Source organism: Babylonia areolata, chromosome 15 (assembly GCF_041734735.1).
Source record: "Babylonia areolata isolate BAREFJ2019XMU chromosome 15, ASM4173473v1, whole genome shotgun sequence".
Classification (NCBI taxonomy): Eukaryota; Metazoa; Mollusca; class Gastropoda; order Neogastropoda; family Buccinidae; genus Babylonia; species Babylonia areolata.
In genome coordinates, this window is record NC_134890.1 from 28,407,481 (window position 1) to 28,551,659 (window position 144,179).

The 144,179-nt window shown below is 42.7% G+C and overlaps 3 protein-coding genes across 12 annotated transcripts; 1 reads left to right on the forward strand and 2 right to left on the reverse strand.

Annotated features, from left to right (window-relative positions):
• Nucleotides 1-3,241: 3,241 nt before the first annotated feature.
• On the reverse strand, nt 3,242-53,453 carry LOC143290528 (gamma-glutamylaminecyclotransferase-like). 8 transcript variants are annotated; one of them, XM_076600048.1, is made up of 6 exons: nt 53,271-53,453; nt 27,916-27,984; nt 22,092-22,294; nt 20,556-20,806; nt 12,329-12,371; nt 3,242-3,516 (listed from the first exon to the last, which is right to left on the reverse strand). In XM_076600048.1, the coding sequence occupies exons 2-6, from the start codon at nt 27,932-27,934 to the stop codon at nt 3,514-3,516; spliced, it is 519 nt and encodes a 172-aa protein (XP_076456163.1). In that variant the 5' UTR covers nt 27,935-27,984; nt 53,271-53,453; the 3' UTR covers nt 3,242-3,513. The 8 variants fall into 8 exon arrangements, with proteins under 8 accessions (XP_076456163.1, XP_076456162.1, XP_076456160.1 ...); XM_076600047.1 differs by lacking the exon at nt 53,271-53,453 and adding an exon at nt 46,197-46,390; XM_076600045.1 differs by lacking the exons at nt 12,329-12,371; nt 53,271-53,453 and adding exons at nt 10,896-10,918; nt 45,330-45,492.
• A 2,421-nt stretch (nt 53,454-55,874) lies between these two features.
• Nucleotides 55,875-84,216, forward strand: LOC143290530 (zygotic DNA replication licensing factor mcm6-like). Of its 3 annotated transcripts, XM_076600051.1 has the most exons (17): nt 55,875-56,035; nt 58,264-58,419; nt 58,894-59,004; nt 60,520-60,682; nt 62,854-62,993; nt 64,684-64,796; nt 65,839-65,990; nt 66,974-67,124; nt 68,551-68,777; nt 70,121-70,285; nt 73,534-73,689; nt 75,280-75,408; nt 76,339-76,500; nt 79,064-79,193; nt 80,714-80,899; nt 82,882-83,018; nt 83,287-84,216. In XM_076600051.1, the coding sequence occupies exons 1-17, from the start codon at nt 55,944-55,946 to the stop codon at nt 83,410-83,412; spliced, it is 2,496 nt and encodes an 831-aa protein (XP_076456166.1). In that variant the 5' UTR covers nt 55,875-55,943; the 3' UTR covers nt 83,413-84,216. The 3 variants fall into 3 exon arrangements, with proteins under 3 accessions (XP_076456166.1, XP_076456168.1, XP_076456169.1); XM_076600053.1 differs by lacking the exons at nt 55,875-56,035; nt 58,264-58,419; nt 58,894-59,004; nt 60,520-60,682 and adding an exon at nt 62,251-62,271; XM_076600054.1 differs by lacking the exons at nt 55,875-56,035; nt 58,264-58,419; nt 58,894-59,004; nt 60,520-60,682 and adding an exon at nt 62,334-62,347.
• A 732-nt stretch (nt 84,217-84,948) lies between these two features.
• Nucleotides 84,949-109,170, reverse strand: LOC143290531 (GTP-binding protein 4-like). Its single transcript, XM_076600055.1, has 17 exons — nt 109,072-109,170; nt 108,052-108,222; nt 107,092-107,195; nt 106,164-106,247; nt 105,594-105,747; nt 104,786-104,878; nt 103,055-103,204; nt 101,483-101,590; nt 100,143-100,232; nt 95,268-95,378; nt 93,999-94,067; nt 91,623-91,674; nt 90,366-90,466; nt 89,520-89,626; nt 87,886-87,976; nt 86,615-86,761; nt 84,949-85,625 (listed from the first exon to the last, which is right to left on the reverse strand). The coding sequence occupies exons 1-17, from the start codon at nt 109,120-109,122 to the stop codon at nt 85,473-85,475; spliced, it is 1,836 nt and encodes a 611-aa protein (XP_076456170.1). The 5' UTR covers nt 109,123-109,170; the 3' UTR covers nt 84,949-85,472.
• Between the last annotated feature and the right edge of the window lie 35,009 nt (nt 109,171-144,179).

Below are 144,179 nucleotides of genomic sequence, written 5' to 3' on the forward strand. Positions count from 1 at the left end.
AAGCAGCATGAGGCCAGCTGTACTCGTTGCAGACGGCAACACTACAAGCAAGCGTGCCCAGCTCAAGGGAAAAGGTGCCAGAAGTGTGGACGCATGAATCACTTTGCGGCAGTCTGCAGAAGCAGCAAGTTAGTCGATGCAGTAGACGACGTACCACATCTGAAGGAGCACATTAAGGTGGCGTCACACGTTGAACACTCAGAAGAAAAGGTTCAAGCAAGCCGTGAAGAAGAGAAAATGGAGGAACATTTTGTTGGAACATCGTGCTCAGAAGGCAGAAATGAACCACCGTGGATGACAACACTCAAGTTCGGAGGTAGCAACATCACGTTCAAGATAAATACAGGAGTGGATGTTTCTATCATCTCATTACCTCAGTACAAAAAGCTGAAGCCTCGTCCACAGCTTCACAGATCAAGTGCAATTCTGCGTAGCCCAGGAGGTATCCTGCAGTGTGAGGGACAATTTGTCACCATCACCAGAGTCCATGACCAGCCTCATTTACTTCGACTCTTCATTGTGCAGGCAAAGACGGACAACCTTCTCAGCAGAGAAGCAGTGGGAAGAATGGGTCTAGTCAAGAGGATTGAAGCCATAGAAATGCCTTTCAGTGAGTTCGACGACAAACCCGTCCAGTGCCCTCCAGTGAAGATAGTCCTGAAAGAAGCAAGAAGAATCCCGATACCCCTGTCAGACAAAGCTGAGGAAGAGCTCACCAAGATGCAGGACAGGGATCATAGAAGAAGTAGCAGAGCCAACGGATTGATGTTCATCCATAGTGCTAGTCATGAAGATGTCAGGATCAGTGAGAATCTGCACAGACTACAAGCGTCTGAATGCAGCAGTCAAGCGAGAACGCTACACACTGCCAACATTGGAAGATATCCTGCACAAGCTGTCTGGGTCTGCGATCTACAGCAAGTTAGATGCTACATCCGGATTTTACCAGATTCCACTCGACCCAGAGTCAGCAAAGCTCACCACCTTCACTACCCCATGTGAAAGATTCTACTACAAGCGATTGCCATTTGGCATAACGTCAGCATCAGAGATCTTCCAAAAAACCATTGAGAACATACTCAAGGAGGAGTCCACTGTAATCTGTTTCTTTGATGACATACTTGTCTACAGTGAGAACGAGAAAGCCCACAGTATCACCTTGACAATGTGACGAGGAAACTGGCAAGCGTCAACCTGAAGCTGAATTGCAAGAAGTGCGAATTCAGGAAGCAAGAGATTGAGTTCTTGGGTCATCAGATCAGCAAGAACAGCATTTCACCAGATCCAGCGAAAGTGGAGGCCATCATGACCATGTCAGATCCAACCAATGTGCCTGAGTTGAGGAGGATGCTTGGCATGATTAACTTCCTTGGTCGCCACTTGCCCAACCTGTCAACTGTACTCCAGCCAGTGACACAACTTCTGAAGAAGGATCATCCATGGTCATGGGGTCCGGCACAGATCAAGGCCATGACCACTGTGAAGAAGATGCTTACCTCGACACCAACACTGGCATTCTACGATCCGAGGAAGCCAACCATAGTGAGTGCAGATGTGAGCAGTTATGGGATCGGAGGTGTGCTGTTGCAGGAACACCCCGAAGGCATCAAAGCTGTCGCATACTGTTCAAGAACTCTGACTCCTGCCGAATGCAGATATGCCCAGACTGAGAAAGAGACACTGGCAGCAGTCTGGTATATGATAAGTTCAACAGATACCTGGTAGGCCTGGAAAATGTGAGGCTTCAGACAGATCACAAGCCCCTCGTGCCCATCATCAACTACAAAGATCTCCAAGATACGCCCGTACGATGTCAGAGAATGCTGATGCGTCTCATGAGATTCAGCATCAGAGCCCAGTACATGCCCGGGAAGAAGCTCATCGTAGATGCTCTATCCCGCAGCCCTCAGTCCACCACTGGAAAACAAGAAGAGGCCACTGTGCTGATTGAAGATGTGGAAGCCTACCTCCACAGTGGACATTTCCTGGTCTTGCGCAGCGTCAGACAAACGCATGCAAGAAATTGCAGAGGAATCAAGAAAAGACAGATTGATCCAAGAAGCACTTCATTACACACGCGAAGGATGGCCACAATATGTGACCAGTGCTGAGGATGGGTTGTGTGACTACTATGCAGTTCGCAGTGAACTCAGCGAGCATCAGGGTCTTCTCACCGCATCGTTGTTCCAGCTCCGCTACACGACAACATCCTATGCAGAATCCATGAAGGCCATCAAGGGATCACAAAGTGCAGAGAGAGGGTGAAGGCAGCAGTCTGGTGGCCCGGAATTGGTGCCAGAATCAAGAAGATGGTGGAAGAATGCAAGCATTGCCAGGAGAAGAGGCCCAAGCAGCCCAAAGAGCCATTGATTACAACAGAGCTACCCCAACGAGCATTCCAGAAGTGTGACACAGATCTATGTGAATTCAAGGGACAGTCATACCTCATCTTTGTGGATTACTACTCTTGCTACTTAGAGCTGGCTCACCTGAAGAAGATCACCACAACAAAAGTCATGAAGAACATGAAAGACATTTTCGCACGTCAGGGTATCCCTGAGATACTTGTCACCGATAATGGAAAGCAGTTCACGTCAAAATAGTTCCAGATTTTTGCAACAAAATGGGGATTTAAACATGTCACTACAAGTCCACATTACCCACAGGTGAACAGTGAAGCCGAGTGAGCCGTACAGACAGCAAAGAAGATACTGTCGCAAGACAATCCAGCTCTCGCGATTCTCATCTACAGCGACACGCCAGCTGAAGCTACAGGCTACAGCCCAGCACAGTTTGCATCAGGAAGAAGTCTGAGAACCACACTCCCAACACTGTCTGAAAACCTCGAGCCCAGAGTCTGTGAGAAATCAGCAGCAGCAGCCAGTAATGCAAAGGCAAAGAAGAAGAACAAACAGGCATTCGACAAGCGTCACGGAGTGCGGCCTTTAGACACATCGCTACACCCAGTACAGTGGATACTCCGTTCCTTTGGCCACCTCCCCTCACCTCAAAACATACATATTCTCCACATCCATAACAATTTTCCCTATCAATAACACATATATCCCTATCAACATACATATTCTCCACATCCATAACAATTTTCCCTATCAATAACACATATATCCCTATCAACATACACATTTTCGACAACAACAACACACATCCCCCCCCCACCCACCCCACCAAAAACACATTTTTTACCAACATACACATTATTCATGCCAGCAACACATTTTTCCTACCAACAACACACATATCCCTATCAACATACACAGTCTCAAGATCAACAACACACATTTTCCCAACCAACAACACAGTTATCCCTATCAACATACACATTCTCGACAACAACACACATCCCCCACTACCAAAAACACATATCTTTATTATCTTCAGTGGTGCTGTACGTCTGTTGTAAGCAGTACATTACCGTGGTACAGTGGAAAGACTGCCACGTGACAAACATGACGAACGACTCACAGTCAAACATCAGAGAGGTCCTCGGTTTCTTCACTGTAAAACAAGACAAAAAAACAAATTCAAATGCTCATGTTTAGATTCATTGAACAACACCAACAAAAGCAAATAAAAACTGAACGAAACTGCTAAACTTTGAGAGATTTTGACAACCAAAAAAAATTGGCAGTTTTGCACGTGTTGGAATCTTCTTCTCTTCTTCTTCTTCTGCGTTCATGGGCTGCAACTCCCACGTTCACTCATATACATGCGAGTGGGCTTTTACGTGTATAACCGTTTTTACCCTGCCATGTAGGCAGCCATACTCCGTTTTCGGGGGTGTGCATGCTGGGTATGTTCTTGTTTCCATAACGCTGACATGGATTACAGGATCTTTAACGTGCGTATTTGATATTCTGCTTGCGTATACATACGAAGGGGGTTCAGGCACAAGCAGGTCTGCACATATGTTGACCTGGGAGATCGTAAAAATCTCCACCCTTTACCCACCAGGCACCGTCACCGTGATTCGAACCTGGGACCACCAGATTGAAAGTCCAACGCTTTAACCATTCGGCTACTGCACCCATCATGTGTTGGAATCAAAGACTTGACTTATATGACTGGAAAAAGGAGCTAAGGAGTCCGTCAACTGGCTGTAAAATGTGGTGTGCATGTGACAGGCAATCCTTTCAACATTCATAACCATCCTGTAAACAAACATTAAAAAAAACTGATTTCTTTTCCTCATCTGTTTACCAGCTTTCTTTCTTCCCTGTTACATTTATATTTCATTTTGACAGCATGCAAAAGATATCATCAAAATTTTAAAAGCCTGCACCAGACTGTGTTGAAATCATGGAAACAGGACAAAAACTGTCATATTCAGTACTGCCAACAGTGGTTAAAAAAAACAACAACAAAGAAACAAATATAATAACAGAGATGGAACCAGAAACACCTACATATACTTATGACAGTGAATTACAAAATAAGGCACATGATTTCTTCCACATGTGTTTGTGTGTGCAACTGCATGCATGTGTGTGTGTGTGTGTGTGTGTGTGTGTGTGTTCGTTCTTCAGTTTAACATCTTTTCACTGTAAGTGATATTAGATGATGGAAGGAAAAAAATTGAGTGGGAGGAGGGGAGGGGCGGGGGGAGGGAATTACTGTGTACGCATACAAGTAAATGAAAGTGTGTGTGTGTGTGTGTGTGTGTGTGTGTGTGTGTGTGTGTGTGTGTGTGTGTGTGTGTGTGTGTGTGTGTGTGTGTGTGTGTGTGTGAAAATTATTGATTTAAGTTTTGTTTATAAAAAAAAACAAAAAAAACAACATAACAATATAACATATTTCAAATGAAAAACTAACAACTATAACAGCGAACCAACTGGACTGTTTAACAAGGAGTTGAAAAAGTCATACATTAGCAATGGACTGCTGAAGATCATCAACACTGAAGATGATTTCAGTTCAGGGATTTGAGACTTTAACATATCGCAAGTTGGTATATGATCGGCTGTTATGTGAGCACCACAGATGCAAGAAACATTACTGACATATTTTGTCCTAAAACAATTCATTTTCCATCTGCAGATTAGAGAAATGATTTGCCTCTTATGAAAATCATTGTGGTAATGTTGTGTGTGTGTGTGTGTGTCGTTTTTTTTTCTTCTTGTGTGTTTTGTATCTGACAGACATGCTACTGTAAAGCACTCTGAAAGGTTTGAAAGCCCCGTATAAATGTAGTATTGTTAATATTACCATCAATTCTGCAACTGGTGTGCACAGAAACTGACCCTTGATTAAAGTGGAGTGTTTCACAAAAAGTCCACTGAATCATGGATTAACAATAAATAAAATAAAATAAAATAAAATAAAAGAGTCCTTCACAGAGAGAGAAAGAGAGAGCATACATGCCCACACATACACAGACACACAGACATAGACAAAATACATACATACAAACTCACATACACATGAACCACAAACATATACACAATGTCTCAACAATTTTCTTTTGACATAATTAACTTTTCGACCTATGCAACCTAAGCAGGTTACTATTAATAACCTCCCTTGCTCTAGGCAATGCACCATATGTTTGGGCATGTACAATATATGCCTGAACACAAGTAATGTATGACTGGGCATGTTTAACGGATGTCCTGCAACCAACACTAAGCAACAAATACATACTGTGAGAATGTGTGGTTCGCTTTCACAAGCATGGAGATTTGGCAGATAAATTTATGGCATGGATAAATATATCACTGCACAACAATGAGGTCTGTGTGTGTGTGTGTGTGTGTGTGTGTGTGTGCACGCGCGTGTGTGTGTAATGAAGTAATGTAAAACATGTAGTCTTCGAATCTGTTTCATGCTTTTGTGTGTTAAATCTTTTTTTTTTTTTCTTCTTCTTCCTCTTGTAATTAATTAAGTTTGTAAGTTATTGCGTGTTTGTGCATGTGTTTAATCTTTATTGTAAAGCGCTTTGAGCTCCCTTTAAGGGAGGAAAACCATTAACAATTATTCATTATTATTGTCATTATCGTTATTATTATTACAGCATGCAGTCACAATTCTGTGTTCACATAGCTCAGTCAGAACTCAGCAGTTTTGGTTTTCTCAACTGACATACAGCACCTTAAAACCTCAATTCATGCTGGTGGGTGACACGTGACCTGCAATGAGTGTTGAAAATAATGGGTTTTTTTTGTTTGCTTGTGTGTGTGTGTGTGTGTGTGTGTGTGTGTGTGTGTGTGTGTGTGAGTGTTCCAGTGTTTTGTTGGATGTCTGTACAGGTTTATGCATGTACGATTTTGTTTCAAATTGAAAAGCCATGTTTAATAGGTAATTTAAAAAAAAATTTTTTTTTTACACTGTTCAGCGTAGCCGATCACGTTTTACATAAAAAGGTGCTATATCAATTATCATTATTGTTTTATCAACATCATTATTATTTTTATTATCATTATCATCTTCATCATCATTCTTATTCTTAATATCATTGTTATCATCATCAACATTATTTATCATTATCATTATTGAACCTTTTCTCCAACTTCACAACAGACCATGTATGATATACAGAGTGTGCACCCAAAAATCAATATGTTATGAATTAAACAAGATAAAGAAACAATGTGAATTTTACAAGATAAAGAAAGTATGTGATCTAGCTAATTACATGAATGATTATCAATTTACCCTGCAAAAACTATCATCAGCATCACATATAAACTGATGCCTTAGCAGCTTGTTCCAAATCAGCTGTTATTAATTCATCCCATATTTATTATGAATTTTATTACATTACCCCATATACACAATGATCAGTGTATCTCATTAGCTATCATCTGGACACATATGACTCTGTGTGTGCGTGCGTGTGTGTGTGTGTGTGTGTGTGTGTGTGCGTGCACGCACGCACGCGTCTCTGTGTGTTTTGGTTATTCCCAGTGACGAGAATACAGGTACTGAGTTAACCAATAACTCATCAAATGATTGTAAAGAAAACAGGTCGCCTAAAATTGTACAGTTGATTACAGTAGCAATTCCGGTCAAGATAGGTGCAAACATACTTACCAACTGATATGATGATAACAAGCGTATAGAAGAAAGTCTAAAAATGGTTCTGAATTCTGGAGCTTGTACAAAACTAGACGTGTGGTTTAAATAATCTTTAATTATTCAACAATACACATGATTACAATGCCATGAATGACAAAAGAGCATCAACAAGCTTAAAGCTTATACTGTGCTCACAACGTTACACTTCAATTTTATCATGACGGCTGATGAACCATATTATGACATGTGGTAGGTGTAACTGCCAAACACTGGACCTGAATTTTACCCTGATATCAGTGCCTGGTAGACTAAGGGTGCAAAACAAAGAGGATTCAACTACCACCCAAAAGGTTTTTATAAACTTTAGTTTTTTGTCTTTGAAGAATCCTGCAGTCATTTTTGTCTTCTTCTACGGGTGCAATTTTTTTTTTTTTTTTTTCCCAATCGGGAGAAAGAATGGTTAAGATGCTCATCTGCCAACACAGTGTCTGTGAGGGTTTGGGTTTGAATCCTGGTCTTGCCCTTTCTCCCAAGTTTGACTGGAAAATCAAAACTGAGTGTCTGGTCTTTTGGATGTGGTGAGAAACTGAGGTCTTGTACGCAGCACACACTTGGTGCATTGAAAAAGAAGAACGCATGGCAACATAGGTGATGTCCTCTGGCAAAATTCTGTGGAGGGAATCCACTCTGATTGGTACACAACTATGTATGCATGCACTCAAGGCCTGACGAAGGGCATTGGGTTATGCTGCTGGTCAGGCATCTGCCTAAGATGTGGCGTGGTGTGTATGGATTTGTCTGAACGCAGTGATGCTTCCTTGAAAAAAATTAACCCCAAACTGACTGTTTTTTTCAGTTTCCCAGATCAACATATATGTGCAGACCTGCTTGCATTTTAATCATTTTCACGTGTCCACACATGCACAACATCCAGTATGAACATAAAAGATCCCCTGTAACCCGTTTGAGTGTTTGGTGGGTTGCAGAAAAAAACATTATTCCCAACATGCAAGCCCCTGAAAACGGAGCATAGCTGCCCTTGTGGTGGAATAAAAATGGCTTTTCATGTAAAAGCCCACTCCATACATGCGTGTGTGCGTGTGCACGTGTGCACGAGCGTGTTTGTGCACATGCAAAGCGAAATTCAATGTTCACTGTTTCAGTCATAATTTTCTTCTCTTACCTTCAGCCCATAAAAAAAATACACATTGCCAGCTTTCTTTCATATTCAGTATTTTGCTCAGCAAAATGAGAGAGAGAGAGGAGGGAGGGAGACAGAGAGACAGAGAGAGACACAGAGAGAGAGACAGAGAGAGAGAGAGAGAGAGACAAAGAGAGAGACACAGAGAGAGAGACACACAGAGAGAGACACAGAGAGAGACACAGAGAGACACACAGAGAGAGAGACACAGAGAGACACAGAGAGAGACACACAGAGAGAGACACACACAGACACACAGAGAGAGACACAGAGAGATCACACAGAGAGAGACACAGAGAGATCACAGAGAGAGAGAGAGAGAACAAGGGAAGAGTAACAACCATGTTAAAAAGTTCAGCAATTAGTTATTTTAATCAGTGACCATTCATCTGTTCTTTTTTCTTTTCATGCCCTTGTGGACTAGATGTTAAAAAAATAAAAAAAAAGATTTAAGAAAAAGATGGTTTTACTAACTCCACTACCATCGTGAAATAAAAAAAATTGTTTCATTTCATTCATCTTGGTGAGCCCTGGCCCAAAAATCAGTACACAGGCCCAGATACTTGTCTGTCCACGTGAACAGTTGTAGGGATCAGCAACTTCCCCACATTTAGATCCTGACTCAACAGGGAACAAGTGAAGTGCAGTACAGGGGGCAGGGACGGGTTTGTGGCTCAGTTCATGCTGGTGGTGTCAATTCAGGATAGGGTGGGTGACTGTCAATTCAGGATAGGGTGGGTGACTGTCAATTCAGGATACAGTGGATGACTGTCAGTTCAGGATAGGGTGGGTGACTGTCAATTCAGGATAGGGTGGATGAATGTCAGTTCAGGATGGGGTGGGTGACTGTCAATTCATACTGGTGGGTGACTGTCAGTTCAGGATAGGGTGGGTGACTGTCAATTCAGGATAGGGTGGGTGACTGTCAATTCATACTGGTGGGTGACTGTCAATTCAGGATAGGGTGGGTGACTGTTAATTCATACTGGTGGGTGACTGTCAATTCAGGATAGGGTGGGTGACTGTCAATTCATACTGGTGGGTGACTGTCAATGCAGGATAGGGTGGGTGACTGTCAATTCAGGATAGGGTGGGTGACTGTCGATTCAGGATAGGGTGGATGACTGTCAATTCAGGATTGGGTGGATGACTGTCAGTTCATACTGGTGGGTGACTGTCAATTCAGGATAGGGTGGATGACTGTCAATTCAGGATTGGGTGGGTGACTGTCAATTCAGGATAGGGTGGGTGACTGTCAATTCAGGATTGGGTGGATGACTGTCAATTCAGGATAGGGTGGGTGACTGTCAATTCAGGATAGGGTGGGTGACTGTCAATTCATACTGGTGGGTGACTGTCAATTCAGGATAGGGTGGGTGACTGTCGATTCAGGATAGGGTGGGTGACTGTCAATTCATACTGGTGGGTGACTGACAATTCAGGATAGGGTGGATGACTGTCAATTCAGGATAGGGTGGGTGACTGTCAATTCATACTGGTGGGTGACTGTCAATTCAGGATAGGGTGGGTGACTGTCGATTCAGGATAGGGTGGGTGACTGTCAATTCAGGATAGGGTGGGTGACTGTCGATTCAGGATAGGGTGGATGACTGTCAATTCAGGATAGGGTGGATGACTGTCAATTCAGGATAGGGTGGGTGACACTCGATTCATACTGGTGGGTGACTGTCAGTTCAGGATAGGGTGGGTGACACTCGATTCATACTGGTGGGTGACTGTCAGTTCAGGATAGGGTGGGTGACTGTCAATTCAGGATAGGGTGGGTGGCTGTCAATTCAGGATAGGGGGGGTGACACTCGATTCATACTGGTGGGTGACTGTCAGTTCAGGATAGGGTGGGTGACACTCGATTCATACTGGTGGGTGACTGTCAGTTCAGGATAGGGTGGGTGACACTCGATTCATACTGGTGGGTGACTGTCAGTTCAGGATAGGGTGACACTCGATTCATACTGGTGGGTGACTGTCAGTTCAGGATATGGTGGGTGACACTCGATTCATACTGGTGGGTGACTGTCAGTTCAGGATATGGTGGGTGACACTCGATTCATACTGGTGGGTGACTGTCAGTTGATAGGGTGGGTGACTGTCAATTCAGGATACAGTGGATGACTGTCAGGACAGGGTGGGTGACTGTCAATTCAGGGTGGGTGACTGTCAATTCAGGACAGGGTGGGTGACTGTCAATTCAGGATAGGGTGGGTGACTGTCAATTCAGGATAGGGTGGGTGACTGTCAATTCAGGATACAGTGGATGACTGTCAGGATAGGGTGGGTGACTGTCAATTCAGGATAGGGTGGGTGACTGTCAATTCAGGATTGGGTGGGTGACTGTCAATTCAGGATAGGGTGGGTGACTGTCAATTCAGGATACAGTGGATGACTGTCAGGATAGGGTGGGTGACTGTCAATTCAGGGTGGGTGACTGTCAATTCAGGATAGGGTGGGTGACTGTCAATTCAGGATAGGGTGGGTGACTGTCAATTCAGGATACAGTGGATGACTGTCAGGATTGGGTGGGTGACTGTCAATTCAGGGTGGGTGACTGTCAATTCAGGATAGGGTGGATGACTGTCACTTCAGGATTGGGTGGGTGGCTGTCACTTCAGGATAGGGTAGGTGGGTATCAGTTCATACTCACACCCTCACTCATGCTGATTGTGCCTAAAACAAGAGCAGCATGCAATAAGGTCAGCCAGGGTGGCATGCACATCAGGAGTAAGTACCAATGACATGTTAGCCAGCTGACTCTGGTGTAGGATTTTTCTTTTGTTTTTTAAAAACCAGACAATCACTTGAGTTTCTTCAGTTCAACGCATGCCATCACATTGATCAAATCATCAATTCATTTTGTGCAAGTGTCTGCATCTCTCAGGCCTGGTTGACACTGGGATATATTATGAAAGGAAATGAAGAGTACAGCCTTGTCATGTTGTCCCAAACCTAAACAGACCTCCATAGCAACATCGTCATCATCACCATCCTCCTCCAACTTCATCATCAATAAAAAATAAAAAAATTGTCCCAAAATGCTGTGGCCTTCCATGCCCTGCTTTCATGGTGACCTCACTTCCAATTTCCCTCCATTTCCATGCTTGGGCTAGTCCTGTCAAGGTCTTCGGCACTGGCAGATTCATGGGAGATTGTTGCTGGAGGGATGTGGTGGCAGTCTCCACTCTGGAAGGGATGCTCACTCAGTCTGGCTCCACGACTATGCAATTATTGTCGTCAGCAGGGGGCTTAGTAGGTGGTTTTCTAAGTATGTTAAATCACTAATGAACACCACTGAAGTCACTCAGCAGCAGTGCAGGGTCTCCTCTGGTGAGTGGCCTCCTGGCAACCTAACTTCAATACTGCCCTGTGCACTGCCTACATTGGGCCTGTGACTGGTGAACCTGGGTGTTGCTGTGAAACATGGACTCAAAATGAGCAGCGTGGGAGTAATGCCACTGAAACGATGCTGATGATGGGACATCAAAATAAAAATAAAAATAAAAGGGCAAAAAGAGCTATGAGAAGCAATGGTCAGTTGATAGTCAAACTTAATGAAAATTCTACTGATAATGTGTACAAGAAAAAACACACAAAGATAACACTTCTCAGGAGGAATTCAGCTCATTAATGAAAATTATTATGAAAAAAGCAGTAAAAGAGAGTGATAAAGCAGAAACACAAAATAATTTCTTTTCAAGTGTAATCCACTAGTGATATTACAAAGAATAGCCTCTAAGGTGTTAAGAGTGTGAGGAACAATGTTAAGAGTGTGAGGAACAATGTACTTAGAAACAAAGGCTTAGATATTTTAATGCCGTCCCTGAAAGGTTGAAGGCTGAAGGGAGACTGAAAATCTTTTTTTAATTTTTTTTATTTTTTTTTTTTTTAACAAACTTGATAAGGATTTAGATACATTAATCCTTTTGATAAAACCAAAAAAGATTAAAAAGGAATCCAAAACTCTCCATCAGATGCAGCAGGTTTAGTCAAGCGCTGTTTAGGAGTGAAAGCCATGAAGAATGCCTGGCAGACTGAAAAAAAAAGTATGTATAATAATAAAAAATATATAAAAATCCTTACCATAAGTGGTTCAGAAGCAACAGTTTTATAATTGGTTGTGGCACTGTGACAACATAATGTATAAGTTTTAGTGAGCTGGGACTCGTTCACACACTGTGATACCTCTGTGAAATCTGACACTACCAGCTGTGTTGTGTGGTGCGGTGTGGTGTTGCTTTGTGTTGTGATGTATTGTATAGCACAATACCAAGCTGACTGCACCAATCGTATTGTGCTGCATTTAACAAATGCGATACCAGGGTTTACGGTTTCATGTCAGTCATCAGTCAGGACCCATCGATATGACAGCTAGTCGGTCACTTGACTCATTAATTTTTCATAAAATCGGTCACGCTAACATGGTTTTTGTAGTTTGCTCTGACGGGCGCAATAGCCGAGTGGTTAAAGCGTTGGACTGTCAATCTGAGGGTCCCAGGTTCGAATCACGGTGACGGCGCCTGGTGGGTAAAGGGTGGAGATTTTTACGATCTCCCAGGTCAACATATGTGCAGACCTGCTAGTGCCTGAACCCCCTTCGTGTGTATATGCAAACAGAAGATCAAATACGCACGTTAAAGATCCTGTAATCCATGTAAGCGTTCGGTGGGTTATGGAAACAAGAACATACCCAGCATGCACACCCCCGAAAACGGAGTATGGCTGCCTACATGGTGGGGTAAAAACGGTCATACACGTAAAAGCCCACTCGTGCGCATACGAGTGAACGCAGAAGAAGAAGAAGAAGAGTAGTTTGCTCTTTTTCTCTTGCAAAACAATCGCACTGCAGTTTCTAACTCAGAAAAACATGAATACACACTGTTGTTGCTCTGCAGTTCCACACTGACCAGACACACATTGTGGAATAAAAATCAAAGCTTGGTACACAGCCAGGAAAGGGAATGAGGTACACTTACACAAAGCCATCGTTGCTTGTGAATTGTGCGGAATACAGCGCCAGTTTACATTTTTACTTTTCCACCAGTCTCCTCCGCTGAGGATGGCCTCTATACTTGTGGCTCACAGACAGGCCTTCCCTTCACGGGAACAACAGGCTTACAGATCACACTGACAGGCGCAGTGGCCGAGTGGTTAAAGTGGGCAAAGGGTGGAGATTTTTCCGATCTCCCAGGTCAACATATGTGCAGACCTGCTTGTGCCTGAACCCCCTTCGTGTGTATACACAAGCAGAAGATCTAAAACGCATGTTAAAGATCCTGTAATCCATGTCAGCGTTTGGTTGGTTGTGGAAACAAGAACATATGAAGCATGCACACCCCTGAAAATGGAGTATGGCTGCCTACATGGTGAGGCAAAAACTGTCATACACGTAAAAGCCCACTTGTGTCCATACAAGTGAATGTGGGAGTTGCAGCCCATGAACGAAGAAGAAGAAGACAGATCACGCTGAAAACTTCCAAACTCAACTCATTACCCCCCCAGATCCCCCTCCCCCTCCCTGCCATGCCCCTTCTCTTTTTACTGCCTTGAAACTGTCAAGGTCTTGCCAAAGGCAGAACTATGACACTTCTAACCCTTTCTTTTGAATGACAAAGTAATGTCTTCACAGAATCTGTATGTGTGAGTGTGTGTGTGTGTGTGTGTGTGTGTGTGTCTGTGTGTCAAGGTCTTGCCAAAGGCAGAACTATGACACTTCTAACCCTTTCTTTTGAATGACAAAGTAATGTCTTCACAGTATCTGTGTGTGTGCGTGTGTGTGTGTGCGTGTATGTGTGTTGTGTGTGTGTGTGTGTGTGTGTGTGTGTGTGTGTGTGTGAGTGGTGTGTGTTTGTCAAGGTATTGCCAAAGGTAAAACGATGACACTTCTAACCCTTTCTTTTGGATGACAAAGTAATATCTTCACGGAATCTCTCTCTCTCTCTCTCTCTCTCTCTCTGTGTGTGTGTGTGTGTGTGTGTGTGTGTGTGTGTGTGTGTGTGTGTGTGTGTGTGTGTGTGTGTGTGTGTGTGTGGTGTTTGTCAAGGTATTGCCAAAGGTAAAACTATGACACTTCTAACCCTTTCTTTTGGATGACAAAGTAATGTCTTCACAGAATCTGTGTGTGCGTGTGTGTGTGTGTGTGTGTGTGTGTGTGTGTGTGTGTGTGTGTTTGTCAAGGTATTGCCAAAGGTAAAACTATGACACTTCTAACCCTTTCTTTTGGATGACAAAGTAATGTCATAAATGGAAAATGAAGTCGAATTGACATATTTTCTGCACACTCAACAGGACTTGAAAAGACCCCCTTGCAAGGTACACACTGAGGAAGCTGTGGACGAGGAGTGGCAAGGGAGTAATGCTACTGAAACGGTGCAGATAGTGGGGCAGGGAGTAATGCTACTGAAACGGTGCAGATGATGGGGCAGGGAGTAATGCTACTGAAACGGTGCAGATGATGGGGCAGGGAGTAATGCTACTGAAACGGTGCAGATGATGGGGCATAGAGTAATGCTACTGAAACGGTGAAGATGATGGGGCAGGGAGTAATGCTACTGAAACGGTGCAGATGATGGGGCAGGGAGTAATGCTACTGAAACGGTGCAGATGATGGGGCAGGGAGAAATGCTACTGAAACGGTGCAGATGATGGGGCAGGGAGTAATGCTACTGAAACGGTGCAGATGATGGGGCAGGGAGTAATGCTACTGAAACGGTGCAGATGATGGGGCACGGAGAAATGCTACTGAAACGGTGCACATGATGGGGCAGGGAGAAATGCTACTGAAACGGTGCAGATAGTGGGGCAGGGACTAATGCTACTGAAATGGTGCAGATGATGGGGCAGGGAGTAATGCTACTGAAACGGTGCAGATGATGGGGCATAGAGTAATGCTACTGAAATGGTGAAGATGATGGGGCAGGGGGTAATGTTACTGAAACGGTGTAGATAGTGGGGCAGGGAGAAATGCTACTGAAATGGTGCACATGATGGGGCAGGGAGAAATGCTACTGAAACGGTGCACATGATGGGGCAGGGAGAAATGCTACTGAAACGGTGCAGATGATGGGGCAGGGAGAAATGCTACTGACGGTGCAGATGATGGGGCAGGGAGAAATGCTACTGAAATGGTGAAGATGATGGGGCAGGGAGTAATGCTACTGAAATGGTGCAGATGTTGGGGCAGGGAGTAATGCTACTGAAACGGTGCAGATGATGGGGCAGGGGGTAATGCTACTGAACGGTGCAGATGATGGGGCAGGGAGTAATGCTACTGAAACGGTGCAGATGATGGGGCAGGGAGTAATGCTACTGAAACGGTGCAGATGATGGGGCAGGGAGTAATGCTACTGAAACGGTGCAGATGATGGGGCAGGGAGTAATGCTACTGAAATGGTGCAGATAGTGGGGCAGGGAGTAATGCTACTGAAACGGTGCAGATGATGGGGCAGGGAGTAATGCTACTGAAATGGTGCAGATAGTGGGGCAGGGAGTAATGCTACTGAAACGGTGCAGATGATGGGGCAGGGAGTAATGCTACTGAAACGGTGCAGATGATGGGGCAGGGAGAAATGCTACTGAAACGGTGCAGATGATGGGGTGGGGGTAATGCTACTGAAACGGTGCAGATGATGGGGCAGGGAGTAATGCTACTGAAACGGTGCAGATGATGGGGCAGGGAGTAATGCTACTGAAACGGTGTAGATGATGGGGTGGGGGTAATGCTACTGAAACGGTGCAGATGATTGGGCATGGAAAAAAAACAACAAAAGAACCACTGCATGCCATTATTCACTCATCTTTGAGGCTATATCAGAGTTATAAGATTTCGTTCTTGACATGTTGACATTAATCTGCTCATCTCTGTGTCTATATTATCAGAACTTTATGTTTGTTATCATTTGGATTTTTTTGTTTTTTTTTTGTTGTTACAATCAAGCACCCGAATAAAAATTGAATTATACAACATAAAAATAATTATGTGTCCAAATTCAGTGTGGGATGGAACCACAACAAGTTATTGTTCTTTGGAAAATCTAGAACAGAATACACAACAGTTTTCTAATGTGGTATAGTGTGATACAATGACAGACACAGCATGTCAGTGTGATTACGCTGCATGGTTATCATCAAGCTTGTTTATTGTATAATGCCTACTTTTGATACTACCGTATCCGTTTACTTCTGACACAGCAGGTTCTGTTTTTCCAGTTGTCTGTTGTTTTTTCTTTGTATTTTTGGTTTGCTTGTACTTTCTTCAAAAGAATCCAAATTATATATGTATAAAAAAAAAAGGAACTTTTTTTTTTTTTTAAAGGAAATTTATTTATATCAACTCTAAACAACCAAACATCTGAAGAATCAAAACTGAGGCATCAACACGCCAACTCTCATCTCTACCGACACAATACACATCGGAGAGTTTCAGTTTCAGTTTCAGTAGCTCAAGGAGGCGTCACTGCATTCGGACAAATCCATGTACGCTACACCACATCTGCCAAACAGATGCCTGACCAGCAGCGTAACCCAACGCGCTTAGTCAGGCCTTGAGGAAAAAGAAAAAGAAAAAAAAAAGGTGAATAAATAATAGATAAGCTTACACAAATAAATAAATAAACAAATAATAATTATAATATAAAAAAATGTAGCAATAATAATAATAATAATAAAATAATAATGATAATAAATAAATAAATAAGATAACAATGATGATAAATAAGCAAATAAATGTAAAACATGAAGACACACATTCACACATACACCCACACATGCATAACATAAAGAAACAATTAATCTGGAGGAAATCTGAATGGAATTCAACAAGAATGAAACCCAATTCAACGGAACAGATTTTTCAAAAATCGATGACATGTGCACACATACACAGTCCACATCACACCGATATACACATTTGTGTTATTTTCTTCTTGGATATTGTCTGTATAGAACATATTCAGCTACATGTCTACATGCAGATATCCCAGCTACTGTCTGTAGCTGTCTACATGAACATACCCCAGCTATTGTCTGTTGATGTATACATGAATATATCCCAGCTATTGTCTGTAGATGTCTTCATGAATATGTCTCAGCTATTGTCTGTAGATGTCTACATGAAATATCCCAGCCACTGCCTACATGAACATACCCCAGTTATTGTCTGTAGATGTCTACCTACATGAACACATCTCAGCTATTGTCTGTAGATGTCTACATGTCTCTATAAATAGTACAGAATATGTCATGTTGCTAGTCTCTGTAAATAGTACATGGCATGTGCGTCACGGTGCTAGTTTCTACAAATAATACAGAGTATGTTTGTCATGTTGCTAGTCTCTGTAAATAGTACATGGCATGTGCATCATGGTGCTAGTCTCTGTAAATAGTACATGGCATGTGCGTCACGGTGCTAGTTTCTACAAATAATACAGAGTATGTTTGTCATGTTGCTAGTCTCTGTAAATAGTACATGGCATGTGCGTCACGGTGCTAGTTTCTACAAATAATACAGAGTATGTTTGTCATGTTGCTAGTCTCTGTAAATAGTACATGGCATGTGCTTCATGGTGCTAGTTTCTACAAATAATACAGAGTATGTTTGTCATGTTGCTAGTCTCTGTAAATAGTACATGGCATGTGCTTCATGGTGCTAGTCTCTGTAAATAGTACATGGCATGTGCGTCACGGTGCTAGTTTCTACAAATAATACAGAGTATGTTTGTCATGTTGCTAGTCTCTGTAAATAGTACATGGCATGTGCGTCACGGTGCTAGTTTCTACAAATAATACAGAGTATGTTTGTCATGTTGCTGGTCTCTATAAATAGCACAGAGTATGTGTGCCATGTTGCTAGTCTCCGTAAATAGTACAGATTATGTGTCATGTTGCTAGTCTCTGTAAATAGTACAGAGTATGCGCATCATGTTGCTAGTCTATAATAAGCAGAAACAGTACAATGTATGTGCATCATGTTGCCTGTCACTATAAATAGTATTGAGTATGTGTGCTGTGTTGCTAGTCTATAATTAGTAGAGTGTGTGTGTTAGGTTGCTTGTCTCCAAAGACAGTACTGAGTATGTGCACTGCGTTGCTTGTCTCTATAAACAGGACAGAGTATGTGCGTTATGATGCTAATCTCTATGCTGAAGTGGATGTGACTATGAATATGTGTATGTTGTATGGTGGGTTATGACAGTTAATAAACCACATACTCAAAAAGTGCTGGAGCAGTTGCAAGTGGGGGTGGAAGTACAGAAGGGTTAGGGAACTGGGAGAAGTAAAGTAGAGGGGGTGACGGAATATCTATGATGCCTATGAAAGATCCTCAGCATAAAGTGGCAAGACAGGGTCTCCAACCTCCAGGTCCTAGAGACGAGCGGCCTGCCCAGCATCGAAAGCCTGCTGATCCAGTGCCAGCTACGCTGGACAGGACACGTTGTCCACATGACAGACAGCAGGATCCCGAAGATGCTTTTATATGGCCAGCTGAAGGAAGGCCACCGTGAACATGGAAGACCCTGCAAGCGCTTCAAGGACACCTTGAAGACAAACCTCAAAGCCTGTGACATAGACATCGCTTCCTGGGAAACTGATGCCCTTGACCGCTCTCACTAGAGGATGCTGTGCTCTGGTGGCATAAAGACGTTTGAAAAGAAGAGAACGCTGGCCATTAAGGAGAAGCGTGAGCGAAGGAAGCAGGGCTCAACTTCTGGAGACGTTTTCCCTTGCAACACCTATGGGAAGTGCTGCGCATCCAGAATCTGCCTCTTCTCCCATATGAGGACACACACCGACGGATAAGCCTGCCTGCCTACTCATCCTTCGGACCGACAGGAGACTCCATCATCACTCAAAAAGTGCTGGAGCAATTGCAAGTGGGGGTGGAAGTACAGAAGGATAAGGGAACTGTGGGAAGTAAAGTAGAGGGGGTGACGGAATATCTATGTATAAATCCCTCGTCTCTATCAACCTGCAGTTAATGTGAATTGTCAATTTGGTAAAGTGAAATCTAACAGCTTTTTGCTCATATATACACGGACAAACTTTTTTTTTAAATTGTACTTGCCTTCAAAGGAATACCATTCTGTGAATCAATATTCACTTCCTGTACATTGACAAATATTTTGCAAGTTCTGATTGTACTTGGCTTTAACAGAATATAACCTTCCTTGCATGGGAGAAGGTTAAAAAAAACACACAAAAAAACAGCTCTTTTCCCCATCTAAATACAGCACCAAACTATAATAGTTTAATCCTAATGTCTGGGCGTAAAACCACCAACTGACCAAGTGTTTATTTAATGCACGTGTTTCATAATAATATCATTATCTTCCAAGGAATGATCCACAATCAATCGGAGTTCAAACACAAACAAAATCAAGCAAACTGACCTGTTTTTCAGGCCTTTCTCCTACATGCAATCTGTTGTCAGAAGTTCTGATTTTTAGACAGTGTGCAGACCTAGCAGACTGATCAGAAGAAAAAAAAACAAGAGAGGCAAGGCCTTCAAGACTCACTTGTGATACACTTAAAAAAAAAAAAATCCAAGCTTTTTATGTATTGAGTATAATTTCAAAATGTAATGTTTAAGATGAGAAAGATCAGTTTAAAGCAAATTAAGTCCCCTAGCATTAATTACAGAGTAATTTCCCTTTTTTACCATCTGCACCAAAACGTTTGCAAGATAAATAAAACTTCCATACTTAGCAAAAGAAGTTCCTGTTTGAACAAAAAATGATAATAATGACTGCTCTTGTTGTTGGGTCTGAATATCAGATCAAAGTGGCAAGTTTAGAGAATACAAAAAATATAATATAACAGTAAATGCAGTTTGCATATTAGGCTTCATTTTTTTTTTTTTTTTTTTTTTTTGTGTGTGTGCCCATCCCAGAGGTGTAATATTGTTTTAAACAAGATGACTGGAAAGAACTGAATTTTTCCTATTTTTATGCCTAATTTGGTGTCAACTGACAAAGTATTTGCAGAGAAAATGTCAATGTTAAAGTTTACCACGGACACACAGACACAGACAACCGAACACCGGGTTAAAACATAGACTCACTTTGTTTACACAAGTGAGTCAAAAATGGGTGAAAGCGCAAATGAAACCGGTAAATGTTCTTGATTTTGTTTCTGGTTGACTGTACCTCTGACTGATCGCAGAACGTTTCTCGGATTATGACATGATGAAATTTTGTGTTAAAAAACAATGGGGTGATTCTTCACCCAGACAGTAGGATCTAACCACACTCACTAATGCTGGCTCCTCTGTGCCTGCTGGAAATCTTCAAGTCCAGAAGAAGTTCGTTTATACCTTTCCACGTAGGTGAGGCCGTGCGGTCCAAAACTGTCGTAGTTCTCGTAGCGTGTTAGCTGCAGCATCTCTGGCTTGTAGTTCTTCATGAAGTAGACCCAGCACTTCAGGGTCTTCTCCTCTCCTGTCTCACCCCCGTCAGTCACCACGATGTCGTCCTCCATTCGCTCATAGTACGTCGGGTGGCTCTCAAAGTCGTCCAGGACGTCCCGTTTCTGGGTATCCACCTTGTAGATCTCTCCATGGATTTGCTGGTGAGGAGAGGTGATGATGAGAAACGTGGGATGAAAGAAGTGTCTACAGAATGTATTCAAACAGAAACACAACACATGCACATGCATGTACACAGCACACACAATGAGAAACCTGGGAAGAAAAAAGTGTCCACAGAATGTATCCAAACAGAAACACAACACTTGCACATGCACACATGCATGTATACAGAGCACACACACACAAGTTACATCTAATTTGTGGCTGTAAAAAATTAAGATATGCGCCTCGTACATGTAAAAGAACCTGTGACAACAAAGGGGTTGTCCTTAGCAAAATCCAGAATGTAAAATACATTATTTTGTGGACAAGATAAATTTCAAAAAAGGTGGCACTACACAGTGGTGACACACCCTCACCCAACTGAGAGCAGCCCTGAATTTCACACTGAGAGAAATCTAATGTGGCAACAAATGTAATACAACATGATATGACACAACAAAATACAGCACATGAATCTTCACAGCACATCAACAATATTCTCCCTCTGCTGCATTCTCCATGTTATATGCGTGCTTGTGACTGTATGTTTGCTGCTTGCGTGTTCTCTGTGTGTGTGTGTGCGTTGGTGTGTGCGTGCAGGGCATATTTTGTGCTTTTTTTGGTGTTGAATGTTCATATTTGCAATTTGTAGTATTGTCTTGGTGTATATAGATATTTTTTCTCGTAAGTCTTCATGTGCTGTTGTGTGTCATTATGCACTACTGTACAAGTATCGTTTCATGTGAGGTGCTTACAGTCCGATATGTGGGGACTTTGTACCATATCAGTACAAAAAATTTACCACTATTGTTATTATCATAATGATTATAATAATCATCATCATCATTATTATCATTGTTATTATCATTATCATCAACATTATCAAACACAATTATCATTATATTTTTTTTAAGCCTATTCAGTATCAAACAGGGAGTTTGTTCCTTATGAATACTATTTACCATTATCATCACTATTGTTATTTACATTATCAATATTGTTATCATTATTATCATCGTTATCAATGTTATCATTATTTATCATTAATATCACTATTATTATCAATACTATATTATCATTATTATTGTTATCATTACATCCCCGAAAACGGAGTATGGCTGCCTACATGGCAGGATAAAAACGGTCATACACGTAAAAGCCCACTCGCGTATATACAAGTGAACGTGGGAGTTGCAGCCCACGAACGCAGAAGAAGAAGAAGAAGTTATCATTACTATTATTACTATCATCACCATCACCATTATCATTATCAAGACTCACATGGCCGTCACCAGGCTTGTACAGCAGGTAGGGGATGTTGTACTTGCCGGCGATGACCAAGGGGTACTTCTCCCGGGTGTGACCCTTGCCCACCCGCTCAATGCCACCCGTCTCTGCGCTGACCAGGTGGGGGTGGTTGGGCTGGCCCTCCTTCAGCGTTCCGTACACAAACATCAGGTGCCGTTCCTCGGCGACTGGCATCGCTGTCACACAACCATTCTCTGTTCATCCGAGTCAAGTCAAAATTTGATTTGATCTGATTTCTTCGTCTTCTACGTTCGTGGGCTCCAACTCCCACATTCACTTGTATGTACACAAGTGGGCTTTTACATGAGTGACCGTTTTTACCTCGCCTCGTAGGCAGCCATACTCCGTTTTCGTGGGTGTACATGCTGCGTATGTTCTTGTTTCCATAACCCACCGAAATCGGGCATGGATTACAGGATCTTTAACATGGGTATTTCATCTTCTGCTTGCGTATACACACAAAGGGGGTTCAGGCACAAGCAGGCCTGCACATATGTTGACCTGGGAGATCGGAAAAATCTCCAACCTTTACCCACCAGGCGCCATTACCGAGATTCAAACCCGGGACCCTCAGATTGAAAATCCAACGCTTTAACCACTCGACTATTGCACGCATCCTGATTTGATTTGATATGGATACTTATCTAGCGTCTATCCTTGGTTGGAGCACATGCTCTAAGCGCTTTACAAATTCGGGGTCATTTGCACTTATCCTCGGTCGGAGACCAAACTCTATGTGCTTAACAAACGCGGGGTTCATTAGCTTCAACAGGCTGCCTACATGGGTAGAGCCGACTGACGGCTGCCATTGTGGGATGCTCAATTTCATTTCCTGTGTTGTTCAATCAGATTTCAGGCACACACACATACACAGTCAAACAGACACGCAATGTTTACGTGTATGACCATTTTGTTTATTTACTTTTTTTTTTTTTTTTTTTTTTTTGAACATCCTGTCCTCAGGAAAAGAAAAGAAAAGATAAAGTAAAAAATAAAATAATAAAAAAAAGGTTGGGTGTAAGGGCATAACATGAAAACCAACAATTACAAGCAATGCACAAGTCAGGTTGGGGGTGGGGGTGGAAGAGGGAGTGAGGGAGTGGGGGGCAGTAGAGGGTGAGGTGGGAGGGGTGAGGTGGGGTTGGGGACAAGAATTAGAAATAAAGATACCGTGGGGAAAATTTTTGTGTGTGAAAAGACCAGAAGTAAAACCATTTTTAAGCACTTACAATGAATGATAAAAAAACAAACAAACAAATATGAAAGTTACTACGATAGATTAAGTATATCTTTTTTTTTAAATACAATGATAAAAAAAGAAACAAAAAAGGCTGAATAAACAAATCAAAATACTAAAAAATAAAAAAAACAAACCTGCAAGCTGTTTCTCTCTTGAACAGTCTCCCTTTCTTTCTGTGTGTCTGATACTATTGCCACTCTCCAATTTATCAATTAAAAAAACAAAAACAAAAAAACACACAAAAAAAAACAACTCAACAAGTTGTCAGTTTAAATACAAAAACAGAAGGAGTTCATCATATAAGTGTGTATTCACATGTGTATAAAAATACAATGCAATACAACAAAATACAATAATGGTTTATCCAGTTCTGGCAGTCCATCTGGCCCTTATGACCTAGACCAAAAAGCATACATTTAGGATATCAAAGGTGAGTGGGAAAGGATTTGCTAAAAAAAACAACAAAAACATGTGCACCTTTGAACACCCTTTGTTCCATGTGATATCACTTCAGCAGATTCAGATTCAGATGTTTATTCAGATAAAGGCCTTGGCCCCATACTGAAGGGGCTAATACAAAGGAACATAATACATAATTTTCATTAACAAAGGTAACAGTTAACAGACAAAAGGTCTGCAAACGAATATTAAGAGACTGCAGTGCGTAGCCTCTTGGTTGCTTCATAAATATACATAGCTAAATTAAAAAGAACTGTCTCATTTCTTGTTGACAACAACATATTTAGCCTAAAATGACATGGTTCTGCATAATACTTCGAACTGATTAATTTCACTCTGAGATCAAGAAAAGCAGGGCAACAAAACAAAAAATGGATTTCATCTTCTTTAGCCTGATTGAATAAGCGGCACAAAAGTTCCTGTTCTCTTATGTTTCTGTATCGAAAACAATGGCAAGTAATATCAGAGACACCGAATCTAAATTTGCTTAAAGCACTCTTTACATATCAATCTTTATTCCAATATAAGGTTCTATCATGTGCGTTGTCTTGAAAAATCTATACTGTGCAAATCTATCACTGTAATACATATTGTCCTGCCAGTCCTGCCATCTACAATCAATTACTCTTTGTTTAAAACATTTCAAGAATCCTGAAATACACTGAGCACCCTGATTATCCCAAACAAATGCAAATCCGTAAGAATTTAGACATTTTCGTATATTAGAAGCCCATGTCTTCTTACTGTTACTATCTAAGTTTCGCAATAACTTGTAAGCCTTAAAAGGCAATCTAAATTCATCCATTTTTGTAAGTTTAAGCCAGCATTTTATATATTTCACATACAAGTTCAAATAAATTGGATACCTACCCAGTTCTCTGTAATAATATCATTAGGTGTTCGGTGGTCTACATTTAAAAAACGCTTCATGGCATACAAGTGCACCTTTTCTATTATTACATTATTTTCCAACCCCATATTTCTGCTCCATATTGCAGGATTGGCTGCACCTGAGCATCAAACAATTTAGAAAAAATAACAAATGAATAACTATCCAATTTATACAAAATATGAAGGATAACCACAACAGCCTTTTTTGCCCTGTTTGCAATATCACAACATGCGAAACCAAAACTAAGTTTTGTTGTAAAGTAAATACCAAGATATTTGTAAGCATTAACCACAACCATTTTTTCATTCCCATACATCCATCTCTCACTACGTGCCAGATAGCCTCCTTTACGAAACACAATAATGTTTGTCTTATTCATATTTACTCTAAGCTCTAATCTAGTTGCTGCTGAATACAAGCTGTTTAATTGTCCCTGAAGACCAATTACCGTTGTAGATAATAAAATAATATCATCTGCAAAAAGCAATAAAAACAATTCCACAAGATCAAAAGTCACTCCATTACAACCATTTTCAATTATCTCTAAAGCTAACTCGTTGATAAATAAAGAAAACAAAACCGGGCTGCACACGTCACCTTGCTTAACTCCCCTAGTACACAACAAAATCCAACAATGTGGCCCCTGATCTAATTCTGGCTTTCACTTCACAATACATGCTTTTTATACACCTATACAACTTGCCTTTAATTCCATTTTTCAGCAAAATAGGCCATAACAATTTCCAAGAAATTGAATCAAACGCTTTTTCGAAGTCCACAAAAGCAACATACAACTCCTGATTATACACAAACTGTTTCTGAACGGCAGTCAATAAAGTAAAGATATGATCAATTGTAGAATAGCCATTCTTGAAACCGGCTTGATGTTCTCCCGTTATATCATTCTGGCTTATCCACTCATGCAATTTGTTATCAATGATAGTACTATACAATTTACTACAAATATTGCACAAAGAAATACCCCTATAGTTATTTGCATCATGTAAATCAACTTTCTTAAACAAAGGCAAAATTATTGACTCTTTCCAGCTGTCAGGATGAACTCTAGAGTCAAACAAAAAATTAAACAATTTCACTAAATAATTTAAGACAGATTCTCCAGAATTTTTGAAAAACTCGCCAATCAAACCATCTGGACCAGTGGATTTGCCATTTTTTAATTTTTGTATTGCAAAAACAACTTCTTCACTAGATACAGGTCTATCAAACATAGGCTCTGCATTTTCATTATCATTAAATACATTATCTTCCATGGTCATTACATCATCCTTTTCTAACAAATCTTTAAAATGCTGGTACCATTCATGCATAGGAATACAATTTGAAGATTGTGTTTTCTTTTTTGAAATTTTCTGCATTGTTTCCCAAAATGTCTGCTGGCTTTTGACAGAATTCATAAGTTTATTTAACAATGATTCATTATATTCTTTCTTCTTTCGTTTATTCAAATTCTTATATTCACGTCTTGCAATACAAAATAGGACTCTGTCACCTTTGTCCAATGTTTTCCTAAATTTTCTCAGTAATATACGAACATTACGTTTTGCATGTCTACATTCTTGATCAAACCAATTATTCTGAGTAGTCGTCAACTTATTTACTGGTACTCTTTTCTTCATAATTTCAGCTTGTTCCTTAACAATCTTGTTAAACCTAAAAATTGCTTCATTTACATCCACATATATTAAGTTTTCTGCAGTTACAATTCATGGAAAGTATGAACTGCCTAGCATGATCACTGTTCCAGCAATATTTCACAACAAGCTGATCATTTTCTATATTTAGATCAACACTCCTACATCTCTCTTCATTTTCTTTATAAAAATATAATACAAGGGGCAGCTGATCAGATTCAAATCTTTCCATGACAGTTAGGACCAATCTTTTACACAAAAATTCAAAAAAATTTACAGAAGCCAAAAATAATCATTTACACTGTTCCCAACATCAGAAATATATGTGAAACGACCTTCAAGGTCACCATTACATGTACCGTTGAGAATACACAATCCCAATGCAATGCACATACTCAGTCACTTTTTTCCATGTGAGTTTAATATTTTGTCTTCTGATATTCTTCCACTTTCACTTGTTATATTTTTATTATGACTTAAACATAATTTGTGGTCTGGCACAACGTCCAAAAATGCATTAGATGTTCTGGCATTGCTAGCACCACACAACAATATTTCAGTATCATCCAAACACAACAGCTGGTTTACAATACAATCTTCAAGTAAATCTACTCCATCATCAAAGCCATTTATGGAATAATAAGGAGCATTTTGCACATACAAGTAGGACATTTTTACTAAAACCAAAAAATTCTTTATTGAGCAAAAATAACACTGAGTAAGGATTCTCATAATTCATTTGTTGTATGTACGGAAGATAACATTTACGCACCATGCAAATTATGCCCCCTGAACACCTCCCCTGCCTTGTCAGTTTTATAGCTGGTTTAACAAATAATTTATAATCTTTAAAAAGCATGTATCAAATCTCTCTACAAAAGTTTCCACCAAACAAAGTCATGAGAAGACAAAAAACGAATGAAATCTGCGTCATCCATCTTATGAAACAATCCACACACATTCCAGTGAAGAAAGGACACACTATGTACAGAATTACTCATTCTCTCCTCATTCGGACTACAACTATCGTTTTCTTTACTATTTGTCATAATGTCATCAACATTTTCACCTGATCCATGCACAAAATAAATATTATTTGCACTCGACATTGAACGTGCTTCTGTCCTGTCCATGCATGCATTCACACTTATATTTTTATTGTCACGTTGCACATCTCCAATCACACTGTCACCGTCGCTGTCTGTTTCGCTTCCAGTCACGCAGTCACCACCACTGTCACTTCAGCAGAGTTAACATATGTGTTTCATTTTTACTAAGTTTCAAGTATTCATTTATATAAATATATACTGCCACTTTCAATGCCAGTTTAGCTGACATGTTACTGCACAGTTACATAGTAACTGTACCTTGAATTCTGATGGAAAGCAATAACAGTGTGCGTGTGTGTGGGGTGGGTAGGGAGGGGGGGGGGGTATATGTGTACATGTGTGTGTGAGTGAGTGAGTGAGTGAGTGTGTGTGTGTGTGTGTGTGTGTGTGTGTGTGTGTTTACATATAAGACATAATTACAAGAAAGCAAGTCACTTCTTACCTTGGGCTGTGTTTGACATTCTTCTGTGTAAAATTATCTGTCTCAGTTCTTGTGCTGTTTGTTTATTACCTGGAACAGAAGAAACATTGAATTTTCTTAAAAGGCAGTATCAAGCAAACAAAGTATCACCTTCAGTGCTCTGCCTTCTTCGCCATATCTACTATTTTGGAGCTGCATGATTGAAAACCTGTAATGAAGAAAAGATAAACTGGGAAGGAGGGTAAAAAAGGACAGATATATTTTTTAAAAATTAAAGAAGAAAAAAGTCTGGGAAAAAAAGTGGAAGTGCGGTGTATAAATCATGTTAAAGAATCTTCAGTTTTGAGTGTGTGTGTGTGTGTGTATCATGTTGTGTTTGCATGGATGTGTGAAAGTGTGTGAGCTTGTGTGTGTGTGTGTGTGTGTGTGTGTGTGTGTGTCTGTGTGTGTGTCTGTGTGTGTGTGTCTGTGTGTGTGTGCATGCTGTTACACTCTAAGCAAATCAAAAGCAATATGGACTGACAGGGCTGGGGCAGATAGGCTTCACAACACAGTGCAAAACCACACAATCATATCAAGCTTCGCAACGCAGTGCAAAACACCACGTTCATATCAGGCTTCACAACAAAGCCCAAAACAAGAAAGTCCTAACAGGCTTCACAACTTACCACAAAACAACACAATCCTAACAGGTTTCACAACTTAATGCAAAACAACACAATCCTAACACGCTTCACAACACAGCACAAAACAACACAATCATAACATGCTTCACAACTTAATGCAAAACAACACAATCCTAACACGCTTCACAACACAGCGCAAAACAACACAATCATAACATGCTTCACAACACAGTGCAAAACAACACAATCATAACACGCTTCACAACACAGTGTAAAATGACATAATCATATAAAACTTCACAACACAGTGCAAAACAACACAATACTACAAGGCTTCATAACACAGTGCAAAACAACACAATCTTAGCAGGCTTCACAGCGCAGTTCAAAACAACATGATCATAATAGGCTTCACAACACAGCACAAATCAACACAACCCTACCAGGTTTCACAACAGTGCAAAACAACACAATCATATCACGCTTCACAACACAGTGCAAAACAACACAATCCTAACAGGCTTCACAACACAGTGCAAAACAACACAATCATATCAAGCTTCACAACACAGTGCAAAACAACAAAATCCTAACACGCTTCACAACACAGTGCAAAACAACACTGACAGGCTTCACAACACAGTGCAAAACAACACAATCATAACATGCTTCACGACACAGTGCAAAACAACACAATCCTACCATGCTTCACAACACAGCAAAAAAAAAAAACAAAAAAATACAGTCCTAACAGGCTTCGCAACAAAATCAAATCAACAAAGTCCTAACAAACATCACGATACAGAGGAAAATAACACAGACCTACTAGGTTTCACAACACAGTACAAAACAACACAAGCCTAACAGGCTTCAAAACACAGCACAAAACAACACAATCATACCAAGCTTCACAACACAGTGCAAAATAACACAGTCCCAAAAGGCTTCACAACATAATCCTAACTTAAAACATGCCTGTGTCACTATCTGAAGCTGTCACCTTAACCCACTTCAAAACCACTCAGCCTTATCCCAGGGTAAAATAATGTAAAGGTTACTTATCTCCCACCTAGAACTCGTGTGACAATATCCCTGTTAAAATATTCCTGTCTGTGTGGTTGTATTTTGCTAGCATAATTCTGTGCATGTGTATGTTATATGCTTGTGCCTTTTTTCTTTTCTTTTTTTTCTTTTTTTTCTAGCTGTAAAGAGAGAAAAGATCTTTTCAGCCATTCAGGGCTGGCTTGGCAGTAAATGTGAAATAAACACAAAGTGCAGGAACCATAGCATTACAGAGAGAGAGAGATGTGTGTGTGTGTGTGTGTGTGTGTGTGTGTGTGTGTGTAAAAAGGCATGTGTATAAGTTTGTGTGAAAGCTTGTTCAGTTACCTCACCTCAAAATTTTGCCTCAAATGTCATGTGCACTGTTAAAATTTTCCACATGCATTATTGCATTTTTGTGTATGTGGAGCGCATGTGTTAGTATATATATGTGTGTATCTGTGTTTATTTGTGTGTATGCATGTATGTGCATGCGTGCCTGTGTTTATGCTTGTGTACATGTGCATGTGTGCGTTTATGTATGTGTGTATGTATGTGTGTGTGTGTGTGTGTGTGTGTGTGTGTGTGTGTGTAGTCTTAATCAAATTAAATGGCTGTTAAATAAAGCATAACATGTCTGATTAGTAACAGTATATGAATGTCTGTCTTATACCTTTTACTCTTTTGGCTTTGGTAAATGATGTAATAACACAGACCACCAGTGCATCAATAATATAACTCACAAAGTCACATACACACAAAAATAATCAAAGCCTGATAAGAAGTACACATCCTACTTTTCCCACCACAAGGGCATGTTTTGTTTGTTTTTTTTTCCAAAGAGCACACACACACACACACGCACACACACATTCCCTGCAGAGGCATTTGCCCTAAACAGAACTGGACTTTTTTTTCTATCTTTGGAAAATATCCTTCACATTGTCCACGAAAAAGAAATTAAAAAAAGTCCTGTAATTCCAAAACTAATCAAAAGTTCCAACCCTGTGCCTCCTTCACCCCACCCCACCCCCATTCCTCTTCTCACTTCCACCATCTCTTTCAACTCCATTCACCACCCCGCCCCTGGTTGAATAACCCACCTACACTTAAATGGGCCACTCTGCCTGACGGATACTGCTTCATTGGAGTTCTTTAAGACTGGCTTGCCGGGTTCATGCAGGGTACTGGCCCAGCTAAGAATCACTAACCAGCAGTGCCCCTGGTACATGGTTTTAACGTCTTAGACCAAGCATAGTCACTAATCTCTCATTCTAGTGTCTATGGGCCAAGCTATTTCTGAACAACGGGTCACCGAGTTTTCATACCCAGTTACCTCATCAGATTTCACTGCTGGGCTAAATATTACATGTTCGTCTGCAGTGGTTCGTCTGAAATCCAGTCCAAGCCAAGGAAGGATACTTTCCCTTCTTCTTCTTCTTCTTTCCGTTACACGACCAACATCGACTTGCCGATGACTCTGTCGTGGTTCATGCATGCTGGGTATTTTCGTGTCTCCATAACCCACCGTCCACTGACATGGGTTACAGGATCTTTAACGTGCGTATTTGATCTACTGCGTGCTTATACACACGAAGGGGGTTCAGGCACTAGCAGGTCTGCACATATGTTGACCTGGGAGATCGTAAAAATCTCCACCCTTTACCCACCAGGCGCCGTTAACGTGATTCGAACCCGGGACCCTCAGATTGAAAGTCCAACGCTTTAACAACTCGGCTATTGCGCCCGTCAATAATAAATCCTTTTTTTTAAGAATTAAAATTGACTAATTTTGAAGTGCATTTTCTCAAATTTGATTTCATTCTGAGAAAAACTATCCAACTGAAATAATTATTTATCATCCATATTTTAAATTTTTATTGTGTTTGCTTTATGCAATGCGTGAATGAGTTCGCGGATGGAAGAAAAAGAAGTGTACTGTAACGCGAAATAGCGATCCTTGTTCAATGGCGGCCGGCGTCTTTTTGAGCGCGACACAGTTAGTTTCAACCACATAGTGGAAAAAATCGCATCCGTTGTTTTCCATTCATTGGCTACTGTTCGAAAAACTGGGAGCCGTGAAAGGCGGAAGTTCAAGGAGAACTTTCGTGTGTTTTTTTCCAAGCCTTGGGCGAAGTAGGGTAGTTAGATCTGAGCGCAAAGTTACGGGAATTTTTCGTTTATCTTTCAACGCCCCGCGCAGTTCGAAAAAGAAATCTGACCCTACGTGATACTGTATGAGCGGTAAAGAGCATTTTCTGCTGATTTCAATGGTATCCGAAACTAAGATTTTTGATCCATGAGCACTTTGCTCAAGCGATTCAAAAGCAGGTACCCCTCTTCGTCAGTTACGTCGGCCCAATCAACATTCGACACAGGAGAGCGTCACTTCATCTAACACAAAAATGGCATTGTTTCTATGGAAAAAATTAAGTTTCATCGGTAAGTTTTATATTATTTTTGAAAACGAATGTCGTAATGTTCAACTTTAGAATACTAAACTCAGGGGGGGCTGTTTAGACAAAAACAAAGGGTGTATTAGGCTCACCTCGATGCGCTGAGTTGAATGGAACCCTCAGCTAAGCTCTAGGACCACTCCTTTCCCATGAAACTGCGACAAATACACAGTAAGCTGAGTACTCCTTCCCCACCTGCACGCCATTTTGACTGCTGTGGGTGAACGGCAGTCAAAATGGCTTGCAGGTGGTTGCTCTGGCTGTGATCGGCTGAGCTTACTGTGTATAAAATTGTCGCAGTTTCATGGGAAAGTAGTGGTCGTACAGCTTAGCTGAGGGTTCCATTCAACTTAGCGCATCGAGGTGAGCCTAAGACACCCTTTGTTTTTCGTCTAAACAGCCCCCCTGAGTTTAGTATTCTAAAGTTGAACATTACCACGAATGTCTTTAGCACTTTCATGCACAATATGAGCTGAAATTTTTTGAATCAGGATTTTGATCGATGTAAGTAACTGAGCAGCTTGGATCTATTTCATCAGTGTTTTCGTAACGTGACACCGTGTTTCAATCGGAACACGATTTATTTTTTTCTGAGTAAAACACACAAAAACTATTGATACAGAATGAAAAATGGACATGTTAAAACGGAGCCCATGAATTCCAATTACTAATATTTGATTGATTTTTGCTTTAGTAAGCAAAATATTACCTGGGTCTAAAACCGGAAGTGCTCGGGACAGCATTAGCGTCGTCTGCTACAGACTCGTGAGTAAAAAATTGTAATGTGGTTTCTTTTTCCATAAAATGAGCATTTCATTCAACATCACACAAACGTCTGATATTCTAGTTGCATTCCGCTTCGATAGCTGTGAAACTTTATATTAATATATACAGACAGATAGATAATATGCTCTCACATTCCAAAAAGAACAAGAACACCAATTCATACTAACCCCCTGCTCCCCCCTCCTCCACCTCCGCCTCTCTCTTCTGCAAACTTCACTTTAATAATTTGCTGAGAGTTGTATAATCATTCCCCTCACTTGTCTGAGTATCTCCCACCAATGGTAAGGAGAGGGGAGGGGGTTGTCAATGGTTGTGGCAAACTTGGCACTGAGCCAAATCACTGACCACTGACTGCTGACAGTGATATAACCCACCACCTCCTCCCTCCAGTCATCCCCTTCCCCATTTCTTTCCTATCAGTGGAGTAGGTGTGTTTGTGTGAGTGAGAGAGAGAGAGAGAGCAAGTTTGCATTTGCACATGTATGCTTGTGAGTATGTCACTATGTATGTATGTCTGAGTATGAAAAAAGTCTAATGTGAAGAGATATATGGTTAATTTGAACAGTGCAGTCAACATCCTGTTTCTTAAAAAAATTAACACCAATTTTTAACAAACTAAAATTGGTAAAAAGAAAATCAGTACAATAATACCATAGCCTAAGCTGCACATCAGGTTCAGTCAAACTATATAATATCTGGGATCCAGCAATTAAGAGTATAATGTGTGTGTGTGTGTGTGTGTGAGTGTGTGTTCATGTAACCCATGATATGCTGTGCATCTAGACTGCGTGAAACAGGAAACAAAGGGATAATTCATGAAATGATAAAATGCAAAATACCATGCACATATTGTGAATGAAATATTCACTTTGATATATATATATATATATATATCTAAGACATGCATTCTCACATACACACACAAATAAAGGTGAGTACACAAAATAAATCTCAAAGAATAAGATACTAAGTATGATGTGCATATTAACAATAAAATATTCAATATTTAGTAATCATATATACCTAAGACATTTAGTAATACATTCATCTCAATCATGAAATGTAGTGCCCTGAAGTCGAAATATTTGAGTAAATAATCGCATGCAACAAAGACACATAAGTTGAACAGTACATGTAGATGGCAAAGCTCTTGTCAGCAACTGGAAAGGACAGACCCCCAAAACTTCAGCCTCAGTTGTCAAAGCATAAGTTGTTGCTGCAATTTGAGTTATTGTGTGAAAGGTAAATGCAGCCAAATAGTTCAGTGCAGTGAATTTTGTGTTGCTGTTGAATGAATACTTATCTGTTAGTATGCCATTTTATAATTCTGTTATCACAGTGTTTTCCTCCCACTCAAAACACACCGAAATTGACAAAATCCCAAACATATATTAAACTGAGAGCTCTGTTTTTGGTTGTATGTTTTAAACCTGCTGTGGCACCAACGGAGGAGAGCCTCGGTCCGCAGAGAGAGGTCTGCCGAGTGCGCTCCGCCCCCTTTGTTCACGTAACAAGCGACTGTTGTGTTGTCCGTGAACAAGCGAATGGTCTTGCCTTTGGCCTCCGCTATGAAGTGCTGGAGAGCCCTGCGAACTGCCTCCAGTTCCAGAACATTGATGTGGCATAGGCGCTCCTCCGGGGACCAAGTCCCTGCTGCATGGAGTGAGTGTATCTAACATGTTGCAGAAAGGGCTGCTCATGGCAGGGCATGCAAAACCTATTCAATGATCCAAAAAGGCCAGTACGAACAGCTCAGGTAGCGAGCAGCATGTTATTGCTGATGCCAGGAAACCTGTGAGTGCCAAAAAAGAGATTTTTTGGTGTGCATTTTCTCTCTAGTGAATCGAATGCCATTTTGTGAAGAAATAAAGATGCATCATCCACCTTTTATTTCTTATTTATTGTGGTTCTTCTACAATGAAATGCATGACTGGGTTCATGGATGGAAGAAAAAGCTAGAGAGCTGAAAGAAAACAGATTCATATATCTGTCATTTTTGCTAGCAACTTAAGTAATATTTGCTCCCTCCTGGGAACCTTTGTCGTGGAATGCCCCATCAACCTACTCATTCTGTATAATGCTCTAAAGTTGCATTTGTTTAAAAATTTGCAGTAATTTTGCAGAAGCTGATCAGCCAAGACCACTGGTAACTTATTGTGGCTGTAACTTCAATATTTTTTCAAAAACAAACATTTTGAAGAAGTCTCATCCACAACGTGCACCCTTATTTATGAGAAAATCAGGTATCATTCCTTTTCTGCCAACTTTAGATGGAAGTTTTAAGGTTGATTTTAATTTATTTTGAAAGCTGACATTTCACTTAATACACACACAAAATTTCCTGGTCATACTTGTGACAGTTACTGAAATATTCATCTTTGCAGCATGCTACCCCAATAAACAGTCTTTTTTCCGCTGATAAAATTGAAGATTTTTCAAAGTTTGAGACTCTGATACTTAAAATTCAGTTGATTATCCTGCCTGAAAAAAATTCAGTGCACTTTTTGTGATGTATTCTGCAAGATATTTTATTATGAAATGCAACTGTCTATTCTTTTCAGTGCTGTAGACCTTCAAAGTTGCTATTCTGTGCAGATTGACATGTCTTGATTTTGTATTTCCCCCTACTTTGACAGGCATATTTTCCAATTTCTTTGCTGCTGAAGTGTTATTTTTTTCTTGTGCAATATGCTATTATCATATGGTTTTTAGAAGTATATGAGTTTTCATTACAGTACCCTCATGAACAGTACAGTATGACTGTGAAAATGTAAAAATATTAAGTACTAACAGCATGTACGCACCGTCACATCTTTAAAATGGAATATCTTCAGAACCAATCAAGATATTCACTTACTCTTTTTTTGTTTTTCTTATATTGTCATGTTGTTTGCCAAAAATCACATTTCAGTCATTGTAATGAATATCTAAATTTTCACTGCCGCCACCTACTCCAAGTTTCGGAGGCATAAAACAAGATACAGCGATTTGAACTAGCATCCCTTATCGAGTCCCGGCCAAAATCACTGCATATCTATTTCAGTATTTGTCTTCTTTCACCATAGATGCCACAAGCAACAGTTTTAGCGCCCATGATTGTGTAAATTCAAAACGTCGCATAGCCGCATACAACATGACGTACAGTTTGTATAATACGAACCGATATCGTTTTCGCTTCGTTTGTTTTGCCTTTGTTGAAAGTTGTGTTGCTTCGTCCAAGGATCTGACCTTGGTGACACTCATCACTCTCAAAATGTGTATCAACACTGTCAAGATATTGATTTGATTGAACTGAGTAGCGTCCCTTAGCAATGACCTCATTTTGTGCCCTCATTATTTGCGCGCTCATTGATGTTTTTGTGAATGGGTGAGCAATTTTTCTCACTCCACCCCACTGAGACATATGTGTTTACATCCCGTTAAGATCAATGCTCCACCCATGCGTGAATGGCACCCGAACCCTTGACAAAAAGAACAAAATTTCACTGTTGCCTACAGTCTGTTCACGTGCACGAGGGTGCAAGTGTACACATGTGTCAGGAGAGCTCTGCCGGTACACGTGCGTGCATGTGTGTGTGTGTGTAGAGGATGAGGTATGTGTGTGTATGCATGTCTACACTGTGGGAGCAACGGAATATTGGAACGTGCGGGTGTGCATATATATATTTGTATATATGTGCGTGGGGTACTGAGGGGGTGGGGGATATGGGCGTATGTGTGTGTGCTTGTACAAGTGTGGGGGGGGGAGAGGGGTGCGGAGGGGGGGTGGGGTGCGGGGGGGGGGGCGTACGAGGGTGTGTGCCGGTGCCGTGGAAGCTGCGATATGTAGTCTAGAAATGAGTGCGTGGAGGATGGGGGAGGGGTGTGCAGGGTAATAATTATGTGTGTGTCAGTGTGTGTGTGTGTGAGTGTGTTGGTGCTCATGTACGTTTATGTGTATTTAATTGTGCTTTCATATCCGTGAAAGTGCATGTTTGTTGCATATCTGTTATGCATGTGTGTGTGTGTGTGTGTGTGAATGTGTGTCTGCATGTTTTACATTTATTTGCTTATTTATCATCATTGTTTTTTGTTGTTGTTTTTTTGTTTTTTTGTATTTGTTTGTGTGTGTGTGCCGTGTGTGTGTGTGTCAGACGGGGTGTGCGCTTGTTTGCTTGCTTAGATTTGACTTCAAGATTTTGCGCCTTATAATTATTAATAGTAGTAGTAGTAGTATCTTTATTGGGTTTTTTTGTTTTTTTTATATATGTTATTGTTGTTCTTGTTTTTCAGTTCTCGAGGCCTGACTAAGCGCGTTGCCGGGTTAGCGCTGCTGGTCAGGCATCTGCTTGGCAGATGTATTCACGTAACGTGTATGGATTTGACCGAACGCAGTGACGCCTCCTTGAGCTACTAGTACTGATACTGATACTGTTTTACTGAAAACACCAACCGTGCAATACTGAGAAATGATTTTTTTTTGGAATAAAACCTATATCGCCAGAAGTGGCGTCTGAGACGTGTGATTCGTCCGTCCGGGGACCGACGAGGACCATCTAGTCATCCTGGGGGCGCTTACGTGCACATTCTTGACGTAAACGGGCTTCAGCGGTCAAATATTAAACGTTATTTTCAAGCGAGGAAAGCCCATACAGCTGCTGCACCATTCGCTCGGACCTTGCCATCACCGTGACCTTGAAGTGCGCGTGTGGGTCATCGTAGACATATACAGCCGTGTCGAAAACAAATTTCTCAGTGATGTGGGCGTGTCATTTCAGTACCTGTTTTGCTGGGATGTAAACGTGTGTGTGTGTGTGTGTGTGTAAGCACGCGCAATCTATAACAGCCGGTTCAGTTCAGCCACGGTTTCTCAACTCAGTTAAGGACTGGAGGCGTCACTGCTTTCGGTTGACGATTGACGGGCGCAATAGCCGAGTGGTTAAAGCGTTGGACTGTCAATCTAAGGGTCCCGGGTTCGAATCACGGTGATGGCGCCTGGTGGGTAAAGGGTGGAGATTTTTACGATCTCCCAGGTCAACATATGTGCAGACCTGCTAGTGCCTGAACCCCCTTCGTGTGTATATACAAGCAGAAGATCAAATACGCACCGGTTAAAGATCCTGTAATCCATGTCAGCGGTCGGTGGGTTATGGAAACAAGAACATACCCAGCATGCACACACCCGAAAACGGAGTATGGCTGCCTACATGGCGGGGTAAAAACGGTCATACACGTAAAAGCCCACTCGTGTGCATACGAGTGAACGTGGGAGTTGCAGCCCACGAACGCAGAAGAAGAAGAAGACTGCTTTCGGAAAATCAATACACCACATCTGTTTAGCAAATGCCTGACCACTGATTAGCGTAACCTGACGCGCTTACTGAGTGAAGCCTTCAGTTGATGGAAAAACTGCATGAAATGGATAAATCATTAAATAAATAAATCTGTCAGAATTTTTAAAATGAACAATAGAAACGAACAGAAATAAGTTTTCGTTGAAACCGGCAAAACAAGTAAATGAGAAGAAGAAAAGGAAAAGTCGGACTATATGCATATCAGTCGGTGCATGCAAACGAATGCTACAAAAACATATCTATCTATTTATGTCTACGTATATGTAATTGTTTATCAGTCATAGTCAGTTCATTTACTCAGTTATTCATTTCTTTTACGGCCGTAAAGTTCATTGTGTTCCCTTTATACTTACTCATACTTACTTATTTCTATCGTCTAATTGAATCTGTGTAACTGAATGACACTGGAGACACGGAATGATGTGCGCCGAATTACTGATGTGGCAGCCGTCAGTCGGCTTTGCCTGGTAGGCAGCCTGTAGTCGTGCAAGTTTCAGTATCAGTAGCTCAAGGAGGCGTCACTGCGTTCGGACAAATCCATATACGCAACACCACATCTGCCAAACAGATGCCTGACCAGCAACGTAACCCAACGCGCTTAGTCAGGCCTTGAGGAAAAAAAAAAGGTGAATAAATAATAGATAACTAAGCCTACATGAAAAAAAGAACTACTACTAATAATAATGATATGTATAAGGCGCAAAAATTTGATGAAGTCAACTATAAGCGTACATTAATAAATAAATAAAAAGGTAATAATAATAATAATAAAATAAATAAATAAATAAGACAACAATGATGATAAATAAGTAGTGCAAATGACCCCGTTTTTGTAAAGCGCTTAAAGCTTGGCCGGTCAGTCTCCGTGTCACCATCATCATCAGTCGTCTGTGACTGAGTACCAAGACCTGTTGATCGTCTGTCACTGAGGTCAACTCAGACGGACCCCCGGCCAGTGTTACATTGTCCACACTTTGTGCTTTTAGTCTTCCGGCCCCGGGTGGAATTCAACTGTGGGACGTTCGCCCTCGGCTTGACAGCGGTTGATTGACGTATATACCGGATAACACACCCCATTCATCACTGCCCCTATTTATCAACACCATCATGTGACAGCCTTCTTTGATCATGTGGCGTCAACTTTTGTTTACCCCCCCACGTGACACCTCAGCCATCGCAGCTGGTGACAACGGATGCAACAACCGGTGTAGAGCCTGGAAATGACCCCCGGCGAGTACCGTTTTCACTCAGTCTACAGAGTATTCTTCATTTTGCGAGGTTTCTATTTTATGCCCTTAAGCTCAGCTATCAGATTTTGAACGCAAAGGAAATAATGCAAAATAGTGGTGAAGCAAGCGCATCAGACAAAAAAAAAGAAGAAGAAGAAAAAATTAAGGTGACCAAATATCACAAAACATATTTCTTTCCCTCGCCCCCCCCCCTCCACACACACACATACATACGTTTGTACGTTGTTTTTTTATGCTGTTAGTCAGCAATATATTTGTCGAATAAGTGTCACGTGAATCCCATTTGAAAGGTATACTGAAGTGCCTGTTTTCGCACCACTGGAGTCAGCCCAGAAACACTTCAGCTCTTAAAGTTACTTCAGGGCACTTTATATATATGTATATATATATATGTGTGTGTGTGTGTGTGTGTGTGTATGTACTGCACACTACGTCCCGCCATATCAACTCTAACACTTTCTTCTTCCCATTGGAACGCCAAACTATATACGCCGTACAAGAAATCAAGACAAAACCTGTGGGGGTAACTTTGGGTCAGAAGTGGAATTACTCCATCCTTTGTCCTAAACAGACTGAGTCAAAGGGAGTTATTTTGGAGCTCGTAGTACTGCTCCAAAATGACCCCCCATTGAATTATTTGGGAATGCCCAAAACTACATTGTACCACTAAAGTTCGTGAGGAGTCACAGTTAATCCGGTATTGCCCTCTCTGTGCTTAATCCATATTGTCAAAGTGTTTCATGATAATATGAATTTGTTAAAGTTTACTGCGGACACACACACACACACACACACACACACACACAGAACGTCGATTCAGGGTAATGTGCGAGCGTCTATGTGAGTGGGTAGGTTGTAGGTTGTGGTGGTATGGGTGTGCGCATGCATCGGTGGCGTAGGCCTTGAGAACACACCTTTTCTCACAGTAAAATCCTTGAATAATAATAATTTTACTCCAGGAAACAATCCTCGTGGGGAATTAAAAAAAAAAAAAAAATTCATGGGGTGCACCGGTTGTCCAGGAGAAGAAGGGGAAAAAAAACACCCAACAGGTTATTGATGTGGTCCTTTCTTTCATTTGTCTATTGACGCAGGTGCAAGGCAGCAGAGGGAAGCGGGGAGATAGAAGGATGAGACCGAAGGGCAGGTGGGAGGGAGGAAGAGGAGGAAGAGAAGGTGGGGCCAGTGGGGAGGGAGTGGGGGACACAGAAGAGACAAGGGAGAGAAACGCAGCCTGGGACACTCCCTGACCCCGGAACGAGCCTCTCAATGACTGATGTGCATGACGTCAAAACTGACATGGCTGTTAATGAATGATGGCGTGGTTTGTCTGGCTCTGCACACTAGAGACTGACTGACAGACAGACAGAGAGACAGCCAAACTAGAGAGAGAGAAAGAGACAGACAAAGACGGAGACGGAAACACACGGAGACAGGCAGAGAGAGACAAGGACACAGACAGACACACAGAGACAGAGAAACAGAGACATGCACACGAGAGAGAGAGAGACAGCCAGAGAGACGGAGAGAGACAGACAGACAGACAAAGAGAGACAGAGATAGAAACACACAGAGACAGACACACAGAGAGACAAACACAGAGACAGACGCTTGTGGTGACGCTAAGACAGGCACACAGAGAGACAGACACATGGAGACACAGAGACAGGATCAGTGAGTAATGGGAGGACAGACATCCGATTGTCGGGTCGCAGTGTTTGCGTTCACATGACAAAGCCATAATCGGAACACATCTGATTAGTATGTATCGTCGCAACCGCTGAAAACTGAAACAAAATACAATTCGGTGAATTGAAACGTCGAAATGTTGGTTAACGGTTTGCTGATTGCTGTAATTAGCGTTTGTGTCGCGAGTTCGAGCACGGATCACAATTAAAAAATGTAAATGCTAAATTAGCCACACACACACACACACACACACACACACACACACACACAAACTGAAAGGTATTCCTGTTAGTGAACAACAGCAAACGATACAGCAATTCAAAACAGAGGACCAAAAGAAGACAGCGGACTACTCACTTAAACAACTTTACATGTATCGAGGAAAAAAAAACACCCCAACCAAACCAACGTTAGAAATAACCGTTTCTCTTTGTACGAGACAGTAAACTGCATACATAAAAAGGCCGGTGAATTTCTATCGTAAAACATTTCTTTGGGATGAAAACAGTACTGAAAGTGTATTTAAAAAAAGAAGAAGAAGTGGAAGAAAAAAGCAAGAAAAAAAAGCAGGCCTTCGATCAAATGGCAGACAAAACTCACAACCAGGATACAAGATACTTTATTATCTCAACCACTGTTATTCATCATTTCACGTCAGAGTCTGCATCCTCGTCATTCACCAACTCAGTCCTCTTTCAAAACGAAGTCCAAAAACCTACCTGTTCATCATGGTTTATGGATATGACGAAGAATAAGCGTCCAGTCTGTCTGTCTCAACCCCTCCCCTCCACACCACCCTCTCTCACTCTCTCTGTTCCCCATACGCCCGGACCCTCCATCCTCCCCCCCCCCCCCCTTACTTTTTGTATTCATATTGAAGTATTAATGTAATGTGTGTGTGTGTGTGTGTGTTCATTGCGTGTGTGTTCTTTGAGCGTGCGTACGTGTGTGTGTGTGTGTGTGTGTTCAGTGTCGTGTGTGTGTAGAGGGAGCGGTGGGGGGTAGGGCATATTTCATGATTTTTGGTCGTGATAGTTCATATTGAATTTGCAATATGTAGTTATCTTTTCTTTTTTTTCTTTTTTCTTCATTTGCTGTTGTATGCCACAGTTTACTATTGTTTTTGTACTGCGCTAAGATCCCAGTATACGGGGAATCTGCGCCATATAAACACTGCTATATCATTATCATCAATAAATAAACGCATCTCAAGTACAATGATGAAAGTTCTGGAAAACTTCACCAGAATATGGGCCTAGTATTTTCACTGATATGCACGACATGCGGCTTTCTAGCTTGCTGGTAAAAAACCTTTCTGCTCTGGGCGTATTCGCGCGCGCGCGCGTGTGTGTGTGTGTGTGTGCCTGTCAGTGTAAGTGTGTGGATGGTGTGTGCATGTATGTGTGTGCGCGCGCGTCACTGTGGGAGCGTTTTTTGGGTTTTTTTTCCCCAGGCAACCGTGAGTGACTATAAATTTCCCCAAGACGAGAAAGGAAGGATTGTCAGGTCTGGGACTCAGTATTCTTGTAATTTTTCGTCAAGATGACTGTACTGATATTATGCTGTCATAAAATATGCGGTTTTATGAACGCACCTTTCATCGCTAAATCGCCAGAGAGCGAGGCCCATAAGTTTTCAAGACATCGATGCACGCGCAAGTAAACTTTGACGACACACTGGTTTTGACAAATCTGATTTAGAGTACTTCTCTAGCATTTCTTTTCAATTAGTTTCGTCACATTCAAAATGACGTCACAGAACATGACGGAGAAATCTGAGAAAGCGACCAGGCTACACCGCAATTTTGTGCGTGCCGGAAACTACCAAAACAAAATTCAGTTTCTCCATGTCGGAAAGTCAAGACATGATGTTCACGCCAGGCATTTGCCTGACGACTTGCGCCCCGATATATATACACACACATATATATATAATTATATACATCTATGTGTGTGTGCCCAGTGTGCGCACACGCCTGCGTGCGTGTGTCAGTGTACGCCGGTGTGTCAGTGTGTGTCAATGTGTGCGCGGCGCGCCGGCGTGCAAGGTGTGTTGTCGAGAGCAGCTTATTTAATGACAATTAACTCAAAACGATTCATAAAAGGGATGCTTGTGTTCTTTGAACTGAGTAGCCTACAAAAAGGAGCTGGGGAAAAACAAACCATGATGACAGCGCGACAATTAGGCAGCAGATGTTCACAAGGTACTGCAGGCTGTTCAGTGAAACACCTTTTATTCGCCTGTGCATCGATTTTTATATAATTTAGATGAGCGTACATCCATTAGAGCCCCCCTCTTCAGCCCCACGCACACCCGTGTTCTCTTCACATCCTCGATTTCTCATTGAAAAGTTTTCCACCATGACTGAGTGTTGATAGAGTATTTGAACAGCATCTCCTGCTCGGTTTAAATGCAGAGCTGTGATTAATTCACTCAATATTGCACATCACCAAATAAACGAATACGTAATCATGTCTTATGTACATGTTTGTTTGTTTGTTTGTTTGTGTTTTAATTCTTTTTTCTTTTATTCATTCAATTATCTATTTATTCATTTATTTATTTATTCGTTTATTCATCTATTTATTTATCCATTACTCCTTCGTTGGCGAGGTGCAACTCTCAAGTACTTTCGTATCTGTGTGGGCTTTTCTACGTGCAGTATAATAATTTTTACCTCAGCTGGCATTCTGGCAGCCATACTCCATTTTTAGAGATGTGCATGCTGGTAATAGTGGTGAGTTATACTTCGATCTATTGCCGATCTGCCCTTCAGATCAAGTTGTTCGTGGCTGTGGTCTTTCTCCGTCAAGGGTGATGTGGTCGAGGCGTTGGTCCTGAGAAGCATGCTGGGTATGTCATTGTTTCTTTAACCCACCGAACACTGATATGAATTATGGGATATACAACGTGCATATTTGATGTTCTGCTTGCTTATATGCACGGAGGAGGTTGCATGTATTAGCATGTGGGTACATTTGTCACAAGTTGACATGGAAGATTCGAAAAATCTCCACCCTCAACTCACCAGACGCAGCCGGAATTCGAACCAAAGACCAAGTATTGAATCTCCAGTGTTGTTACCACTTGGCCAACGTGCCCGTCGATTTACAGCCCAGGTATGTGGTCTATACTGTTGGTTTCCAGCAGTCCACCGTATTCAGTATACAACCTATGTGTTGGAATGAATAAACAGTGAGGCGGCAGGAGAACAAATGATTTACAATTTATAGTAATGAGTGGTAACTCTCTCCATTGGTAGCCTACATTTTCCCTGCTGTCCGTTTCAACAACAGAACATCTGCACGCGTGCAGTGTTTACATAGTGTTATATCAAACTCAGCTGTTGCAAGTGGGATTTATGACTCACTCGCGACAGCCAGTTTTCTCAATTAGGGAGATGGTTTCGCACTTCAGACAGGGTCCGCCAGGGGTACTTACTCTCTCCCACCCTTTTTAACGAAATAATGAATGGAGCCCTTGAATATCACACTGGCACTATACACACTGGAGGAAGGATCATTACTAACCACATGTTTGCAGGTGACATTGATGGCTTGGCAGGTGGGGAAGAAGAACTTACCACCTTGGTTGGGGAAAAAAAAGTTTGATGAAGCCTCAACAAAATACGGGATGGAGATAAACTTTGAAAAAAGACAAGCTAATGTCCAATAGCAACAACACAATCACAGCGGACATAATGGTTCACGGACATAAAGTTGAGACTGCCCAGCATTTCAAATATCTGGATGCCATAATCAATTATCAGGGCTCCAAACCAGAGATTATTGCAAGAGCTGCTCAAACAGCTGTGGCGCTGAAGCCCATATGGAAAGACAGCAGAATGACCGTCAAGCACAAGGTCGGACTCATGTGTGCATTGGTACTTTCCATATTTCAGTACGCTTGCGAGACATGGACTCTCACAGCAGAACTGCAGAAGAAAATCCAAGCTGTGGAAATCAGATGCTATTGGAAGGTCTTGGGCATCTCGTATCCCGAACACATCACCAACGAGAAAGTTCGCCAGACCATCACTCAACATATAGGGCCACACGACGACCTACTGACCATCGTGAATAAACGGAAACTGAAATGGTATGGTCATACCACAATGTCAAACGGACTTGCCAAAATCATCCTCCAAGGAACGGTAGAGGGGAACAGAAGAAGAGGCAGACGAAGGGAGAAACAAAGGTCTGACAACATTGAAGAGTGGACAGGGCTGACATTTGCTGAGACACAATCACTCACACATGATCGTCCAGAATGGAGAACTGAAGGCTGGTGCACGAATCAGCATCGCGGTGCCGACGGTTCCCCTCGGAGCTAAGGGACCAAGCAAGCAAGCATGGGTAGAGTTAACTGCCCACAGGCTCAAGCACGATGTCGGATGCTCAGTGCAACAACAGCCACAAATTGCCCGCTGTCAGTTGAACCAGTCGCAATCCAAAACGCTTTTTAAGTGCGTTGTACGTCAGTTATCTATGTCACTGCTGTCAAGGCAGGCGGCTGATATCACACGTCTGTATCTAGATCACTGATCCAACTTCAGTAGTTAATTTGCAGCATAGACACTAATATGTCAGTATATCTCTCTCTATCTTTAGTGTTTATGTTTGCAGTTATTGAACAGCGTGCACACACTGAAACGGCCGAGTCAACTTGACGGTCGTCCTTAGTATTTCCTTGTTCTGTGTGTGTGTGTGTGTGTGTGTGTGTGTTGTACAGTATACAGTGCGTGAATGAAAGTCACTGAGAAAGAGAGAGTTAAGCAGACGGACAAACACACAGACAGCAGCAGAGACCGAGATTCCGTTCAACTTTGAAGACAAAACATTCAAAATCAAAAACTTAAATAACAAAATGAGCAAAGAAAGACAACGAACAATCAAACTTGTTAACGAAAAAAAGAACTGTCATTTTTTTTCTAATAACGATGAAATTATAAGATATTTGTCAAATATAAGATCAGGAAAAAAAACTGAGGTTTATACATTTACGCCGCGTACACACTTGACGGTCAAACGTTTAGCACACGAATTTGAAGACCAAAATAATTAACAGAAAAAATATAGATATATATATATAGATATACAGATATATACTGATGTTACGTACCTTCCCGTATTGAACGGCTTCGAGTTGCTTTGTGTATGACAACTTCACACGTTCGTTGTGAACCACTGCTGTGCGCATAGACTTGTGACTGGGTAACAGAAAGCGTCACACACTCTTGACGGGACAGATCGTTTTATGGCGCCACCTGCTTCTATCCCTCCACCACACAGACGTGCCCCCACCACCGCACTGCTCCCTCTCCCACACCTAACTACCCGTCAACCTGTCGCCTCCCTCCCTCTCTGTCTCTCTCACCTTCACTTACTTCCAACGACCACCCACATTCTCCATGGATGGGGAGTGTACAGTGAAATTCAGAATAAACACTCCCTTGGCTGTTTAGCTCCCCAGCTCTTTTCTTGAGTGTGTGGGTGGGTGGGTGTGCTAGAGTTTATCTTTTAATAGTGTTCGTCCCTTCGGCTCCACATAATATATTTTGATTTAATTTAGCTCAGTATAGAATCTCAACAAATGTGCACCTTTCGTTCTGACCGCGGGCCCTAACCACTAGCACCATGGAATGCAGAGCTCATTGACACGGACTGGTGGACTGTTATGTTCAGTGGGGGAAATATATTGCTCAGTAAGGACTGATAAACAAGGGAACTCAAAACGAGGAGTATAATGATTATACAGCTTGGGGAACACAGAACTATAACACAGTGAGAGAATATAGAGCCGGGGAATAGAATGTAGATATCAGTGATCATAGAGCCAATATAATATAGAGTTTAGCCGGGGGACATAGAGATGAGAGTATATAGAACTTAAGGAACATAGAACCAACAGAGTACATTGGCAGCTGGGGCCCGGGGGTGGGGGTTGGGGAGTAGTGGGGGGACAGAGCTGAGGGAAACTGATACAGCCAACAGAAAATACAGCTGAGTGAACATGAAGCTGGCAGAATACAGATCCGTGAGAATATAGAATCGACAGAGCTCAGCTTGAGAACTGGGGAAACACAGATCTAATAGAATATAGAGCTTAGGGAACATAGAGTCGACAGAACTAAAAAAAACTGAGGGAACATAGAACTCAGTGATAAAATATAGAGTTGACGCGGGAGCATATACAGAGTCGACAGAACTCAGAACTGAGGGAACATACAGCTGACAGAATATAGAGTTGAGGGAATGTACAGTCAACAGAACTCAGAACCGACGGAACATAGATTTGATAGAATATACAGCTGAGTGGACACAGATTCGACATAACTCAGAACCGGGGGAACATAGAGCTGATAAAATATAGAACTGAGGGAACATTGAGTCAACATAACTTGACTAATAACTGTGGGAACATAGAGCTAGTACAATATAGAGCTAAGGGAATATATATTCAACAGAACTCAGAAATGAAGGAACATAGAGTTGACATGAATCAGAACTGAAGGAACAGAGAACTGATAGAATATAGAACACATGGAACATAGATTCGACAGAACTCAGAACTGAGGGAACATAGAACTGACAGTATAGAACTGAGGGACCACAGAGTCGACAGAACTCAGAACTAAAGGGACATAGATTTGATAGAATATAGAGCTGAGGGACCATAGAGTCAGCGGTATGTGAACAGTCCAGTTCAGACCTGGTGGAAACGAAGTTTATGGACTTCAAAGAACAAAGAGCAGAGAATGTGATATGAAACTCTAGGGAGAGCTGGACAGTACAAGGTCTTCAGAGAAGAAGTCCCCCTCAGTCAAGTGTTTCGGCCCTTAACTCCTTACACTTTAATGACTCCAGGATGCCCATGTATTGCCGCTTTTTTCTTCTTTTTTTCCCCTGGTCCTCAGCAGGTTAGAACCTGCACCTCCAGGGTGGTCGTCACTTCATGACTGAGTCACCTATCTGGCAGATGTTTTAAGCACTGAGCCATTGTACACCTTGTTTGAGTAGGGAAAATTTAAAGCTTATGAAGTTTACTTTCTTTCCTCCTCGACCAGATCCAGCCGGAAATCTTTTCTGCTGCTTCTGCCATTGCCTTGAGAACCCTTTAAGGTAGGCAGAAATTAGAAAGAGCTTCTTGCGAGACCTGGAGATAAGAGTGTGTAACAGCTGAGCAAAGCTACTGAACGTAGGTGGACGTCAACAACAACAACGGCAGCAGCAACACCACCACCACCACCACCAAAATTGATATGTTAATAGCAGTTTCAGTTTCAGTAGCTCAAGGAGGCGTCACTGCGTTCGGACAAATCCATATACGCTACACCACATCTGCCAAGCAGATGCCTGACCAGTGTTAATACAAAGACAACATAACCGATAAATACGTATGATCACTAACAAACGTGCGAGGCTTCCACAAATACATGATGATTGAAACGTCTCTTCTTACGATTGCTCCCCCCCCCCCTCCTTCTTCCTCTTGACTGTCACAAATAAATTCTCTCTCACGCACTAACCAAGGACTATCCAATGAACTAACCGATAAATTTCTTTGGGACCCTCAACTTAAGTCTCGGTCAGGAAAGATGTACGAGGCGAAGTGAGCACTCAAGAAACTGCCGGATAGGCCATCCTTTTCAAAGTTTGTCCCCCACCCCACCCCTCTACCCCATGCCCCTAGCTAGCTAGTGTCAATCTGTACCCGACTCCTTCCACCGAGTAACAAATGGACCTTTGAGTGATAAATGGCCCAGCACGAGTAATAAAAAGCCGCGCTGGCCATACAAACGACATAGTAATGAGCGAGTTGATGTTCTCAAACATTAATTGCATGACTTATTTTTATGTTAATGTTCTCTCTCTCTCTCTCTCTCTCTCTCTCTCTCTCTCTCTCTCTCTCTCTCTCCAGCTAGCGATTTCCAACTTTGAGGCTTTTTTTTTTCTAAAAACAACAACAACAAAACGAAAACAAACCAAAAACGCGAGACTTTAACTAACAGCCCCAAAAAGAATCTTCTGCGTCAGTCCACAGTACAGAGACGTGAGTGTGCAGTGGTTCTGCAACGAGCCATGCAGCGCCCAATGAAAATTTGTATTTTTGTATTTCTTTTTATCACAACAAATTTCTCTGTGTGAAATTCGGGCTGCTGTCCCCAGGGAGATCGCGTCACTACACTACAGCGCCACCCATTTTTTTTTTTTTTTCCCTGCGTGCAGTTTTAATTGTTTTTCCTATCGAAGTGGATTTTTCTACAGAATTTTGCCAGGAACAACCCTTCTGTTGCCGTGGGTTCTTTTACATGCGCTAAGAGCATGTTGCACACGGGACCTCGGTTTATCGTCTCATCCGAATGACTAGCATCCAGACCACCAATCAAGGTCTAATGGAGGGGGAGAAAATATCGGCGGCTGAGCTGTGGTTCGAACCAGCGCGCTCAGATTCTCTCGCTTCCTTGGTGGACGCGTTACCTCTAGGCCATCACTCCACTTAACAACCCGTTTGGTAATTGCCTTTCGCTGTCATTGCTTAATACTCTGCATTTAGCCCGAGTCCTTTTTCCTGCCCCTCTCCCACCACCCACACACACACACATACACACCCCTCTCTCTCTCTCTGCATATGTGGAAAGAAAGCAACTCAATGATGGTTCAGAAATCGCGGAAAGTAAACCAAGAAGATTGGGATGGAAAATGGATCATTGTAGTTTTCACTAATGCGCAGAAAACTCCCCATATCCTGATTTCCCCGACTGAAATCAATCTGAAGATGAAGATAGTTTCATTCGACGAATAACACACAGTAATAAGAGTTGTGTTTGTTGTTTTTCATATATATATATATATATAGCAAACTGATCGGCAGACATCTGAGTGTGTGTGTGTGTGTGTGTGTGTGTGTGTGTGTGTAAAACTGAAGACTTTATCGACGTCTTCTCGAACACACCCAATGGTCGCCGTAGTGAATTCTTTCAGTCACAGCTACTATTATGACCGCGGACGTGCTCAGTGTGTCTGTAGTTGCCTTGGTTGGCGATGGATCATCCACCCCAGGTAACTGGCATCCAAACGGAGAACGAAGACAACTTAACTGACCAGTTTGCCGGGTAGTTTTCAGTGTCTTCCGTCTTTAGCATTCAAGTTGTGGGTGTACAGAGGGGTCTCGGAAGTACACACAGACACCAGAGAGACACCCAACGCCGCTTTATACGTATACAACTATGCAGGGCTCTATATGATGATATGATATGACATAATATAATATATACCTATATGATATGATATGATACATGACACGAAATACTATACTATACTCAAGGCTATACTATACTATACTATACTATACTATACTATACTATACTATACTCAAGGCTTAAGAAGACAACGAAGAGCAAACGACATGACATGATATCATATAGTGATATATGATATGACATAACACACCACACCACACCGCATCACACCAACTATACCATACTATACTGTACTATACTACAGTACAGTACATTACAGTACAGTACAATGCAATATCCTTCATATATAATCAAAAATAATTAAATGGGCCATCTTGTTGGTCAACCCGCAGCGTTGAAGAATGTCGGCTTGTCGTGATCAGTCATACTGAGGTCAGATTTGCATGTGGACACGACCGTGACGTCTCCCATCTTTGACACACATCGTAGGAGGGACAGCACACGTACTGTTGCTCAGAGCCCATCCATTGCAATGCCTACCCAGCTGTAAACCGTGTCACGGAAATAAGTCCCGGCTGCCACTCTGCGTATGTAAATCTTGTTGCTAGACAAGCACGTGCCTGGAGGCCTGATGACAGGAGTGGACCCCACAGCCGACTCTTGCTGAGAGTTGCGGTCACAGATTTTTTTTTTTCCCGTGACGCGTTATGTATGATGGTCGTGTCCTACTATGACCATCAGAATAAGCAACTGTTGTCCTGCTTTATTTATTTATTTTATTTAAATTATTATTTATTTATTTATTTTATTTTATTTTATTTATTTATTTCTAACATTTATTTATTATTTTAAATTAATTAATTAATTTTTAATTTAAAAAAAAAATTTAATTAATTTATTTATTTTACTTCTAAAGGCCTGACAAAGCGCGTTGGGTTACGCTGCTGGTCAGGCATCTGCTTGGCAGATGTGGTGTAGCGTATATGGATTTGTCCGAACGCAGTGACGCCTCCTTGAGCTACTGAAACTGAAACTGAAACTGTCCTAAATATCTGGGCCAGAATTTGATATGGTTGAGACTGGAGTGTCTTGTCCAAGTTACATCCCCGCTCTCTCGGCCAAGAGGGTTTTAGAACAGTCGGCACTGGGATGCTTCCCAAAGGCCAACTAGCGACTGGAGTGTCTTGTCCAAGTTACATCCCCGCTCTCTCGGCCAAGAGGGTTTTAGAACAGTCGGCACTGGGATGCTTCCCAAAGGCCAACTAGCGACTGGAGTGTCTTGTCCAAGTTACATCCCCGCTCTCTCGGCCAAGAGGGTTTTAGAACAGTCGGCACTGGGATGCTTCCCAAAGGCCAACTAGCGACTGGAGTGTCTTGTCCAAGTTACATCCCCGCTCTCTCGGCCAAGAGGGTTTTAGAACAGTCGGCACTGGGATGCTTCCCAAAGGCCAACTAGCGACTGGAGTGTCTTGTCCAAGTTACATCCCCGCTCTCTCGGCCAAGAGGGTTTTAGAACAGTCGGCACTGGGATGGTTACCAAAGGCCAACTAGCGACTGGAGTGTCTTGTCCAAGTTACATCCCCGCTCTCTCGGCCAAGAGGGTTTTAGAACAGTCGGCACTGGGATGCTTCCCAAAGGCCAACTAGCCCTCCAAGGCTGCAGCACTAAGAGCCAGTGCAGCGTTGCCGGTTTTTTGAGTCAGGGTCCTTCACAAAAGACTGAGCTGTAAATGGATTCCCATTGCAATGCAGTGGAGAAACCATTGATCACACAGCTCCGACTTTGCTGTTGGCCCAACGTGTCAATCTGTGATATGAGCTGAGTGTTGGTTCTCTGCTTAGTTCGTGACGGGTTAGTCAGTGAAAAGTGTTTCTTTTCCCTGTTATCTCGTGGTTCCAGCTGTGCGCCGCAGACATTACCACAAACGTTAAGCGAGGTCGTCATGATCTGTCAAAATTTATTGCTGTGCTTTGTGCATCCATGATCAAAACTGTAACGTCTTTGAACTGTTAAACCCCTTTCACTGCCAGAATAGAAAACGAACTCGGACCTGATTGTGTATCACAGTACAAGATCCCGGAAAAGGGAAACAACCACAGTTCCCTTCCCAATAATGCGGTTTTCTGGGATGCGTTTGTGTTTGTGTACAAAAAGAAACGAGTTTGTCATGCACGTGTGTGTGAGGGTGGCCACAGTGGTGTGTGTGTGTGTGTGTGTGTGTGTGTGTGTGTGTGGAGAAGGTGGTGTGTTTGAGAGCGTGCGTGAGCCGCTGTTGTTTTTTGTGATGTGATTTTTAGATGTGGACGGTGTCTGTCGATTGTCAATTTTATACCGGCCCTTGCGCGTATCAAGATCCTCTATTTTAAACAATAAAGAGTCTAGAAGTCTTTAGTGAAGTTTTGATGACATTATGGCAGTCCGTGTTGCTACTGTTACTTTCTATCGATGATAGTTGATGTCAGTCAGTTTTCCGTCCGCTGGTACATCGTATTCTCAGCAGTTACTGAGTGTCGGTGAATGCGTTCTTCTGAATGTTGAGCTACTAGTAGGAAGTACTGTACCCCACTGAACCTGCACTGACACACACACACACACTCACACACACACACACACCGACACACACACACACACACACACACACACACTCACACACACACTCACACACACACACACACCGACACACACACTAATTTTAAATACTTAGAATTGAAATTCACCCACAGTTGGAGTGAGGTGCAAACTCACGATGGCAGCGAGTTCCGAAAATTTGGGAGGAAAGTCAGTGAAACTAAATCCACATTTTCTGTCTTATTTGCACGTCAGTTTTAAAGACTGAACTGGCTGTCTTGGCTTATGCAGACAAACAGTTAATGACTCAGTGATAATAATAATAACAAATTAATGATACAGAGACCGATACAAACCAGTACACTTCCTCTTCTTTGTTTAATTTTCTTCGTTTCCGGAACAAGAGAGAGAAATGGAAAGCTTACCCAGCACACAGATATAATTTTTATCTTCGTGTTCGTCCTCGTCGGTACGGATGGATTTACATCCACTACTGAGTAGTCAGTTGTAATGGCGGGGAGAAAAAGGCAAAACCGGCCGGTGTTTGACACAGTGCATAACTTCACCAAGTGAGTCAGTGGTAGAACTGAAGACCAACCAGCCTCAGACTGAACTCTCTCCACACTGAACACAGCCACCTTGAGTTACTCGCTCCACTGTGTAACGAAACACGCTTCCGTAATCACAGACTCCCCAAAGCCCTCCCCCTCCCACTGTGACACCCACCACACCTCTCTCAGTCTCTCTCTTGGTGTCATATTATATGACGGGCGCAATATCCGAGTGGTGAAAAGCGTCGGACTTTCAGTCTGTGAGGGTCCCGGGTTCGTATCTCGGTAACGGCGCCACTAGGTGGATAAAGGGTGGTTAACATTATTATGTGCAGACCTGCTAGTGCCTGAACCCCCTTCGTGTGTATATGCACGGAGAAGATCCTGTGATCCATGTCAGCGTTCGGTGCGTTACAGAAACAACTTGAAGAACAAACCCAGCATGCACACCCCCGAAAACGGAGTATGGCTGCCTACATGGCGGGGTAAAAACGGTCATACACGTAAATGCCCACTCGTGTACATACGAGTGAACGTAAAGCTGCACGCTACGAACGAAGAAGAAGATATATGACTGACTTCAGCTCAGTAGTATTTGTTGTGTGGACCCTGTTCAATACAGGGACTGATGTTAAAAAGTAACACCCCCCACCCCCAAACAACAACAACAACAACAAAACGAACAACGCCAGTGCTATGTTCTATAATCCCGTCAAAATAAATAGTTTTATCTTGTAGTCTTGCCGGTCCGGCCGTCTTGTCTTGTCTTTCCTCAGTCTCTCTCTCTGATGCTACTGCTCTCGATTCCTGACCAGTGATCCAGTGATGTTGTTGCTTTGTCAGCATATCCCAAACAGAGAGGTTGTTTTTGTTTAGTTTACATTTATTTATTAAGTTGGGTTACTGACGCTGCTGGTCAGGCATCCCGGCGATCTGCTTGGCAGATGTGGTGTAGCGTAGCCTAAATGGATTTGTCCGAACGCAGTGACGCCTCCTTGAGCTACTGATACTGATACTGATAATGATTTAGTTTACAGTGTTTGTCGTCAAGTTCATTAGATTGGTTAAACTTGATATATATTGTCTCATTACAATTTGTATTTTTTCGTTTTTGTGTGTGTGTTTTATTTGTGTTCATTAAACTGATTTTATTCGGTTGTCTCGTTAGGTTGTGGCTGTTCTCTTTATATTTTACAACAAGTTTCTCTTCGTTTAGTTCAATCCAGTCAATGATTGTCACTGCTAGAGGAGTCATTGTTCTAAGCGGTTGTCTTCACTGAGCCACTCTTGGAGTTGCATGCTGTTGTTGGTTTCACGGACTGACGGGGCTCGTTTGTCGATGCCCTGCACTCAGTGTTTTGTCAAGTTTGTCACTGACGTGCATCCAGTCCATCGAAGACTCGCTCAGGGCTCAGTACCAGCGCAATCGCGAGTCACGTCGTTCTGCTTTGTGTCAGTGTCAGACTATGACGTGTACGTCGATGTGTGTGTGTCCGAGTCAGGGTCGGGGAGGGTGGGGTTAGGTGTGTGGGATAGTTACTGCACTGTTTTAAAGATAGTGTTTTTTTTATTATTATTATTTTTTTATAATTATTATCATAAATAATTAGTTTCAGTGTCGGCAAACACACACACACTCAGTCGTGACACTCGGCCGGCACACACTGACAAACTCACTGTCAGGGTGGCACACACGAACACACACACACACACACACACACACTGACACACACACACACACACACACACACACACACACACACACACACACCGTGACACACTGGCACTGGCACACAGAAACACACACTGACACACACACACACACACATATAGTACACACACACACACACACACACACACACACCACACCTCAGTAGCACTGACCCACACCTCCCACTCACACACGCACACACAGATCAGTGGCCTAGTGATAATGCACCCGACTTGAAAGCGCGTGAACACAACTGAGTTCGAATCCCATACTATGGACTGAGATGATTTTTAACCCACCCCACCCTGGTCCCCCCGCACTCGGCCCTCCATTGTGATTCAGTCAAACGGCCCCCACGAGTTGTCAGTGGTGCACTTAGCACACAAACTGAAACTGAAAGAGCCCTGGCAAGATTATGCAGAGAATCCACTTTGACAGAAGGAAAACAACAAATATACACTGCAGACAAAAAAGGTGGAGGTGCACTGTGGTCAGTATCGCGTCCTTAGTTTCTTCACTGAGGACAGAACTGAGCCCGAATTTCTTATCATCGGTGTGATTTAAAAAGAAAAGAAAAAGAAACACACACACACACACACACACACCTTCGACGCATTCAAATGAATTTGTCAACAACAGTCTCGAAGAATAATCATTTTGACGGTGTCGAGAATCGAAAGGCAAAGTGGGGAGGGGAAAAAAAGGCTTAGCAGCCGACGGAAATGACGTTTTCGCGGGAAAGCTCCACGTGACCGATTTGGCGCGAAGTGGCGACACTGCTTCCGTGGATTGTAATTTTGCGTGTGTAAAGTGTTAAAAAAACAATAATTCGCATCATGGATGTTGCTGAACAAGCGATCAAGTCCAATCAAGTGAATGACCAAGTCGGAGAAAGATGCTTGAAGCTGTTCCAAGATTTTCTGGAAGAGTAAGTTAACACCTTTTCTTTGTTGTGTTGCCAGACTAGCTGGCGACTGTTGTGTGTGATGTGTCATGTCAGATATAAAAATCGCATCAATTTGATTTCCCCCCACATTTTATGAGGATAGTACTATATGCACAGTGGTGCAGATAAGAATTTATTTGAGAATTTATGTGTCAAGTACGAAAGGTTGATAGCACAGTTGATTATCTCATTTGGTGATTTGTCCTGGGCACTGAAATACTGAACTCCAAACGCCCGGAATGGCTCAGACATTGGAGACCAGGAACTTAGGGGAAGTTACAGGGCCTCTTGATTCGGAGTTTGTCAGTCAGAAAAATGTTAGTCGTCACAGCTGGGCTTCTTAGCCGTATTCGAAAGAAACATCCGCGGAATGAATCATGGTCACAGGATCGCTAGGAAAAAGCATAAAAGCACGGATGCAATCTGAGTACTTCAAACCTCGGCTCCCGAACAAATCTCCATTTCCACACAACCTCAACTTTTTGTTGCCTTATTGAGTTAGTCATCACCCCTCCCATACCACCCTCCTCCGTTTTCCCACAACATTGCTCACATAATGTACGGGTAGGCTATTGCGTGCACGATCTTCCCTTCAGGTTTAGGTTAGAGGCGATGCCTAGCATCGTAGCCTTGCGGTTTTATACGCCTCGTCGTCGGTTTTTTTTTTGTTTTTGTCAGGCACTCGCAAGCCCAGGCTCTCGTTTGACCCGTACCAACCTTAGCTATCGCGTTGCCAACCCCCTCAACATGACAACTTTAGCTATTCTCCTCACCCTTGTGTTGCCTTTCCCTTCACTCCCTTCCAACCTTATCGGAACTCCTCTGGTTCTTCACCGCAAATTCCGTGGCTTCCCATCTGTTTCCTGTTGTGTTTGTGGTAATAGGTCCAGACCAGGCATGCTTGAAAAGTTCATTTTTTTGGTGCGGCAACACTTCCTTTTCACTGCTTCAGCATCATTAGTTGTCACTGAATGATTGATCTTAAAATGTGTGCATCAATCACCACAGTAAAAAGTTAAAAGTGGATGAATGTTTTAACATTTCTTTCTGCAAAAATGGCAAATTAAAAGCAAAAGTGCATTGCCAACTAAGATAAAAAGTGTTCTCTAAGCAATGCTTTGGCTGTGCGTACCAGCAGTATCAATACTTTGAAATCAAGCCATGCATGTTTTGTAGCAGTGTACTGTGCAGCTTTTACCATTGTGATGCATGTTACCAGAGTATGTAGAGAGCCATGGGCCTTTTATTGCCACTAAACTGGCTTCTTTTTTGTGTTGAGTTGTCCTTTCTGACCCTTGGAAATGGATAATGTTATGATTTGGCAACTTAGTAAATTTGTTTTTGATTTAATTTAGAAATAGAACTGTATAAGTCTATGATTTGGTGTGTCCAAGCTTTATTCATGTGGTTACACTGTGGTGGGAATATTTTCGCTTAAATTTATTATAATACAATTTCCATATCAGATTGGATTGCAGTTAATTTTGTTTGGTTTTGCTTTTATTTTTTTGGGGTGGGGGGTGGGGGTGGGGGGCACTAAGACACACACTTCCACTTGGGTTTATCAGACCCTAGTCCGAGTTGCTAACTTTACACTATCAAGAAAATGTTATACGGATTAACTGTGACCCCCCCACAGGGTCACCCTCCCACTCCTGTTATATTCACTGTGAGCCCCCCCACCCCCCCCTCCGTCCCCCATGATGTCACTCCCACCCATGTGATACAGATCAACTGTGACACCCCATATGTCACTCCCACCCATGTGATACAGATCAACTGTGACACCCCACATGTCACTCCCACCCATGTGATACAGGTCAGCTATGACACCCCACATGTCACTCCCACCCATGTGATACAGGTCAGCTATGACACCACACATGTCACTCCCACCCATGTGATACAGGTCAGCTATGACACCACACGTCACTCCCCCACCCATGTTGTATAGATTAACTGTGACCCCCCACATGACTTACCTCCCACCCATATTATACAGATTAACTGACCCCCCAACATGTTTCCCATCCCACCCATTAAAATTTTTAACCCATGTGATACAGATTAATTGTGACCCCCCCCCACCCCCCAACATGTCACTCCCACCCATGTGGTACTGCCTGTGACCCCGCCACACAATCCACCACCCACCCATGCGATATAGATTCAACTGACACCTCCCCACACACTTTGCTGTGCTGTGTCAGGTTCCGTGAAGGTGGAGACCCAAAGGGGACCCCCAAGTACCCCGCCTACATCCAGGAGCTGGTGCGACCGGAGCGCAACACGCTGACGGTCAGCTTCAAGGACCTGGAGACCTTCAACCAGCAGCTGAGCACCACTGTGATGGAGGAGTACTACAGGTAGGTGGAACTGTCAGGTGTTTTGTTTATTACCAAGTGGTAACGCGTCTGCTTAGTAAGGGAGAGAATCTGAGCGCGCTGGTTTGAATCCCATAGTCGCCAGTATTTTCTCTCCCTCCACTAGATCTTGCATGATGGTCTGGAGGCTAGCCATTTGGATGAAAAAATATACTGAAGTCCTGTTTACAGCATGCACTTTGGGCACTTAAAAGAGCCCACTACAAGAAAGGGGTTGTCCCTGGGGAAAGTCTGTAGAAAAATCCACTTCGATAGGGAAAAAATCAGAAAAAAAAGTACAAGAAATGAGGTTATCAACTCCTGTGTTTGGTGAAGTGAAGAGATATAAACCACCCTCCCATCACCTCTCCCACTTTACTTAAAAAAAAAAAAAATTTTTTTTCTTTAGTATTTATTTATGACATTGTCTAACTTGAGGAATTTCAATGTTCTTGTTGTGACTGGCTTCTGTTGCAGGGTGTACCCATTTTTATGTCGAGCCCTGAGGAACTTTGCACGTGACTGTGGTCAGATCCCTGCCAATAAAGAGTTCTACATCAGCTTCACAGATGTTCCATCCCAGCTGAAGTAAGTTACCATTTGTGTGGCTTTATTCTGACATAATGTGTATATCTCTTTGATTTGTGGGAGGAATCATGAGCTCCGGGCTTGGGAGAGTCTCTTGCCGAGTCTCAATCCCAGCCTCATGATTCCTGCCTTTGTGGGGTGGCATACGAGGCATGGTACCCGTGCTTAGGCACCCAGTGAAAATTTGATCCCCAACAGAGAAAGGAAAGACAGGATCGACTTAGAGGTAGAGAAAAACAAACGAATCGAGGGGGCTGAGTCGAATCAAGTACACAGAATGTAAGAATACAATAAACGCAAGCCACATGCAGCAAAATAAGGCCAAATGAATATGCTTAATAGCCAAAAAAAAAGCGTAAGATGAGACAGAGCGTAAACCTGACAAGATGGCGTGGAAAGCCTTGGCCAAAGGAATGATTCAGCGCTTATAGCTTTTATAGGCGTTTGATTGGCTAAGAGCGGACCGGGCAAACAGCTCGTCTTTTCACTGTAAGCTGCGCGAAATTTGGCCAAGCAGAGCAAACCGATAGGCCTAGTTTGCATCAGTTTGACATGGTAAGTATATGTATCACCAAACATGGAGTATAATGCAAACTCCTTTTAGGAATTCATGCAGTCTTATGAGAAAATATGAGTTGAGTGTTGTTATTCTTTTTATAGTGTTTTTTTTTTTTTTTTGAAAAAGGGACATGTAGTGTTATTTGATACCCAGCTGATCATGGAATTCACTCTCAGTACTATCCTAACCTCACGGGTTCGGCAATTGCCGGAATTGTTAGCGATGCTCTGTGATGGGGACAAGTTATTTCCGAGTATTGTGGCGAGTCCGTAAGTAGAAGAAAGTCCGGAACGGTAAGCAAAGACCAAAGGAGAGAGGAGAGCGAGACAAAGTTCACAAAACAAGACATCGAATAAAACGTCACAGACGCAAACGATGTGAGATATATGAATCCTGAGATGAAAATGTCCCGGAAAGCCGCAACAAGCAACAAACATGCATGAAAATAACATTTCTAATACATAAATGGTTGGCAAAGAGAGAGCAAATTGATAATGTCACTAATCTGAAAAATGGCGGCCATTGAGAATGATTGTTTACCTCTTGCTGGAAACGGCATTTCATTGGCTAGCAGACGGCAGTCTAAAGGCGAGATGTCGTATCACTGAGTTGCCGCAATAAATTTTGGCTGAGAATAGCAAACAGATTGCCCTGGTTTGCATCAGTTTGACAGGGTAAGTATATTCAACCAAACTGGGAGTCTAATACGAACTCCTCATATAAATGATTATTACCTGACTGGTTATGGAATTCATTGTCACCTTAAAACTTGAATAAATGACTAACATGGCAGTTGTCACTGTTGTTAAACAATGATGTAGGTTTCTTTAAACAGGGACTTGTAGTTTTCATTAACACCCAACTGATGGAATTCATTTTTACCGTAAAACCTGAATAATTGACTAGCATGTCAGTTGTCACTGCTTTAAAACAGTGATGTGGTCATCTGTTTCCAGAGTGCGGGAGCTGACCACAGCCAAAATCGGAACCTTGTTGCGCATCACGGGTCAGGTGGTTCGAACCCATCCTGTGCACCCTGAACTGGTCAGCGGTACCTTCCTCTGTCTGGACTGCCGTACCATCATCAAGGATGTGGAGCAACAGTTCAAATACACACAGGTCAGTTTGATGTGGAACGACAGTTCAAATACACACAGGTCAGTTTGTGGAGTCAACAGTTCAAATACACACAGGTCAGTTTGGTGTGGAGCAACAGTTCAAATACACACAGGTCAGTTTGGTGTGGAGAAACAGTTCAAATACACACAGGTCAGTTTGTGGAGCAACAGTTCAAATACACACAGGTCAGTTTGTGGAGCAACAGTTCAAATACACACAGGTCAGTTTGGTGTGGAGCAACAGTTCAAATACACACAGGTCAGTTTGGTGTGGAGAAACAGTTCAAATACACACAGGTCAGTTTGGTGTGGGGAAACAGTTCAAATACATACAGGTCAGTTTGGTGTGGAGCAACAGAAATACACACAGGTCATTTTGTGGAGTCAACAGTTGAAATACACACAGGTCAGTTTGGTGTGGAGAAACAGTTCAAATACACACAGGTCAGTTTGGTGTGGAACAACAGTTCAAATACACACAGGTCAGTTTGGTGTGGAGAAACAGTTCAAATACACACAGGTCAGTTTGGTGTGGAACAACAGTTGAAATACACACAGGTCAGTTTGGTGTGGAGCAACAGTTCAAATACACATGGGTCAGTTTGGTGTGGAGCAACAGTTCAAACACACACAGGTCAGTTTGTGGCAACAGTTCAAACACACACAGGTCAGTTTGTGGCAACAGTTCAAACACACACAGGTCAGTTTGGTTTTGAGCAACAGTTCAAATACACATGGGTCAGTTTGGTGTGGAGCAACAGTTCAAACACACACAGGTCAGTTTGTGGAGCAACAGTTGAAACACACACAGGTCAGTTTGGTGTGGAGCAACAGTTCAAACACACACAGGTCAGTTTGGTGTGGAACAACAGTTCAAATACACACAGGTCAGTTTGGTGTGGAGCAACAGTTCAAATACACACAGGTCAGTTTGTGGAGCAACAGTTCAAATACACACAGGTCAGTTTGGTGTGGAGCAACAGTTCAAATACACACAGGTCAGTTTGGTGTGGAGAAACAGTTCAAATACACACAGGTCAGTTTGGTGTGGAGCAACAGTTCAAATACACAGGTCAGTTTGGTGTGGAGAAACAGTTCAAATACACACAGGTCAGTTTGGTGTGGAGCAACAGTTCAAATACACACAGGTCAGTTTGGTGTGGAGCAACAGTTGAAATACACACAGGTCAGTTTGGTGTGGAGCAACAGTTGAAACACACACAGGTCAGTTTGTGGAGCAACAGTTCAGATACACACAGGTCAGTGGAGCGACAGTTCAAATGCACAGGTCAGTTTGGTGTGGAACAACAGTTGAAATACACACAGGTCAGTTTGGTGTGGAGCAACAGTTGAAATACACACAGGTCAGTTTGGTGTGGAGCAACAGTTGAAATACACACAGGTCAGTTTGGTGTGGAGCAACAGTTCAAATACACACAGGTCAGTTTGTGGAGTCAACAGTTCAAATACACACAGGTCAGTTTGGTGTGGAACAACAGTTCAAATACACACAGGTCAGTTTGGTGTGGAGCAACAGTTCAAATACACACAGGTCAGTTTGGTGTGGAGCAACAGTTCAAATACACACAGGTCAGTTTGGTGTGGAACAACAGTTGAAATACACACAGGTCAGTTTGGTGTGGAGAAACAGTTCAAATACACACAGGTCAGTTTGGTGTGGAGAAGCAGTTTGAATACACATGGGTCAGTGGTTGTACCAAGTTTTGTTGGACTGGCTGGTGAGGTGACGTTTCAATACTTGGTGGTGATTCATTGAAAATATCTATGCAGATAGTGTATTTAAGAACCGAAATGGAATCAGTGTTGGCAAGGATGGAAGAAATGCTAAATTCCAAGTGCAGTTTCCTTTGAATTTTTTTTTCTATTGATCATAGATTGTATGTGCATTTAATAATGTTTTTGTTTTGTAAGGAAATGACGTCATTAACCCTTTGCCTCTTGTGAGTGAGGAATGGACGAGAGGCTTAGTGTCTTTGTTCTGGTATTCGTTTATTTATAGTCTGTTCATCTAAGATAATGATATTGGACTGATTTGTTCCAGTTCTTTCCTTCATGGGGACTTCCCCACACCTCCCCCACCTCCCATATGTTGCTTGTCACCTCCTTATTCATTCTTTTGACGTCATTGAATTTCCATACTTTCTGTTCCAGCCATCGGTGTGTAGAAACCCTGTGTGCAGCAACCGTGCACGCTTCATGCTGGATGTCAACAAGTCACGCTTCGTCGATTTTCAGAAAGTCCGCATCCAGGAAACACAGGCTGAACTGCCGAGGGGTAGCATCCCTCGGAGGTGAGTGCACCAGGGACCACTTGGGTAGATCTGAAACAATCAGTCAATCTTCTTCTTCTTCTGCGTTTGTGGGCTGCAACTCCCACGTTCACTCGTATGCACACGAGTGGGCTTTTACGTGTATGACCGTTTTTACCCCGCCATATAGGCAGCCATACTCCGCTTTCGGGGGTGTGCATGCTGAGAATGTTCTTGTTTCCATAACCCACCGAACGCTGACATGGATTACAGGATCTTTAACGTGCATATTTGATCTGCTTGCATATACACACGAAGGGGGTTCAGGCACTAGCAGGTCTGCACGTATGTTGACCTGGGAGATCGTAAAAATCTCCACCCTTTACCCACCAGGCACCGTCACCGTGATTCGAACCCGGGACCCTCAGATTGAAAGTCCAACGCTTTAACCACTCCGCTATTGCACCCGTCAATCAGTTAATCAATCCCTTGAATTGTCTGTAATAAAGAAATTCACCAACTGGTTGGTTTGTTCAGGTGTCAGCTCATCTACCGTCCTCTTAGCACAGTTCTTAACCCTTTCACTGCCAGTCAATTTAGAGTACAAAGTTCCCTTGTGGTATAAACACAGAAAAGACAGTGGCTAAGAATAGCTGGGGATTCCCTATGCGATGTATAGAAAATATAGCTTATCCTACCACCGAACATTAAGAGCAGTAGGTTCATGGAAAACAGACCAATGAATGGTCACCTTTCAGTGACATGGGTCCTCTACCATGCCTGTGCATAAATGCGAGCTTGGGGTGAAAAGATTCATGGCCAGTAATACTGCATGTGGCCTCAACCATTTCCCATTGCCTTATTTTGGACATAGGCTGCCAACAAGCGTTTGTAATTTCTGTGTTTGAAACGAACCAAACCAAAAAAAACCTACCTGACCGCTGTCTAGAATATATGGCATGGCTGTGTTGTGTCACAAACTGTACATGCCAGTTTAAAAAAAAAAATTTGTTTACTCTCCAGGTTAATGCTATGCTTGCTCTTCTCAACTGTGAAGAGAATTATTGAGAATGTGGTTTGTGAATTTCTTCATTTGCTTTTTGCTTTGCTTTTTCCTTGAACAATAATGGCAATGTTTGATGCTAGTCATTTGGAGCTCTATTTTTAGTCATTATAATTATTTTTGTTAAAAAAAAAATCGAAGTGATGCAAAAGAGTTTGTTTCATGAAGTTTGGTGATGATGGCATGCCAGTTGTTGATAGTTAAGAGATGCTGTTACTGTGTAATCACTCCTTTAATTACACAAACTTAACCGTGACCCACTAGTGCGAACGAACTCAACGCGATCTGCGTTTCTCGGCCCTGCCAGTCGGCAGGACGCCCGAGTCGATCTCCTCTATCACTTTTCCCATGCCCACAGTCTCAACAGTGGAATGTGCCATAATCCCTTTGGGAAAACAACACCATACACTGGCTTTGGATCCGCACGCTAGACTGGGCCCTATGTGCGATGTGTCCGTGGCGGGAGATTGACTCGGGCGTCCTGCCGACTGGCAGGGCCGAGAAATGCGGATCGCGTTGAGTTCGTTTGCACTAGTGGGTCACGGTAAGTATGTTACTTAAACGTAATTTTAGATAGAAAATTTCCTTTTTTGAGTGTAAGTGGAATGTATGTAACTGAGTGTAGGAATATATGACTAAGTGTATGTTTAACTTGTTTTGTATTCTCAGTGTCGAGGTGATATTACGTGCGGAGGCTGTGGAGATGGCTCAGGCCGGAGACAAGTGTGATTTCATCGGTACACTGATTGTGGTGCCTGATGTCGGCAGTCTGTCATTGGCAGGTCAGTTTCCTTGAAAATATCGTTTGGTTTTGCTTTCAGTGTTTGGGCTTTCAGTGCAACCATGGCTTAATTTGTGCATGGGTACTCACTGCATGTATATTGAGCAGGTCCCTATGATATGAAAATTAAAGAAGGGGAACATGAAAGGATTTTTTTATTTTTTTATTTTTAAAGTGTATGAAAACTTAAGTCTGCTTCTCTTACGTGATTAGCAATGCAGATCTGATAAGTGTGCAGCACTGTAGTGACTCTTTGATGGAAGTTTGGGACCAGGGGATTTATGGCTCAAATCCCTGGGACTCTGAAGATGTTTGACTTGAAAGAAGCAAAAAACCTTAGCCCTGTGAAGAGCTTGGGAGCAGGAGGGAAGATGACTGCCGGAAAAAGAGGGCGCTGTGCAGGGACGTGGAAGGGAGGCAGTCTTCTTCTTCTTGTGCGTTCGTGGGCTGCAACTCCCACGTTCACTCGTATGCATATGAGTGGGCTTTTACGTGTATGACCGTTTTTACCCTGCCATGTAGGCAGCCATACTCTGTTTTCGGGGGTGTGCATGCTGGGTATGTTCTTGTTTCCATAACCCACCGAACGCTGACATGGATTACAGGATCTTTAATGTGCGTATTTGGTCTTCTGCTTGGTATACACACGAAGGGGGTTCAGGCACTAGCAGGTCTGCACATATGTTGACCTGGGAGATCGTAAAAATCTCCACCCTTCTCCCACCAGGCGCCATCACCGTGGTTCAAACCCAGGACCCTCAGATTGACAGTCCAATGCTTTAACTACTCGGCTATTACGCCCGTCAGGGAGGTAGTCTACCAAGGGAGGTTATTAGCCACGCTAGCCATACCTACTGCCATTTCTGTGCATAAGTGGGAAGTAGTTTGCACAGAATAGGAATCGGACCACCTCCAGAGTCTGCACTAGTGGGTCATGGTATGTTAGATGAGACATAATTTCATGAGGGAAGTATCCTTTCAGTGTCAGGTCTGTGTGTGTGTGCTTTGTATTTATCAGCAGCCGTTGTGTCATGTTGCACCAGGAGCCAGAGCGGAGAGTTCCATGCGAGTGAAGGGCGGAGGGGAGGGGTTCGAGGCTGAAGGTGTTCGAGGTCTGAAGGCTCTGGGCGTGAGGGACCTAACCTACCGCATGGCCTTCCTTGCCTGCAACGTCACGCCCAGCGCGTCACGCGTGGTCAGTACTCTCCCTTTATCTTATTTTTTTGTGCTGCCCCATCATTTGTACCATGCATGATAGTTGTGTCAGACTGACCATCAGAACAGTCAGAGGAGGCAACTGCTGTCCCGACTGTCTGTGCTAGAATTTGATAATAGTGGAGAGTGTCTTGCCCAAGTTTCATCCCCACTCTCTCGGCCAGGAGGATTTTAGGACAGTTGGACAGTTTCTGAATGGTACTCTGTTCTGACTGTTCTGTGCCAAGACACGGCCTTCCTGTCTCATGTCTACCTTCTGGTGTCCACTGAAGTGTTGTCCAGTTGATGTTATTTTGTTCATGTTGAGATAATGATAAAGGAGTTGTTTTTCTCTTTTCAGGTGGGGGTGGGGGGTTGGGGGGGGTCATGAGCTCTGGCCTTCCTGTCCTGTATCTACCTTCTGGTGTCCAGTGAAGGGCTGTGAGGATGATGTGGCCTTGCTCTCGATGCTTAATAACATTTTGGTGTCATATACTGTACCATGTCAAACTGATGCAAACTAGGCCTATCGGTTTGTTCTGCTTGGCCAAATTTTGCGCGGCTAACAGTGAAAATACGAGCCGTTCTTAGCCAAACGCCTCTAAAAGCTATAAGCGCTGAATCATTCCTTTGGCCAAGGCTCTCCACGCCATCTTGTCAGGTTTACGCTCTGTCTTGTCTTACGCTTTTTTTGGCTATTAAGCGTATTCATTTGGCCTTATTTTGCTGTATGCGGCTTGTGTTTATTGTATTCTTACATTCTGTGTACTCGATTCGACACGGCCCCCTCGATTCGTTCGTTTTTCTCTACCTCTAAGTCGATCCTGTCTTTCCTTTCTCTGTTGGGGATTGGATTTTCGCTGGGTGCCTAAGCGCGGGTACCATGCCTCGTATGCCATCCCACGAAGGCAGGAATCATGAGGCTGGGATGCTTAATTAACATGTTGATATGATGATAATGGAGTTACTGTTTTTTTCTTTCAGCTTGGGGGTCGTGAGCTGCGCGAAGAGGAGCTGACGGCGTCGATGATCAAGGAGAGGATGACGAAGGAGGAGTGGCAGACGGTGTACGACATGAGTCAGGACAAGAACATCTACCACAATCTGTGCACCAGTCTCTTCCCCACCATCCACGGTCTGTGCGGAGTTCCTTCCCTTTCCTTTTGTCTTGCTGCATTGTGATGTCCCTTCTCTTTTGTGAAGTTTTTGCAGCATTACCATGACCCCCAATACTTTTCTTGAACTCCCTTTACATGTGATTGGATTGCTAGTTTTCCTTAACCTATAGCATGCTAACGGCGATAGGAGTTGTCAAGCATTACCAGTCTCCCGCAGCCAGTGGCGATTGCAGTTGATCAGCATAAGATATTTGAATTTCACACAGATGTCCAAATTCCGACAGCTTTGACCTACTATCATACATCCAGTTTCAGAAGGAAGCTTCAACTATTTGCTGCTTCTTCTTCTTCTGCGTTTGTGGGCTGCAACTCCCACGTTCACTCGTATGTACACGAGTGGGCTTTTACATGTATGACCGTTTTTACCCCGCCATGTAGGCAGCCATACTCTGCTTTCGGGGGTGTGCATGCTGGGTATTTACTTGTTTCCATAATCCACCGAACGCTGACATGGATTACAGGATCTTTAACGTGCGTATTTGATTTTCTGCTTGCATTTTCATTCGAAGGGGGTTCAGGCACTAGCAGGTCTGCACACATGTTGACCTGGGAGATTGGAAAAATCTCCACCCTTTACCCACCAGGTGCCGTCACCGAGATTCGAACCCGGGACCCTCAGATTGAAAGTCCAACTCTTTAACCATTTGGCTATTGCGCCCGTCAACTATTTGCTTCGTATCATGATTGATTTTGCCAGAGTTTTCTCACGCATTCACACTTTGAGGATATTTTGGAATGTTTTCAGTGTTAACCAGGTACAAAACTTCACTTTGGTGTCATATACTGTACCATGTCAAACTGATGCAAACTAGGCCTATCGGTTTGCTCCTCCTATAAGTGCTGTTGTTCAAGTGGAAGGTATAGGAGTTCGCATGTACTTGCTGCAGAGGAAACTGTGCTGGAAAATTTGTGGTGTGCTGGGGGTTAATCATCCCATAACTTGTACACCAGTCTCCGCCATCCATGGTCATTGAGGATTTTCTGCCTAGGTTTCCTTTTATCTGGTTGTGTTGTCCCGCCTTCTTGTGTGATTACAGTGGCATCACCATAATCAGTAGTGTCTTAGTGGTAAAGTGTGTGTGACAGGAAACATAGGTGCTTTGTGAACAGGAAATAAATATTTGTCTTGGTCGTATAGTCTCTGACAGGAACCATAGGCGCTTTGTGAACAGGAAATAATGCTTTTGTTTTATTGTCTCTCTGACAGGAAACACAGGTGCTTTATGAACAGGAAATGAATTTTTGTTGTTGTTGGTCTCTGACAGGAAGTGTAGGCGCTTTTTGAACAGTAAATTAATGTCTTTGTGGTATGGTCTCTCTGACAGGAAACATAGGTGCTTTGTAAACAGGAAATATTTATGTAATTTTTTGTCTCTCTGACAGGCAACGATGAGGTGAAGCGTGGCATCCTGCTCATGTTGTTCGGCGGGGTTCCCAAGGTGACGACAGAGGGAACTCATCTCCGTGGTGACATCAATGTGTGCGTGGTCGGGGATCCGTCGACGGCCAAGTCGCAGTTCCTCAAACAGGTGGAGGAGTTCTCTCCCCGTGCCGTCTACACCAGCGGCAAAGCCAGCACAGCTGCCGGTCTCACCGCTGCTGTCGTCCGAGTCAGTAGACTTGCCTCCCTTCTTCCTCCTCCATCCCCTCACCGCCCCCACCTTCCTCCTAATAACGGAATGATTTGAATGTTCTGCGGTTCGGGGTATTTAGCCATTTTCACCCATAGACTGTGTGAATGTTCAGTGGTTCTGGTTATTTAGCCATTTTAACCCCTAGACTGCTACTGATACTCCGCCTCTTGATAACTAGATGAGGTGAACGTTCAGTGGATTTAGTAATTTTTGCCATATTTACCATAGACTGCTGCTATTTTCCCCCTTTCTACTTGCAAAATGGTGTGAACTTTCAGTGGTTCTAATTGTGTAGCCATTTTAATTGCTATTTTAATAGTTAATAGGTGGCTGATACTTTTCATCCCTCTTGATAACAATGCTGTGAACGTTCAGTGGTTCTAGTTATTTAGCCATTTTTACCACATAGACTGCTTCTGATGCTTCCACCTTCTAATTTCAAAATTTTATGAATGTTCAGTGGTTCTGTTCCGAAATAAATAGATAAATAATAGACAATTAAGTAAATCCTCTCCTGAAATGACAGCAGTGTGCTGTCATGTTTTACAATAAAGGTGGCAGTCGTGGCTTTGGAGGACGTGGAAATATATATCTGTAGTATGGTATCTCTGACAGGAAACATAGGTGCTTTATGAACAGGAAATAAATGTCTTTTGTCGTATGGTATCTCTGACAGGAAACGTAGGTGCTTTATGAACAGGAAATAAATGTCTTTGTCGTATGGTATCTCTGACAGGAAACATAAACGTTTTGTGAACAGGAAACAAATGTTTAATTACACATACTTAACCGTGACCCAACCAGACAAATGTTTTTGTCATGTGGTATCTCAGATGGGAAACATAGGCGTTTTGTGAACATGAAATAAATGTCTTTGTCATGTGGTGTCTCGGACGGGAAATACAGGCTTTTTGTGAACAGGAAATAAATGTTTTTGTCGTATGCTATCTCTGACGGGAAACATAGTCGTTTTGTGAATAGGAAATAAATGTCTTCGTGGTGTGGTATCTCTGACACGAAATACAGGCGTTTTGTGAACAGGAAATAAATGTCTTTGTTGTGTGGTATCTCTGACGGGAAACAGGCGTTTTGTGAACAGGAAGTAAATGTCTTTGTCGAATGGTATCTCTGACGGGAAACATAGGCGTTTTGTGAACAGGAAATAATGTCTTTGTTGATGGTCTTTCTTTCAGGAAACATAGGTCTTTTGTGAACAGGAAATATCTTTGTCGTATGGTATCTCTGACAGGAAACACAGGTGCCTTGTGAACAGGAAACAAATAAATGACGAAATAAAGTTCACAGCATTGGGGTTGCAGGACGAGGAGTCGCACGAGTTTGTGATCGAGGCGGGGGCACTGATGCTGGCAGACAACGGAGTGTGCTGCATCGACGAGTTTGACAAGATGGACCCCAAGGACCAGGTGGCCATCCACGAAGCCATGGAGCAACAGACCATCTCCATCACCAAGGCTGGCGTCAAGGTACTCTTGCACGCCATGTTGCTGTTATTTATTATTGGTGGCATGTGTGTGTTGTGTTGTTATTCTGTTATGACTGGTACATGTTTGCACGCTATGTTGCTGTCATTTATTATTACCGGTACGTATGTATGCTTTTGTTATAACTGGTACATGTTTGCACGCCATGTTGCTGTTATTTATTACTGGCACGTGTGTGCGTGTGTTGTGTTGTTATTCTATTGTGACTGGTTCATGTTTGCCCGCTATGTTGCTGTCATTTATTATTACTGGCACATGTGTGTGTGTTGTGTCGTTATTTATTATGACTGGTTCATGTTTGCACACCATGTAGCTGTCATTTATTATTACTGGTATGTATGTATGCCATGATTTTGTTTATAACTGGTACATGTTTGCATGTTGTGTTGCTGTTATTTATTATTACTGGTATGTATGTATGCCATGATTTTGTTTATAACTGGTACATGTTTGCATGTTGTGTTGCTGTCATTTATTATTACTGGTATGTATGTATGCCATGATTTTGTTTATAACTGGTACATGTTTGCATGTTGTGTTGCTGTTATTTATTATTACCGGTACATGTGTGTATGCTGTATTGTTATTTATCATAACTGGTACATGTTTGCACACCATGTCGCTGTCATATTTATTATTACTAGTACATGTGTCTGTGCTGTGTTATCTGTTATGACTGGTACATGTTTGCATGCCATGTTGCTGTTATTTATTATTACTGGTACATGTGTGTGTGTGTGCTGTGTGTTATCTGTTATGACTGGTACATGTTCGCACGCCATGTTGCTGTCATATTTATTATGACTGGTACATGTGTGTATGCTTTATTTTTAAGATAAGATAAGAATAACTTTATTGTCTCCAACTGGAGAAATTTGGCCAGGTGCATTATCACAACATAAACAAGTAAACAACATGGGGACCATAACTGTAAAAGCCAACAACAGCCCCTACAAATATTACGAAGATACAAATGTAAAATAATATCTCATACATCATTTCATACATACATCCACACACTGCAGGTAATAACTAGTATTCTTAATGTAAAAACAGAAAGAATTAAGAAACATTATTTGAATATAATTATAAATAGCCTACTATGCTGCACATTGATTATAATAGATAAGATAAGAATAAAGATGAATTGCGGAAAACCACAATCAGATAATCAGCACACACCCGCACCGCACCCCCTACCCACCACCACCCACCCCACACGCGCGGATAACTTGATTAAACCAGAGTAATAAACATGTGTTCTCAAATAAAAGCATTTCACATATTCGCTTTTAAAAACATTGCAATTAATTATTACATCGTAATTATTAAACAGAAATATATTTAGAATATGGACGTTAGCATTAGACATATTCATTGTACATTCATCCTGCATATTCTTCCTACATATTGCACATTCATTATAACCAGTTGTCACGTTTTAAGCTCAGTAAACACACACACACACACACACACACACACACACACACACACCACAACTAGAACAAGGTACAGCCTATCATGCACGGACACAGTTCTCAAGAATTTAAAAGGTGGATTGAACGTGGAATAAAAGTCTTCAGAGCTCTGGATTTCAACTTAAAAGTTATGTAGCGTCGTCCTGATGGCAATAGCTCATAATACTTTGCTAAAATATGGGTGTCGTCAGTTGCTATCTGCCTGCTTTTTTTAACCACTCGACTTTCATACAGCTCTTGCATACTAGCTTGTTTCACTCCCACAATTTTACTGCATACACTCATGACATCGTTCAAAACACGCTTACTCCTCACTCCCAAACTTCCATACCAGCACATAAATGAAACTGTAAGCACGGACTCGATACAACACCGATAATAACTTTGAAGAATATTTGAATTTATACCAACATTTCTAAGCTTCTGTAAACAAAATATTCTAGATTGACATTTCTTATGAATGGAATCGACATTTCTGTCAAAAGTCAGCTTATTGTCTAAGATGGTCCCTAAATATCTATATTCATTGACCCTCTCCACTGTTTGACCATCAATAACAAGGTCAGCTACAGGCAAGGGGTCTTTCCGAAAATCTATTAACATTTCTTTTGTTTTCAATACGTTGAGATCCAGATAGTTTTTCTCACACCAGGAACAGAACTTTTTAATTTCACTGAAATAAATAGCATCAGAGTTGGACAGATCTTCAATTGCTGAATCATCAGAATATTTTATGACAGGAGTTTCCTCCGTGCCTCTGCAGTCATTTGTGTACAGTGTAAAAAGAACAGGGGACAGCACTGTACCTTGGGGTGCATCAGTAGAAGTAGATTCTAGAGAAGAGTGGGCAGAATGAAAGCGGACGGACTGAGTTCTATTGAGAAGAAAACTTACTATCCAAAGAGTAAGCTTCGGATCAACATCCATGCCTAGCAGTTTGAGGGCAAGGAGATGAGGTTGTATTGTGTTAAAAGCAGAAGAGAAGTCAACAAAAAGGATACGAACGAAAGATCCCGTGTTATTCAAATGAAGGAAAGCATTATGGAGGAGAGTTAGGATAGCATCGTCAGTACTTCTGTGTGCTTTATAAGCAAACTGAAGAGAGTCAAGCTGCTGTTCAGTGAAAGAAAGAAGATGTCAGAGAATAATTTTTTCAAAGCATTTCATCACTACTGAAGTCAAGGCAACAGGACGGTAATCATTTAGTGCGGCTGGGTTCTTTTTCTTGGGGATAGGACAGATAGTAGATTTTTTCCAGATGCTTGGGACAGAGCAGTCCTTCAGAGACCAGTTGAAAATTTTACAGAACACGTCACACAACTGGGAAGCACATGTTTTCAGTAATTTTCCGCAGATATTGTCGGGGCCAATTGCCTTCGTGACATTCAGTTTTAAAAATAAAGATTCAACAACTTTTGCATCGATCTCAAAGTCTTCACCTGTGTTCCTATCTTTGATCTTTTCCTGCAACTGTGAGATAACACTATCCAGTCCCCTTCCCAGATCATTCCTTTCAAAGTGACAGTAGAAATCATTCAGTTTATTTGAAAAATCAATCTGTTCATCCTTTTCCATTTTACAAGCTACTGTTATTTATCATAACTGGTACATGTTTGCACACCATGTTGCTGTCATATTTATTATGACTGGTACATGTGTGTGTGCTGTGTTGTTATCTGTTAGGACTGGTACATGTTTGCATGCCATGTTGCTGTCAGTTATTACTGGCACGTGTGTGTGCGCTGTGGGCAGGCAACTCTCAACGCCAGAACGTCCATCCTGGCCGCAGCGAACCCTGTGGGAGGTCGCTACGACAGGTCGCGCTCCCTCAAACAGAATCTGTCCATGTCCGCCCCCATCATGTCTCGCTTTGACCTCTTCTTCGTCCTCGTCGATGAGTGCAATGAGGTAACTTCTGTGCTTTGGGAAAAAATATGTGAGGAGTTTGTGAATGAATGCGACAGGTGGTTTTTTATTTTTTTATTTCTTTCTTCTTAATTGTCCATGGGCTGCAACTCCCATGTTCCCTTGTATGTACATGAGTGGGCTTTTACATGCGTGACCGTTTTTACCCCCACCTTGTAGGCAGCCATACTCCGTTTTCGGGAGCGTGTATGCTGGGTATGTTCTTGTTTCCATAACCCACCAATGCTGATGTGGATTATATGATTTTTAATGTGCGTTTTTGATCTTAAGCTTGTGTATACACACAAACGGGGTTCAGGCACAAGGAGGTCTGCACATGTTTTGACCTGGGAGACGGGAAAAATCTCCACCCTTTACCCACCAGGCGCCGTTAACCGAGCTTCGAACCGGGGACCCTCAGATTGAAAGTCCAGCGCTTTAACCACTGGGCTATTGCACCCGTCTTTTGTTTCTTTTTGTTTTTTGTCCTTTTTTTCTTTCTGACATCAAGTACTGCCTTCATTTATGGTAATAGAATGGTGACCTCTTCTTTGTCCTCGTCAATGAGTGCATGAAAGGGTGAAAATAAGGGTGAAAAAATGTGAATGTAGTAGAACATTTGAATGACGTAGGTATTGTTCTTCCCGTGGATAATTGTTTGAATCTGAAGTTGTGAAAAATTACAAATTAAACATGTATATTGCAGTTCAATTTTATTATTTGCCCTTTAGATCATGCTTGTGTTGTAGACAAAGGTTGATGTATGTCTTTTGGATTAACAGTTGATATGTTGGCCTTGTGACACGGTGGCCTAGGGGAGTGTGAGCATCTGAGTGCTTTGGATCGAATCCCACAGTTGTCGGTATTTTCTTCCCCTCCTAGGACGTTGACTGGTGGTCTGGACGCTAGTCATTCGGATGAGACGATTAACCAAGGTTCCATGTGCAGCATGCACTTGACGCACATAAAAGTACCCACGGCAACAAAGGGTTGTTTAATTACACATACTTAACCGTGACCCAACTAGTGCAGACTCTGGCAGGGGTCTGACATTCCTGTCCTGTGCAAACTACTATCCGCCTATGCGGAGAAAACGAAATTGTTTTGGCTGACAGGAAAACAAATAAAATTACAGGCAGAAAAAAAAAGGGTGGCGCTCTCAGTGTAGCAACATGCTCTACCTGGTGAAAGTGGCACAAATTTCACATACAGAAATATGTTGTGACAGAATGAGTATTACAATACAGTGCAATGCAGTGTTCATCAGTTTACAGAAAATACAAAGAAACATAACCGTATGGAGAGCACAGGACAGGATTCATAATGGCTGCTGTCAAAAGAGGGCGCTAGCCAGCGGGACAAAGGGGAGGTTACCTACTTCCGGGAGGTTATCGGCCGTAGTTTCGTTTTCTCCGCATAGGCGGATAGTAGTTTGCACAGGCAGGAATGTCAGACCCCTGCCGGAGTCTGCACTAGTTGGGTCACGGTAAGCATGTTATTTAAACGTAATTTTAGATAGAAAATTTCCTTTTACATGAACAAACAAGTCCGTCACTGTTGTCGGTCAGTGCTGATGCTGTGGGCTGTGTGCAGGTCACTGACTACGCCATCGCGCGCCGCATCGTGGATCTCCACAGCCGCCTGGAGAAGTCTGTGGAACGTGTGTACTCCGTGGATGACATTCGCCGCTACATCCTGTTTGCTCGACAGTTCAAACCCAAGGTCAGGCCTGAGCAGTGTCTTTCCATGCGCTTTTACTCTTTTAGTCTCTGATTAGCCTTGGGGGCTTTGGCTTTCGGGAACCATCCCAACGCTAACTGTCCTAAAACCCTCTTGGCCGAGAGAGTGGGGATGTAACTTGGGCAAGGCACTCTTTACTGTATTGAATGTCTGGCCTAGATAGTTTAGGACAACAGTTGCCTCCTCTGCTGTTCCGACACGACTGACCATCTTACATTGTTGACCTGGAAAATGACCTTTGCGACTCCATGTTCAGAAAAGTAAATGGAGACGACCCAGGGGCTTTTATTTTCATCACTTTGTTTGACCAAGACTGTTTTCTGTGCGTGTGAAAAGCTCCTCACTTTTTTCCATTTTGAGCTCTAAATGTCACAAAGTTAACAGTTATGTGGATGGACCAAGATACAGAATTTCAAGTAATGAGAAGAAACCTGCTGAGAAAAAAGATGCTACACTGTCTTGCCAACTTTTCATCAAGGAGTCACAGTTAGAATCCTAAATGTACACCTCTGATGTGATTCTGTTTGTCTTGCTGACAGATCATCAAGGAGTCGCAGGACTACATGATCGAGGAGTACAAACGCGTGATGTGATTCTGTTTGTCTTGCTGACAGATCATCAAGGAGTCACAGGACTACATGATCGAGGAGTACAAACACGTGATGTGATTCTGTTTGTCTTGCTGACAGATCATCAAGGAGTCGCAGGACTACATGATCGAGGAGTACAAATACGTGATGTGATTCTGTTGTCTTGCTGACAGATCATCAAGGAGTCGCAGGACTACATGATCGAGGAGAACAAACACCTGATGTGATTCTGTTGTCTTGCTGACAGATCATCAAGGAGTCGCAGGACTACTTGATCGAGGAGTACAAACACGTGATGTGATTCTGTTTGTCTTGCTGACAGATCATCAAGGAGTCACAGGACTACATGATTGAGGAGTACAAACACCTGAGACAGAGGGACTGCTCCGGTGCCGGCAAGTCGTCCTGGAGAATCACAGTACGCCAGCTGGAGAGCATGATCCGTCTCTCTGAGGGCATGGCTCGCCTGCACTGTCAGGACGAGGTAACTGTCGCACCTGAACACTGCTGTTCTTACCTGTGATCAAGGAATCTCCCCCCCTCTCTCTCTCTCACTCTTTCTCACTCTCTCTTTTCATCATTAATTTCTTGCCCAGAGGGCTGGATGTATACAAGGATATCGTGCTTACTCCTTCACCCTCTTAGAATAAAAATTTTTTTGTTCATTTGTTCGTTCGTTTGTTGTTCTTTAGTTAACTAAAAATGATTTTGAGGTTCTTTTCATCAAGTCACTAACTGTTGCTGTATCATTTTTGTGTGTGTGTTTTGATGGAACATGGAACACGTTTTTTTTTCACTGGTTTGGTGCTGAGGTTGGATGTCACTCTGTGTGTGTCTTCCTTACCGTGTTGTCTTCCTTACCCATGTGTCTTCCTTACCCATGTGTCTTCCTTACCCATGTGTCTTCCTTACCCGTGTCTTCCTTACCCGTGTTGTCTTCCTTACCCATGTGTCTTCCTTACCCGTGTCTTCCTTACCCGTGTGTCTTCCTTACCTGTGTGTCTTCCTTACCTGTGTCTTCCTTACCCGTGTGTCTTCCTTACCCATGTGTCTTCCTTACCCATGTGTCTTCCTTACCCATGTGTCTTCCTTACCCATGTGTCTTCCTTACCCGTGTCTTCCTTACCCGTGTGTCTTCCTTACCCGTGTGTCTTCCTTACCATGTGTCTTCCTTACCCGTGTGTCTTCCTTACCCGTGTGTCTTCCTTACCCATGTGTCTTCCTTACCGTGTGTCTTCCTTACCCATTATGTCTTCCTTACCCATGTGTCTTCCTTACCTGTGTGTCTTCCTTACCTGTGTGTCTTCCTTACCCGTGTGTCTTCCTTACCCATGTCTTCCTTACCCATGTGTCTTCCTTACCCGTGTGTCTTCCTTACCTGTGTCTTCCTTACCCGTGTGTCTTCCTTACCCATGTGTCTTCCTTACCCGTGTGTCTTCCTTACCCATGTGTCTTCCTTACCCATGTTGTCTTCCTTACCCATGTGTCTTCCTTACCCGTGTTGTCTTCCTTACCCGTGTGTCTTCCTTACCCATGTGTCTTCCTTACCCATGTATCTTCCTTACCCACACAAGTGTAGATGTGAAATTAGGGAGAACAAATTATCTTTCATCAGGAAACATAAATTGTATTCAGGGACAGGAGGGGTATGGGGGAGGGAGGTGTGTGTGTGTGTGTGTGTGTAGGGGGGGGTACGCACAAAAAACATGAAAGCAAGAGGACTATGTGTGAATACACATGTAAATGACGCTGAATTATGTTCAAATGACAGTGGAGAAACAGGATTTTTAAAACTTCGTCTATTTATTTATTTCCTTTTATTTAATGTTACTTTTTTGTGTGCGTTCGCTGTCACTTTGTATGCGGCTGGCGACAAGTTAACATTAATATATTGTACTTGTATGGCGCAAACTCCCAATGGATGGGCTCTAAGCGCCTCACATGAAACAGTTTATACACAAGAGCACATAAAGACGTAGAAGTGGAAAACAAAACCTGCATCCACCAATACAATAATACAAATAGCAGATACATGAATAATGGCAGGAAAAAGGCTGTCCTTGACAGGCTCTAAGCGCCTCACATGAAACAGTTTATACACAAGAGCACATAAAGACGTAGAAGTGGAAAACAAAATCTGCATCCACCAATACAATAATACAAATAGCAGATACATGAATAATGGCAGGAAAAAGGCTGTCCTTGACAGTTCCCGCCGGCTCCCATGGGGCTTTTGGAGTGTATTTATATTTGTATTCCTTTTTATCACAACAGATTTCTCTGTGTGAAATTTGGGCTGCTCTCCCCAGGGAGAGCACGTCGCTACACTACAGCGCCACCAATTTTTTTGTATTTTTTCCTGCGTGCAGTTTTATTTGTTTTTCCTGTCGAAGTGGATTTTTCTACAGAATTTTTCCAGGAACAACCCTTTTGTTGCCGTGGGTTCTTTTACGTGCGCTAAGTGCATGCTGCACACGGGACCTCGGTTTATTGTCTCATCCGAATGACTAGCGTCCAGACCACCACTCAAGGTCTAATGGAGGGGGAGAAAATATCGGCGGCTGAGCCGTGTTTAGAACCGGCGCCCTCAGATTCTCTCGCTTCCTAGGCGGACGCGTTACCTCTAGGCCATCACTCCACTTAACAACCCGTTTGGTAATTGCCTTTCGCTGTCATTGCTTAACTCACTCAGTACGGCCAGTCCTCTCTTCTCCTCTGCACAGACCCTTCGGATGTCCAGTGGGTGTCTGAATGACCCAAACTTTAGCTTCCGTCATCAGAATTGTGGTATTCTTTGTCAACATTCACCTCTTCAGTATAAGAGCCTTCCACTTGCAATATTTTGATGATGGTAACTGGGGTGAAACGCTGTTAACGTCGTCTCTTTCGCCGTTCGTATGGAAAGAGTTAATACTCTGCATTTAGCCCGAGTCCTTTTTCCTGCCCCTCTCCCACCACCCACACCCTCTCGCCGGCCCACTCCACTGAGTGAACTTGAAAAATAGAAAATGATAACAAAAAAGTGCAATGTGGCTTGTGCATTGCAGGTGCAGCCGAAGCATGTGAAGGAAGCGTTCCGCCTGCTGAACAAGTCAATCATCCGTGTGGAGCAGCCTGACATTCACCTGGAGGATGTACCTGAGGAGGAGGAGGAACAGCAGATGGACGTTGATCAAGGTAACGTTACACACCTGTCACAGGGAGCAGGTGTTTTTTTTTTTATTAAAATTTTTTTTTTTAGGACGTACCTGAGGAGGAAGAACAGCAGATGGACATTGATCAGGTAACTCACCTGCGGTCTCCACTCTGGGGGAGATGCTCACTCACTCTGGCTCTGCGACTAATCCGCGACTAAGCCATTATTGTCATCAGTAGGGGGGCTTAGTAGTTGGTGTCCTGAGTATGTTAAATCAGAACAGGCACTACTGAACACCACCAAAGTGACGACTCAGCAGCAGTGCAGGGTCTTCTCTGGTGAGTGGCCTCCTGGCAACCTAACATCGATGTTTTCCCTGTAGACTGCCGGTACTGGGACTGCAACAGAGGAACCTGGGTGTGGCTGTGTATGGGGGACTCAGAATGAGTGGTGTGGGAGTAATGCCACTGAGACGGTGTTGATGATAAAACTTTAAAAAAAAGAGGTAACTGGCCTTGCTGTCAAGGGAGCAGGGTTGGGATTTTTTTTTTTTTTTTTTTTTTCTGCTTCCCCATCATCTGCATCATTTCACTGGCGTTACTCCTAAGGCCACTCATTCTGGTTCCCCCCCCCCCCCCCCCCAACACCCTCCCCGTCTCCCAAAACCCTCCCCCCACACAGGTACATCTCTGGTTAGTCTGTCGCAGTCCCAGCATCAGCAATCCACAGTGAAACCATCATGGTTTAGGTTGCCTGGAGGCCACTCAGCAGAAGAGACCCTGCACTGCTGCAGAGTCACTGAGGTGGTGTTCAGTAGTGCCTGTTTGATTTTAACGTACTTACACCATCACCTACTGAGCTGCCTACTGACAATAACCGCTTAGTCGTGGAGCCAGAGTGGGTTGGAAGTCTTTCAGTATTGTACAGATTTCTGTTTCGGCATTTTTATGGTTTTGTTTTTGTTTTGATGAAGTCTGGTGTCTCAGTAATTTTTAATATATTTTTTGGTAGTTAATCTAACACTTAAGTTGCACTGGCAAACAACTTGACACAGAATCCTTATCAAAGAATGAAGCTTATTTATTTCCATATGTTAGATTAAAGATTACAGGAAAAGAGTTTCCTTTTAATTACACATACTTAACCGTGACCCGCAGAATTTCCTTTTTATCTGCTGTTTGAAGAATATGCCAACTTTCATTCATTTATTTATTTTTGATGGATTCATACATTTAAAGTTGAAACACTGCTCAAGATAATGGGATAACATGAAACTGACTTTGGTGTAATGTTTCCTGTCTGTAGACAGGTGGTGGTCAAACCTGACTGATTTTATTGGTGGTGGTGTGGTTTTCAGACAGGTCAGTTCAGGAGCCCCCATTTTATTAGTGGTGATTGTGGTTTTCAGACACCTTTGTTCAGGAGCCCCCATTTTATTAGTGGTGATTGTGGTTTTCAGACACCTCGGTTCAGGAGCCCCCATTTTGTTAGTGGTGATTGTGGTTTTCAGACACGTCAGTTCAGGAGCCCCCATTTTATTAGTGGTGATTGTGGTTTTCAGACACCTCGGTTCAGGAACCCCCGGTGGTGAACGGGGATGGTGAAATGGAGCAGGAGGAGGGAGGGGAGGGCTCCCCACAATCCCAGCAGCCCAAACGCTCCCTGAAGGTGTCCTACGAGGAGTACCGCCAGATGGGCAACCTGCTGATCCTGCATCTGCGTCGAAAGGAAGAGGAGTCCACTGAAGGTGAATACTTCTTTTGTGTGTGTACAGAGGGAGGAGATTATTTTGTGTGTGTACAGAGGGTGGAGATTATCTTTTGTGTGTGTACGGAGGGTGGAGATTATCTTTTGTGTGTACAGAAGGTGGAGATTATCTTTTGTGTGTGTACGGAGGGTGGAGATTATCTTTTGTGTGTGTACGGAGGGTGGAGATTATTTTTTGTGTGTGTCGTATGGTGTACTTGTGTCGTGAACTAGACCAGTGCTCGTTCAAGTCGGCTCTTGTCAATAAAAATGCAGTGGAGGTGTGCATTTCAGGATTGTTGGCTGAAAGAGGAAGAATATAGGGTCTGGTTGATCAAAGGTTCAGAAGATGAGCATTAATATGCACAATGTGAAATTTGTGCGACATCACTCGTGTCTTTGATGGGTGAATTCCTTACAAAATTAAGAAATTTTCCTTGTAGGTCCATACAAGGTCTTTGCATAGTATAACCCGCAGTCCCTGGGAACTTTGTTTTATTCAGTTTGGCTTTGTTGTTTGGTATAGAAATTTTCCATTCTGGTCTTGAAGAATTACTGAATTTTTGGTTTCCTGTGTTGGGACCCTGACTCTGCTCCTTTTTATTCATTTATTTGTATTAAAAAAAAAAAAAAGTTATCATTTATTGTATTCAACAGCTTGTTTGTGTGTGTGCCTGTATGTGCATGTGTGCTTCTTTAATATTGTCGTTGTTATCAGTATTTCTAGTTTTATCTTTGTATATTTGACACATTATTTGATTTACTGAATTACATGATCTCTTTTAGATGTTTGACACATTATTTGATTTACTGAATTACATGATCTCTTTTAGATGTTCTCCCTGACCTATGTTTCAGACAGTATGTGGATGTTTGTAAGGGGATGTTTGAGTGCTTTCAGTGCTATTACAAAGCACATTGACCTTCAAGAGCACTCTTGCAAGATGTCTTACAGATAAATGAATAAAGAGCTTGGGTATTTATGAGATAAATCAATAAAGAGCTTGGGTATTTAGGATATATATGAATAAAGAGCTTGGGTATTTACTGAATAAAGGGCATTGGTACTTATGTGATAATGAATAAATAGCTTGGGTATTTCCGAGATAAATGAATAAAGAGCTTAGGTATTTTCTTGATAAATTAATAAAGAGCTTATGTTTGTACGAGATAAATGAATGAAGAGCTTGCGTATTTACGAGATGTATGAAGAAAGAGTTTCGGTGTTTACTGGATAAATTAATAATGAGCTTGGGTATTACTAGATAAATGAATTAATAGTTTGGGTATTACTAGATAAATGAATAAAGAGCTTGGGTATTTAGGAGAAAAACGAATAAAGAGTTTGGGTATTTCCTAGATTAATGAATAAAGAGCTTGGGTATTTACTAGATGAATGAATAAAGAGCTTGGTTGTAAATGACGCCCTCTGGTGTTGACAGGGCGATGCGGGCGTGCGGAAGTCTGACAAAGAGCTTGATGAATGAATAAAGAGCTTAAGTATTTACTAGATGAATGAATAAAGAGCTTAAGTATTTACTAGATGAATGAATAAAGAGCTTAAGTATTTACTAGATGAATGAATAAAGAGCTTAAGTATTTACTAGATGAATGAATGAAGAGCTTGGTTGTAAATGACGCCCTGTGGTGTTGACAGGGCGATGCGGGCGTGCGGAAGTCTGACAAAGAGCTTGGGTATTTACTAGATGAATGAATAAAGAGCTTAAGTATTTACTAGATGAATGAATAAAGAGCTTAAGTATTTACTAGATGAATGAATAAAGAGCTTAAGTATTTACTAGATGAATGAATGAAGAGCTTGGTTGTAAACGACGCCCTGTGGTGTTGACAGGGCGATGCGGGCGTGCGGAAGTCTGACAAAGAGCTTGGGTATTTACTAGATGAATGAATAAAGAGCTTAAGTATTTACTAGATGAACGAATGAAGAGCTTGGTTGTAAACGACGCCCTGTGGTGTTGACAGAGGGCGATACGGGCGTGCGGAAGTCTGACCTGATTGGCTGGTACCTGAAGGAGATGGAGGCTGACATTGAGACGGAGCAGGAGCTGATGGAGAAGAAAACAGTTGCTGAGAAAGTGATCGACCGGCTGATCCATGTGGTGAGTACGTCCCTGTGGCACTGTGCTGGTCGGGAGTTTGGCTGTTGTTCTTGTGTGTGGCCATCTTCGTGCTTTGGTGGTCATGACTTAGGCTGCTGTTTTCTTGAGTAAATTTTCTTGAGTGTCGGTTTTCATGCTTTGGAAGTCGGGACTGTTTCATACTTTTGTGGTCAGGACACTTTGTTTTCTTGTTTCACTGTCGACAGTGTGGTCTGTAAATGGAACAATGAAAGAAGTTCTCAGTGTGGTCTCCCCTTTCTGTTGCCAGGACAACGTGCTGATAGAGCTGAAGCAGACGGGCCTGAAGCCAGGCAGGAAGGGTGACCAAGACACCCTGGTCAGGGAGGACGACCCCATCTTGGTGGTCCACCCCAACTTCGTGATGGACGTCTGAGAGCTCCGACAATGATGCTGTGTGCGTGTTGAATATATGCTGTTTGCATGTTGTGGGCGACCCATTACACCCTCTGGCATGTAGAGCAGAAAGGAAGAACCGTCACTCTTGAGTGTTCTGGGCCAGTCTCTGAATGGTACCTCAGGTGTGCTTCAGGGTCTAGAGTTCTTCTTGGACTGTTCTACGTCAAGGGTTGTTTGGATGCACGAGTTATGAAAGTAGACTGTGTTGAAGGCCGTGTTGAATATCGTGATCTTGGATGGATGGATGTTTTGTGAGTGGATGATAACATTGAATGTTGGGACATTTGCAGTGTGCAGGATAGAAAGCAAGGAAGAAATCTGTTGGTAGTTTGAAAGCTTATGTCAGAATTAATTTTTTTGCATGAAATGCATTGATTTGTACAACTTCTGAAAGTAGGCGGTGTTGAATACTATGATGTTGAATGGAAATTTTTTATTTTTTAAAATTTTTTTAAATGGATGGTAATGTGGAATATGAATGATAGTATGGAATATCAGACATCTGTAATAGGGAGGAGGGAACAAAATGAAGAAATCTGTCAGCAGTTTGTGAAAGTTTATTTTGGAATCGAGTTCTCCATTGAAAATGCTTTTGGACAAGGGTCCAGCTGTGGAGTGGTACCACCACTGTGTTGTGTTCAGCTGCCAGTCAGACCTCACACTGATGGGGAGACAGAGAGAAAGAGTGTGACAGACTGACGTTTGCCTCAGATCTGGCTGACTCAAGCTGATGATTGAGGTGGATGACCGAGATGGGGAAAAAAACAAACAAAAAACCAAACACATTGATAAGAGAAGAAATTATGAAAATAGTCTTTTTATAAGAGAAAATTTCCATGGGTGCAAGGTGAATTTTGCAGGTGTGTGGACTTCGTCTTGATATTTCCATACTGTTTTTATTTTTTTTTCACGATTTAAATAGTCACCTGTACATTTTGCACCATTGTTTCTTTTACAGTATCTATCACAGTAGAGCATTGTACCCATGATCAGGTGGGTTGGTGAACAATTTTATGAGGACATCTCTGTTGGAACTTTGTAATTGCTTGGAACATCATGAACATGTGTAAATAAATAAATGTTTCTTGTATGGAGTATGTTTTGATGACCGTTTTCATTTTGTAAATGCAGATGTGAGGAATAAAAAAACAAAAAAAAAAAAAAAAAAATTAACATTTTTTTGGTATTGTTTGTGTGTGCAAGTATTCAATGATTTTTGTATACGCTTGTGTGTGTGTATGTGCTTTAAGTATTCAATGAAATAAAAAAAAAAGTAATTTTGGTGTAAAAATTGAGTGTGGGGTTTTTCAAGACCCCCTAACGTTTATGAGAACACATTCTTTTAAAGCATTCACATAACCACAGATACAACCCACACATTCTTCAAGAACATTCACACCACAAGTGTAACTCGCATTTTTCAAGAACAATGAACATTTCTCACAACCCACAGATAAAACCCACACTCTCTTCAAAAAACTTTCATACAACCACAAATAGAACCGAACTATCATTGTCAATTCAACTGAATTTATTTCTCTTTTGTTTGCTTTTCAGTTGAAATCAGTGATTTCCCAGTTCCAAACAGGGCCATGCAACCATTACAGTGTACCTGCATACAATCCATGTTAGTGAGATGGCCCAAGTTTCCACAAACTTCAGTGATTTTGCACTTTTACTAAACTATTCACAATGACTGGCATTTTTCCAACTTAATGCATGCAATACACTTTTGACCTCAACAGGGACAAAGGGTTAATTAAATACAGTCACTTTCAACATGCCGACAGTTTTGCAAGTTGGGGGGGAAATGCTTCCATGCGTTACTGCCTCAATTGAAAAGGGACGTTCTTCACTGTCACATATTCAAAAGGAGTGATATCATGAACACAGGATATTTCTCACACCTACCCGTTCCAAACCAGGTGTTCTTGGGTCTGCACATAGATCATCAATCCATACACTGCACACAGGAATCTTATCAAGTAGGTTTCCCTGGTGGCTGTGTTGGCGGCGGTGTTTTTTTTATACATTTTTTTATCTTCTGTCCGTCTTGCCAGACTTGCGTTTTCCGGCAAAGAGGTGTTTGGGTTTCATGTTGAGGATGACACGGTCACCCTCTCCCTTCTTGGCCTGGTGGTTACGCGGCTTCTGGGCCTTGCGGGAAATCTTCTTCGCCTTCGTCACCATCTGTGGAGGACAGGAAAACAACACATGATGGTGGGGTCCTTTGGCACCAAATGGGAAATTGTCTGATATTTGTAGGCTTCTGATACTCTCACTACATAAGGAATTGTCTATCCTGGTCAGTACATAAAGAATAATCCATTCTCGTCACTAAAAAAGGAATAATCCATTGTTACAGCACAAGAAATGATCTATCCTTTGTAATGATCTAATGTTACAGCACAATAAATGATCTGTCCTATGTTACTGCAAAAGAATAATCTATCCTGGTCACTACACATGGAATAATCTATTGTCACTGCACAAGGAATTATCTCATGTTTGAATATTTATTATGGATTTACATTCTAAGTACTAGGCATAGCAAAAATAAACCCACTGCATTTCTGTCTCACCCCAAAAGTATATGTAACCAACTACATCAAAGAAAAAACAAAACGGGTGCTGGCTTTGCAGTGTTCTCCACTTCATCATTTGGTGTCATGTACTGAACTATGTCAAACTGATGTTGACTTCGACATGGCAAGTATATACACCACCAAACAAGGAGTATAGTTCAAAACTCTTCTTCCTGTTTGTCCCACACCTTAAGTAACTACAACATTAAAAAAAAAGAAACGGGTAGTGTGTTTTCTGGCAGTGTGTTTTCCAACTCCTCATTTGGTGTCACATAATGAACCATGTCAAACCAATGCATTTGACTTTGACAAGGTAAATATATACACCACCAAACAGGTGCCGCAGCTTCTTTGATTTCTCTGCATAGTGGACTAGTAGTCTGGACGGGACAGGAATCCAGACCCCTGCTGGAGTCTGCACCAGTGGGTCACCATAAAGTATGTGTAATTAAACAGAATAATTCAAACTCTTCCTGCTTGTCCCATCTGTTAAGTAATGTGTGACCAACTGTAACACACACACACAAATTTAATTTAAAAAAAAGAAAAGAAAAAAAAAGCCCTGTGATGGCTTTGCACTGAAGACCAACTCACTGTTTCATCCCTCAGCCCAGACCTGTCCCTGGTCTGACTGCGTGTGCGTGAGGCGGTGACGCTGCGTGCCTGTGATGCTGAGGCGCTGCGACCCTCAGCCGACTCCGAGGGTCCGGCTGACTCCTCCCTCTTCCTCTTCCGTCCTCTCTGCAACGTGTGAGTGACAGGCGTGAAATCAGCCAGGAAATCGTCCTTGCATTTTTAAACCATCACGTGCTAACTGAAGAGATGATGATTGTGGAATCTGTTAACCACTGTTCATAAGAATAATAATAATAGTATTCATATAGTGCTGAATCTTGTGCAGAGACAAATCAAAGCGCTTTCACACCAGTTATTCACATGCATGCATAACTCTAAAACTGGAGAAACTGAAGACAAGGAAGAGGCAGGGGAGGGAGGCTATCTTGGGAACGGGTGGGTTTTAAGGCGTAAAGTTTCAAGCGGTTGGAAAAAAAAAGTGAGAGGAAAGGACTTTTCAGATTTAAGTACCATATTTTACAGACCAAAAGACAACTTTTTCCCCCCCCCTGAACTTAGACCAGTGTGCCTTATAATATGTACACCTATGTAGGTTAAAATCTGTCAAAACACTGCCATCAATCAGAATCTGAATCAGTTTTACCACTGAACACGAAAGCAAGACATGCATGGCAGTACAAATGAATGAAGCCTTCCCATCCCATGAATCAGAATAAAAATGGCTCACAAACAACACACCGGGGGAGTGTGCACAGGAAGGATTCAAGAAGGCTGACATCGACAGAGCAGCCAGGCAAGCAAATGACAGCAACATTAAAGATACTTTCAAAGACAACAACAGGACCCCCTCAATGGCTGAAGGTGAAAACATGGCTGCAGCAGTATCAATCCACCAATCAATGCTGGTCTTTTTTTAAAGTGCGTCCCATAATACGCTTCACTTTATGGTTTGTTACAAACTGGAAAGCACTTAGAATTTGAAGTATGCGTCTTCTCTGTCTGACGCAGCCTGTAGTTAGTGAAATACAGCATACTGCATGGAGGAGAGGGGGAACTTTAAGCAGGGTGGTGCTCATTCATCAGATTCCAAGTGATTTGAGATACTTTAATCTATGTAAATGCTTTAACGCGCTATGTAAATGTACTCTTTATTACTGTTGTTGCTGTTATTATAATTATTATCAAATCCAGAAGAAATGATTATGCAAATCTGAATGACTGAACAAGCTGAAAACTGAAAGGTGAGCAGAGAAAGTCTTTGACAGCACACAACAAGGGAGGTAACTCACAGCCAGGCTGGCGGATCTGGGCATTATGGAACGGTTGTTGTTCCTCTTGTCGATGGCCTCCAGGCGCTTCAGCTTCCGCTGCTCCTGAATCCTGTCAAGCACAAACCACACAGTCAGCAAAACGCTCTGTGTCATCTTGTTGCTGAATCCTGTCCAGCACAAACCACACAGTCAACAAAACGCTCTGTGTCACCTTGTTGCTGAATCCTGTCAAGCACAAACCACACAGTCAGCAAAACGCTCTGTGTCACCTTGTTGCTGAATCCTGTCAAGCACAAACCACACAGTCAGCAAAATGCTCTGTGTCACCTGGCTGCTAAATCCTGTCAAGCACAAACCACAAAGTCAGCAAACGCTCTGTGTCACCTTGTTGCTAAATCCTGTCCAGAACACACAACAGTCAGCAAAATGCTCTGTGTCACCTTGTTGCTAAATCCTGTCAAGGACACGCAACAGTCACCAAAACGCTCTGTGTCACCTTGTTGCTAAATCCTGTCAAGCACAAACCACAGTCAGCAAAACACGCTATGTCATCCTGTTTCTGACTAACATGACAGTGCTATACAGCCAGCTGGTCAGATCGGTGGACTCACAATCTGAACATCTTGGGTTTTGATCCTGTTATCTACAACTGGTGTTGTGTTGAGTCGTGTTGTATTCGTCTTGTATTTGTACTGTATTACTCTTTCTCACAGCAGATTTTTTTTTTGTGTGTGTGTGTATAATACAGGATGCTCTGCTTAGATATTTTATCTGATCTCCCATGTCAAACTCATGCAAAACTACCGGTGTGTTCTGGAGGTGTTCAGAGATTACTATCGCATTTGAATTCAGCTAAATATGCATGACATGTTTTACTTTTTGAAATCTTAGTTCAAACTTCATCATGTAAGTCTCTGCATCAGACTCAAAAAAAGAAAAAAAAAAAAACGAAAAAAAAAAAAGAAGAAAAACATAGGGAACCTGTTTTCAATAAGTTCACAATAAGAAAATGTCAAAACTAAGTAAAGACACATGGACATAAAACCCTGGCCTAAGATTATCGACCAAAGAAAAATACTGAATCTGTTACAGTAAAATGTACGCTCCAAACAGTAAGTCTCCACTACTTTTCAACTCATCGTCACCAGTATATTTCTAACAGGCCCACACTATCCTAAAAGCAACAGCAAATGCTGCAACGCACACACAAAAAATGAAAACAATAAAATTTTTAAAAAGACTGAAGTAAAAACACTGACACACTGAATATTGTAACTGTATGACAGTCAGTCATGTCTGACTATGACCATCACAACAGCAATGGAGGAAACTGCTATTCCAACTATCTGGTCTAGAATTTGATCGTAGTGGAGAGTATCTTGCCCAAGTTACATCCCCACTCTCTAAGCCAAGTGGGTTATAGGACAGTCGGCGTTGGGATGGTTCTCAAAGGCCAACAAAACCCCAAGGCTGCAGTGTAATCTTGCCTCCTTGTTTGAGAGTCCTAGTCCTTCACAAAAGACAAAGCTGTAAATGACTTCCCACTGCAGTGGAGAAATGGAGAAACCATTGATCATACAGCTCTCACTTTGCTGTTGAATAAGAAAAAGACAACAACAAAAACAAAAAAACAAAAACAAGCAAGAACTGACTTTTCCAACTGTGCCTCCAGCTCCTTCTCGTCATCGTCCTCACTGGGCAGGTCGTAGAAGCCAGCCTCCTCCCTCAGTCTCTCCTCCTCCATCAGCTTGCCCAGTTTCTGATCACACACACACACACACACATCAATGTCTTGCAAACCATCATCATACAGTATAGTATAGTACAGTATACTCCTCCTCACTAAAAAAAAAAGTCACTTGTGCTGGTCAGGCAGAACGCTGGCCATTAAGGAGAAGCGTGAGCGAAGGAAGCAGGGCTCAACTTCTGGAGACGCTTTCCCTTGCAACACCTGTGGGAAGTGCTGCGCATCCAGAATCGGCCTCTTCTCCCATATGAGGACACACACCGACAGATAAGCCTGCCTGCCTACTCATCCGTTGGACCGATGGAAGACTCCATCAGTATAGTATAGTATAGTCAAGTATTGTATTGTATTGTATTGTATTTGTATTGTATTACATAGCATTGTATTGTTTTGTGTTGTGTTGTAAAGGTTAAGTGTATGATTACTGTTAAGTGCAAGGCTACAAGTATAAAGGCTGTTAGATAAGGTTACAAGTATAAATGTTAAGTCTATGGCAAAAAGTATAAAATTTGTCAAAACAAAATATGAACTGTCTATGGAATCCTGCTATAGAAGATGGTACGTAGACACGCGCACGTATTCATGCACACACACACACACACACACAGAGTTGAAATGTTCAACACACAGCACCTAAGGCACTTGCTGTTATCTCTTTTGTCTCAGCCAGAATGACCTCAACCCATTCAAGCTTTTCAGTGCACACACGTACACAGAAAAACACACACACACACAGTGACAAGGAACATACAGTATCAATTTCTGGGTCGATGAAGTCTGCCACATTTTTCCCGTTGAAGATTTCAGGGATGTTGTCGTATCTGTCAGCAGGGTTCTTCAGATCCCACTCCTCTGTTAACACACAACAAAATGTGTACACGTTTATTACACACACTCCTCTGTAGACACACAACAAAATGTGTACACGTTTATTACACACACTCCTCTGTAGACACAACAAAATATGTACACGTTTACTACACACACTCCTCTTTTAACACACAACAAAATGTGTACACTTTTATTAAACACTCCTCTGTTAACAAACAACAAAATGTGAACACATTTACTACACAAAGCTACACATCCTTTGTTTAAGCTTGTGTGTATGTTTTGTATAGTTTTAAAATTATCCACATTCCAAACTTTTGGGGAGGGGGGGGTTATGACAAAGAAGAACCATGCAATTTACTTGGGGCTCACAAACATACTCAGACAATGTACCGGTACTTGTGGTCACGAATGTATTCTTCTAATAATGTTTATAACAATGTTCTTGGGCTTACAAATATACAATAATAATTAACTTAATTAAGGTCACGAGCATACTCAAATGATAATGTACTTGGAGTCACAAACATACTGAAATGATAATGCAGTAGGGCTCACACTTTAATAATAATGGACTATCGGTCATAAAACATACTCCAATAACAATATATTTGAGGTCACAAACATTCTCTAATAATAATGTACTTGAGGCTGACAAACACATTCTAACAAGCTGTAAATGGATTTAGAAATTGGAAAAAAAAAAAAAAAAAAAAAAAAAAAAAAAAAAAAAATCTGAAACAGAAAAAGCAGCGTTTTGTTTCAGCAAACATGGTTACTAATCATTACAACCAACCACTCATCAAAAATGTTTTCCTTTGTCAGCGACATGACAACTCCCACCCACCACCTCTTTATTAAAAAAAAAAAAAAAAAAAAAAAAAAAAAAAAAAAAAAAAAATCATTATTAGCTGCACATTCCTTACTCTCTCGTTAAAAGGAAAAGAAAAAAAAATGTTGAAGAGAAACATGCATCAATGACACCAGAAATGCACAAAGCACAAGCAGTCATAAAAGGAAACAAACAGCACAACAACAATAACACATACAGCCATCTTCATACACACCACAAAGATACACATGGCAACCACCCTTTTGCATACAGACCAACATCCACATCAATTAACACACAACAGACACATAAAACTTACACACAATACACATTTCTATGACTCACTTCTGAGATCCAGGGTGTAATCATCGCCTTGTTCCAGTTCAATGTCACGCTCCTGTCACACACACACACATGATGTATATCATCCCTGTACACACAATTTCTTTTCTCACCCTTCTGTCTAAATTTCCACATCAGTGAATCTGCATTTCTGAACTACAGCCTCTATCCAAACACTATGTTTGTGAGCAAGTTATGCTGGCAAAGGTTTGCACACACACACACCAGCACATATTTGTCCATAAAGTTACCCCACATAAAGAATCTCATGAAAAGATTACATCTCATAAACACGACTTCAAAACCTGCCTGTTTACCAGCCCTCTTCAAATGTAGCAAAGGTTAAATGTTCAACAGTCTTTAACTCTTTCCCTGCAAAGTTTCTGTGTGAAAAACACTCCTCAGCGCCAAATATTTTAGAAATGATGCCCTCAGTCACAGGCTTCGGCTCATGTCAAAACAACACAATGGATTGGTTCACTTCAGGGGACAAAGGTTAGTCATTGTTCTATTGGCAGGAAACTGGCTGCAGCTGTCAAGCTTCGTTACAGTGTGAAAAATGGTCTTATCAACATGACCCCTCAATGCTGACAAGTCACCCATGGCGGTGCACTGTCATCTCAAGTCGCAAACAGTGGTGAAAGAGTTAACAGGCCACAGAGGCAGCCAGTCCATATCCACATCCATTTCTGTCTGGGGTTCGGAAAAGGAAGGCCGGGCCCAGCCCTCTCCTTCCTTCATTTTAGCCTTCCCCAACCAAAGTCAGGTACCCATTTATGCTTGGGTGGAGTGAGGAAAATCAGAGTGAAGTGCATTTCCCAACCAAAGTCAGGTTCCGATTCACACCTGGGTGGAGTGAGGCAAATCATAGTTAAGTGCCTTTCCCAACTGAAGTCAGATACCCATTTACACCTGGACAGAGTGAGGAAAATCAGAGTGAAGTGCCTTTCCCAACTGAAGTCAGATACCCATTTACACCTGGACAGAGTGAAGTGCCTTTCCCAACTGAAGTCAGATACCCATTTACACCTGGACAGAGTGAGGAAAATCAGAGTGAAGTGCCTTTCCCAACTGAAGTCAGATATCCATTTACACCTGGACAGAGTGAGGAAAATCAGAGTGAAGTGCCCTTCCCAACTGAAGTCAGGTACCCATTCACACCTGGGTGGAATGAGGAAAATCAGATTGAAGTGCCTTTCCCAACTGAAGTCAGATACCCATTTACACCTGGACAGAGTGAGGAAAATCATAGTGAAGTGCCTTTCCCAACTGAAGTCAGATACCCATTTACACCTGGACAGAGTGAGGAAAATCATAGTGAAGTGCCTTTCCCAACTGAAGTCAGGTACCCATTTACACCTGGACAGAGTGAGAAAAAACAGTGAAGTGCTTTTCCCAACTGAAGTCAGGTACCCATTCACACCTGGACGGAGTGAGGAAAATCAGTGAAGTGCCTTTCCCAAAGTCACGGCACCATACCAAACCAAGGCCTCGAACCCTGATCACAGATGAACAGGAAATCAGAAATCCAGAGCCTAACCAATTCTACCACTGTGCCTCTGTGTGGCAAAAGCCTGTTGAAGAAAACATTCATATTCGCTTTCCATTTCAAAACCTGCACACCAAAACATGAATCAATTCAAGGTGAAAAGAAGAAAAACAGGGACTATGACTATATACCTAATGGATCATACTGTGGATAAACCAACTTAAGTTAAACGTCCCACTTAAAAAAAACAGAAGGAAAAAAGAAGAAGAAAAAAAAAAAAGAAACTGAAGTATAGAAGCTGTCATGGCAGGTGAGTCCCTAGATGATTATGGAAAATACTGCGCAACAAAGGTTTTCCTTTAAACAAACTTACTGAAAAATATCATTAAAGATCCACCACAATGATGTGTTAAGTATCTAACTGGTAAACTGGGGAACTTTGTTTTCATGACACTTGATCTGTTCTTGTCTTGCAGTGCATGAGCTTTGTTTTCCGCGTCAGAAGGACGGCTGCTTTGAGTGCTGACTTAACTCTCTCCATACGAATGGCGAAAGAGACGACGTTAACAGCGTTTCACCCCAATTATCACCATCAAAATATTGCAAGCGGTGAATGTTGACAAACAATACCACAAGTCTGACGACGGAAGCTAAAGGTTGGGTCATTGAGACACCCACTGGACATCCGAGGGGTCTGTGTAGAGGAGAAGAGAGGACTGGCCGTACTGAGTGAGTTAATGGAAACATTTAATGCTTTCTATGTGGCATTTAAAAAAAAAAAAAAAAGAAAAAAAAAAAAAAAAAAAAAAAAGCAAATCCCTCAACTATCAACCACCCCAGCAGAGAACAGGGCGAAGGGGAGAGAAGCCACACCACAACGCAACACCCACCAGTTTTCTCCTCTTGGCAGCTTTCTCCTTCTTCTGCTGGACGCCAGCTGGTATGACAGGGGGTCTGTCCTGCAAACAGACCATTCTGATCCCGTCACTTCACGGGTCACTGAGGGGTTGGCAAACGTGCCTACTGTTTCAGAACAGCTGAATTTTGTTACGGAATAGGATGTGTGTCTGTGTGCACATGTGTCAGTCAAAAAATATTTTTCACCCTTGAAGTGAAGAATATAATTGTCAAGAAAATATATGTAATCAATTTCCACACTGAAAGATTATATTCTGTCAAGAAAATACATGTAATCAAATTCCAGACTGATTTAGGCCATCAAAAGTCAAAATCTTATTTCATGATGGAACACTGAATAAGCAGCCACTACTTTTTATTTAATTTTTCAATAATAAATCAAGCCATCTGAAAAATAAGAAGAAAAAAGAAAAAAACAAACAGAAAGTAAATGTGAAAGGTAAAAAAAAGTACAAACAAAAACAAAATACATACCTCAATTTCTCTTTCACACATAGAAATGCAAACACTCATGCTCATGCATGATTACTTCACACCTTCCCTCTTTTACAATGTGTGTGTGTGTGTGTGTGTGTGTGTGTGTGTGTGTGTGTGTGTGTGTGCAAGCGTGCATGCGTGTGTGTGTATGTGTGTGTGAATTTTTGTAACCATTTTATTCTCTTATTTGTATCAATGGTTTGCACTATAGGCCCCTGTGCTAAGGGTGCAGCATTATCATCATCATTTACTATTAAAAACTGATAACTGTTGTGGCTGCAGATCACATGTTACATATCACATTCCATAGAAAAATTGGAAAAGATAGGATTTTTAGGGAAAATAAAATAACATTATCAAACAAACAACAGCAAAACAAAAAACAACAACAAAAAACAAACAAAAAAAACCCACCCACCACCGAAAAACAACAACAAAAATCAAAGTGCACAGTCCCCAAAACAGAAAGATACTCATTGGAAGTCACATCCTATTCCCTTAAACGTTTTTGTTAGCATAAATTATTTATGTGTCTAGGTATGTGTGTGTGTGTGTGTGTGTGTGATGAGGGGGAGAGTGGGGTGGTGTGGGAGGGTGGAGGGCGTGTGTGTCTTGGGAGATGGGGTATGCAAAAAAAAATTTTTTTTTTAAATCCCTTGCATAATGACTAATGATATGGTAAAACTTGTGTGCAGTGATCCTATCCTAGGGAGAAAAAAAACAAAACAAAAAAAACCCCAACAAAGATCTCACTGTCTACTCACAACATCATCCCTCTTTTTGGGCATGGCCACAAACAGTCTGTTGGCGACGTCCTGAACTCGTTTTGTGTTCAGCTTGCTCTCCACACGGAAATCCAGCAGACGCTGACAGGCCTGCAGACAAGAGTTCACTGTTAGGATGGAGAGAGAGAAGAGGAGGAGAAATATCTGTCCATTTGTTTCTACACTTCATCCTTCTGATGCATCCCCAAATTGGCAAAAAGCATTCAGGCAGGAACACCCACCCACACACACACACACAGATACAAATACACAAGCACACACATGAAATGTACACATACACACATGCCAACACTCATATACATATGTGCAAACACACACACATACACAGCCATACATGTACACACACACAAGCAAGTGCACACAGCTTAGAGTCAGTTTAAATAAATACTTCTGTGTCTGGAGTACTCTCCAGTTTGTTTCAGAAACAAAAGCAGTAAACAAAAAAAAAAAAAAAAAAAAAAAAAAAGGCAAGAAACCTGGCAACAGAAAGTGAAGTTAACAATTTCTTCTGTAAATTGTCTAAAAATTTTTTTTGACAAGTCTTAATAAAACTCACTTAAATTTCTGACAGTTTATTTACAACAACAGTAACATTTTAACTCATTATTTCAAACATGTGTTCATTATCAAAGAAAGAAAAACGAAAGAGATTCGGAAAAGAGTGACAGCAAACACTGAAAACGTATTACTGTTTAAAGGCCAAACTGTGACAGGAGAGATGATGACTGTGGAATCTATTAACCACTGTTTCATTCAGTTGGGGAGGAAAAGCGTGTCTGTGACCTTTGTACAGAAAGAAAAGTGAAAAGTGTCTGTGACCTTTGTACAGAAAGAAAAGTGAAAAGTGTCTGTGACCTGCATACAGAAAGAAAAGTGTCTGTGACCTGTGAGAAAAGTGTCTGTGACCTTTGTACAGAAAGAAAAGGGAAGAGTGTCTGTGAGCTTTGTACAGAAAGAAAAGGGAAGAGTGTCTGTGACCTTTGTACAGAAAGAAAAGGGAAGAGTGTCTGTGACCTTTGTACAGAAAGAAAAGGGAAGAGTGTCTGTGACCTTTGTACAGAAAGAAAAGGGAAGAGTGTCTGTGACCTTTGTACAGAAAGAAAATTGTGACCTGTGTACAGAAGGAAAAGGGAAGAGTGTCTGTGACCTGTGTACAGAAACAAGAGTGTCTGTGACCTGTGTACAGAGACAAAACAGTGTCTGTGACCTGTGTACAGAAACAAGAGTGTCTGTGACCTGTGTACACTGTGACCTGTGTACAGAAACAAGAGTGTCTGTGACCTGTGTACAGAGACAAAACAGTGTCTGTGACCTGTGTACAGAGACAAAACAGTGTCTGTGACCTGTGTACAGAAACAAAAGAGTGTCTGTGACCTGTGTACAGAAACAAGAGTGTCTGTGACCTGTGTACAGAAACAAAAGAGTGTCTGTGACCTTTGTGCAGAATCAAGAGTGTCTGTGACCTGTGTACACTGTGACCCGTGTACAGAATCAAGAGTGTCTGTGACCTGTGTACAGAAACAAAAGAGTGTCTGTGACCTGTGTACAGAAACAAGAGTGTCTGTGACCTGTGTACAGAAACAAAAGAGTGTCTGTGACCTGTGTACAGAAACAAAAGTGTCTGTGACCTGTGTACAGAAACAAGAGTGTCTGTGACCTGTGTACAGAAACAAAAGAGTGTCTGTGACCTGTGTACAGAAACAAGAGTGTCTGTGACCTGTGTACAGAAACAAAAGAGTGTCTGTGATCTGTGTACAGAAACAAGAATGTCTGTGACCTTTGTACAGAAACAAAAGAGTGTCTGTGACCTGTGTACAGAAACAAAAGAGTGTCTGTGACCTGTGTACAGAAACAAAAGAGTGTCTGTGACCTGTGTACAGAAACAAAAGTGTCTGTGACCTGTGTACAGAAACAAAAGAATGTATGTGACCTGTGTACAGAAACAAAACAGTGTCTGTGACCTGTGTACAGAAACAAAACAGTGTCTGTGACCTGTGTACAGAATCAAGTGTGACCTTTGTACAGAAACAAGAGCGTCTGTGACCTTTGTACAGAAACAAAAGTGTCTGTGACCTGTGTACAGAAACAAAAGAATGTATGTGACCTTTGTACAGGAACAAGAGTGTCTGGGACCTTTGTACAGAAACAAAAGAAAACAGTGTCTGGGACCTGTGTACAGAAACAAGAGTGTCTGTGACCTGTGTACAGAAACAAGAGTGTCTGTGACCTGTGTACAGAAACAAGAGTGTCTGTGACCTGTGTACAGAAACAAGAATGTCTGTGACCTGTGTACAGAAACAAAACAGTGTCTGTGAGCTGTGTACAGAAACAAGAGTGTCTGGGACCTTTGTACAGAAACAAAAGAAAACAGTGTCTGTGACCTGTGTACAGAAACAAGAGTGTCTGTGACCTGTGTACAGAAACAAGAGTGTCTGTGACCTGTGTACAGAAACAAGAGTGTCTGTGACCTGTGTACAGAAACAAGAGTGTCTGTGACCTGTGTACAGAAACAAGAGTGTCTGTGACCTGTGTACAGAAACAAAAGTGTCTGTGATCTGTGTACAGAAACAAGAGTGTCTGTGACCTGTGTACAGAAACAAAAGAGTGTCTGTGATCTGTGTACAGAAACAAGAATGTCTGTGACCTTTGTACAGAAACAAAAGAGTGTCTGTGACCTGTGTACAGAATCAAAAGAGTGTCTGTGACCTGTGTACAGAAACAAAAGAGTGTCTGTGACCTGTGTACAGAAACAAAAGTGTCTGTGACCTGTGTACAGAAACAAAAGAATGTATGAGACCTTTGTACAGAAACAAAACAGTGTCTGTGACCTGTGTACAGAAACAAAACAGTGTCTGTGACCTGTGTACAGAATCAAGTGTGACCTTTGTACAGAAACAAGAGCGTCTGTGACCTTTGTACAGAAACAAAAGTGTCTGTGACCTGTGTACAGAAACAAAAGAATGTATGTGACCTTTGTACAGGAACAAGAGTGTCTGGGACCTTTGTACAGAAACAAAAGAAAACAGTGTCTGGGACCTGTGTACAGAAACAAGAGTGTCTGTGACCTGTGTACAGAAACAAGAGTGTCTGTGACCTGTGTACAGAAACAAGAGTGTCTGTGACCTGTATACAGAAACAAGAGTGTCTGTGACCTGTGTACAGAAACAAAAGTGTCTGTGACCTGTGTACAGAAACAAGAGTGTCTGTGACCTGTGTACAGAAACAAAAGAGTGTCTGTGACCTGTGTACAGAAACAAAAGTGTCTGTGACCTGTGTACAGAAACAAAAGAATGTATGAGACCTTTGTACAGAAACAAAACAGTGTCTGTGACCTGTGTACAGAAACAAAACAGTGTCTGTGACCTGTGTACAGAATCAAGTGTGACCTTTGTACAGAAACAAGAGCGTCTGTGACCTTTGTACAGAAACAAAAGTGTCTGTGACCTGTGTACAGAAACAAAAGAATGTATGTGACCTTTGTACAGGAACAAGAGTGTCTGGGACCTTTGTACAGAAACAAAAGAAAACAGTGTCTGGGACCTGTGTACAGAAACAAGAGTGTCTGTGACCTGTGTACAGAAACAAGAGTGTCTGTGACCTGTGTACAGAAACAAGAATGTCTGTGACCTGTGTACAGAAACAAAACAGTGTCTGTGAGCTGTGTACAGAAACAAGAGTGTCTGGGACCTTTGTACAGAAACAAAAGAAAACAGTGTCTGTGACCTGTGTACAGAAACAAGAGTGTCTGTGACCTGTGTACAGAAACAAGAGTGTCTGTGACCTGTGTACAGAAACAAGAGTGTCTGTGACCTGTGTACAGAAACAAGAGTGTCTGTGACCTGTGTACAGAAACAAAAGTGTCTGTGATCTGTGTACAGAAACAAGAGTGTCTGTGACCTGTGTACAGAAACAAAAGAGTGTCTGTGATCTGTGTACAGAAACAAGAATGTCTGTGACCTTTGTACAGAAACAAAAGAGTGTCTGTGACCTGTGTACAGAATCAAAAGAGTGTCTGTGACCTGTGTACAGAAACAAAAGAGTGTCTGTGACCTGTGTACAGAAACAAAAGTGTCTGTGACCTGTGTACAGAAACAAAAGAATGTATGAGACCTTTGTACAGAAACAAAACAGTGTCTGTGACCTGTGTACAGAAACAAAACAGTGTCTGTGACCTGTGTACAGAATCAAGTGTGACCTTTGTACAGAAACAAGAGCGTCTGTGACCTTTGTACAGAAACAAAAGTGTCTGTGACCTGTGTACAGAAACAAAAGAATGTATGTGACCTTTGTACAGGAACAAGAGTGTCTGGGACCTTTGTACAGAAACAAAAGAAAACAGTGTCTGGGACCTGTGTACAGAAACAAGAGTGTCTGTGACCTGTGTACAGAAACAAGAGTGTCTGTGACCTGTGTACAGAAACAAGAGTGTCTGTGACCTGTGTACAGAAACAAAAGAGTGTCTGTGACCTGTGTACAGAAACAAAAGAGTGTCTGTGACCTGTGTACAGAAACAAGAATGTCTCTGACCTGTGTACAGAAACAAAAGAGTGTCTGTGACCTGTGTACAGAAACAAGAGTGTCTGTGACCTGTGTACAGAAACAAAAGAGTGTCTGTGACCTGTGTACAGAAACAAAAGAGTGTCTGTGACCTGTGTACAGAAACAAAAGAGTGTCTGTGACCTGTGTACAGAAACAAAAGAGTGTCTGTGACCTGTGTACAGAAACAAGAGTGTCTGTGACCTGTGTACAGAAACAAAAGAAAACAGTGTCTGTGACCTGTGTACAGAAACAAAAGAGTGTCTGTGACCTGTGTACACTGACCTGTGTACAGAAACAAAATCACCAAGTACCTACCTCGTTCCTGACGGCCATGACACCTTCCTGGGACACTGTTGACATCTGGAAGAAAGGGACGCTGTCTGATGACAGACCTTTCACCAGCTCCTGCAATCACACAAAAACATTAACAATTTAAAAAAATGATAAACAGATGAGATGATAAACTGCGGTCTGTATGCAGCATGCACTTGGCGCACCGGAAAAGAACCCATGGCAACGAGAATGTTGTCCTCAGGCTATAATCTGTAGATGCAATCCACTCTGACGGGTACACAAATATATATGCATACACTCAAAGCCTGACAAAGCGCACTGGGTTGCGCTGCTGGCAGATTTGGTGCAGCGTATATGGATTTGTCTGAACGCAGTGATGCCTCCTTGAGAAAGCAAAACAGAAAGAAACCCCACAGTTGCCAGTATTTTCTCCCCCTCCACTAGACCCTGAGTGGTGGTCTGGATGCTTGTCATATGGATGAAACAATAAACCAAGGTGCAGCATGCACTCAGCGCTCAAGAACCCACGGCAACTAAAGGGTTGTCCCTGGCAAAATCTGGTAGAAAAATCCACTTTGATTGGAAAAGAAATAAAATTAAATCCGGCAGGAATGTCAGACCCCTGCCGGAGTCTGCACTAGTGAGGCAAGGCCTTCAAGACTCACTTGTGATAAATTAAGTCCCCTAGCATTAATTACAGAAATTACAGAGTAATTTCCCTTTTTTACTATCTGCACCAAAACGTTTGCAAAATAAATAAAAATTCTATGCTTAGCAAAAGAAGTTCATGTTTGAACAAAAAATGATAAGAGTGACTCCACTTGTTGTTGTGTCAGAATAAGAGGTCAAAGTGCCAAGTTTAGAGAATACAAAAAATATAAATATAACAGTAAATGCAGTTTGCATATAATTAGGCTTCTTTTTTATTTTTTTGTGCCCATCCCAGAGGTGCAATACTGTTATAAACAAGATGACTGGAAAGAACTGAATTTTTCCTATTTTTATGCCAAATTTAGTGTCAACTGACAAAGTATTTGCAGCGAAAATGTCAATGTTAAAGTTTACCACGGACACACAGACACATGGACACACACACAGACAACCGAACACCGGGTTAAAACATAGACTCACTTTGTTTACACAAGTGAGTCAAAAATTGCAGGCAGGGAGAAAAAAAAAAAAAAAAAAAGAAAAAGAAAAAAAGAAAAAAAAAGCTCTCAGTGTAGCACCACACTCTCTGTGGGTAGAACAGCCTGAATTTTACACAGAGAAATCTGTTGTGACAAAACGAATAATACAATACAATAAAACAGAATACAATTTAACACAATACAATGCAACACAAAGTAACAGGAAGTGACCTGCTTGTCTTGGGGCAGATCCTCCAGAGTGATGACATCGGACTTGTTGGACACGACCATCAGTGGCTTGTTCTTGAACAGCGGAGTGATGGAGTGGAACAGGCTCACCTGAAACAGCACACAGTCCACCGTACTGACAATGCTGGTGTTCTTTCCCCCTCTGAATCTAATACATTTATTAACAAAACATCACACCTACATACCTATAAAGTGAACATATCTATCTCCCTCTCTCTACATATATTTCAGTAGTATGAAAAGTAAAAACACAACAAAATAAAAAACCCAATGTTGCAGAAAACTCATAAAAACAATGTGATTTTCTGTCTGAATGTGTTATGAGGTTTGCTAATACTTAATATTTGACAATACATCATAATTCAAAAAAAAAAAAAAAAAAAAAAAAAAGAAAAAAAAAAGAAAGAAAGTAAAAAGTAGACAATTTTAATTCTATTAAAAAAAAAAAAAAAAAAAAAAAAAAAAGCAACACTCCATCTCATCTTTATTAATTCCTTGATTGTGTCAAAGTCTACATAACCACTATCATGACTATTTCCCCTCCCACTCACCACTTACCCTGGAGTACACATGGACTAAATATCATTCAATCCACAGACTCAACCATCAACTATCCCCGCTACTATCCATGATGATGTCACAACAATGTTAACACACAGACCTAATGGCTTTTGCCCCTACGGTTTTCTGTTATTATGAACGTTACCTATTTTCTGGTATTATGAACTTTACCTGTTCTTGTATGGTTTTCTGGTATTATGAACGTTACCCGTTCCTCTACGGTTTTCTGGCATTATGAACCTTACCAGTTCTTCTACAGTTTTCTGGCATTATGAATGTTACCTGTTCCTCTACGGTTTTCTGGCATTATGAATGTTACCTGTTCCTCTACAGTTTTCTGGCATTATGAACCTTACCTGTTCCTCTACAGTTTTCTGGCATTATGAACCTTACCAGTTCCTCTACAGTTTTCTGGCATTATGAACATTACCTGTTCCTCTACAGTTTTTTGGCATTATGAACAGTACTTGTTCCTCTACAGTTTTTTGGCATTATGAACATTACCTGTTCCTCTACAGTTTTCTGGCATTATGAACAGTACTTGTTCCTCTACAGTTTTCTGGCATTATGAACAGTACTTGTTCCTCTACAGTTTTTTGGCATTATGAACATAACCTGTTCCTCTACAGTTTTCTGGCATTATGAACAGTACTTGTTCCTCTACAGTTTTTTGGCATTATGAACATTACCTGTTCCTCTACAGTTTTTTGGCATTATGAACAGTACTTGTTCCTCTACAGTTTTCTGGCATTATGAACATTACCTGTTCCTCTACAGTTTGCTACCTTTCCTCTACAGTTTTCTGTTATTATGAACGTTACCTATTTTCTGGTATTATGAACTTTACCTGTTCTTGTATGGTTTTCTGGTATTATGAACGTTACCCGTTCCTCTACGGTTTTCTTGCATTATGAACATTACCTGTTCCTCTAGTTTTCTGGCATTATGAACCTTACCAGTTCCTCTACAGTTTTCTGGCATTATGAATGTTACCTGTTCCTCTACGGTTTTCTGGCACTGCTCGGACAGGTCCATGACAAAGAGAACGATGGCCCTCAGGTGGGTGAGGGCGGTGATAGCCTGCATCTCTATGGTGTTCATCTCCTCCATGGGGTGGTCCAGGATTCCTGGCGTGTCCACAACCTTCACACACACACACACACACACTGAGTGTTTCTCAAGGATGCGTAACTGCTTTCAAACAAACCCATATATACGCTTCTCCACATCCACAAGGCAGATGCCTGACCAGCAGCATAACCCAATGCGCTTTGTCAGGCCTTGAGCGCATGCAGGTATATTCTTCAGGGTTCCCAGGTGGTGGGCATGAAGCCAAAAAAGGACCTTTAAAGGACTTTATAAGGACCTCAAATCAGTTTAAAAGGACCTTTGCCGACATGACTTTACAGTACACCCCAATCTATTTGACATGCAGAACAGCTGACACTTACCTCTCATAAACGAAGAACAGCTAATCCCATTTGACTGTCGTATTTAGTCTTTGCAATTCACGTCACTGTAGGCTAGGCCTAAGCAAAGCAGCAGCAGCAGGCTTGACTCACAGCCACTGTACCACGCTTCGCGTCTGCCACCGAGCAGAAAGCGCACTACTGTTAGGGCCTAGGCCTATAGGCTGTATCCTCCTACAGTAAGTACTGAGTTTCAGACGATCATGTCAGCATCTTTCAACGCGCTTTGCAACTTGCGGTTTTGGGGTCGAAGGTGTTTCAGTTTCGTTCTCAAGTCTCTTTCTCTTCATAAAACAGGACTTAACAGTACCTTTCAAAAATTAAAAGGACCTCCTGATGAGTTAAAAGGACCAACTTGCTGAATCAAAGCACTTAAAAGGCCTTTTGACCAAAATCCAATTCCTAAGGACTTAAAAGGACTTGAAAGGACCCTACGAACCTTGTTCTTGTACCTATGAGAGTGGATTTCTTCTGAAAGAAACACATGTTGCCATGGGTTCTTTTATGGCAGTGCCCCAAGTGCATTCTGCAAACAGGACCTCAGTTTACTGTCTCATCCGAATGACCAGGTCCTTAGTATGATTTTCCAGGCACACTTGGGAGAAAGGGTGAGACTAGGATTCGACCTCATAGACATTGTATTGGCAGATAAGGGTCTTTACCATTCTGCCACCTTCCTCCCTTACAATGCAAACTGTGATACACAATGCATCTCTCAAGTGTTCATCTACCCCACTACATGGTCCAGGATTCCCACTGAGTCCAGCACACAAACACAAGCACACACACACAAACCGCATCTTTGCAGTGTTTATCTTCTACCTGGTGTGTCCACAATGTTCGTGCGCATTCACCACTTTTTTGGGGGGAGTGGCCCCAGAATCTAAGAAATGTTGTTTTTTAAATGCTGACAAATAGTGATAAGCAATGACGATGCTGCAATGTGGGTCCATTCACATTTGGGACTGCTTCACAAGGCTGTAGTCTCACACTGTATCCCAGCATCAACCAGGCTGAGCTACAGACACCCATAGTGTTCCTCCGGGAGCAACACTCCCACGGACACATCTGTGAATTGGATGACCCTCAACTGTGTGGTCTCGATCTTCCCACTTGAGCACACAGCACTCTCAAGCTTGAGCAGGAGAAATATTCATCTCCCCTGCTCACATACATCCTCAGATATTTTTCTCTTTTTCATTCACACCACAGGCACACACACACATAACCTACACATACATACATGGTGGCTTACCTGGTAACGGTTGAATTTATAATCTGTATGGCCAACATACAGACTCTTGGTGGTGAAGGCATAGGGCTGGACTTCAACATCAGCGTTTGTGATCTGTGGTTAACACAGAAATAACCGCTGTTGGCAACATGCATGACTGACACCAATGCAACAGTGGACCACTGAGACTGGTGCACAGATTGTTTTCTCTTTAAAAATAAATAACAACGAACAGATGCTCTGATTCATCAGATGAGACAATTCCAAAATGCCAAAGTACTATCATTCAAGCAGAAAGAAATGCACAAACAAACCATTAACAAACAGATAATGACTTTATAAGTAATACATTTCATCAAGCTCATGTCCAAGGAGAAGTCTGATATTAACACAGTGAATGGGAGACAGTTGTAAAATGCAGTATAGCTTTCAGACATTTTGTTTTAAAACAGTTACTGAACTTCTTGTTCTTTTTTTGTTTGTTTTGTTTTGTTTAAAAAGTTACTGAACTTGTTTTATATTACTATCCTGCAATCAGGTTTACTCTAATGCCCCTTTGGCTTGACAGACCTGGATTAATGCTTCAACTCAACCGGGCAAAACAGCAGTCTCTCCTGTACATCAATAATACCCAATTCATGTCCTCTATTTCCTTTGTTTTTGTTTTTTTTAACTAACATTTCCCCTAAATATTCCAGCATTTGTTCCTTGTGTTGCTTCAGGTATCAACTTGCACAAGTCTCCCCCACCTTTTTTTTCTCACTCATGCACAGTTCTTTGTGTGTGTGTTGTCATCTTAACCAAGGACGACAACTACTTTGTGTCTTACCTTGTTGATGAAGCTGGACTTGCCGACATTGGGGAAGCCACAGATGATGATGGTTCTCGTGTTGGGGTCGATGGATGGCAGACGCGACACGTGCTGTCGCACCTCTTCCAGGTAGGTCAGGTTCTGTGCCTGGCGCTTCAGGATCTTCACCATTCTGTGACAGGTGGGAGAACCATTGTCAGGTGCACAAACCACCACAGAGATGGAAAAATCATCACCATTCTGTGATGCATGTTTCTCTACAAACCACCAAAGAGATATTAAAAAAAATGACCATAACCAAAATAACAAGGAAGTAAGCAGTTTGGTATTGCATGGATTCACTGAATGAGTAAAAAAAACCAACAAAGCCACCATGTCTTATCAACAGCAAACTATAATGCAGAAAAAAAAAAGCAAAGAAAAAAGTAGAAATGCAAATACAAAGCATGAGGATTTTTATCTATTTCCAATCCAATAATGAAAACATATCTTACATTTTGTCATGGTAACTTAGTCTTAATTTCATGTCAAGAAATCATCCCTATTCAGAGAGATCAATTCCCTGATCACAGCTGTGCGGTGACTTACCTTCCCAAAGCAGCCTTTTTCAACTGTTTGCAGCGGTACAAAGTGTCTCCATACTTCATCAGACGTACATAGTCTTTCGCTACACTGCAATATCAAATTCAAACATAAGGATACATTGACATTCTGCAAATCATTCCCATCCTGAACAGCCATATAATGACATTCATAATTAAAACAGAAAATGTTTACGAAACAAAATCTTATCAAGAAAACTGGAAATAGTTATATAAAATAAAACTCCCATCAAACTCATCTTTCACTCGATCATCAGCAGCTTACTGAAAGTTTTATAAACCAGGAACTAACAATTCATAATTCAAAATCATTACAGGCCAGAAGCTGATCCCAACAAGTTTTTTGCTTGTTTTGCTTTTGTTTTAATGTCCAAAACGACAGAAAAGAAAGACAAGAGTAGAAATTTGAATGGATAAGAAGTTTCTTTACATGTACAGTCTAAACATTATAACTGTTATGACCAGAAATGATCGAATCACACATTGACAGAACTTTTATAATCTTACATGACAAGCTTATCTATCATCGTTATCATCAATGCATGGAAGTTATACCCCAGCCCTGAGATAACCCTTTTCAGTGCTTTAGATTCTTTTATGTGCACCAAGGACATGCTGCATACAGGATTTTATTCTTAGTTTATCATTTCAACAGAATGACTAGCACCCAGACAACTGGTCTAGCAGAGAGGGTAGTAAAAATACTGGTCCACATAAGATCATGAGACTTGAACCTGTGAACACTTGCTTCCTCGTAGGAATCCTAGTCAGGCGCAAAACCACTATGCAACCGCTCCACAAGAATATGTTTTGAAATGCTACCTCTGAACATGTAAGAAAGCAATAATTTAGTTTTCCAAGAGCTACCTATCAGTCACTAATGCCTTTCAAAGAACAACAAAAGCCTGACTCACTTGTCAATCAAGTGGCGAGCAGTGTTGATCTGTCCCAAGGCCAGCTTGTAGTGGTCTCTGTTGTATAACAGTGACAGCAGGTCACAGTAGAAGGGATGCAAGTCCTGTCAACCAATAATGTGTAAACATGTTTTTCACAAATGTACATACCTAGAGACACATAGTGACACACAAGCACTCATACAGAGCTATCACTGCATTAGATACACTAACACATATGCTGATAGTGATACAGCCTTTTGTCTATACACACTCACATCTACTTATCATATATGTAAAAGCTCAACAAAACTTGTCACCTTTTCCACTAACAGGCAAACTAAGCTGATTAAACTTCATTCAGAGAGTGTTAAACTGTAGGTGACATCTCAAACAGAGAGAGACAGAGAGAGAGAGAGAGAGAGAGAGAGAGAGAGAGAGAGAGAGAGAGAGAGAGAGAGAGAGAAACAGACTCGGATGGAGTGACACACACACTAGAGACAGGCAGAAACAGAGTGAGACAGACTGAGAGAGACAAACACTTTTACTGTTTTAATAACCAATGGTTAGGAAGACGGTAATCCTCAGATAACTCAAAAATGTGAACAACAAGGAGCAAAAGAAAAAAGGAATTGTGCAGACAATCAAGAAATGTACCTATGCTATGATTTCGTAAATTCATTTAACTGATAATTACATATTGCTGTACTTCAATTTTCTCAAGAAGTGTTGATACAAGCACTGATGATGATGCAAATGAATAAGAAATGACTCATAATGTCATATAGAATACTAAAATGGACATTAGAAGAAAAACAAACTATAATAATACAAACATATCAAACAATGACCAATAGTCCAAATAACTTTCCCAAACTTCTATATTGCTCTTCTCCAAGCAGGACATTGAAATTTCATTAAATAAAGCTAAACATCACTTTATCAAAGCCTGCACAAATCAACCAAGGAACATCACTTTACCTGGATGTTGGGAAAATCTGTGATGATGGTTGACAGCTTGTCATGGATGGTCTGTTGGCAGTATTTGATTTTCCGCATATAAAATCCACGTATCCTCACAATGCTGTAGTGTTTGTGAATCACTGTTGGTGTCTTTCTTTGTGTCTTGGAAAGGACAATGTCAACCAAGTCCTGGGGAAAAAGATGCAAAACTAGTTCAGGTTCAAAGCAACATGACATCTTATTTTACACACAGACAGACAGACACATAAGTTTACATGATGGCAATGGAATTGGAAACTCTTAGTTCAGCATACTCTGTATGATTAAAAGACAACAACAAAAAAAACCATGGAGATCTGTGCAACTATCTTTTTCATTTGTAAGAATTTGCCACAGTATTTTTTTTTCGTTCCATTATGATAATCAAATACAGTGTTGCAAGCACTGTCAAGAATGGCTCAAATTAGTCAAAATCAAAACTAGAACATGTGTTGAAACAGAACCAATATTCTCCAAATTACTTTTCCTCTGATACTTTCAAAGTCTGTTCCTAACTGTAACATTTGACATGCTGAAGGTCTTTATCATTTATGATTTCATACTGACACAATTGATTCTACACAAGCCAGTTTCCTCATAAAAAGAACATGATCTTTTTGATTTAATCAACACAGACTTTAAAGAGACATTCTATTTGTGTGTGAATGGGAGAGGGGTGAAGGAGAGCAGGGTATGACTGGGACGTGAGTAAGATTTTCTGGCTTTCGCTCTTTTCTTTACACAAATACGAGACTTTGTGCCATTGTTATGATTACGTACCAACGTATCAAATCATCATCACTGCAATATCAGTCAGTGCGGGTGAATGGTTAGACGACATTGCCACATGGCAATGACAGACCACATGTTTCATCTGAGACTGATCGCATGACAGTAACAGAACCATCAAAGGATGAACACACAATTTGAGTAATATTAAACCGACAAAATCGTAGTAGATAATAAGAAGGAAAATCACATTAACGGCGGCACAATTACCTTTGACGGTGGAACCACTGTAATTCTCTTGAAATTGTACCTCGACTCCATCTTGACAAACTTAAAAGGAAGTGCCCGTCTGAAGAACGGCAACTCTTGGATTACCGGAAGCACATGTGACGATAGTTTTCATAAATACCGAAATAGAACACATAAATGTATTTACTGTCTATGCTATCTCTTTCACGTGAACGGTTGAGTCAATAAAAATTCTTATCTATGAAATCTCAGCTTTTGCGTTTGAACAGCGAAAAGATGAAACATTCCTTCACATGCTCGTCTGTGATTTGGACGGAGCTGTAAGTGTAACTTGAACAACCACAAGAATAGTATTCTTGTCCTGAACAACAAAAGACACAACTGAAGTCAAACAAAACCTTTTGTTTGTGAACTTACTGTTCACACACACACACACACACACACACACACACACACACACACACACACACACACACACACACACATACACACACGCGCGCGCGCGCGCGCGCGCGCGTTTGAACAGAAGAAATCAATTACCGCGGTGTGTGTGTGTGTGTGTGTGTGTGTGTGTGTGTGTGTGTGTGTGTGTGTGTGTGTGTGCAGTGCGTGCATGTGTGAGTATGCACAAGTTTTTATTTTGATATGGCACTTGTATGAATCCTTATTTCTACTGTATCTGTGTTTGTGTATGATTTTCAATTTATGTTCGTACCTTGTTATGTACTATCCCCCCTCAACCCGGGCCCCACCCCCCAATATTCCTTGTGATCCCGGTACACTTGGTCACGGTAATAAAGACATCAGTTCTATTCTATTGTTATATAGTTAGTTATCAAGTTCTAGGTCAGAATCCCGACTGACCCTTTCTTGAGTGAAAGAATGATCACAATAATGATTGTGGTCGCTTAAGAAGAAGAAGAAGAAGAAGAAGAAGAAGAAGAAGAAACCACAGACGTATGTAGCAATGTTTCTACGTATATTACCCGATAGATACACATGCACACCACCACCCCCACCCCTTCCCAAACACGCTCCTCTGTCGCAAGCAAACGACTCTCGGCAGCACATGGCGTAATTTAAGCTGCTTTTAACTCAAACAGGTTGATCACACATTTCGTAAGTTAACGTAAAATATCAGCAACTGAATAATGATAGTGATACTGTTCATGATAATGGTGGCGTTTATGATGGTGGTGGTGAGTTCTAACACCTGACAAAACTTTCCCGGGGTTATGTATCTCGTGTCTGGTAGTCTCACTGTACTGTAGGGGAGCATGTCGATACAACGCCTTTCTCGATTGCTAAAAGAATGCCCGCGTGTCGTGCGTCAGTGCGTGCGTGCGTAGGTGCGCCGGTGCGTCAGTGCGTGCGTGCGTGTGTGTGTCAGTGTGTGTGTGTGTGTCTGTGTGTGTGTGTGTTCCCAAAGTAACCTTATAAAGACATACTGCACAAAGCATGACTGTTCAATTAATTTTGTTTTACCCAATCAGTTAGCTTATATATAAACCATGAAAAAAAAAAGTCAGCTGAAGTGTAGTGCGTCAGTTGCGTTGCTTGCGATGTAAAGTGAATGTGAATGGCGAACGAATTAGCCACAACAAAATCTTACCGTGGCAAAATCAGTATTATTTCGTTCCTTAACACACTATCTCCCCTTAATTAAGGCTGTCGAGTTGAGTTCTAGCTCTGCAGTCTTTGGTTTTCCTGTCTTCGGATCAATGTACCCAGTGTTCTGGTTAATTCTAGTTCTCTATCTCCCTTTCTCTGTACCAGTCTCCATCCTTTTCTCCGTCTCCCCTACGTAGTCCCTGTGTCCCAAATGTCTGTCTCGTTTTGTCAGCCTCCTCCCCGTCTGTACAGGCTTCATATTTCCCTGTGTCTACTCTTGTATCCGTCTCTCCTGTGTCTGAGTCCAGTCTCGTTTTCTTAGATTCTCCATGTCTCCACAGGCTCTGCCTGTGTCTCTTCAGTTCTCTCCCATATCAGTCTCCACGGTATGTGTGTCCATTTCCCTTCTGTATTAGTCTCCACAGTCTGTGTCTTTCATTCTATCTCTCAACCCTCCTTGTCTTTGTTTCCCCCATGTTCTTTACCGTCGGTCTGTCTGTCTCAGTCGTTCAGTGTCTCAGTATTCACGGCAGAATGAAAGAAAAAAAATTGAAAAAAGAGAAAGAAAACAATAGCTGAAGTCACTGTGAATTATGGGCATATAGCAGCCCCTCATCCCCTTCACACCCGCTGTTCAGAAATATTTTTGGATCAGTGTTGCTCACCATTTCAACAAAGGGAGCAAACCAAGATAGAGTCACAAAAGCATTCTTTGAAAGCCTCCCCTGTGTGCACTTCGGATGGACCATACATGCGTTGATTCTCCCTCTCGATCTCTCTCCTTAACACACACACACACACACACACACACGCACAGACACACACACACACACACACACACACACACACACACACACACACACACATACACTGACACACACCGCACACACATCGCACACACACACACACACACACTGACACACCACACACACACACACACACACACACACACACACACTGACACACCACACACACACACATACACACACACACTGACACACCACGCGCGCGCGCACACACACACACACACACACACACAGTGACAGTGGCACACACACACACAGTTCAAGTTTCATGTTTCATGTTTCAAGATTTCAGCAGTTTATTATCCGCTTTCAGATCCATTGGAGTATGGAGAGCAAGTACTAAATAATGATTCCATGCCCAGAATAAACATTTATAAATACACAACAGCGTCACATAGTAGCTGAGAAAATTCAAACATCTTTTAACCACAATAGAGTATCTAGCAAATATCCTCAAGTATTATAAACTTACAACTAAAATGTCTTTTTCTTCTTTGAGGATGTTTCAAAAATCAAAAAAACGATTTCGAAGACATTTTTTCAGGCACATAATTTTTTTCGCAACTTATCACACATGGGACATTCCATTATAAAATGGAACTCATCCCCAACCAGACATATTACAAACCTTACATGACCGTAATTCTCGTGGTATGCCGTTTCGTCTCCCTGTTTCTACTTCCAACTTATCATTACTATTTAGAAATTTGAAGAAGCTGATAACGTAATTATCAGGCATTTGACTTTTATATTTTTCTCTTAATTATCAGGCATTTGACTTTTATATTTTTCTCTTTCAATGTCAAGGCTTTTGAAATTTCGATAGAGCAAAAATTTATGTGGGTTGGGGGTGGGGGTAGGGGGCCGTTGGCTGTCATCTTCAGTGTTAAGGGATTTCTGGATTTCCTCAACATCTTTGCTTTTCGCTCTGGCATGTAGAAAATCCCAAGGTGCAGGTTCTTGCAGTTCTAGAGTTTGACGCAGATCGTTTCATAGTCGGTCACCAGCTCAGCTTGTTCTTTTGCAGTGTTAGGGGTTTGTAGGTCATGATGAAGACGTCTCTGCCAAGCGCTGCGTTGTCATTGCGAAATGTATTGTACTCACCAGGGGAACTTGACTGAACTTCTGTTGACTTCACCACTGCAATGGCGACCGCAGGAAGAACCGACACACACACACTTTCCAGCCCCTTAGTTCTCCTTGTTACAGCCTTCTTTAGTTTTCTCACAGTATTTACTTTCCTGCTTTTCATTTTTTATTATAATATATATATATATATATATATATATATATATAATTTAAAAAAAATGAAAATGACTGTTCTGACCCATGCCCAGTGCAGTTCTGTGTTTGGTGTTGATTTTTTTAAAATCTTATTTTGTTTCATTCTGGTTTGTTTTATCTTATCTCATTTCATTTCATTTGTATTTGTATTTTGTATTTGTATTTCTTTTTTATCACAACAGATTTCTCTGTGTGAAATTCGGGCTGCTCTCCCCAGGGAGAGCGCGTCGATACACTACAGCGCCACCCATTTTTTTGTATTTTTTTTCCCTGCGTGCAGTTTTATTTGTTCTTCCTATTGAAGTGGATTTTTCTACAGAATTTTGCCAGGAACAACCCTTTTGTTGCCGTGGGTTCTTTTACGTGCGCTAAGTGCATGCTGCACACGGGACTTCGGTTTATCGTCTCATCCGAATAACTAGCGTCCAGACCACTACTCAAGGTCTAGTGGAGGGGGAGAAAATATCGGCGGCTGAGGTCAGACAGGGAACAGAAGATAAAGAAAGGGTCTAAATCACCACACGCTGTCATTGCGACATCGTGGACATTGGGCAAGTAGTTCGGGTCTTTCTTTTTTCCCATTCTTCCTTTTCGTTTTTTCGGTTCTTTTTTGTTTGTCTTTTCTTTTTCTTTACGAATGATGAGCAGAATGTTGTAGAAAACATGCGACCATATACGTTTTTTGTTTTTGTTTTCTTCTTGTTAGGGGGGAGGATGAGGATACGTGCATGCGTTCTATGATACCAGAGATGATTAATTTCTTCTATCTGTGTGTCCGTCGTTTTGTCTGTCTGTCTGTGTGTCGCCGAGTCTCTGTCTCTGTCTCACCCAGTCTCTCTTTGTTTCAGTCTTTCTTCTTCTCTGTGCGTGAGTGCGTGCGTGTATGTGTGCTCGCGTGCGTGCGTGCATTATTCGCACATGCACCTCAGTTTTGTATACTCGTAAGCGTACATGCATAATCATGTGTGAACACGTGCTCATTACTGCAGTTCAGCTGCACTGAAAAGGAAGGGAAGCAGGGAGTACTTCTGACCATAGACACTAGAATTAGTGTCTGTGTTCTGACTGAAGACAGAGTAACTTATCTATGCCAGTACTTCTTCCCTGGGAGTAGCTCAATCTGTAGAAATTAACTGACTGACTGAAACCATTTATTGTCAGATTAACTGTTTGTTGTACTGACATTTTCGCAACCATTTTAATAAATATTGACTGAGTAACACAAAGGAATTCTAATTTGAGGGGGAAAAAAAAGGAAAGAAGATATGAATTTAAAAAGAACATATTTAACAAATCAATTTACCAAATTTCATTAATATCATTATCTCAAAAAATGTTGTAACGCACATACATACTCACATACGTGTATCCCCCACCCTCTCCCTACATACATCCATGCATGCACACAAACGCCCATTCAAATTCCCCCACCTCATTCCCCTACCCACTCACTCACACACACACTCACACTCACACTGTCTCTCACTCTTTCTCATTAAATTAACGTTTCGAAATGTAATCAAGACGACATATTACATGTTAGAGTCGAACAGTTCCACTAATTAGAATAATGGGAACTTTGCTCTACAAGTAAATCTGACGCTATCACCCAAAACGAAACACTACTTTGGATTAAATAAAACAGAGAGGAAACTCTGCAGTATATAATATATTATTAAAAAAAAAAAAAATGATCACAGAACTCGCCCGAAAGTTATTCTGTGCTCGTCACAGATCTGCAAGGACAGTCATTGTGCAGTTTCAGTGTTCAGTTTCAGTTTCTCAAGGAGACGTCACTGCGATCGGACAATTCCATATACGCCACACCACATCTGCTAGGCACACAGATCATTGCCCGACAGCAGCATAACCAAAAGGGCTTGTCAGGTTTGAGTGCATGCATATATATATATATTTGTGCATCTATCAGAGTGGATTTCTCCAGCCAAATTTTGCCAGAAGACAACAATTTTGTGTGCAGTGTGTGTATGAGTTGCCATGGGTTCTTTTTCAGTGCGTCAAGTGCGTGCTGCATACGGAACACCGGTTTACGACGTCTCATCGGAATGACTAGACGCTCAGTTTGATCTTCAGTCCAGTCAAACTTGGGAGCCAAGAGTGAGAGCGGAAATCTCACCCAAACCCTCATAGCCCGCTACTGTGTTGGCAGACTGATAAGCGTCTTAACCAGTCCTCCACCTTCTTCTCACAATGATTCTGCAATGATTCGGGTCTGCTTACGGGAGCAGCTGTTTAACTCTCTCCATACGAACGGCGAAAGAGACGACGTTAACAGCGTTTCACCCCAATTACCACCATCAAAATATTGCAAGCGGAAGGCTCTTACACTGAAGAGGTGAATGTATACCACAATTCTGACGACGGAAGCTAAAGGTTGGGTCATTGAGACACCCACTGGACATCCGAGGGGTCCGTGTAGAGGAGAAGAGATGACTGGCCGTACTGAGTGGGTTAAAGTTGCGCTTGACTCCACTAAAATTACTGCCGGGAGTACGCTTCGGTAAAGGGACGGGGAGCAGACCTGTCTTGATTCACTGGTCATCACTCCAACGTCAAATCTAAGTAAAAATCGGAGGTCAGTGTCACTTTCCATGGGGGTGTGGGGGCAACTGAGGGGACTGGGAGAGGGGTGCGATACATTCATCGGGAAGAGAGTGGGAGGTGGGGGTGTCGGGTTGTTTTTGCTCCCATTGAGTAGACCTTAGACATGCACAAAAAATACTCCCAGGAGTACATCCATGGAAGGAGTCATTCTACGACCGTTACGCCCCCATTCTGTTTATGCCTGGGCTTCCTACTGTACGACCCACCTGAGATACATATACATCTATATATATGTCTATGTGCCATCCTCAAGTTCTAGCACTGCTTTGATCGATTGGACAGAAAAAGAAAGAAATGATAACAAAAACATAATGGAAATAAGAAATGAAAAGATAAAAAAAAGAAGAAAATAACAAAAGAAAAGAAAATTTTAAAAAGAGAGAGAGAGAGAAAAAAAAGAAGAATAAAATCCCTTCTGAGGGTGGGTTTTTCACTTGCGACATCCGGGGGGGTTCGGGGTGGGGGACGGGGGGACCCCCACTCAGGAATTGTGCGCCAATCAGATCACGACAATCTCGTTTACTGCGGGATCAGCGGACGCGCGTGCGCGGTCGTCTTGCCGTCTGCTGGGGTCTACAAGGGCTCGAAGAAAATATGATGGAAAGGGAGTTTATGGGCTGACCCGTCGACAGACGCCACGTTGGGATCCATGGACGCGGAGAGGGACGGAGCGATAAAGAGATCAGGGAAAGTGAACTCTCCACCCACTGAGACGACGCTGGAATTTTGAGTGGATACAGCGTTGGGCTTGCCGTGCGGCCCGCTGACAACTGAGGACCTGTGAGGCCTCGTGTGTCGATTCCTGGCAGCAGCATAGTTAATAAAGTTAAGATGATATTTGTTGTTGTTGATTTTTTTTTTTTCAATTTTCCCTGCTCAGTGTCTGAACCTTCTGCGTATGTCACACACACACACACACACACACACACACACACACACACACACACACACACACACACAGAAGATCAAATTCACACGCACGTTATATTCCCAACAGTTTCAGTTTCAGTTTCACTTTCTCAAGGAGGCGTCACTGCGTTCGGACAAATCCATACACGCTACACCACATCTGTTGAGCAGATGCCTGACCAGCAGCATAACCCAACGCGCTTAGTCAGGCCTTGAGTGCATGCTTACATGCTTACATATTTGTGTACCTATGAAAGTGGATTTCATTTTACGTAATTTCGCCAGAGGACAACACTCTCGTTGCCATGGGTTCTTTTTCAGTGCGCCAAGTGCGTGCTGCACACGGGACCTCGGTTTATCGTCTCATCCGAAAGACTAGACGCTCAGTTTGATTTTCCAGTCAAACTTAGGAGAAAGGGCGAGAGCGGGATTCGAACCCACACCCTCACGGACTCTCTGTATTGGCAGCTGAGCGTCGTAACCATTCTGCCACCTTCCTCCCAACAAACATTGTCAGCCTCCTGTGCCAGGTTCAGTTATGGAGAGAACTCGTTGTATGACCGACAAAATGGCGCCGTTGTTAATACCATACAACACGTGTCAGTGAAAGCTCACTCTGGTCGCTGAAACGAGAAGAGTGAAAGAGGGTGGGAGAGAAACAGAGACAGACCGAGAGAATGAGAAAGAGGCAGAGAGATCATAGAGAAAAACAAAGAGAGACATAGAGATATAAACACTGGCAAAGAGAGGTTCAAGATTCAAAAACTTTATTACTCAAGGATAAAGATTTTAGGCATTGCCTAGTCTTCCAACCTGTCCTTGTGACAACAAAAACAGTAACGATAAGACACAAAAATAATAACAATGGTAAATACTACTACCACCACTACTGTGACTACTGACACTACCACTACCACTACTACTACTACTACTACTACTGATAGAGATAGAAACAAGGAGAGACACAGAGAGATAGTGAGAGAAAAAAAGAGAGATGGGGATGAACAGATACAGAGAGGGAGACAACACTTAACACAAAAATTTTATTGGGGAGAAAAAAAAAGAAAAAAAAAGTACAAGGGAAGGTAGATAATCCAGTCTGGCCCGTTTTCCCCCCTTTCAATTTTCTCCCCTGATCTGCACGTGATGGAGCCGAAACTGAGCTCTGTCAGCTGCGCTGTAATTAGCTCCCCTGACAAATGGTGAGTGCTCAGCTGACTTCTGAGTTACGACGAAGAAAATTTGGAAGTGTACGTGCGCATGTGACTGTCTTCGGTCTGTCTGTCTGTCTGTCTGTCTTTCAGTCTGTCTGTTGTCTGTCAGTCTCTTTCTCCCTCTCTCTTTCCACCCCTCTGTCCCCTTTCTCATTCTCGGCTTTCCCCAGTTCTCACTATCTCTCTCTGTCTCTCTCCTGTCTGCCTCTGTCTGTCTGTTTCCACCCCATCCTTTGTCTCATACACAAACACATATTCTTTCTCTTTTTCTTTATCTCTCCCCAGTTATCTCTCTCTGTGTGTCTCTGTCTCTGTCTGTCTGTCTTTCTCACTGTCTCCCTTTCCCTCTGTTTCTGAACTCTCCCTGTTTTTTTATTTTTTGTATTTGTATTCGTATTTCTTTTTATCACGACAGATTTCTCTGTGTGAAATTCGGGCTGCTCTCCACAGGGAGAGCACGTCGCTACACTACAGCGCCACCCATTTTTTTGTATTTTTTCCTGCGTGCGGTTTTATTTGCTTTTCCTATCGAAGTGGATTTTTCTACAGAATTTTGCCAGGAACAATCCTTTTGTTGCCGTGGGTTCTTTTACGTGCGCTAAGTGCATGCTGCACACGGGACCTCGGTTTATCGTCTCATCCGAATGACTAGCGTCCAGACCACCACTCAAGGTCTAGTGGAGGGAGAGAAAATATCGGCGGCTGAGCCGTGATTCGAACCAGCGCGCTCAGATTCTCTCGTTTCCTAGGCGGACGCGTTACCTCTAGGCCATCACTCCACATGTTTCTCAGGCTCCTCATCGATGTCCTTCTCTGTTACATTTCCCAGTTCTCTCTCTCTCTCTCTCTCTCTCTCTCTCTCTCATATATCTGTCTGTTTATCTCTCTGCCCACCCGCCCCCTCTTTCTCTCTCTCACACACACACACACACACACACTCTCTTTGTGTCTCTGTGTCTCTATCTCTGACTCTCTCTCTGTCCCCCTCTGTCTTGCTCGCCCTCCATTTCTCAGTTACTTTCCCTGTGTTTCTCTGTCTGTCTCTCTGTCCCTGTCTGTCTCTCTGTCCCTGTCTATCTGTTTCTCTATCTCCTTTTCTCTCTCCCCCACCCCCCACTTTCTCTCACCCGTCCCATCTCTCTCTCTCTCTTAACTCTTTCTCTCTTCTTCAGTCTTTCCGTTTCGCCGACACACAGAGCAGGCCTCTTGTCTCGTGTCTCAGTCCATTCCCGTCATTACTCAGAGTTCAGCTTCAATCCCAGACCCCCAACACACACACACACAGACACACACAGACACACACACGCGCGCGCGCGCGCGCGCGCTCTCACACATATACACGCGCGCGCACACACACACACCGTGACACCACACACACACACACACACACACACACAGACACACAGACACAGACACATACAGACACACACACACACACGCGCGAGCTCTCTCGCTCTCTCACACATATATACGCGCGCGCGCACACACACACACACACTGTGACACCACACACACACACACACTGACACGCACACTCTCTCTCACACAGACAGACAGACACTGACACACACGCGCGCGCGCGCCCCATTTCCCGCCCCCCCACCCCCCCTCCTCCCCACGCACACTTCACTTCAGTCATATCTGCCATCAGCATTTCACAGGCGTGGCGGGTGCCGTCATTTCAACCCCATCAATTCTCACTCTGTCATATTTTCATTGGCCTCCATAACACCTCCGTTGACGTGTCGGTTGACCCAGCACGTGCGTCTATGATCCGCCCCCCCCACCCCCCAGCACGAAATGAGATTCTGTGATCTGATTGGCTGTAGGCTTCGTGAGTGGGTGGTGTGGCGGATGGATTGGTGGTTCCGTCCCCGATAGCGAAGGGCATCCTCAGCTCTTTTTTGTGGGAGGGGGGTGGGCGGGAGTTGGGAAGGGGGGTATTCCTTTCTGAGGAGCTGTGGTTGTAAGCATGTTTATTTATTTATTAATTTATTTATTCATCTTTCTATTTATCTATTCATTTATCTATTTGTTTATCTGTTTATGTATATACTTACTTATTTATCGTTTTATCGATTTATTTATGTGTTTATCGATTTTGTTTATTGGGGGATATTTCCCTTATTTGCATTGTAATACAACACAACACCATTGCACAAGATGCTGTGTTCTTGTCTCTTTGGGTTTAAAGCAAAAAGTGTGCATGTTTATTTCTTAAGCAGGTGCTGTGTAACGTGCATTGATCAGTCCGTACATTTGTACGCCCCCAAGAAATAGAAAGTGAAGGTTTAAGTCTCAAATTTTTTCACGTGCAACTCGAAATTCCATCTGTCTGTATCTTGTCCGTCTGTTTGTCTGTCTCTCTGTCTGATGGGATTCTCTCTTGAGGGCACATAAGACCGTATGGCTGTGTCTGGAGTGGCACTGTCTTCATCTGTCTGCGGGCAGGGGCGGTTTGGTCTGTGGGGTGTGCTCAGCAGCCGGAGGGTGGTGTCTTTTGCCGGTGGGCTCTGCAGTCATGAAATACTGGCTGGTACACCCATGGGGATACTTCTTTTAAGGCTGTCGCGAGTTGCATCCTGTGGTCTCTTTTGCCTCTGTTCGGGAGCAGTTATGTCCCTTGAATTCTAAATGGAGTGTCATGTGCATGCCTGCACCCATCGTGAACACAACGCAGGCCTCCAAGGGTGGTGCAGGATTGTTCCAAGGGCGGGTGGAGACAGTGCTTCTCTGGGTCCTCCCCAGCACCAACAGGTGTTTCTTTTTCTTCCATGTAGCTTTTCACAGTTTTTCTTTTCTTATTTTTTAATAAAAAAACAAAAAAACAAACAACACAAACAAAACAAACAAAAAACAAGCAGGGAGGTGGCAGAATGGTTAAGACGCTAGTCTGCCATTACAGTGTCCGTGAGTGTCTGGGTTCGAACCTTGGTCTCGTCCCCCCCCCCCCCACACGCACCTCTTCCCCCCCCCACCCCCCCGAAATTTGACAGGAAAATCAAACAGAGCGTCTGGTCATTCGGTTGAGACGACAAATCAAGGTCCCGTGTGCAGGACGCATTTGGCGCACTAAAAAAAGAACCCATGGCAACGAAAGAGTTGATCTCTGGCAAAACAATGTAGAAGAAATCCACTCTGACAGGAACACAAATGTGTATGCATGCACTCAAGGCCTGACAAAGCGCGTCGGGTTACGCTGCTGGTCAGGCTCTTGCCAAGCAGATGTGGTGTAGCGTGTATGGATTTGTCCGAACACAGCGACGCTTCCTTGAGAAACTGAAACTGAAACTGAAACTGCAACTGAACTGGAGGAGCTGAGGGGGTTCAGTTTCGTGGATGGAGCACTTTATGATTCCCGGTCATCGTTCTTTAGAAGTGGCACCAGCAGACATCTGTGCCATGAATCCCCGCTTCATCATCTTCTCCCTTCAACCCACTTTCCACACATCAGCAGACGTCAGACGACCGCGCACTGGCAAACTCCCCCCCACCTGTCCCCCCCTAACCCCCGCCCCTCCCCCGCACCAACTGACATTTCTATCATCAGAATGGGCAAAGACTAGGTGTGTGGTGCGTCACAAGACAAAGCCGTCCTACTGTGTGTGTCTGTGTGTGTGTGTGTGTGTGTGTGTGTGTCAGTGTGTCTGTGTGTGTGTGTGTGTGTGTGTGTGTGTGTGTGTGTGTATGTCTGTGTGTGTGCGTGCATGCGTGCGTGCGTGCGTGTGAGTGGCTTTACGTATGTATTTGTTTAGTTTATGCACAGAAGCGTCCAATATTTAAAGAAAAATATGTCTTCGTACATTAAATCATAATGAATGTGCTTTAATGTTGCGCAGCGACACTAACGGGATGATTTCTTGTGATGCTGTGACAAAATTATAAAACCAAAAGATGGAATAAAAAATAAAAAAAATAAATAAAAAGAAAAGCCGTTCTCCCTTCTGTCTCCATTGAGCTCTGTGTGGATGAATCCAGGTGTGTGCATTTCTTCAACATTATGTTGACCTGGGAGATCGGAGAAATCCCCACCTTTCACAAACCAGAGGCGGCTGGGATTCGAATACAAGACCCTAAGATTAGAAGTCCAGTGGCTACTGCGCCCGTCGATATGCAGTTGATTCATATATTTTCATTGATAAAAAGCGTTCTATAAACAGGGTAAAATATCATAGCTGTTAACGCTTTAAGAAATTAAGCTTCTCAAGCGCTTGTCGTTCAAAACGAATGTTTTTATTGTGTTAGTTTGCATGCTGGATTCTTTACTCCCCCCCCCCCCCCAACCAACTCTTCAGTGTGTTTAGTGTCGTTCTGATTTGATGAATGTTTGGGAAATGATGCCTGAAATCAGGATCCATTCTGTGGAATCTTGAGGGAGTTTGTAACGAATGCACAGCAGACTGGCGACCACTCCTCTTGATTGCTAATATTTGTCCACGTTGTACTCTTTAGGGGTTAGGACGCATCGTTTTATTACGTCCTTACTCTCTTTGTCAATGTCTCTGTCGCTCTCTCTTCCTTCCTCTCTATATCTGTCTCTCTCTTCCTCTCTCTCTCTGTGTCTCTGTCTCTCTCTTCCTCTTCCCCTCTCTCTCTCTGTCTCTCTCTTCCTCTCTCTCTGTGTCTCTGTCTCTCTCTTCCTCTCTGTCTCTCTCTCTGTGTCTCTGTCTCTCTCTTCCTCTCTCTCTCTGTGTCTCTCTCTTCCTCTTCCCCTCTCTCTCTGTGTCTCTCTCTTCCTCTTCCTCTCTCTCTCTGTGTCTCTCTCTTCCTCTTCCCCTCTCTCTGTATCTCTGTCTCTCTCTTCCTCTCTGTCTGTCTCTGTCTTTGTCTCTCTCTCTGTCTCTCTCTCTGTGTCTCTGTCTCTCTCTTCCTTTTCTTCTCTCTCTGTGTCTCTGTCTCTGTGTCTCTTTGTCTCTGTCTCTCTCTTCCTTTCTGTCTCTGTCTGTCTGTCTGTCTGTCTGTCTCTCTTTCTCTCTCTCACACACACACACATCTATATGTGTATACGTTTGTGCTTCTTTTAGAATAACGGCAGATGTGTAAGTCTGCCAGTATGCTGATATCTCCACCTTTGGAAAATAAACATTCATTCATTCATTCATTCATTCATTCTCTCTTTCTCTCTGTCGCTCTGTCTCTGTCTCTCTGTAAATGTCTGTATGTTTGTGTGTCTGTCTGTCCGTCTGTCTCTCTTTGTTATTGTATTCACCTAAGGTCAAATAATGTTATTTCAGAGGAAACGTGAAAATGATAAGAGAAATGGGGATTCAACCCTGACACAAGAGTGAAGTGATAGACAGCTGGTTACCTGATCAGGTTTCACCTTGCATCGAATTGCTTCATAGTATTTGTATTTCTTTTTATCACATCAGATTTCTCTGTGTGAAATTCGGGCTGCTCTCCCCAGGGAGAGCGCGTCGATACACTACAGCGCCACCCATTTTTTTGGTATTTTTTCCTGCGTGTAGTTTTATTTATTTTTCCTATCGAAGTGGATTTTTCTACAGAATTTTGCCAGGAACAACCCTTTTGTTGCCGTGGGTTCTTTTACGTGCGCTAAATGCATGCTGCACACGGGACCTCGGTTTATCGTCTCATCCGAATGACTAGCGTCCAGACCACCACTCAAGGTCTAGTGGAGGGGGAGAAAATATCGGCGGCTGAACCGTGATTCGAACCAGCGCACTCAGATTCTCTCGCTTCCAAGGCGGACGCGTTACCTCTAGGCCATCACTCCACTAGTGTGTGTGTGTGTGTGTGTGTGTGTGTGTGTGTGTGTGTGTGTGTGTGTGTGTGTGTGTGTGTGTGTGTGTGTGTGTGTGTGTGAATCTGATGTCATTTGGTGAAATCTAATCTGTTGTCTTATGTAGAGTATATTTCGCTAAATGCTAAATGCATATAAACCGTTCCGCGAAATCCCGATATATGTATAATATGTTCCCATGACTAAAATGCATCAAACATCAATCAATCAACAAATTAATCAGTCAGTTACTCACTCAATCAATCCACCCATCCATCCATCCATCAATCCATCCATCCTTCAGTTCATTCATTCATTCTGTCTACGTCTCTGTCTCTGTCAATCCTTAGAAACATTATGCGAAGGAGAGGAGAATATCACGACTCTGTGCATCCCTCTGTGTCTGTCTGTCTTTACGTCTGTCTGTGATTTATCAAACACAATAATTACTCTTCTCTACGTTCGTATTCATGAGCGTATGCGTGTGCTTGTGTTCGCGCGCGCGGGTGTGCGTCCCTGTCTGTGTTTGAGTGCGTGTGTGTGAGTGCGTGTTTGTGCCACACACACACACACACACACACACACACACACACACACACACACACACACACACACACATAGAGATCCTGTTGTTTAGCGTTCGTTGATAGTCTGTTTCATTGGTATCTTATTTTGTTGTTTACTGTCCTATTCTATTTTACTGTCTCGTAAATAATGATTTTTATTATGTAAATGGTTTAATGTTTTATGTACCTCATCCCTCTTTTCTTCTCCTCCTTCTGATTTCCTTTTTGAATACCTCGTGGCTCGGTGGAGAAGGAGTGTGCATTTGTTTATCTTGGAATATTTCGTTTCGTTTCTGTCGACACGGATCTTCTGCACGTCGTCGAAACGATAGTTGTTGGGTAAATATTTATTTATTTATTTTTTTACATATAGTTTCAACAACTATTGCATGTGATCTGCGTGAGCCGGGTGGTTAAAGCGTCAGATTTGAGCCTCCTGGGTTCGAATCCTGGTGGCGGCACCCGATGGATTATTGTATTACTCTTCTTGTCAGATTTCAACAGACTTCTCTGTGTGAAATTTCGACAGCTCTCCCCAGGCAGAGCGCGTCGCTACACTGAGAGTGCCAACTTTTGTTGTTGTTGTTTTTTTTGCCTGCAATTATATTTGTTTTCCTATCGAAGTGGATTTTTCTGTATAATTTTGCCAGGGACAACCCTTTTGTTGCCGTGGGTTCTTTTACCTGCGCTAAATGCATGCTACACACAGGACCTCAGTCTATCGTCTCATCCGAATGACTAGCGTCCAGACCACCATTCAAGGCCTAGTGGAAGGGGAGAAAATACTGGCGACTGTGGGATTTGAACCAGTGCGCTTGAATTCTCTCGCTTCCCAGGCGGACACATTACCACTAAGCCAGCACTGCACGCGTGGAGTGATCAGTTCTTACCCGATCTCCCAGGCCAAGACACGAACCCGACCTGCTTCTGCCTAAACCCGCTTCGTGTGTATATGCACACAGATCAGATCAAACAACTACTTTTAAGATCAGATTCAGTGTTCATGTCGACGTCCTGTGGGTTATGGAAACACTGACGAACTTAACCAGTATATGCATCCCCAAAACTGAGTATGGTTGCCTAAATATAGGGGGAAATACAGTCAAACGCATAAAAGCTCTCTTGTGGATACGAGTGAACGTGTTAGTTGTATTCAAAGAAGAAGAAGACGACGACGAAGAAGAAGAACAAGAACAAGAACAAGAAGAAAAGGAGGCAGAAGAAGAAGAACAACAACAACAAGAGCAAGAAAATGTCCATGAATAACGAACATCATCTTTGTCAAATGTCACGATACAAAAACTGCTTTAAAAAAAATGTTCTTATACATTTTTTTTCTCATCATTTCGTCTACGTCTGCTCCGCCCCCCCCCCTCCCATTATTTCCTTAGTTTATGTCTCATAACATAAGCTTTTTATCATGAAAAACAGCAAAGTATGTCTCCACGTCTTCCCCGTTTTTTTAATTTTATATTTTGTAAGTATTATTTTTTATTTTTATACTCCTTTCCCTTCTAAGCTTTCGTTTTAAACTGATGTCATCATTCGTTCCAAACAGTTTGACTGATCAAAACAAACGCTGAAACGGGCTTGCAGAAACAGACTCGATTTCCGAACAACTGGAACTCTCAAGGTGATCCTCTTCCCCCTTGTTTCTTTCTGTCCCTCTGTCAGTCTGTCTCTGTCTGTCTGTCCCCCCTCTCCCTCTCTCACTCCCCCCCTCTCTCCCTCTCCCTTTGTCTGTCTCTCTCTGTCTTTCCATCTTTGACAAATTCTGTCTGTCTGTCTGTCCCCCCTCTCCCTCTCTCCCTCCCCCCTCTCTCCCTCTCCCTTTGTCTCTCTCTGTCTTTCCATCTTTGACAAATTCTGTCTGTCTGTCTGTCCCCCCTCTCCCTCTCTCACTCCCCCCTCTCTCCCTCTCCCTTTGTCTCCCTCTGTCTTTCCATCTTTGACAAATTCTGTCTGTCTGTCTGTGTATCTGTCTCTGCCTATATGTCTGTTATCTGCCTCTGTGTGTGTGTGTGTGTGTGTGTGTGTGTGTGTGTGTGTGTGTGTGTGCGTGTTCATTTACATGTCCATGAGCCCGTGCTTCATAGCGTTATTCGGACACCACAAAACGCGTGTCTGTTCCTCTTACCACCTCACCAGCTTCAATGCGTGGGATGACAAGGGGGTGACGAAAGAGATTTCAATTTGACAAAAGCAATTTCCCATTTTTCATAAGCTTGGCAATAACAGCTTGCCATTCTTTTTTTATTTTTTTATTTTTTTTTTATATATCAGTTTGACAAAAACGGTTTGTCATTTCCCATCAGTTTGACAAAAGCAGTTTGCCATTTTTCATCATCATTCCACAAACGTGTCGCATGCCCGAGACTCCTCTCATAAATCTTCACTCCATCTTTTCTTCTTCTTCTTCTTCATTTAAAAAAAAAAAAAAAATCAGCTTTCCATACCGCTGTTGATGTCAGTCGCCCACGAGCGATTGCGCATGCGCGGCCACTGATACCCGCATTAAATGAGACCGTGTGATTTGATTGGATGTTTTGTGGGCTGACCGAGATATCGCGTAAGTAGTGGAAACAGGGCCCTGGGTCTGTGGGTTGGGCTCACCTTGTACAGGCAGCCAGGACTCCCCTTGGAATGCTAGACGGAAACTGATTTTAGGTGACAAAATGAATGACATCAGCTGGCGGGTAAAACAAATCAGTTGCTGTCAGGAACGAAAGTGTTGAATAAAACGACATGGGTTTGAGCGGCCCTGTCATCCTTGCTGCATTTTGTTAACAACAACGAAAACAGTAAATGGGGGCTTCTTCTTTTGCTCTTCGTCCTTATCTTCCCATACTAGAGCTTTGAAAAGGATAAATTCCAGATAAAGAGAGAAAAAAGATTTCTCGTGATCTATGATTACGCACAGGAATACTAATTGCTTCTAACAACAACAACAACAAAAAAAAAAAAAATCCTGTGATCCGCGTGCGTTTTCAACCATGTGGACAACAGCAGCAACAACACCAGGAAGAAGAAGAAGAACAACAACAGGGAGCAGCTGCAACATTAACAACAACAGCAACAACAACAACAGCAGCAACAACAGTATCAAAACAACAATAAATATAGCAGCGTCAGAGGCAGCAGCAGCAACCGTAGTAGCAACAGCAGCAACATGTAAACAACAATGTTGCTGCAAGATTTGAAGTAAATCTAAGCACCAGAACCAGACTTATGGGACCAACCACCAAACACATTCTTCTGTAGTTGTGTTCGATTTTTTAAATTATGTTTGGTTGGTTGGGTAAGTCGTTTGTGTCCAGAGGAATTTCTTTTTCTCCTATTTATTACTTCTATGTCATCGATAAATCATTGAGGCTTTGGAAAGAAAAAGTGCATATCGCAGTGATCAGTATTTAGATTTATCATTTGATTCTAATTACGTTCAAATTCAATATACACGAAATATATATTCAAACTAACCTGGTAACCTCACTACACTTTGTTTCCGATTGGCCCATGACCTTGGGGTCTTTTCCGGCCATTTGGAATTTGAAGACACTTCAGTTGCCCCATTACCTTGACCATGGGGACAGATTAAAATAGGTCAGCCTTCACAACCTTATTGGACGGATCATCGGCCTTTCAGATCACAACTCAGCACCCACGAGCGGTGTGTGTGTGTGTGTGTGTGTGTGTGCGTGCGTGCGTGCGTGCGTGTGTGATTACATGCTCGAGCGCCATCGTTTAGTATCTGTCTCTCGTAATTTTAATTTGCCTCTCCCTGTCTGTCCGTCTGTCTGGGTGGTGTAGTGATATTTCGCGAAGAGTTTGAAACCAGCAAAACCCCCCCAAAAAAACCCCCAAAACTGGATGATAAAGCATTTCGAACTTGCACAGGGTTTGAGTTCTTAAAAAAAAAATCCATTTGCCTTGGCTGCCATGAGACAAGAAGAGTGAGAAAGAGAGGGAAAGAGAGAGAGAGAAGAGGGAGGGGAAGGGGGGGGGGGGGGGGGGGGGGGGGGGGAGGGGGGGGGGGCGAAAGGAAATAGAGAGAGAGATAGAGAGAGGAAAAGGTAAAAAGAGTAGAGAAAGAGAGGTGGAGAGGGATGTGAATGTGTGTGTGTGTGTGTCTGTGTGTCTGTGTGTGTCTGTGTGTCTGTATGTCTCTATGTGTCTGTGTCTGTGTGAATGTGTATATGTCTGTATGTCCGTGTGTCTGTGTATGTACGTCTCTATGTGTGAAACAGGATTAGAAAGAAAGAGCGAGACACAGTTGAGAGAGAGACAGAGACAGAGACAGACAGACAAACACACAAACAGACAGAGAGAGAGAGAGGGAGATAGAGACAGAGTGAAGAGAGAGAGACAGAGACAGACATACACAGACACAGACATAGAGAGATAGAGTGAAGAGAGAGAGAGACAGAGACAGAGACAGACAGAGAAAGAGAGAGAAAGAGAGAGAGAGAGAGAGGGTGAGGGAGAGAAAGAGAGAGGGAGAGAAAGACAGAGATAGAGACAAAGAGAGAGTGAGGGGGGAGAGAGAGAAAGAGAGAGAGAGAAGGAGAAAGAGAGAGAAAGAGAGAGAGAGAGGAAGAGAAAGACAGAGAGAGAGAGACTCTACCCCCCCTCACAGGGGGCACAGAAGGCCATCAAGTGATTTGTCAGGCACACATTCCTGATCCCGCCGCTGATGGAAGCCACAAATCAGACGCAGAAGCTCTGCAGTTATTAGCTCCCCTGACATATCGCTAGGTGGCGCGCTGAGCCGACTTTGAGTGTTATGGAGAAATGATCAGATGGGATGTGCACCCCTGCCCTTCCTTGCTCCTCCCTGTCTCTGTCTCTCTCTCTGTCTCCGCCTCTCTCTCTCTGTGTCTCCGCCTCTCTCTTTGTCTCTCTGTCTCCGCCTATTTCTCTTTGTCTCTGTCTCTCGCTCTGTCTCATTCATTGTCTTTGTCTGTCTCCGCTTCTCTCTTTGTCTCTGTCTATCTCTGTCCCCGCCTCTCTCTTTGTCTCTGTCTCTCTCTCTGTCTCCGCCTATCTCTCTTTGTCTCTGTCTTTGTCTCTCTCTGTCTACACCTCTCTTTGTCTCTGTCTACACCTATCTCTCTTTGTCTCTGTCTCTCCCTGTCTCTACCTATTTCTCTCTCTGTGTCTCTACCCATCTCTTTGTCTCCCCCTCTCTCTGTGTCTCTGTCTCCCCCCCTCTCTCTGTTTCCACCTATCTCTCTTTGTCTCTCTCTCTCTCTGTCTCCACTTCTCTCTTTGTCTCTGTCTCTCTCTCTGTTTTCACCTATCTCTCTTTGTCTCTGTCTCTCCTGGCTCCCCCCTCCCCACCTCACTTTCCCTGTCTTAATCGGGTTGGTGGCCTCGGTTTACACAAATATGATCTCCACCAGCTGACGATTGAGATTGTGCGTATGTACACCTGCAGATGATCACAGATCATGAAGTGTGGAGGAGGGGTATGAATAGCATAAAATACGTATATTCTCCACTTCGGTCGGAGAAGGTGAACACAGCAGAAGAGGGGATTGGGCCTCGCCCTCCTAAGCCACTCCCTAAAATTTGACACGGTGGATGCTGGGCGCAATAGCCGAATGGTTAAAGCGTTGGACTTTCAATCTGAGGGTCCGGGGTTCGAATCTCGGTAACGGCGCCTGGTGGGTGAAGGGTGGAGATTTATCCCATCTCCCACGTCAACGTAATTATGTGCAGACTTGCTTGTGCCTGAACCCCTTTCGTGTGTGTATATGCAAGCAGAAGATCAAATACGCAGATCAAAGATCCTGTAATCCATGTCAGCGTTCGGTAGGTTATGGAAACAAGAACATACCCAGCATGCACAACCCAGAAAACGGAGTATGGCTGCCTACATAGCGGGCTAAAAACGGTCATACACGTAAAAGCCCACTCATGAACGTGGGAGTTGCAGCCCACGAACGAACGAAGGAAGAAGAAGAAGAGGAAGACAACGGTGGATGTGAATTCTCCGCCCCAATGGTCGGAACAGGCTATTCGACCTTCAACTTTTAACCTCTCACACAGGGAAGGGAGAGAAGGGATGATGAATGTTTTTCGCGGGGTGCTATGAACATACTGCTGACATTTTGCTTTTGTCATCAGTCTATTTGACCCTCTCTCTCTGTCTCTCTCTCTCTGTGTCTTTGTCTCTGTCTTTCTCTCTCTCTCTCTCTCTCTGCTCTGCTCTATTCTATGTTTTTCTCTGTTTCTGTCTTGATCTCCAAGTCTCTATCTCCCTGTCTCTATCACTCTCTCACTCTGTGTGTCTCTGCTGTGTTTCTGTCTCTCTCTGTGTCTCTGTCTCTCTGTGTCTTTCTGTCTCTCTCTCTCTCTAGTGTCTGTCTCTCTGTGTCTCTGTGTCTGTGTCTCTCTCTCTGCCTCTGTCTCTGTGTGTGTCTCTTACCTTCTCTTCTTTGTCAAAGCATCGGTTTCTTTCACACTGACTCCCTCTTCTACGTATCTTTTGCAGAGAGTGTGTTTGTTTATCAGCACCGTGCCCTAATCAAGCGACACTACCGAGAAATTCACCCCACCTACTTATCATTGACAGATACATCTTTCAGATATGTCAAAGTGAGTAAATGAGAAAGGAGTGGGGGGGAGTGGGGGTGGGGTGGGGGGCGTGGAGGAGAAGAGAGAGTGACAGACAGATAGACAGAGAAGGGAGAGGGGTGTGGGGGTGAGAGAGAGAGAGACGGAGAGTGAGAGACAGAGAGAGAGAGAGAGACAGACAGAGGGAGAGAGAGACAGAGAGAGAAAGAGGTAGAGAGAGAGAGAGAGAGAGACAGACAGATAAACAGGGAGAGAGAGAGAGAGAGAGAGAGAGAGAGAGAGAGAGAGAGAGAGAGAGAGAGAGAGAGAGAGAGAGAGAGGAATAAAACACAGACTGAGACTGACAGAAAATTTCGAAACAGAGAAATAAAAATAGACAGCCAACTACAGTGACAAGAAGTATACCCACCACGCAGAATCAGACCTATTTTTAATCTGCAGCGGAAAAAAAAAGAAAAAAAAGAAAGAAAGAAAGAAAAAGAAAAGAAAAAAAAAGAAAGAAAGAAAAAGAAAAAAAAGGAGGCCAGTAGTGCGCCAAACATCTCATCACTTCTCCATAACACTCACATCGGCACAGCGCCCCCCACCCGATCAGTCAGGGGAGCTAATAACTGCACAACTTCCCCTGTCTGACCCATCGGAGCATCACATCCGTTGCAGTCGGGTCTGCCGTTCTTGTGATATCGCAGTGATGGACAGCTGCTCCATTTCTCCGCGTGTCCCATCTGCCCCCGTATACTTCATTGTCCCTCTCTCCACCCCCACACCCCCTGTCTGTCTCTGTCTGTGTCTCTCTCTTCTCTGTACCCCCTCTCTTTCTGTGCCTGTCCCTGTCTGTCTGTCTGTCTGTCTGTCTCTCTCAAAATAAAATTTATTCAGTTCAGTTCAGTCCTCTCTCTCTCTGTCTCTCTCTCTCTCCGTCTCTCCGTCTCTCTGTCTCCCTCTCTGTCTCTCTCTCTCTCTCCCTCTCTCTCTCTCTCCGTCTGTCTCTCTCTCCGTCTCTCTCTCTCTCTCTCCGTCTCTCTTCCTCTCTCTCCGTCTCTCTCTCTCCGTCTATGTCTCTGTCTCTCTCTTCCTCTCTCTCCGTATCTCTCTCTCTCTCCGTCTCTCTGTCTCTCTCTCTCCGTCTGTCTGTCTCTCTTTCTTCCTTCCTCTCTCTCCCTCCCTCTCTCTGTCTCTCTCCCCCCGCTCTCTCTCTCTCTTTGTTCCTCTCTCTCCCTCCCTCCCTCTGTCTCTCAGTCTCTCCGTCTCTCTCTTTCTTCCTCTCTTCTGAGGACTGGGTGATAAACGTACATCAGTGCTTATCTATTATCCTCGGAAATAAAGAATTTTGTCTTGTCTCGTCTTGTCTTGTCGCTGTACCTCCCTTTCTCAGTTTTTCCTCCCTCTCCCTCTCTTTCCCTCTTCATCGCTCACCCCTGCCTGACCCCTCCCTCCCTCTCTTTCTTTTTTACACCTATGCAAAGCAAAATTCTCCATAACACTCACATCGGCACAGCGCCCCCAACCCGATCAGTCAGGGGAGCTAATAACTGCACAACTTCCCCTGTCTGACCCATCGGAGCATCACATCCGTTGCAGTCGGGTCTGCCGTTCTTGTGATATCGCAGTGATGGACAGCTGCTCCATTTCTCCGCGTGTCCCATCTGCCCCCGTATACTTCATTGTCCCTCTCTCCACCCCCCATCTCCCCCTGTCTGTCTCTGTCTGTGTCTCTCTGTCTCTTCTCTGTACCCCCTCTCTTTCTGTGCCTGTCCCTGTCTGTCTGTCTGTCTGTCTGTCTGTCTCAAAATAAAATTTATTCAGTTCAGTTCAGTTCAGTCCTCTCTCTGTGTCTCTCTCCGTCTCTCTCTCTCTCTCCGTCTCTCTGTCTCCCTCTCTGTCTCTCTCTCTCTCTCCCTCTCTCTCCGTCTGTCTCTCTCTCCGTCTCTCTCTCTCTCTCCGTCTATGTCTCTGTCTCTCTCTTCCTCTCTCTCCGTCTCTCTGTCTCTCTCTCTCCGTCTATGTCTCTGTCTCTCTCTTCCTCTCTCTCCGTATCTCTCTCTCTCTCTCCGTCTCTCTGTCTCTCTCTCTCCGTCTGTCTGTCTCTCTTCCTTCCTCTCTCTCCCTCCCTCTCTCTGTCTCTCTCCCCCCGCTCTCTCTCTCTCTTTGTTCCTCTCTCTCCCTCCCTCCCTCTGTCTCTCAGTCTCTCTGTCTTTCTTCCTCTCTTCTGAGGACTGGGTGATAAACGTGCATCAGTGCTTATCTATTATCCTCGGAAATAAAGAATTTTGTCTTGTCTTGTCTTGTCGCTGTACCTCCCTTTCTCATTTTTTTCCTCCCTCTCCCTCTCTTTCCCTCTTCATCCCTCACCCCTCCCTCCCTCTCTTTCTTTTTCACACCTATGTAAAGCAAAATTCAGCACAAACGATGTGCTTACCTACTGTTTTTATACTAAAACTGGCACACACAACACACACATACACGCGCGCACGCATGAACGCATGCACATACACACACACGCATGTACTTCCCCATGTACACAAACACACACGAACGCACACACACACACACACACACACACACACACACACACACACACGTGCAGACAGACATGAAACACACACACACACACACACACACACACACACACGCATGTACTTCCCCATGTACACATACACACACGAACACACGAACACACACACACACACACACACACACACACACACACACACACACACACACACACACACATGCACACAAACATGAAACACACACACATAGACACACACACACACACACACACACACACACACACACGCAGATGCATGCATACATTCATAGAAACAGACAGTCAAAGACAGACAGGTAGTCAAACAGAGAGACAGGTAGGCAGAGAGACAGAGAGACAGACCAACAAATATACAGACAGACGGAGAACAGCAAATAGACAGAGACTAGCGAGAGCGGGTGAAAAATAAGACATACAGTGGCATCGACGTATACCGAATGTAACAAAACTGATACACAGGAAGAGTGAGTAACAGCATTTTTGCACTATCCTCTCCTCCTCCTCCTCCTCCTTCTCCCCCCACCCCCTCATCATCATCATAATCATCATCATGATCATTACCATCCCACTATCCTCATCATCGTCCTCCACCATCATCATCATCATCATCATCATCATCACCAGCACCACCACAACCACCACCACTACTACCACTACCACCACCATCACCACCACCACCACCACCAATATCATCATCATCCCACCGTCTTCATCATCGTCCTCTTCCTCCCCCTCAACACTACCATCCTACCACCACCACCACCACCACCACCACGATCATCATCACTTTCCCAACATCATTATCATCGTCATCATCATCATCACCACCATCCTCATCATTACGTTATCACCATTATCATCATCATTATCAACACAACTATCCCACCACCACCACCACCACGATCATCATCATCATCACTTTCCCAATATCGTTATCATCGTCATCATCATCCTCATCACCACTATCCTCATCATCACGTTATCACCATCATCATCATCATTATCAACACTACTATCCCACCACCACCACCACCACCACGATCATCATCACTTTCCCGATATCATCATCATCATCATCATCATCCGCACCAGCACCAGCACCAGCAGAAGAAAACAAACAAGCAACCAAACAAACTCCAGGGGGCGCTCTACCCAACGGATCGCTCCTCCTTCCCAACACGCCAGTCACTTCCGCGTCCCCAATTTGTCAGGGGAGCTAATAATTGCAGCGCTTCCTGTCTAACGTATGGCGACCATCGCAGAGGAGAACTGGGATTGCTTCCCGATGAATCACCTCACTGGGCTTTTCTGGACTGATTGTGGTGGGAGGATAGAGTCCTTCTGTGCCTGTGTTTGCTTGTCTGTCTGTCTGTATGCATGCGTGCGTGTGTGCTTGCGTGCATCTGTGTGTGTGTGTGTGTGTGTGTGTGTGTGTCGGGGGTGCGGAGGGGCGGGCGGGGGGGGGGGGGGGGGGGCTGTAGTTGGGGATGGAGGGGTGTGTGAGGATCACCTTACAAATGACCACATTGGACTTTCTGGTCTGATTGCGGTGATACTCCTTTCTGTTTCGGTCTGTCTTTGTTTCTGTCTCTCTCTGTCTCTGTTTGTCTTTGTCTCTGTCTGTCTGTCTATCTGTCTGTCTGTCTCTCGCTGCATGCAATTATGTAGAGACTGTTTTCCTTTAATACCGTTATAATGTCTGCCGAAGTGTGTGTGTGTGTGTGTGTGTGTGTGTGTGTGAGAGAGAGAGAGAGAGAGAGAGAGAGTCTGTGTGTGTGTGTGTGTGTGTGTGTGTGTGTGTGTGTGTGTGTGTGTGACAGATGGTAGACCAGACGGACAGACAGACAAACAGAGAAGTCAAAATGGAAGATTAAAAAAACAGAGATCACAATCTGTCACAAATACTACCAGTCTTGATGTTTTAATACAAAACACTCCCCTAACCCTTCTCTCTCCCCCCCCCTTCACTTTTTTCCACGTCTATCTCCGTGGTAACAAGAGACAAGATTATGAAATACTATAGGTAGGGCCAAATATAACAATGTCAGCTTTATGGTTGGAAGTCCTTTCGAACAGTATAAAACGGCCAGGAGACATGTCGTTATCCCTCTCTTCCTCTCTTTCAAAAGCAATGACAAACAGAAAATTGACATTTTTTCCCACTCTACACTTTCAAGAACGAAAGTATGCTACACTTTTTTATTTTTTATATATTTTTTTTTACAATCCCTTATACTGTAAAATAACGTGGTTTTCATTCAGTGTAGCGACGCGCTCTCCCAAGGGAGAGCAACCCGAATTTTACACATGAATTTATTGTGACAAAGAGTAATACAATACAGTATAATACAGGACAATATAGTACAATATAATACAAAAAAATGTGTGTGTGTGTGTGTGTGTGTGTGTGTGTGTGTGTGTGTGTGTGTGTGTGTGTGTGTGTGTGTGTGTGTGTGTGTGATCATTATTCTTCTAGAGGACTTAGAAATCGATAGTGATTTCACTACTAAATCGTCTTCACAAGGATCTTGCGCCGTCACTGTCGTCCAACATAGAGAAGTAATGTGAATGTCAGGTGATTGGGGTGAAATACGAAACCGTATGTTTCAGGAATCAAGTGTCTTTGATACTCAGCTGCCCAGCAGTGACTACACAGAACAGCCAGATTCGAGAAAACGGAACTGTGTCAAAGTCTTCGGTATCAGCAGATTCATGGTGGACTGTTGTTGGAGGGATACCCAGATTCAAACACTCCACTGCTGGACGCCGTTCTTTCTCTGTCTCTGGACCTTGTATTTGGAATGAACTCCCTCTTTCGCTTCGTCAGGTCTCCGCACTCAGCTCTTTCAAGTCTGGCCTTAAAACTCACCTCTTCACAAGATAGCCTCCCTCCCCTGCCTCTTTCCTTGTCTTCAGTTTCTTCTTCAGTTTTAGAGTTATGCATGCGTGTGAATGACTGGTGTGAAAGCGCTTTGATTTGTCTCTGCACAAGATTCAGTGCTATATTATTATTATTATTATTATTATTATTATTATTATTATTATTATTATTATTATTATTATTATTATTATTATTATTATTATGTGGTGGTTGTCTTACTCTTGGGCGGAACGCTCTCTCAGTCTGGCACCGCGACTGAGTGATTTATTGTTGTCAGTAGGGGACACAGGAAGTGGTATCCTTAGTGTGTTGAATCAGAAAAGGCACTACTGAACACCACCGTAGTGCAGGGTCACCTCTGGTGAGTGGCCTTTTGGTGATTTAACATCGAATGGAGCCTTGTGAATTGCCGACGCTGGGGCTGCGGCTGACGAGCCTAGGGCGGTATGGCTGTGTATGGGGGACTCGGAATGAGCGGCGTGAGAGTAATGCCACTGAAAACAGCGCAGATGATGAAACAGCAGCAAGAAAAAAAAGGAAGGGGGGAGGGGGGAGGGGGAGCGGGGGAGGGGAGAGTAGGGGAGGGGGGGAAGCAGTATTCATTTAAAGACCAAGCTCACAAACTTTGAGTCTCGGTCGGCAAAGAGGTCGTCAAAGAGAACGCGGTATGCAGAGAAACATTCTTGTTCAGCCTTCCAAATAAAGAATGCAGAGGGAAAAACATTGTATCTGCAACAGACAGACAGACGAACAGACAGATCTCAAGCAAAGATGAACGCAAACTTTGTCAATTCATTTTTTTATTTTTTTATTAGGCCCTACCCACACCTTTCGTCAAAGCAAAACTAAACCATTTCGAGGGAATAAACGACACAACCATTTTGATACTTGCTGACATTTTCAATCGACACAAAACATTGCTAAAGTCGATACGACTAAATGGTCTATCTACATACAGCAACAACTCATTTAGCACTATAACTGTATTGCTAAAACAATCATATGGCCGATCAGTCTGCTAAGTAAGCACAACTGTAGTCAGAATCCAAACAGCAATGCGATCGCGGAAATCCACCACAGAATGTCTTTGTATCAAAGTAGCATTCGAGTCTACATACTATAAATACATTCATACATATATCAAATGAAGAGCACAGCCGACAAGCGAATCAATAACGGGTTATTGTTGACATGATTTATCAACGAGTTATTGTTGACATGATGAATGACGGCATTTCACGAAGAGACAAAGCCTTAAAAGCGGTCATGGTATAGATGATTACAGGTCACAAACTGCTCAGGAGCAAAACAGGACATCATTAAGTAATATTCATTGAAGCCAAACGAAGTGAATGTTGTCCTATTTCTGTAGCAACACGAACTAGATTTCACGTGTCATTCACCAGTCTTTTATCTTCACATATAGCATGCCCAGTGCTGAAATTCATCATGCCTCTGGGTTGACATGGTGCTGAAGAATTTAACTTTAATAATATTACCAAACACGTGTTACAGATCAGAACAGTAGAATCTTACTGCAATTATTTACACAACGTACATTTCCTCGAAAAAAAAAAAAGAAAAGAAAAGAAAGAAAAAGCACACAACCACAAAAACTTTAACCTCAAATACTTCATAGTTCACCAGATTCAATCACAGCCATGAATTCAAGATAAAATCACAACTATCTTTTCGATAGAGAGGGGAAAAAAAAGGGGGGGGGGGTAGATGAGAGAGAAACAGACGGACAGAGACAGACAGAGGCAAAAAGACAAACACATAAAAGGAGAGAGACAGAGGAAGTAAAAGAGGACAGCAGGAGAGAGAGACGGAGAGAGAGAGAGACAGAGACAGAGACAGAAAGTCGGAGATGTAATGGTTGTATTCATTTCATGACTACACCGTAACAAAGAAACTAAGTTTGTTATAACCAGTTGCTCAAGCGCGCTGCTGAATGCTGGACACACGAATGCATAAGATTGACGATAATTTCTCACTAAACATGCATACGATTGAAACCTTATTCCTCAGGCCTTTAAAAACATTTTGTGCTCTCTATTCCTCAGACTTTTGAAACATTTTGTGCTCTCTATTCCTCAGACTTTTGAAACATTTTGTGCTCTCTATTCCTCAGACTTTTGAAACATTTTGTGCTCTCTATTCCTCAGACTTTTGAAACATTTTGTGCTCGAATACCGGTCGCAGATGAGTATCAGCTTTAGACATTATCAAGTTTGTTGTGCAGAAATGCTTCATTACATTATGACATGAAAGCCTGATACGTCTCTGTCCATTTTTTGTTTCTCATATACATATGGATATGAATAAATAAACAGATGAATATATATATATATTATATATTATTATTATTATTATTATTCTTGTGTGTCTACATTTTGTTCGCGGGGACAGATTTCAAGAATATAGATGATACTGATAAGAGCTAAAAAAAAAAAAAAAGTTTTGAATTACAGTTGGCACGTTTTCGTATTCCAGCACAACAGGATCGTCATGTTAAGAAGTTAATTTTTCACATATTTCCCTGCTTTTAGTGCACATGAACTAGCGATTCCACGCCTTTATAATTGTAAGGAATACCGATAAAGCAAGTACATCTGCACTGTACACCTTTTCCCACAAGAGCTAATCAATGCAGTGCAAGTACATCTGCACTGTACACCTTTTCCCACAAGAGCTAATCAATGCAGTTTATCACAAATTGTACAGAAACGGATGTCCTTATTACACATTCATCAAAGTTGACCATTAACACAGCATGCACAGATGTGGATGTCATTTCAACGCATCAGGTCATGACCATGAAAGTACAACGTGAACATCGACTAATATCAAAGCACTATGATGTAAATAATTTGAAACGAGTTATTACGAGACATCATTAATATCATTTTCCACAAACAGTGAATCTTGACCGATTGAACCCATATGCATTCCCTCTCTCTCTCTCTCTCTCTCTCTCTCTCTCATCCTTGCCATTCCTTTAAACCCTCCCTCACCCCCCCTCTCTCACCCTCAGATGGTGATCTGTGTGTATCTACATATGAGTAGATTCTTGTTTGTCCTATTTTGCTCGTACAGGTATGTGTGCGTCTGTGTGTGCAAGGGAGAAAGAGGGATAGAAAGAGACAGAGATTGGGTCTGTGTGTGTGTGTGTGTGTGTGTGTGTGTGTGTGTGTGTGTGTGTGTGTGTGTGTGTGTGTGTGTGTGTGTGTGTGTGTGTGTGTGTGTGTGTGTGTGTGTTGAGCGTGCGTGCGTGAGTAAGTGGGTTGGAAAAGGAAGGAGAGTGTGCGTGCGTGCGTGCGTGTGTGTGTGTGTGTGTGTGTGTGTGTGTGTGTGTGTGTGTGTGTGTGTGTGTGTGTGTGTGTGTGAACAACAAACAAATCACATAAGAACGTAAGCACGTTAAACCAAAAAAAAAAAAGAAAAGAATGAAAACAAAACAAAATCAGGTGGATGGAACAGAATGATGATCGGACACCAGTGACAACAACACAACAATGATTAGCAAGTGGTGAGTCCACCCAAGTCAGTGAGCAGTTAATTTCGTCAAGGGAAAAGGTTGAAGCTTTTATGTCTTCTCCGGCCATCGGAGCAGCGATTCCCTATCCACTGTGTCTAGGGCTTGGCACAGGCAGGCGAGGCTCAATTCTGTCCTTCCGCCGTTTTAACTCTCTCCATACGAACGGCGAAAGGGACGACGTTAACAGCGTTTCACCCCAATTACCATCATCAAAATATTGCAAGCGGAAGGCTCTTATACTGATGAGGTGAATGTTGACAGAGATTACCACAATTCTGACGACGGAAGCTAAAGGTTGGGTCATTCAGACACCCTCTGGACATCCGAGGGGTCTGTGTAGAGGAGAAGAGAGGACTGGCTGTACTGAGTGAGTTAAGTGGGACAGTGCAGCGCCATCCACTGCTTTTGTAGTTAATAATAATAAAAATAATAATAATTCATAACTTTTCTATGGTGCGATATCCAGTACTAATGCTGCTCAAAGCGCCTTACATCATCGAGCCAGATATAAACATAACATAAAATATAAACATAAACATAGTTTGCCTGCAAGTGTATTTCTTTTACCATCAGACTGGATTTTTCTACATGATATTGCCATGGACAACTCTTTTTTTCCCTAGGGTTTGAAAAAAAAATTTACGTGCGCTAAGTGCATGCTGCAGATGGTGTCTCCCTTTATCGCCTCATCCGAACGATCTGCACTGGAGCCACTACTCGAGGGTGGTGGGGTGGGGTGGGGGAATAAAAATCCCGGTCCGAATAATGGGACTGGAACCTTTTGTACTCACTTCCTGGGCGGGCGCGTCAGCACCAGGCCGAAACTCTTCACGTGTTCTGTTGCTCGTGAAATTTTGTCCCGATATTAATGTCTGGTTACTTGCTTAAGGGTTTAAAGGTTTTCTTCATTCCACTCTCTCATGATATATGTTCGAACGTGTTGAGAGAAAAAAAGGAGAAAAAAAAATCGTTCTTTTATCAATAGCTTACTAGCGACAGAAAGAAAATAATCTCTTTCAATTTCTGTTGGTGTAATTCTCATCAAACACCAAAGCAATTTCGGATTAAAAACAACAACAAAAAACACAGCATATATGAGATTGCGGAAGTGTAATTCTGAACTGGGAAGAATTGCGTAATGAATGTTTCAGGGTTTGGTTTCTCTCTTTCATTATCAGTTCAACAAAAACAGACAGCGCTTCGTAGCTATTCACATCTTGTTCACTAAGTGTAGAACACTCAGCATGTAAAGTTATTTTCTGTATAACAGAACAGTCGAGTTACAAACCTACTTATTTGCCATTTCAACTACCCATCAAAGTTACGAAGCTGATTATGAATTAGTTTCCCTTTTGAACGCATGGATTTCACCCGCTTTACAGTACAATTCAGTTGAGTTGCTCAAGGAGGCGTCACTGCGTTTGGACAAGACCGTATACGCTACACCACATCTGCTAAGCAAATGCCTGACCAGCAGCGTAACCCAACGTGCTTTGTCAGGCCTTGAGTCATCCGTTTCACAGCCCTGGTCAAACAGCCTCGCGGCCACCACATCGTCATGGAAGTCCATGGTGCACGATGAAAACGTCAGGAGGTGATAACTCAACCCCAAAGGCAGGCGCACAAACGCTGAGCTATACTCTGTACTGTGGACAGGCAATATCAGAGGGTAGGTCCCGTCTCCTCTCTTTGCGGGGTTCACACCTCTGATCGAGACCCTGACGACGCCTCTCCTCGAACGCCAATACTTCCTTGTGGACAGCCCACCACACCATGGACGATAATACAGCCACCTCCCTTGCCCCCCCCCCCCCAACCGCCCCACGCCCCCTCCCCTCCTCCCCCCGTCAACTTTCCCTACCTCGTCTCACTAACACCTCTTCGACAGCAGCACTACTCACAACCAAGCACTCGCCTCCCGTCCACTCTCCCAGCCCTACCCATACACAAACAAACAAATATACATACATACATACATACATGTATACATACATACATACATACATACGTACACACAACATCAACAGAGTCACGGAAGAACCTTAGCAAAGGAATGATAAAATCTGAGCATATTTTCACAACCTCAGTTCAAAACAAACAAACCAAAACCAAAACAAAAACAAACAACAACAAACAAACAAATCCAGGACGACTGAAAAGAACCAAACGTCCACATCAAACGACCAGGACGACTGTTCACAACCTTCAGAACAGCCAAGAAGTAGGATACCCCATCCAAACAGTCAAAAGGTCAATGCGACAACCGACATTGGGGGAGGGGGGAAGAAGGGGGAAGAGGGGTGAGGGGGGGGGGACTGGGGGGGAGGTAGTGGGTGAGGTTGGGCGTGGGAGTGAGGGTTGGAGGGCTAGGGCCGGGTGGCGTCTTCACAACCCCACAGTCAACATCACCGACGACCACATAAAAGTCCAAGACAAGGTCAAAGGTGAAGGTAAGCGACCCGAAGGACGGTGGACCGGGGTAGGGGTGGTGGGTGTGTGTGTGTGGTGGTGGTGGTGGTGGTGGTGGGGGAATTGGAGGATGGAGGAAGTGGCGTCATCACAACCCCAGAATCAAAGTCCAGGACGACCGCTAGAGTCTATGTATAATACAAATACGTGACCTGCCGAGATAAGTCAAAGGTCAAGGGAGCTGACCTCACAACCCACAAGGTCAAGGTCAATACAACGACCACCACGATGACCCAAGACAAGGGTCCCGAAAAAAAGAACAAAAGTCAAAGGTCAAGGTCATCTTGGGTAAGGTGGGCGGGACGTCATCACAACCTCAGAATCAAAGTCCTGGACGACCACACGAGTCTAAAGGGAGCGATGCTTTGTCAGGCAGTGCCTTAAGACAGCCATATGACATGATGTATTTCGTAGGCAAGTGGTCAGAAACGTATCAACAGACAGGTAGATAGATAGATAGATAAATAGATAAAAAGATAAATAAATAAACGAATGAATGATAGATAAATAGATAAATAAATGAATGAATGAATAAATAGATAAATAAACGAATGAATAAATTGATAAATAAATAAACAAATAATTAAGTTACTTGATTAATTGATTAAAGAAAACCGTGTCACCACACGGCGAGGATTTAATATCTCACAAGACAACAGTCCTGCACCATGTTTTCATCCGACTGGAGTGTGGCGTACGACGACCAATCAAACTGCGTGTCGCATGACACCGGTCACGTGCTTCTTCATCGCTTTCTTCACGTCGTCCCCCACGCACTGTTTTTACCCCCATGGCGGCCATCAAGAACATAGGACGAGACCGTGGGTCGTGCTGCCCGTGTTCCCTGAACTATGGATCGCCGAGCACGTGCCAGACACCTGTGTTCTTTATGAATCACACTGAAAAAGCCTCACGATCGTGTCTGATGCATACGATGGATCTTCCCTTGAAGACAAGTGATACGGCAGATCATCCCTTTAAGATCAGCGACATAGTTATTCACTTCCTTGAGACAAGTGACACAGTAGATGCCCCCCCCTTAAGTGATACAATGGATCGCCTCAAGACAAGTGATACAGTGGGTCGCTCCTTCAAGACAAGTGATTTTGCAGATCGCCCTCTTAAAACCAGTGATAGAGTAGATCGCCCCCTCAAGACCAGTGATATAGCAGATCTCCCCCCTCTCCCACCCCCTATGACAAGCGACACGCCATAGGAAGGAAGGAAGGAAGGAAGGAAGGAAGGAAGGAAGGAAGGAAAGGAGATATAGGAGATCGTCCCCTTAAGACAAACGATACAGTGGATCGCCCCCTTAACACTTAAGACAAGTGATACAGTGGATCGCCCCTTTAAGGCAAGTGATACAGCGGATCGCCCCCTTAAGACAAGCGATACAGTGGATCGCCCCCTTAAGACAAGTGATACTGTGGATCGCCCTCTTAAGACAAGTGATACAGTGGATCGCCCCTTTAAGGCAAGTGATACAGCGGATCGCCCCCTTAAGACAAGCGATACACCACAGGAAGGAAGGAAGAGAAGCAAGAGGGGAAGGAAATGAAGCAGATATAGCAGATCGTCCCCTGAGGAAAAACGATACAGTGGATCGCCCCCTTAAGACAAGTGATACAGTGGATCGCCCCCTTAAGACAAGTGATACAGTGGATCGCCCCCTTAAGACAAGCGACACACCACAGGAAGGAAGGAAGGAAGGAAGGAAGGAAGGAAGGGAGGTAGATATAGTAGATCGTCCCCTTAAGACAAATGATACGGTGGATCACTCCCTTAAGACAGGTGATGTAGTAGATCGCCCCGTTAAGGCAGGTGATATAGCAGATTGCCCCCTTAAGACAGGTGATATAGCAGATCGCCCCCTTAAGACAGTTGATATAGCAGATCGCCCCCTTAAGACAGGTGATATAGCAGATCGCCCCCTTAAGACAGGTGATATAGCAGATCGCCCCCTTAAGACAGGTGATATAGCAGATCGCCCCCTTAAGACAGGTGATCAAGCAGATCGCCCCCTTAAGACAGGTGATATAGTAGATCGCCCCCTTAAGATAGGTGATATAGCAGATCGCCCCCTTAAGACAGGTGATATAGTAGATCGCCCCCTTAAGACAGGTGATCAAGCAGATCGCCCCCTTAAGACAGGTGATATAGCAGATCGCCCCCTTAAGACAGGTGATATAGCAGATCGCCCCCTTAAGACAGTTGATATAGCAGATCGCCCCCTTAAGACAGGTGATATAGCAGATCGCCCCCTTAAGACAGGTGATATAGCAGATCGCCCCCTTAAGACAGGTGATATAGCAGATCGCCCCCTTAAGACAGGTGATATAGCAGATCGCCCCCT

Bases quoted from the DNA above. Each gene is read 5' to 3' on its own strand.
- LOC143290528 (XM_076600043.1), bottom strand. From the start codon at position 45,378: ATGCTGATTCGTGCACCAGCCTTCAGTTCTCCATTCTGGACGATCATG. The intron at 20,807-22,091 runs GTGAGTCTTGAT...TCTCCTCACCAG, and splicing joins ACAAGCCTGGTGACGGCCAT to CAAATCCATGGAGAGATCTA. The intron at 12,372-20,555 runs GTATAAACGAAC...ATGTTGTCACAG, and splicing joins GGCCTCACCTACGTGGAAAG to TGCCACAACCAATTATAAAA.
- LOC143290530 (XM_076600051.1), top strand. From the start codon at position 55,944: ATGGATGTTGCTGAACAAGCGATCAAGTCCAATCAAGTGAATGACCAA. The intron at 59,005-60,519 runs GTAAGTTACCAT...ATCTGTTTCCAG, and splicing joins GATGTTCCATCCCAGCTGAA to AGTGCGGGAGCTGACCACAG. The intron at 76,501-79,063 runs GTAACTGTCGCA...TGTGCATTGCAG, and splicing joins GCCTGCACTGTCAGGACGAG to GTGCAGCCGAAGCATGTGAA.
- LOC143290531 (XM_076600055.1), bottom strand. From the start codon at position 109,122: ATGGAGTCGAGGTACAATTTCAAGAGAATTACAGTGGTTCCACCGTCA. The intron at 95,379-100,142 runs GTAGGTACTTGG...TCTTGTCTGCAG, and splicing joins TCATGGCCGTCAGGAACGAG to GCCTGTCAGCGTCTGCTGGA. The intron at 85,626-86,614 runs GTGAGTTGGTCT...TGTCCTCCACAG, and splicing joins CTGGGCTGAGGGATGAAACA to ATGGTGACGAAGGCGAAGAA.